The sequence below is a fragment of the Ipomoea nil genome, unplaced genomic scaffold (assembly GCF_001879475.1).
Source record: "Ipomoea nil cultivar Tokyo-kokei standard unplaced genomic scaffold, Asagao_1.1 scaffold1932, whole genome shotgun sequence".
Lineage (NCBI taxonomy): Eukaryota > Viridiplantae > Streptophyta > Magnoliopsida > Solanales > Convolvulaceae > Ipomoea > Ipomoea nil.
The window spans coordinates 761,066-863,918 of NW_017618360.1; the positions used below are offsets into that span (position 1 = coordinate 761,066).

Consider the following 102,853-nt stretch of genomic DNA (forward strand, 5'->3'; position numbering starts at 1 on the left):
ACACCCAAATAGATAGTAGTATTAAAGGGTAACTTGAGTCGCGAGTAGAGAGAACGAAAATTATATTAGTGAGAAATGAATATATGTTTTTGCATTAGAAATGCATTGAGTTTGATAGTGAGGTTATGAGCAATCTAACATAGGCTCAATTTATTTTGAAAATCAATGAAGATTTAAACACGTGAAGGTCTTCGATGTGGAAAACTAGTTTATAAATTACTCTTAAAAAGATTAAAGAAAATAACGAGTTATAAAATTATCTCGCCCTTCAATTTTTAAAGCACTTTAAGAAGTAACAGGTTATGGTTGACATTACATTTTTTGTGTAATTTGTTAGTTATTATACAATAAGGGGTGAATGTGCACCATAAAAATTATGATTATGTTATAATTAATAAAGTACTATAAATTAAATAATGAATTCTCATCATGTACTATACTGATATATACATACGACTATACGAGTACATAATAATATATGATTCTTTCATTTCAAACTAGCATGCGATGTTGTTAGCAGAATATAAGGTGATAAAGATGATGAGAACCAATGTCAGGAAGGGGTGAATGGCCGTGGTTGTCGAGGACGACGAAACCTGCGAATAATCCGTCGTCATTACATACTTCTGGTCGGCGGTTTCTGCGCCCGGCGGCGAGCGTATTGCGCCGGTGGGGCAGAAGACGATGGCGTATTCCGAAGCTTTGCAGGTGAAGGTGCTGGTGCCGTCGTCAAAGGCGTAGCTGTAAGCTCTGGGACAAGCCCGCTTGAAGATGGCTGAATAGAACGACGGCTTGCAGGTCGTCGGATTCGCAAACTCGCCGCTGCAGCAGTATTGCGCTAGCCCGAATGCTTCGCAAGCGCTCTTGCACCCAACTACTTCGCCGTCGCCGCCGCCGCCGTACACTTGAAGCTCTTTCGGACAACCTGCAAACAGTACCGTTCATATATAACCTCATTTAATTTAAGAACATATATATATACACTACTGGAAATTATGGAATTTTCAATCACTTGAAAGTGATCTTAAAACAAATGGAAAGTAAAAGATAGTCAAAAATAGTAATAAATATTTTTTTCAGATGCCAAAAGTGATCGAAACAGGGTCTTCGACATGATTTAAGATCTGATCGGAAATTCCACAATTTCTAGTAGTGTTATATATATATATATATACTATACTATACCCATGTTGAGATTGGAAAGGCAGCCGGTGGCATTGCATCCTCCGAGCACTCCCTGCGGGGCGGCGACCATGGGGAGGTTGTAACCGTCGACGATGCTAACATCGTAGAAGTCTTTAACGTCCCCTTGGCCGAGCGTTATCTCGAAGAGGGAGGCGGGCGGGGTGGCGCCCATGCCGCCGCATTCCAGCTTCCCTTGACAATCCCCGGTCTGACAAGAACCAACGCCGGTGGCGTCAAAGCTACACCCAGTCCTAGCCCAAATGCGGCCGGACCACCCCGCCGCGCTCGGGATCTTGACGCTCTCGCCGGAGTCCAATTGAAACCCCGTCGTCGGAAGCGGAGGCGCCCCGGAGCCGGACAGCGTCGCCGGCCATATCGTAAACGGGCAGTTATTGGTAACGGTAAAAGTAGAGGCCGCGAAACCGCAAGAGAACAATGCCGCAGAGATGATGATGAGAAATAATGGGTTCCGAGACGCAAAGACGACGACCAGCATAGTATTATGGTTTCTTGTTTACACGGCGGCGCAGTGGCAGAATATGAATCCCGGAGGCGTATTTGTACCGGGAAAGATTCCAGAGAAATTCATCTCATCTATCTGCCGCAAGATAACACGTATGGGATGGGTTTAGAATTTGGAGAAGCAATTCCTTTCTTGGGATGATCTTTGATTGAAAGCAATTAAGATAAGAACTGATATTGATGCACAGTCCGATACAGAGAATCATCAGATTGCCTCTTGGATCTGCGAATTATATATCTTAGCTTGGAAGTGAATCAATGGTCACCATAATGCAAAAAGGTGACCATGTTGAAAAGCTAAAGGTTATCCTAAGATTCCCTACCAAATTCTAGTACCTAACCTGCAACACTATACAGTTTAAGAAGCCTCTACTACTTCCACTGTTTTAACAATTTGTATTCACCATTTATAGTTAACTTCAACTGTTAGTTATTTTCTTCATGAATTTAATTAGAAAAAAAAATTGGAATGAGATAAATTAGTCAAAGTTACCGAGTATTATATTTGACAAATTAATGAAATTATAGAATGAACCAGATTCTATCTTGCATTGTAGGTCTAAAATAGCTTTCACATCATGTATTTATGGTTAACATAATATGTTAACTACAGATAAATAATTTATTGTTAAAATATTATGTGTTTGCAGTTAATATTTTATGCATTTATAATTATTATATTATGTATCGGTAGTTAATTCAATTTAATCTATTAATTTTAGGTTGTCAAGTGTAAACATACCATTTTTATCCATGATATAATAATTGGCTATAACTGATTTGTTCAAGTAAAAAAAATCAATAAGCCCCTTCTATTGGCAAATTATGTTGTGCATCCGTATGCACCATGCATGGTGCATACGGATGCAAAAACGACGTCGTTTTATTAAAAACGCGCGTCTCCCCTTAAAAAAAAAATCAGGTTCGATTCTCAGCAACAACATATGAACTAAAATTCCAGAATCTATGAACTATAATTCCAGAATCTATGAACTAAAATTCCAGAATTTAATATATGAACTAAAAATTCCAGAATCTATGAACTAAAATTTCAGAATCGATAAACTGTAATTCCAGAATCGATGAACTATAATTCCAGAATCAATGAACTAAAATTCCATAATGAATGAACAACATAATGTTGTTACTGGGAATCGAACCTGATTTTTTTTTTAAGGAAAGACGTGCATTTTTTATAAAACGATGTCGTTTTTGCATCCGTATATACCATACATGGTGCACCGTATGCACCATGCATGGTGCAACGGATGCACAGTATAACTATCCCCTTCTATTGGTGTGCAAAATAACCAGACCAATTGAAAACTCGTGGATTAATAGTCAAATCGTCAGAAAAATTCATTTATTGGTTAGGTAGTTAAAAAAAAATGAGTTATTTCAATTTTTTTAAATATCGATAAAAAATCAATGATTAACCCAATAAAGAAAAGTTTGCTGTGGGAGAGACAAAAGTTACTAGCTGATTTCATAACATAGTTAGTTTATCAATCAATTCTTACTTATTTGATTATTATTAACTGTTTAATTTGATTAAATAATTGTTTAATAATTAGTTTTTTGAGGAAAAATTATTTTACATATAATTAACTATTAATTAATAAATAATTTACTAAATATCTTTTTACGATCAGCTAATCTTATCAACTAGTTAAACTCACTAACAGCTATTAGCTAACAACTATTTACCAAACACCATACTATCTAACAGTCCAAGGTAAATACTAACGTTTTTTAAGCCCAATTAACATTGTATTAACATTCTTCTGGGCTTTAACCTTGGGTTTGTATGATTTGGGCAGCCCAAGTGTAGCTAATGTATACATGGGCTTTTACAGGCTACCCGGATAAAATAAAGGCCCAAATATTATATCTACATTCTTTCTACAACTCCTTCACAGCTTTAAGTTTCGTCACTCGTAAATTTATCATGCATTAGTTTATTGATACCCTAAACGGCGCTACGGCTATCGACGATTCGGCAGACTGCGCCTCCCCCACCTTCACTCGCACAATCAATCATACATCTGTTTGGTTGAATTCTCGATTTTCCGTCACTGAAGCGCTGGACAGCGGACGTAGCAACCACTTAACGCCGGGCAACATCTCGCAGTTTCCACTTTTCCGGTGACTCGTGAGGTAACTAGGTAAGAGGCTTCTCCTTATTTTGAACTACGATTAAGGCTAGGGGTGAGCAAAATATCAGTTCACTGAGTCACAAAGTAAATTTTTAATTTTTAAATATTAAAATTAAAAGGGATTTCATACATTCATGGCGACTCTCTAGATTTCATACATTGAATTTTTTACATATTTCATACAAAATCGTATCTTGTTCACGGGACTCTTATTGTTTAGTGTTTGAAAATTAATTCTGGAGCCTTGACAGTGCGTTATTGTGTTTGAAAATTTTAAGTTTTCTTTAATTGTTCGTTAATATTTTTTATTTATTTATTTTTTTTTTTGTAAATTTTTAAGAAATAACGAATGGAGACACTGTGTTTGTATCACTCTGTTTGAGAAAATTGATTCTGGAGTATAAGTGTGTAAATTTTCAAACGGTGTGTATCATGGTCAGAGGCGGACCTGCCAGGGGTAGCTGCCCCCAGCCCAAAATTATTCAGCCCAAAACGACTTCCTTTTGGGGCTGTTATATATATATATATATATATATATATATATATATATATATATATATATATATATATATATATATATATATATATATATATATATATATATATATATATATATATATATATATATAATTTTTTTTTTTTTAAATTCATTTGCTTGCTGTGGACTTGCGTGAGACGCCACCAGTCCACCACCGTTCTTCTCTTCTCTTCCGTTTGCGGTCTCTCTCAGCCACTCACCTCTCGTCTCTGCCGGACTTCTCGTCGCTCTCTGCCTCCCGTCGCCGTCTGCCCTCAGCCTCTTCAGCGCCACCGCCCACCACTCCGTTGCCTCGCAAAGTCGCAACTGCCAGCCGCCAGGTAAGGTTCAACTCCGTGTCTCCGTTCTCCGTCCTTCTCAGTTCTCACCCTTTGTTTGTTTAATTTGCTTTAATTTGCTGGTTTAATTTATGTTCAAATGTTCAATTCTTGCCCTAAATCCTAATTTGATTTATGTTTGCCCTAAATCCTAATTTGATTGAATTTAGGCATAATCTGATAATTTTTTATTTAGCTATTCTCAAATGAGGAATGAGGAATGAGGAAATTTTTGATAATGGAAGATGAATTAGAGGGAGGATTCGTTATTCATTTAGTTGCTGAAGCAACAAATGTTCCCTGGTTTTCAGAAGGGGAATATAATGGTTGATTATACATGATGATTCTTGTCATATGTAAACAGTATGTCTGTATTATTCTGTGAGGAATGAGGAAATTTTAGATAATTTCTAATTGGCATAATCTGAATAATTTTGGGGGAATTGGGGCTAAAAAAAATTTGCTTTAATTTGAAATCCTAATTTGTTCAAATGAGGCATAATCTGAAAATGAGTAATTGGCATAATCTGTTGTTCAAATCCTAATTTGTTCAAATGAGGAATGAGGAAGCAATCTGAATATTGCTACTGTATAATCTGAATGTCTCAATTATAATTGGCATAATCTAAATATTGCTACTGTATTATTCTGTGATTTCTTAATTCTGCAAATTATGTTGGTTGTCAATTTGTCATGAATAATGAATTATATGTTAATATGTTATTCGTTTGTTGGAAATTTGGTTCAGTTATGAAAATTTTTTTAAAAAGAAAATCAACTTTTGAGGATTCATCTAGTCAGGGTAGTCCCGAAGTGTCAAGTGCAAGGCCTCGTATCGAATTTAACATAGATGAACTTGAAGTTGATCCGGCTAAAAGGAAAAGTATTTATGAGTATCATATCAATAATAGAGATATTGTGCGACGAAGATATCTACATTATAATATATTTTGTATTTTAACTATCTTATCTGTATTTGAACATTTTTGAATTTATTTTCCCTGTGCTTCTTTGCCCCCCACTGAAGAAAAATCCTGGGTCCGCCACTGATCATGGTATGTTTAAGTGTTTAACTAGTATAATTTTTCTGTAACCAAGTTGTAGCATTTACTTGGGTCAATTTTGGTATGTTATGATGGTCAAAATTTTCAATCCGTGCTCACCCCTAACTAAGGCAATATTAACTGCTTTCGGTGTAAGGAAGAAACCGTATGCTTTTATCACAAAAAAGTTCAAATGCTTAACCTTTTTCTGAAATTTGAAATTAGGGTAGTGGCTGCAGACATTGCCAGTGACCTGAAACCGAAACGATACAGCCATACAGGTATGAAGTTATTTGAAGGTGACGACGATGATGTAGAGAAGCTGAACAAAATCGAGATAAACAAGGAGTTTGCTCGCCGATTCGAGCACAACAAGAAGAGAGAGGACCTGCAGAGATTCGAGGAATTGAAGAAGAAGGGTCTTGTCGATGAAGATGACTCAGACGAGTCAGAAGATGATGATGACGAGGAAGACTTTGGTAAGCCAATTAGTGAAAAAGACGCAGAGTTCTTTAATGCTCTAATTAAGATCAGAAACAAAGACCCCATTTTGCAAAACAAAGATGCTAAATTATTTGAGTCTGAATCTGAGTCCGAGCCTGATTCTGAGGCTGATGATAAGAAGAAAGAAAAGGCTAAGAAGAAGCCAATGTATTTGAAAGATGTAGTGTTTAAGCATTTGGTAGAGGAGGGGCCGGAGTTCGAAGATGAAGATGAAGAGGGTAAGGATAAGAAGAAGGTGACGACATACTCAGAGGAGCAAGAGGAGCTGAGGAAGGAGTTCCTGGATGCAGTAGAGAACATGGAGATGGATAATGAGCAGGATGGAGAGGACTTCTTTAAGGTAAAAGAGAGAGGTGATCAGGATGTTGAGGATGACGACGGCGACGATGGGGAGTTCTCCAAGAAGTTGGATGAGTATTTTGGGGAGGATGATAAGTTAGATGAGAATGACCGGTTTCTGAAAGATTATTTCAGGAATAAAATGTGGATGAATAGTGATGAGAAGGGTGGCAAGGAAGATCATGAGGGATTTAAATTATCAGAGGATGAGGAGGAGATTGAGAAGCAGGAGGATTTTGAGAGGGATTTCAATTTCAGGTTTGAAGAGAATGCTGGTGATAGGGTATTGGGACATGCAAGGAAAGTAGAGGGTTCGGTAAGGAAGAAAACCAATGCAAGGAAATTGCAGAGGGAGAGGAAGGAAGAGAGGATGGCAAGGGAAGAGGAGGAGAGGAAGGAGGAGTTGAAGCGACTGAAGAATTTGAAGAAGAAGGAGATGAGGGAGAAGCTTCAGAAGATTAAGGAGATTGCAGGGATTGGAGAGGATGGGGATTGCTTGTTAGATGAGGATGATTTGGAAGAGGAATTCAATCCAGAGGAGTATGATAAGAAGATGAAGAATGCATTTGGAGAGGCTTACTATGAGGCAGAAGATGTGAACCCTGACTTTGGGAGTGATAGTGATGAGGATGCAGATGAAGGTGATCTTGAAAAGCCTGATTTTGACAAGGAGGATGAGTTACTTGGGCTTCCAAAGGGATGGGATGAGACGAATCAGCCACGTGATGGGTTTTTATCAATTAGGGAAAGAATTTTGAAAAGCCAGGAAAATACAGGCGAAGAGCACGAAACAGTAGATGATCAAGTAGATGAAGAAGATGGGGTGTCCAAAGAAGGTAAGCGGAAAAAGAAGCGAAGGAAGACTAGTGTTGTCATGCAGGCAGTTAAGGATCAATTAATGGAGGAATATTATAAGTTAGATTACGAGGATGTGATAGGTGACTTAAAGACTAGGTTTAAGTATAAACCTGTCAATGCTAAAAGATTCGGCTTGAGTACTGAGGAGATGTTAATGTTGGATGACAAGGAGTTGAATCAATATGTACCTCTAAAGACGTTGGCAGCATATCGAGACAAGGATTGGAAGGTGCCCCGAGCTAAGAGACACCAGCAAAAGCAGAAAATTAAAGAATTAATTCAGGGGAAGACACTAGACAACAGGAAGAATGAGAAAAAGAGGCCAAGAGATCAGGAAACTACAATAGTGGCAAATTATACGGAAAATGAGAAACCACATTTGGAGGGATCAAATGGCGATACAAGCACTCTATCAAGGAAAAAAAGGAGAAAGATGCGTCTAGCTGAACTTAAGCCATCTCACCGGAGGCTTTTGGCATTTGGGTTCAATAAGAAGAAGTAGCATTTTGGCGAAACTAATTCATTGTGAAGGTAAGCACTTATTCTCAAAAGTTAATGTCCATTGCTTTAGTCTCTTTAGATGTTGTTACTGGCTTTAAACTTAAATCTGCATTACTATAAATTGAACCTTGATGGTTGTTCACTAGGTAATGAAGATTGAACTGGTGTCTCTCTCTTCTCTTGTGCTAAAAAATAAAATAATATGTTAAACTCTAAGGAAATGATTAAAGGATTTAAAGCTATGATCTTGCTGGCCATTGATCTAACCCATTTTTATCTGTATTTGTGAATCTTAAAGTTGCTCTTTACTAAACAAGACCTATATCTTTGTTCCATATTTAAATGGAAAGTCTTTACAATAAACATCGTTTTGTTTTCTTAATCTTTTCGCTCAAAATTCTGCAGGGTTTGGTCAACTTTACAAACTAATTGGCTCCTTGTCAAGAATCAGAGCAGACTACTAAGTGATTTCTGCAGAAGCACAACTGAAATTTTCCATTTTCTTCATGCTATATCAAATTTCATACAGCAACTTGTCCTCTTGAAGTTAGTATTTGCTTGGGGATGCAAAATTTTGTTCTTGAGTAGCTTCTATATCTGAATTGTGGGGATTGTTTGCCCTTTCATAGTTGGTTTTTTGTTGTTGTTGGGATGGTTGTCGTAGATAGACTTTGTAGCAGGCTCTTCAGAACATTAAAAGAATGCTCTATTCTCTTGTGTCCTTTTAACATTATTGTACCCTCTGTCTTTTATACGTCTGGTTCTATTCTTGTATCAAGAGGATGAGTGAATGGATTGTATTCAATAACAGTAATGCCGTAGAAGTATATACAAATACAGAGGTTCTAACTGACAGATAGAGTCCTAGTGATACTGAACTACGGGAGTCCTATTACGCCCCAGCAAGCTTAAGGTGGTATAGACACAACATTAAGCTTGTCACACGACTCATACTGCTTAGTAGACAACGGTTTACTGAAGGTGTCAACAATCTGATTTGTGTAGACACAAAATGAACCTGGAGATTACCCGAGGCTACCTTGTCACGAACAAAATGATAATTGACCTCAACATGCTTCGTGCTAGCATGAAAGATTGGGTTGGCACAGAGGTAGGTCGCACCCAATTTATCACACCACAGCGACAGAGGACCAGGCAAGGGTAAGCCAATCTCATTCAGAAGGGACACAACCCAAGTAACTTCAGCAGCAACATTAGCCAGACCTTTATATTTCGCCTTAGTAGACGAACGAGCAACTGTGCGTTGCTTGCGACCCACGAAACCAGATTACAACCAAGATAGACCGCAAAGCCACAAGTGGACTTGTGATCCACCAAATCACTAGCCCAGTCCGAATCGGAATAAGCATGCAACGACATCAACGGTGAAGCTCAAAGACGCAGCCCAAACTAAGTAGTGCCTTTAACATACTGCAAAACCATTTTAAGAAGCACCCAGTGCGGGTGCGCCACAGAGGGAGAGTGCATGTACTGATAAAGGCAGTTAAAGGCATAAGACAAGTCGGGGCGCGTAACAGTCAAATACTGGAGGGCACCCGCCAAACGCCTATATTGAGTAGGATTGTCAAACGGATCATCAGAAGACTCACCAGAAAAGGGCCGCCGAAACAGGCGTAACAAGAGGCTTACAATCCTCCATACCAGCCCGCTTAAGAATATCCGCCATGTACCTGTGTTGAGAAAGAATAAAGCCCCCATCTAGCGGAACCGTCTCAATTCCGAGAAAGAAACTCGATGTCCCGAGATCTCGAATCTTGAAGGTTGTTGCAAGACGCTTCAACAAATCAAACAATAGAGCTGAATCACTGCCCATGAGCAGAATATCGTCAACATAGACAAGCAAAAACACTTGTGCCCTGCAACAAAATAATAAAATAACGATACATCAGTCTTAGAGGCCTTGAACCCCACAAAGAGAAGAAAATCATGTAAGCGCTTGAACCAAGCCCGCAGAGCCTGCTTCAAACCATAAAAAGATCGCTACAACAAACAAACGTGATCTGGGTAACTCGGGTCAACATAGCCAGGTGGCTGCTTCAGGTAAACCAGCTCAGCCAAATGCCCATTTAAGAAAGCGTTGTGAGCATCTAGCTTCCAAAGAAACCATCCACGAGACAACGCCAAAGAGCAATAGGCGAACCGTGGTGGGCTTGACCACCGGGCTGAAGGTGTCGAAGAAATCCTCCCCTGCTATCTGATTAAAGCCTTTAGCAACTAGTCAGGCCTTATACCTTTCAATGGACCCATCCGCCTTGCGCTTGGTCCGGAAGACCCACTTGCAGCCAACTACATTCATACCGGACTTGGCCAGGACAAGCTGCCAAATTTGATTGTGAAGTAGCGCATTAAATTCCTCGTCCATTGCGGTCCGCCACTCAGGATGCAAAACGGCATGAGAATAACACGAAGGATCACCCACCAACAGGGCCTGGAGCGGCGAATTATGTTCCATATGTTGAAGTAACATCGGATGAGACCGAGGCGGCGACGGACCCGCCTTGCGACGCCCGCGTCTAGGGGCGACAACCGGCACAGACGAACCCGAAGAACCACCACCTAGAGACGGCAAAGGAGGCAAAGGCAACAAAGGAGGCATCATCGGCGCATCAGACGACCCAGGCACCAACCGGCTAACACCCCAAGGAACAACACTGTCAGAAGAAGCAACCTGCAAATGAGAAGGCCTGGCCGCCTGGCAAAGGGAAAAACACCCTCATCAAAACAAACACGATGGCATATAAACAATTTACCTGTATCGAAGTCTATGCACCAGTAACCACGAAACGAAGAGGGATAGCTCAAGAAAATGCACGGAGCTGACCGATAAGCAAACTTATGCTTATTATATGACCGTAGATACAGAAAACAGGCACCCAAACACTCAAAGATAAGAGTATATGGGCTCAGAATTGAATAAACGACTATGAGGGCTATGAGAATTGGTTCAAATGGTTTGCAATTTCATTTCATTTTTATATTAAACAATATAAAAAGTGTTAGTGAAATGTTATTTAATACCAAACCTTTTTTCACCAATAAGTCTAAATAAAAATATCAATACGGATTGGAGTATTAAAATTACTCTTTGCTCCTTAATAAAATATTAACTAAAGTAAGAAGAAAAAAGTATTCCATCTTTAAATAATAAACATGTAGAAATGGTGTGTTTGTTTCAACATTGAACTTGTTCTAGTCTGGGTGTGATTGAGTGGCAATGATTCATCCATCCTTAATTAAATGCTCAAAGATTCAATTATTGTCTTTAGGTATAGAGCAATTTTAAATTTCTAGATTAGCCGTCTTACCTAATAACGGTGCTTACAGTTTTTCTAATAAAGGGGCTAGCTGTCCCATCTAAAAGCTACAAGCCTGCCTACAATTCTCAGCAGCGGAATTAGTCACTATGTCCGACTGTGAAAACCTTGGATACACTTGGAAAAAAAAAAGCATTGAACTTGTTGCCAGCGGCCAACTTACCACCCACCCAACAAAGGTAATGGGATCCATGACTTCTACTCAGCAATTCACTACAATTGGTCTACAGTAGCACATGAATTTAGATAAAGTAAAACTTAACTTTATTATTCCATTTAATTATGATTCTAATTTTAATTAACTTTTGAAAATATAATATTCTATATAAAATTAGATCAATAATTTTGAAAAGAAAAATTAGAAATGGATACAATTTATAGCGTATTACTATGAATCAGTATAAAGCATTAAAGCAAACTCCTTATTTTAAGATTTCAGCATAAACAAGTTGTGGAAATGCGGAATTCATTTAAGGCTGCCATTTATTATCTATTTAACAACCACAGTAGTATCACGCAGACCCGTGTAACTATCGGACTCTTTTGTTTACACCGCTATCATAGTATCATATCATCTCCTGGAAATTTCCATCTGATCTGATCTTCCGTATAGCATTTAATTTCTTTTTCTTGTGTGTTTGTGTAAGAAGAAAAGGGAGTATGGAAAAACGGGTTCTTGATTACGTGTTAGTCCCGTCGGGGCTTTTAGTTATGGTGTCTTATCACCTATGGCTTCTGTGGCAGATTAGGAATAACCCCAACCGCACTGTCATCGGCGTCAATGCAATCAACCGCCGTTTCTGGGTCCGCGCAATGATGGAGGTTTGCCCCTTTCTTCTCCTTATTACCATTCATTAGAGTTTCTTTCATTATATTTGATCCTCTATATATATATATATATATATAGGATGTGTCGAAGAATGGGGTTCTAGCAGTTCAGACTTTCAGAAACAATATAATGGCGTCGACGCTTTTAGCGTCGACGGCGATAATGCTGAGCTCCCTCATCGCCGTCTTGATGACGGGCTTTAACAACGACCGCTCCATGACGTTTGTGTTCGGCGACAACAGCAGTCTAAGCGCATGCATAAAGTTCTTCTCGATACTGGTTTGTTTCCTGGTGGCGTTTCTGTTCAACGTTCAGTCAATAAGGTACTACAGTCACGCCAGCATCCTGGTTAACGTTCCTTACCGGAAAATAATGGAGGGATGGGAAGCTCCGGCTAACCAGTACCGGTGTGTGGTGACGTCGGAGTACGTAGGGAGGACCGTGAATAGAGGGAGCTATTTTTGGTCTCTGGGGCTCAGGGCATTTTACTTTTCTTTTCCCCTCTTTTTGTGGATCTTTGGACCTATTCCTATGTTCTTATGTTGCATCGTCCTGGTCTTCATGCTTTACTTTCTGGACGTTACGGTGGAGTTTCGGTTCGTGCCTTCTACAACAAATGACGAGGATGTGGAGAACAAGTTGTAACTATAGATTCATTGGTGTAATGCTAAATGGCCTGTTGAGCATAAAATATATAAACGCAATCCAACTATCAACTTAAGCTTTTAATTGAAATGGAGCACATGCTTCAATTTAACATACTACTGTAACTCACTTTTTAAGTCTACCGGTGGCTGTAGGATTTTATGAAAAACGCCGTGGGATTCAATCTTAGTTGAATCCAGTCTTATTATTTAATTAATCTATGTTATCATAAGACAGGTTTCTTTCGGATTCCCCATAGTTGTTTACTATTTCTAAATTTCTAATTTCTTTTCGGTAATTTATGTATTATACTGTTATTACGTACAATGGCGGTGAGAATATATTACATATCAGACAAGAAATTGATACTGCATTTAATGCAGTTCATCGGAATCTATAAAAATTTGCGTATTGAAACTGCAATTAATGAAGTTGATCGGAAGCTTTAAATACTTATGAACGTATCAGGCTCCACTTACCTGTTTGCGGTGGTTGCTCATCCATCGGCGAGGAAGTCGATACTCTGTCATATGAAAAATAGAAAGAAAAAAAAAAAGGAATACGAAATTACGTACAACAGCTCAATGGTATATAAGAAGGAAAGTGATTCCTCCCCTTCATCAATCCTTAAAGCAACCCCAATAAGGGGTTCATACCTAACTTTTGAAATAGTAAAGTTTGGCTGCTCAATTTTTGACAAATGGAAATGGCAGATTTTCTGATTTTGAAGTTCCTTTCTCATGCAAGAAACAAAGATTTTGTCAGAAAGTGGAGATAAAATGACAGATTGTGGACCTACCAATTGGGGTTCATACGTAGTATGTTTATTTTAATTAAGTTTGGAGTACGTATGATTATTTTAATTAAGTTTGGAGATAAAATGGTATGGTGTGTCCACAAAAAATTGTGAAAAAATTTAAAATTAATGAGAATTTTTTTTTTTTTTTTTTTGTAATTGAGTGAGATAATGAATAGTTAGGTGAATGTTAGATCCCACAAAAAATGAGGAAAAATTCTCAACTATTGAGGATGCCTTGATTGAAGTAGCATCATGACATTGTATTCCGAGTAATGACAGCATTATTTATTCGAGATGCCTTTACGCCGTCACTTCGGAACTTACCTGCCTTCATCTGTCTCTACATTATTTAACATTAGACAGTTTTATTCGACTTTGTTTTCCTCCTACCACATGAAGCAAAAGTACTTTAAGCCAGCTAGGTATAAAGTTCAGCGAGCATGCCAAATAAATATAGACATATACGATATATATATCGCATCAAATATATACGTGGGAAATACAATTGAGGAAGGTACTTTATGCCGAGGCAGAAAGTCATGCACTGCACTAGTATTAATAGCTATTGGCAAGCCACGAAATACATCTGAGCTCAAGGGATGATGAACACCTAGCTGTTAAGTTACATCTGATGCTTTCAATTTAAGCTTCAGGTTACCGGCTTGAACTACGACTTCATCTCGAGAAGAATCCACTTTTAGGACAAGAGCTTTCCTGCCTAGGGAAACAATATGCACTGCATCACCCACGTTGGGAAGTCCAGCCCTCTTTTGCGCTGTACACATCAAGCAAGCAATTGCCACTTAGCCAAAGGCGAAAGAATACCATTCATTTGAATTTGATGAAGACATTACCTGAAACACGTGGCTTTAAGTTGTTGACTGCGCTCTCAGCCATGGTGGTAGCTTCACATGTTTCGATTTCCAATGTCTTGTTAGTATTGTCACTTTCCAATGCTGAAGTGTACTGTCCGTTGTTTGAATTTGTTTCAGAAGGTTGCCTAGGAGATGCACGAAATTGTCGTGCTCTCCTGTGAAGTGCAGAGCGCGCTGCTGCTGCTACCCGAGACATTTCTTCTATCTTCCTGTATCTTTGTTCAATGCCATGCTCAGTGATTCTCTTTCTGGTGACAAGTAACTTCTGATGAAGTTCTCTTGAGACCCTGAACCAAATCAACAAATTAATTAATACTCTAATAACTCAGTTAGTTTATGATATGTCCAAGTCTAAGTATCAGTAGCAACTTACTTCAAGTAATGTTGAGCCTCGTGAATTTGCTCATGAAATTTCTGCTTAAATCTCTCCATATCAAGTATAACCTGCATCCACATTTCAGAAATATATATATAAAATAATAGACAAACAAGTGTAAAATGCACACATATGAACTAGTAGAGTGTAGTCTCTTTATCCTAAAAACTGGGCAATTGATCAAGAAACTCACAATACAAACTAATTGACCCAAGCAACACATGATAAATTAAAACAACCTATGCACAATCTGGCAACTAATTGTGTACAAATATTCATCTCCATAACTAAAAAGGCAATCTGGATATATACTCTCTTCCACTTGTCACTAGTCCCAAGTACACAAATATATGTTATTGTATGCAATTACCTCATTAATTTCTGCATTTGCTACTCCATAAAGTTCACGAGCATTATCCAGAATCACCTTTGGAATTCCAAGCCTTTCAGCAATATTGATTGCATTTGAACGTCCTGCAGTCAGATATGCTTCATTAGTTTTTGCTACATGACAGTATTTAGATGGCATAACTTCCGTGCATCACATGGGTAAATTACTAGTTATGGAGTACAAAAGAATGCTTCAGCCAAAGGCGGGACAACTACGAAAGGTCCAGTGGCATATTAGCGGAAGCAACAAGCTAAAAAGAGAACTACCTTAGAAGGTCAATAAGTGAGACATTGAAAGAGATAATATACAAGACCCACTGACTCTATAAAACAGAGGGGATATGAATAATTGAACAGAAGAATTCAGGGTGTGAAAGAAACTATCATTACAAAAATAACCTGGAACTCCCCAAAGAATCTTATAAGTTGGCTTCAGTTTCACTTCATCAAATTCCATACATGCATTTTCAAAGGCCTTATTACTGCCAATAATGTCAACAGCACATGGACATACACCATTAGAAAGGAAATCTTTTATACATACGAATATTTCTTCTGAAAAATCTAATACCTGTATTTAAGGGTCTTGAGTTCTCCATGATGTGTTGTAGCTATTGTCAGCAAAGTACCAGCTTCTGCAAAAGATTCTAGCAATGACATCCCCAACGCTGCTCCCTCCAAAGGATTTGTCCCTGCACCAACCTAGAACACATAAAAATAGCATTATGATCTTTATCACAATTAACAGCTCAATGCTTTTCTACAAAATTACTGACAAAAAAATAATCTAGAGAATGTAAATGAACTGCCAGCACATACTTCATCTAATAGCACAAGGGACATATTTGTTGAACAAGACTGGATTTTCTGCAAGATATAGAAAAAAAAAAATAGATGTGTATATATTAGAGAAAGGCAAGCTGTATGCAGTAAAACTGATAATTGTAATTGAAGAAAATATATGAAAACCTACACTAATTTGTTTTAGATGGCCAGAAAAAGTAGACAAAGACTGAGATAAGGATTGTTCATCACCAATATCAGCCAACACATAGTCAAACCAAGGGATCTTCACTGGTTCAGAAGATAGCACATAAAGGCCTGCAGCATAACAGTAAGGTCAAATATCTAAAGGTTTCTGCTGAAACAAAACAGAGAAACATCTAGCATTTATAGTTTTCGTGTGTACTCTGCCTGTTTATACTATTCCTCAATAAAAGAATCAGCTAATCTGTAAGGACTTAACCCCTAACTCTGAAAAGCTAGATGGGGAACTAAAACTAATCACTATTCATGCATATGCTTCTCTTGTATGAAACATGCAACTTCAAACAGAGTCATTTAACTTGGAGACACATAGGTACATGCAAGCATACATCAAGATAACCCCACCTTTGAAACACTTTGGTATTTTCCTGGATCAGAATCCTATATGATGAATTAGAACACAATTCTGTTACCTTATATCTGTCAAGAAAAAATTCACATCATTTTGATTGTGTAGTTTGATATGTTTTATCAAGAAGGTATACAGTATAAAATTATTAAAATACAAAATTTTAAAAAATTGTACTGCTAATGATTTGTATTTTTCATTTGCTATAGAAAAATTCTACCATGACCAATAATAAAAGAGAGATAATAGCCAAAGCAAAAGTACTTCATGTGTTTTTAAAACATTATTCTCCTCCAAAAATTCTTCATCCAAAGCAAACAACAGAATGACCAAAATTATAGGTCCTTTAATTCTAACTTGTATCTATGACAAGGTTTCAACACTTAATAGCATATTGTAATGTATTTCATCCAACAACCATGTCAAGATCTCAAAGAAACTGTCTTGAATTTCCCTTGTTTACTTAGTAAATAAAGCAAAAGAATACAAAAGTTCTCCTCACCCGACTTTGCCATCACAGCAGCCAACCCAAGAGTCTTCAAGCAAATGGTTTTTCCTCCAGTATTGGGGCCAGTAATGACCAGAACTTTAGTATTTTGGGCTATAAATATGTCAACAGGAACCGGGGGAGCTTGTTTAACTTTAGCAACCTGCATAAACAGGAATAACCTGCACCATTTATATTTCTAAGGAACTTATACATGCAAAATAGAATCAATTCTTAATGCTAAACAGCCACCTCCATCTCCAAGGATGATATGTCCAAATTTGATTCTTCACGAGTAACTCGCCCTTGCTGTTTCCTCCTCCTGATTTCCTAGGCATAGAAAGATCAATTGATTATTGGGAGATTTTCTTAAAAGAAAAAACAGTTGAACCATAGCAGTTCTCAGATATACACAATCAAAACTGTGTCGACGTACATATATATTGTGCTTGGTTGGCAAGCTTAACCTGCCTAGACAATTCAAATTGCTATAAGTATTATTAAAAATAGAATAATTGAAAATTACAATGACCCAAAGTTACAAAAGAAACATTCCCAATAGTCCTAGTTATTCTTCCAACCTGCCCAGTGATTCAATCAATGAACATAAAAGATGATCCACACAATTGAAAAGAATCCATGTAGATACAGTGTTAGCATCATTTGTGAGCATTAGCAGTTGGCATGTTTTGAAACTAAGAGCCATTAAAATCTGCAGATATTCTCGAAGTGATTACCCAACAACTTGTGCACCAGATAATGTTGAAATTGTTCCAAAGGATATAAAATAAACAGCTTAGTGAAAATATTCCACATTCAAACTAATGAAGTGCTTTCCTTTCTATCAAATGCACCTGAGAGTGAAAACAGATGGAAGGAAAGGCTTACAGCAGTGGCATTTCGGACATCTTTCATTGCCTTTTGAAGGTTCTGCCGATGCTTTTGAAGGAGTAAGGGATGATAGGCTTTTGGTAGATACAAAGTCCATTTTCCCTGAGATGTAATGGAAGTTCCATCCTCCAGCATTGCATCAGCAGCAACAGAGGTGCCCTTGTCTTGTGGCAAAAATAAATCAGGATATGCACCTCCAAGTGACAGGCTATACTGTGCTCGAGCATTAATCTATATATATATATTAGTCAAAATGAATGTTAGTGGTATCCTTAACTAATCAATGGAATAATATAAAACTAAATTAACAAAATGTGCTGCATGGAAACTGGAAAGGCAGAGACATACCAGAAGCCCAAAAACAATCAAGCTTCAAGGTCAATTAGGTCATACAATTTTAGTACAGATCAATATGTTAGTGGGGAAACATGGAGGAAACAACTAATTGCATGCAAAAGTTTGGTGCTTTTATATGGGATACCTACAGCATCTATTCCAACTATGATACTGAAAACATTTTCGATGTCATGAAGATCTTCTTGCATCTACAGTCCACAAGAAAATAAATAGAAAGAGACTTGGTCAGAAACCCATTACAAAATATTTATAAAAATAAAAATAAAAAAAAAAAGAGAGAAACAAATGACACTGCAAGATAGGGGGAACCTTCTTTGTTATCTTAAAGAGAACATCAGCCTCAGCCTTAGCCACAGATGCCCTTGCTTGTTGCAACTCATCATTTAATGCAACAGCTGGGAGAGGTTCGATAATACTTCCCATACCTGAACCGCTACAATAAACTACCAGTCTCAACATTATGCATAAATAATTACGTCATTGTAAACTAAAAGAGGCACAATTGTCTCACAAACCACATAAGAAAATAGTGTATTCCTTCTTATCGTTGCATTTGAAACTAAATATCCCATTCATATTAAATGCATTTTATTGGAAACATACTATGCTAGTATTATGTTACTTGATCTTGAAATCACATACTATTGCTCTGAATTGTTTCAAGCTTCAAATGCAGGAATAAAAGGTAAGAAAGGTACATGAGTAAAGAATTATTTACATGGGCAAAAAAAAAAGATAACTGAAATAGTTCAAATACCTTGACAACAGAAGCCCCTCAAAGCCCATTCGCTGAGCAGATCCTGATCTTATGCACCATCTGCCATCAACTGTGCTCACTTCCTGAGCCAATATTTGTAGAAGAGGCTATAAGAATTTGAAAGAAGATACATCTGATTGCAAGTGCCAAACTGTCAACTTTGAGGATTCTTTTTCATTTATCATCCAGGAGCCCAAATTTTCATAGTAATCATTGAAATTTTGAAGTGGTTTAGTGTGGGAAATACAGAGTTAGCACATCATGAAAAAAACAACATATTACCAAAGAGGATGTTTCCCTTGTTTCATTCCTAATCAAGGCCTCCATCAACTGGTACAACTGAATGGAGAAGAGGATTAAACAGATATTAGATAGTATAGTAAACATAGGAAATGTGGAACAGGCCTCCAAAATAAAAGTCAATTTTGATTACAACATCGCTACTGGGAGCACATAAAAATTAAATCCAGCAATGAATAATCATTACATAAAAAATATCATCCAACTCATGAGAAATATTATGGGCCCATTTACATCATTTCTCTAGTTTCTTATTTCTCCAATTTTCCAAAATCAATTTTTAAAAAAGAAGCTAAAACCGCAAAAAAAAAAAAAAACAAAAAAACAAAACAAAAAAAAAACAAAACAAAAAACAAAAGGGGAAAAAAGAAAGTTGAAAATGAGGGGAAAAAAGAAGAAGAAGAAGAAGAAAGTTGAAAGCCTGAAAACTATAAAAATAAAGGTTGAAAACACAGAAGAAAAAAAAAGTTAGAAAATGCAAAAATGAAATGGTGTTGAAATTGTTCCAAAAAAAAAACCAAAAAAAAAAAGGAAAAGGAAGCTGAATGCTGTTGCCAAGGATCAATGGAGAGACCTACTGTAGACACGTCAAGCTGATTTCCATTTCTTTAAATTGGAGAACTTATGAAATGGGTCATCCAAAATGTAGAAAAATGGAAATTTCTCCAACTTCCAAAGTATAATGTATTATTATTATCTATTTCTCCAGATAAATGGATCATTTCTCCAATTTACTAACGCACCCTATATGTCCATAGCTAAGAGATATTATAATCTCTGGTAATCCATGAATCAACTAAAACCATGCATTGAAATTGAAGCAAAGAGATTGAATAGTTACATAAATCTAATGATATCAACTATTCAAGAGCACAATTCTAGTATTGAAGGGAGAGGAACATGAAAGTGTACCTTTCTTTCAAGAAAACGAACTTGATCACGGGATTGTCTCAAAGTAGAGCTCTAAAACAGGAAGTGTTAATGTGAATAAAACAAGATGTATGGTAGCTACTTAGAAAGTACTAGGATATTAGTTGATGCAAGCTGAAGAGCATTGAGACAGTCTAGTGTCCAAAAGACAAGGCAAAAAAAAAGTTTAATGCTATGAAGAGAACACACCGCAGAATCCTTAACAGAGCCATCTTCATCAACCAATTGTTGTATGAAGCTCACTAATGATCGGCTTATCTCAAGTTCTACAATCTGCAAGCACAATATAAGATGACTGGATATCCATAAACACATAAGTGGTCAATGTCCAAGTAAAATGTCACTGTAAATGAACTGTACACTACCACTTCAGTAAGAGGCATGAAGCGCTGATACCAATCTGCATCTTGTTTAATTGCAGATTTAACATTTGACTGTAAATCTTCAGCAAACTGTAACAGAGCTGCAAGAGCAATGGCCTCACTCCCACTGACAGGAGAATCCCTACGTGCACATTGTATAGCAAGTTTCACCTTCAGCAACAATAAGCCGCACAATAATTTAGCATACATTGTGCACACTTAACAAAATTTCATTACAGGCTTACAGCATTAGAAACTGTACATTTCCAACTGCTCTTTTGTGATTTATAATCAATCGAATATACATTACTTCAAAGAAACCACGATGATAAGACATAGTGTATAAGAAACTGAAGCTACCAGCTCGATATCAAGTCCAGTAAACTCCATCATTGCACCGTATTTATGCATTTCCAAAGCAGCACTGGTTTCCTGTAACAGTGTAAGACTGTCTTCGTATGTTCGACTCAAATTCCACAATTGTTCCTAGAGAGAACAATCAACAATTACTTTCACGAAATTGCTAATCATATATTCATATATACAAGCGTAAACATCTGTGCATAAGTATTTATATATCCGACCTTGGTGGCTTCCTTGCCAAGTGAAGTGCCGGCGAAGGAGGCGACGGCATCGCAGACCTTGTCCCACTCGAGGATTCGGAGACTGTCGAGAACCACGGACGGTTGATCGGAGAGTGAAGACGGGGATTTCTGGAGGAAGGCTCGAACCTCGAACCGGAGCGACTTCCGATGAGTACTCCTGCAGTGAAAAACACCCTTGCTGGCTGATACGGAGAAAGTTGAGGCGGTGACGGCGGCGGAGCAGCTGCCGAGCACAGAGAGTGAGATTAGCATTCTGCATTTAACCGCATCACCAGCGCAGGGAATTGCAGAAACGCGGGAGAAATGATAATATCTTTATCTCCGTATCCAGTGGTTAAAAGTGGTCGTTCCACGTCAATTTCTCCATGGTGGGCTTTCTAACGGGCCTTATTGGGCTGAAATTGAAGCCCAATTTTAGCAGATATGCTGTAAACGGGTCCGGTTCGGTTGGTATCCAGCAAGATCCATATTCAGATCCAATATTGTGTGAATTTATTTACAATTTTGTCCCTTGAAGTTTCAGGATATGGCTAATAGTAAGTAATGATTTTAATATAAACATAAAATAATGTGAGGTAGTAAGAAATGGAAAGCAAGCTTAATTTGAAAAGTTAAGCTATTTTTCAATTAATATATTTTAAAAAAAATTGACATACGAGACAGAATCTTTTTAAAAAAGTTACATAAATTTAGGTCAAACAATTTTATAGTATCACTTACCTAAGTTGAAAAGAGTCAAACTTATTCTGTATGCACATCTATTTGCTTCTTTATAAATGTGTTTAACAAGACAATCTCAATATATACGTCACATCATAAATAACTACTTAGGAGGGAGAATGAAGCATGGACACCCTTTCTATCCCATACTTTTGATTTCCAATAAAATAATTCATTTTAAACTTCATTGATCTTGTTAGGAACAAACACTTACCAGTTACACCAAAAGCTAGAACAACTCTGATACCACTTGTTATGATCAAGTGCTTACCACTTATGTCAAAAGTTATAACTAGTAACAAATGAGCAACTTTATTTCCTTATTAATAGATCACCATCACATTGTTCGAGACATTGGGTACTGGACTTGGCTCGCCCTAAGCCCTTTGCAGACCTCTACCCAACAATCACTTAGCCACCTGGTGCTAGTATTGGCCTATACCCAATGTTGAAAAAATCACTAGGCGCCTGGGGACCGCCTAGAGCGCCTAGGCGGGCGCCTAGAACACCTAGGTGGGCGCCTAAAGCGCCTAGGAGGCCGACCGCCTAGCGCCTAGGCGCAATTTTTGCAACACTGCCTATACCAGACTCCGCCCAACAGATCTAAATCGATTATTTCAACACAAAAATAGATCATTATAAATTACCCAAAGCTCAGTTGTTAGCCTTCACACCATAGTGAAATTGCCAAATCCATCTGCCTTGAACACCCCTTAAAGCAACTACATTAGTGGTTTTTGCCGGGCAAAAAAAACCAACAATGGTTTGTACACAAATAGAGAAAGTGGTTTTTGTGATGTTTTTTCTCTTGCAAGATCCAAATTTTGTTGCGTGTCATGCAGGAGAGAGAAATAGAAAACAAATAATGCCTAGTTGCGCATTTGGCCCACGTCACGTGCCCAGCGAGGCGCGTATAGTCCATCTAGGCGTGTTCACTTGTACTTTAAAAAAAAATTATTTTCAAAAATTATTTTTATTCTTTTATTTTTCCACTCAATCTCATTTTCTCTTTCCTAATCATACTTGAAACTCACAAATAAACCTAACAAATTAGCTTGCTGTTATGATACCTCCAACTACTATTTCCCTAGGCCTTATCATAAAAGACATTGGATGAGACAATAAAAGACTCCTAATGCATACAAAAAATATGGTTCATTCCGGAAGATTTAGTGCTCGTGGCGGGACAGCCGGCTGGATTGTTTGGATAGTGCATCACGCATGAAGCAACTTGCGGGAGACAGAGAGAGAGCGAGACCCGACATAACGACATAAGCAATGTTGACTTGAACAAGAACCCAACTTTAGTACATGTCGTTGTCTCAAAGCCTGCAATCAGAATGACTTTTCAGTTTTCACCATTTTGCTCTGCGGTTGTGAATTATCCATTTCTCATAAGCAATATGTGTGTATTATTTTGTTCATTTGTGGTAATAAATAATTTCAAGGATTTTGGGAGCGTAAGAGTTACAGGTGATCTGAGAAATGGAACCCGAGAAAGATGAAGAGAAGGGCGGCAAAGGGCCATGGCCGCCGGAGGAGCCAGTAAGCAAAAGCTGGGTTTTGAGGTACAACTCGCCGGTGGTTCAGGTTTCCTTGATTGGGCTGGTCTGTTTTTGCTGTCCGGGAATGTTCAGCGCGCTCGTGTCAATGGGCGGTGGCGGACAGGTGGACACCACCGCCGTCAACAACGCCAACACCGCCCTCTACACCACCTTCGCCGTCTTCGGGATCCTAGGCGGCGGAATCTACAACATCTTGGGGCCGCGAGCCACCCTCTCCGCCGGCTGCTCCACCTACGTCCTCTACGCCGGCTCTTTCCTCTACTACAACCATCACAAGCACCAGGCCTTCGCCGTCGTCGCCGGCGCTCTCCTCGGCGTCGGAGCCGGCCTATTGTGGGCGGCCCAGGGGGCTATAATGACCTCGTACCCACCCCACGGCCGGAAAGGAATCTACATCTCCTTGTTCTGGAACATATTCAGCCTCGGCGGCGTCACCGGAGGACTCATCCCTTTCTTATCGAACTTCCGTCGAAACGACGCCGCTTCAGTGAACGACGGGACTTACATCGGATTCATGGCCTTCATGTCCGCCGGAACTCTCCTGTCTCTGGCGATCCTTCACCCCAGCCGCGTAATCCGGGACGACGGCACAAAGTGTACGAACATCAGATTCTCCAGCGTGGCAGTGGAATCCCGGGAGATTCTCCGGCTGTTCTTGAAGTGGGAGATGATTCTGCTCCTCCCTGCTTCATGGGCCAGCAATTTCTTCTACACGTACCAGTTCAACAACGTGAATGGGGTTCTGTTCAACCTGAGAACGCGGGGTTTGAACACTGTGTTCTACTTTGCCGCGCAGATGATCGGGTCAGTTTTGATTGGTTTGGTGATGGATTCGAGCTTCAAGAGGCGGAGAACCAGAGGGGTGGTCGGGATTGCCACTGTCGCCGCCGTGGGGACGGCGATTTGGGGCGGAGGGCTAGCCAAACAGCTTGATTACAGCCGGGAACACCCGCCGGAACACAGGCTGGATTTCAAGGATGGGGTGGAGTTTGCAGGGCCATTTGTGTTGTATTTCAGCTATGGCTTGCTTGATTCCATGTTCCAAAGCATGGTCTATTGGGTCATCGGAGCCTTAGCAGATGATTCCGAAATCCTTAGCAGGTAAATAATGAGTTATGTCTGAACTAAAAATTGATAACAAACTGTAACTTAGAATTCAGGACAACCTAAACAAATTGATACGGTTCGGGACAGTTCTAACTAAATTAGTCATACTATTGGTTTGGTAGGATTTTTGGGACAATTTTAACTAATTTGGTCCTTGGGCTCAAAACAATCCAATCAAATTGCTCAAAACAATCCAACTAAATTACCAGACACCATTGGATAGTAGTTATGGATTTTTCATCCAAAAGAATGCAACTTAGAACTTAGTAGGGTGGGATTTGAATAATTACTAATATTGATGAATTGATGACCCTATAATAGGAACAAATATTAAAAAACAAAACAAAACAAAAAATCAAGGCAGTTAATTAATTGATATTCAAAGCATTAATATGAATATTACCAATAAGATGGAATAATTGGATATTTAATTGAAGGTGTAATAAAGTTCCATAATTGTGTTTTAAAAAGTTGTCAATTAAACACTGATTTTGATTCTCATTCAGGTATGCTGGATTCTACAAAGGTGTGCAGAGTGCAGGGGCAGCAGTGGCCTGGGAAGTGGATACAAAGAAGGTATCATTCCTTAACCAATTCATAGCAAATTGGGCACTAACTACCATAAGCTATCCCCTTCTGGTGATTCTTGTATTGTTAGCTGTTAAGGATGATGACGATGACGACAAAGCTGAGGACAATAAATATACTCAATTTACTGCATCATAGTTCAGTAGTTAAGTTACGTTACGTTGTTGCATGGCTGGCTCCAACAACATAGGAGTTTCAGAGTTACTTAAAAACATGATAATGATCATTCATGGTTCATGTGTTCTGTTAATGTCGTTTTGTTCTGTAAAATAAAGCAAAACCACATCTGCAAAGAAGTGTTCAGGTGAAATTTGGGATTTTTTTTGTTTTTTGTTTTATTAATCAATTTTTTTTTTTTTGGGGTTATTGTTACATTGAGCCTCAGAAGATCACATGATGGAATACAGAATAAGTGAAACTATATATATATATATAGCGGTTAATGTTGACACTTAGACGGCGGCCTCAGTTACAGCTTCTGCTTCTTTCTTCTCCTCCACCTTTGGAGCGTTGTCTTCCTGAATGGCGGCGACAGGTGTCTCCTCCCCCGCCGGCTCTGAGGTTGGTTCCGGGACAACATCAGCGGCGGCCTTGGGAGCCTCTGGAGCTGGCTCCGACAGATCTACCAGAGGCTCTTCCTTCATTGTTTCTTCTCCATCCATATCCTTATTCTCCTGCTGCAATTTCGTCATTGTTTAGACACCATGCATGCCAATAATATTATTATAAGTTAAATCAATTGGTTAACATGACAAATATGATGTGGTCGGGCACAATATTAATATAAGTTAAGAAGGGAATGTCGAATATTAAAAGTACCTCGGGAATGAGTGGGACGTCGGGTTTTTTGGGGGTGACAGGGGCCTCGGGGATGGCGGCATCTTGTTTTTTCAAATCCTTAGGCATGCTCGCACAGGCTCCCATGTCTGATGGATGGTGGACAACGACGATGGAGAATGGGAGCTGGAAACAATGAAGCCTTATTGAGAATGCCAACTTAGTTTGTTATTATTGTTATTGGAGCTTTTTTGTGATCCGAGGCTGAGTTGAAAGAATGGGAGTGGAAGAGGTTTTATAGGCATAGGAGATAGGAGAAGTTGAGGATCGGCATAATTGTCGCCATGAAGAGGGAAGTGGAGGCCTCATTTTAGTTTGTTAGTTGCAGACTCGTGGACTACAGAAAACGGCAATAAATAAATACTCCGTAAATAAAATGGTATAAAATTATTATTTTTTGAAAATAATGGTATACAATTTTTAATTTTGTTTGGTGGAGAGTCTTAGGTGCTTCAGCTACGTGACAGGCAGTTTCAACAATCAAAGATCATCTGTTGATTATGTCAAGGCTAGGTCCGATTTGATTTTGTTTTTTTTTTTTTTTTTTGAAAGTAAGCATGGTGGTGCGTATTTTAATCAATTAAAGCTGAAATAATTAAAGTCAGGAGCATAGTCTCTCAAGACAAGGAGCTAGCCTGTGAAAAAGCTGCCGTAGTTAATGAATGTGTTAAAACATTAGATGTGCGAGGAACATAAGAAATAGAACAAGATCAAATAAACGCATCAATTCCATGCATGCTGAAACAGCTAAATCATACGAACGTATCATCGTCGTTGACGAAGACAGAATCTGACATAGATTTGAACAATCTGAACAAAGTGTCACACCCGTAACTTCCCGCTCCCGAAACCAAGAGAGAACCTCCCTACAAGCCAGTGTCTCAGCCATAAACGGACCCAGGCAAGTCGATAGATGCCCGTTCTTGGCTGCAATAAAAACCCCGTTGGCGTCCGGCAAGATGAGCCCATACGTGCCCTTTCCGGAGACGAAACCCGCGTCAAAGGCACACACCGGTTGCATCCCGCTTGGCTGCTACTGACCGTGCGTGTGCGAGACCATAGGCAGAGCCACGTTAGCCGACTGCCAAGCTTACGGTGCAGTAGAGGTAGCCGCCCAGACACGGTATGTCATAGCCAACTTCGAATCCCACATGGCCGAATTGCGTTGAAGCCACAGCGCATGCATGATTGCCACCATCTTCTCAAAATGTGTTTCATGAACATTTCGCATGACAGCCTCCACCATCCACCGAACCCATCTCCCACTATACACTGCACCATTAATCCAGAAAATATTCCATACATTCTTAGATTAATCACAAAGAACTAGAGAATGCATGACAGTCTCATGATGAACCACACATAGGGCATGCAAGAGGAACCTCTACCATTCTATTATTTAAATTAGACGTAGTGAGAAGCACATTACTCATAGCTCTCCATAGAAAAAATTTTCACATGGGAGGAACTTTCAATCTCCATATTCTATTCCATGAGGAAAAACCGGTAGGATGCCGGGGTGAGATCCAATTCGAATTTACTTCTTCGAAGGTTGAATCCCCAATCCGACCCAACAGAGCATTTGGAAATATGTAAATCATGGTAACTTAAAGGCTCAGACAGGGCCAAATTCAACTCTAATTCATTCGCACCACTCGTAGTTGTTTATGCAATTATGTGTGATATTACTGAGATATCATAGTACAATTTTTTTTTTTTAAACAACTTTATATTATTGGTTTAAAGGATTACAATTATTTTTTTAAAGAGATGCATGGTTAATGGCATGCAAATTATTTGGCCTAAAGACAACAGAAAGTGAAACTGCAAGTGACATACACTACAAGAAATTTCATATTTAGTGATAACAGAAGTTGACACCAAAACTATCGATTTTGGTCACTATTGATATAAGTGACCAAATTTTGAAGTCGTCACATGTCGTCACTATATCCTCAGTCACTATTGTAGTAGTGACGACTTTTGAAAAGTTGTCACAATTACTAAGAGGGGTGTATTCAATCATGACTTTTGTAGAGTTTTAAAGACTTTTAAAATGATATATTTTAATAAACTTTGATTGACTTTCATAGAGTCGTTCAAAACTTTTTAAAACTTTATAAAAGTCTATATAACAAACATTCATAGACTTTTATGAACTTTTTATTTTAAAAAGTCTACAAAAGTCATTGAAATTCTAAATTGAATACATCATTACAAACTTTCAAAGATTTTGTTTCTTATCATTTATATAATTTTCTTACAAAACATCATAAAATTCTTATTGTATAATTTTCTGTTCATATAAACCAATAACTCCTCCACTGAGGCTCGAACTCAAAATCTTCCAAATGGAAGTCCAAACCAAGTACCATTAGACCACATAATCCTGGTTATTTTTATCCATAGTATGCTAAGATTTATATGCTAATTACTTATATATATTATTAATAAACATCAACAAAAAAAAAACTATTTCATTAAAAATTCATAACAATATTGAACAATAAAATTTATAATAAAAGAATTGATCAAATAAAGTATTTAAAAATATAATTACAAGTTGCATGAAATAAAAAAATAAAAATCTAATATTAATAATATATATAAAGAATTATACGTTTATTGCTAGGCATCATGCAAAGAAATATTATTTACAATAGCAATTAGAGACTGCGAACAACAACAAGGTGCTACTGTTTGCAACCCCAAATTATTGTTGCAAACAGTAGTTCTCTATTCGTAGTAACATGTTGATATATATATATATATATATATATATATATATATATATATATATATATATATATATATATATATTACGAATATTATGAAACATATACTAAAAGTTGACAATAAAAAATTTGCTTTATTCATGTATTTAGGGAGAATTAGAGAAAGTTAGGGATAAAAAATTCATAGAAAAAATAAAAATCAATATAAACAAGCAATAATGAAGTAAAAATAATATTATTTTGAATTTTTAGATGAAGATGGTAAATTGTAGGAGAGAGAGAAAATTGGTAGAGTTTAGGTATGAGAAAAATATAGGATAATGAAGAAAAAAATAATTTTATTGAATTTAGATATGTTTATAAAGTTTAAATATGGAGAAAAAATAGAGTTTAAATAGAGAGAGAAAATATTCAAAGTTGTTAGAAAGAAAATTTTGAAATCTTGGGGTTGATGGTTGGATTTCAACTATTTATATTTGAGAAGGAAAAATCTACAAAAGTTTTAAAATTAAAAAGTCTACAAAAGTTCATAATTTTTTGAATATCACATGACTTTTAAAGACTCTTTAGAAGTCTTAATCGAATACCACACGACTTGTAAAGGGTACTGTGACGGATAGTACTCTTTAAAGAATAGTACTCTTTAAAGAATAGTACTCTTTATGCTTTGTTCATGATTTTATCTACCGGATTCTAGACTTATGATGTTTTGATGTGTTTTGATGATGTAGACATCGGGGTGTGTTTATCCCCCTTATGTTTTAATTAAGTTTGATGGATTGTTAGTTATTTATTTACTTTCTAGTTCTATCCTTAGCTTGTGCGATCACCATGGAATAAGTGTCACAAAAAATTTGTCACTAAATGTCTTCATTCTTGTAGTGATATGATCAATTAAAGAGTACTATTCTTTCAATTCGAAGGAAAACATTATTTGGATGACAACTACAATTAAGTGAATTTGAAACTCTGAAAGGGGTTTGGGTAATTGCAAAAGGCCAGTATGTTTCTGCGAGATGTATGATGTGACGATGGGCCAAAACGCTTTCTTGTTTTATGACTACAAAAAGAACACTCATTCTATCGCCAATCTTTGATCCACATTCACCTTAACAAGAATACTAAGGCTAGAAATTTGGCCAAAATAATAAACCAGGGAAGGAGGTTCTGTGCTGTGATGAGTTTGGTTTGGTACACGCTTAATCTTTTTGCTTGGGGGTTTGTAGTAAGAAAACAGAGTCACTTGCTTGATCTTCATCGTTGGATATAGGTGTAGTGGAGCTCTGGTCCTCGAGTAATATATATATATATATATATATATATATATATATATATATATATATATATATATATATATATATATATATATATAAAATCCAGTTGAAACATTCTGTTTGGCTGAGACCTCGGTAGATTCACTGTTAGAATTCTTGGTTACTAAGCCTTTGTAGATATTCAGAGCTTGAGCAATCATACTGGCAGGAGCAGAAGCACTCGTTGGAAGCAATAGTGTTGTGCCCTAAATTGAAGAAGTAGATACATTAATCTATAAGGGCCATAGTGAATAATCAAAGGATAACAAAAATGAAATCACTCCATATATCTATGTGTCTCACCTCCTTTGCGACGTTGCCGAAGGCTTGAATGTACTGCTCAGCAATTCTAAGACTTGTTGCCTGGAAAATGTCCAAAAGCCACGAGTTTTCAGTTGAAATTAGACAGAATGATGTTTCTAATTATTGTATCTTCATGCACTCTTCCAAATCCTGTACATTTCTAATAACATATTGGTCTTTATCTTTATGGTCAAGATCAAATGTCCATTTGTATCCTTGAAACAAAAAATCAAAAGAGTCTAACCTCAAAACCCCTGTGTTCCTTGAGAAATTGAAAAACAATAACAATTTCTTTTGCTGTAGCTTGTGCTTTGGCAAGAATGGCCTCAGCTTCACCTGGTTGACACAAAGGGAAAAAAAAAATTCCAATTAGAATTGTAAGTAATCAAGAATGCTCAACATGAAATACATAGCACTTGGTAAAAACACGAGATTCTTGAACCCTAACATTCTGCTACTCCATTTGTGAATTTTACACAGGAATTTTGAAATACATTACACAGGAATTTTGTGAATTTGTGTGAATCCGTAACCCACAATATTAACCTACTTTTATCGAACAGTTGATGCGCAGTCGTAACATAGACAGTATTCAGATATTCAAACAGATAAACCAAAAGATAAGATAAAGTGCAGAAAAAGTAAAACTAAAAGTAAATCAACACAAGATTTGTTTACCCAGTTCGATACAGTGTGTATCTAAATCTGGGGGACGATCACCGATGCGTCCAATCCACTAACCACAAATCCAAATGTACAACGGTAGAGAAACAATCTCACCAAGTGATCTACACAAGGTTAGCACCCAGTCTACAAGAATTTAGTGGATTGTTGAAGACGGAGATCCACGCATTCAGAGGTCCATGGAATCCCTTCAATGGAGATCTATCTCTGAAGTAGTCCTTCACCGTCTCCCACAGTTCCGTGATCTTTGCGTCCACTGTTTTAAGCACAATTGTTTCTTCTCAAGTTCATCTTCTTAAATCACCATGAACTTTCAATCTTGAGAAGAAGTAATAACCAGAGAAAGAGACTTATAATATAGAGTGTTTTCTAGAATTCAAGTAGTTGTAGAACTTGTTGATTAGCCTTCTTTGAAGCAACAACTCTGTATATATATCTCTGGTTGATGGTGATGGACACGTAATCAGAATTATCAATATATGGTGATGGACACATAATCAGATGGTCGAGTAATCAGAAGCACTCGTTGGAAGCAACAATGTTGTGACCTAAATTGAAGAAGAATATGCATCAATATATAAGGGCTATAGTGAATAATCAAAGGATAATAAAAATAAAATCACTCTATATATCTATGTGCCTCACTTCCTTTGCAACTTTGCCGAAGGCTGCTCAGCAATTCTAAGACTTGCTGCATGGAAAATGCCCAAAAGCCACGAGTTTTCAGTAGAAATTAGACAAAATGATGTTTCTAATATTGTACCCACATGCACTCTTTCAAATCCTATACATTTCTAATAAGATACTGGTCTTTATCTTTATGTTTAAGATCAAATGTCCATTGGTATCCTTGAAACCAAAAATCAAAAGTGTCTAACCTCATAACCCCCGTATTCCTTGAGAGATTGAGAAACCATAGCAATTTCTTTTGTTGTAACTTGTGCTTTGGCAATAATGGCCTCAGCTTCACCTTGTTGACACAAAGAGAAAAAATATATATATATTTTTCCCATTAGAATTGGAAGTAGTCAAGAATGCTCAACATGAAATACATAACACTTGGTAAAAACACGAGATTCCAGAACCCTAACAATCTGCTACTGCATTTATTATGAGACAAACTCATATTCCAAATCTCTAGATACCAACAGTGCTTTGATACCATCTCAATCGCGCTCTAATACCAATTTGTTGAGATTTTCATGTACCATCAAACTTAGATACCTTGAATTTTGTATTTGAACTGACCATCTCAACAGTGCTTTAATACCAATTTGTTGAGATTTTCATGTACCATCAAACTTAGATAACTCGAATTTCGTACTTTGACTGACCATCTCAAGAGTGTTTTGATACCAATTTGTTGAGATTTTCATGTATCATCAAATTTAGATACCTCGAATTTTGTACTTGAACTGACCATCTCAACAATGCTCTAATACCAGTTTGTTGAGAATTTCATGTACCATCAAACTTAGATACCTCGAATTTTGAACTTGAACTGGCCATCTCAACAGTGTTCTGATACCAATTTGTTGAGATTTCTATGTACCATCAAACTTAGATACCTCGAATTTTGAACTTGAACTGACCATCTCAACAGTGCTCTGATACCAATTTGTTGAGATTTCTATGTACTATCTTTTTCATTTAGAGTATCCCTTTCCCCAAAAGTCTTGTCCAGAGTGATCTTACCAAGCTCACTACGCATAGTTGTTTAAGCAAATTGAATCACAGCATACAATGTATTCTCAACTCCATATGAAGCCAGTTTAGGATCAACTATCTGCAATATATTAACCCAAGAGAAACACTATAAACATGTTTCCAAAACTACATAGGAATTTGCATACAATAGTTTAAACTTTTAAACACACAATACATTGTAAGGAGAGCTACCTTCACATAGAGAATACCATCAATAAGAATGCTGACATCCTTGGTAATGGCTGACTGATCTGGAATGCGAATGACCTCTTCCTTGAGGGAATGAACATACGCAATCTTGTTTACTAACGGAATTAGTACGTGGATTCCAAGAGTCAATGTCGTCACATACTTCCCGAATCACTCAATGACGAACGCCTTCTTCTCGAGCCCAATTACGCGAGCACTACGGACAGCAGTGTAGCTGAAGGGGGAGGGATTATGCGGCGAGAGACGATTGGCGAGGACGGAAGATTGCCCAAGAATGGGAGAAGAATCAGTAGAGATGGCTCGGGCGGCCAATGACGGCGGAGTAGATTGGAGGAGGTGTCGTAGCTTGCTAAGATTACTTCGATGTTGTTCATCGCTGCTTCTCTGATTCAGTTATCTGAGCTCGAAACCAAAATTAAACTACCAAAGATCCGATTGTAGTCTCTCAGCTCTGTAGTGGGAAATGAAGGAGCTAGAGAGGGAGTTTTCAGATTTTGTAATAACCCAGGCCAAAACGCAGCGTTTGAAGCAGTTAGTAGTACGATTAGTAGTTAGGTAGTTAGAAGTAGAAATGTCCATTGTACCCCTATTAGTTAAAGCTTCCCTGTAACTACTTAAGCATCATAACTGCTACTGTAAGACTGATGATGAAATACAATTCTTACTTCTTTCATTCTTGTCTTCGTTCTAGCAACCTTTATATCTGGTATCAGAGCTTCCGAACCGATGACTAATACACTCCGCGACTACGATGAAGCTGCAAGACAAATTGCAGAAATGCAGGAGCAAATGCAAGCTGTGCAGACGCAATTGAATGACAATCAGAGAGCTAGTGTAGAGGCACTAGGAGCCTTCAAAACCGGCTTCCAGTGTAACAACCCAAAATTTTATTTTTATAAATCCAATTTTAAAGAATTCCAAAATACACATTTTCACTCCATTAAAAAATTTTTGCGATCAAGTGGTGTTTGAATAAATTATTTTGGACTCATTTTAAATTAATTCAACACCAAAATTCCTTTTTAATCCAAAATCCTAAATTTTCGGGTAACTTGCATATCAAGTTTTAAATTGAGAAGCCAATCTGAGTGAGACCGGGAGAATTCTGAGAAGCTTTAAACAAGTGATCATCTAGAAAATTTTTTGAGAAAATTCCTTTTCAACCCCAAAGTATTTAAAATAGCAATTCTAGCCTTGGTCCATGGAGCATGGTGAACCACTAGACATCCAAAATTTTCTTCCTGATTCATCTCCAAACATATGAAAATTACTCCTATGCCCTCAACCAATCATTGATGATCAACCTAGGGTTTTGGACCCTATATAAGCCTCACTATTCTAATGTTGTCTCCTTATCCCATTTCTTTGCCTCTCTTTGAGCTATTTGTGGAAGGATAAAACAAACACAGTAAGTTCCCTTAGCCACCATTCATCTTCCTTCTTATGGTTTTCATCTCCTTGCCTTGAATCCCTGAGGTTCCTCCCTTATATGTTGTTTGTATGGTTTGTTTGAGGAGTTTAGGGAGTGTAGGAGGATCTAGCTATGTAGAGAGGAAGAGGGGATCCATACAAGAAGAAGAGACAACAAAGGTATAACCCCATGGACTCCCTCTTTGATTTTGGCTCTGTGAAGCCTATTATATTGAGTAGAAATGAGTAGAAATGGTGAAATTTTGCTGTGTTTGAGCTTGGAAGTGATCTAGTATTTGTCTTTGAAGTGTTGATAATGTTTTGGATGTTTTGGACATGCTTGGAATGTGTTTTTGCAGATGAAAGATCTATCTGGTGCACACACAGTGCGCACCAGACTAGAGTAGCAGCTCTAGCCGCGGCCCATCAGGAGGGCCGCCGGCTAGAGCTGGGGCCAACCGGGCCTAGGGCACGGCCCTAGGAGAGGGCCGTTGCCTAGGCCCGGCCATGTAACGGCCTTCATGGGGCGGCTCATGAGGAGTCCGGCCCCAGGTCCCTGAGTATTGTTTTGAGAGGATATTGTGCAGTGGCCGGCCCCTTGTGGCTCAGCTACGTGTCGTTTCGGGCCAGGTGTCACGGGCCCTTGTGGCTCGGTACCTCGGGGCCGTCTCGACGCACGTTTTGGCTTTGACTTCGTTGATTTTGGATTAAAAATGAGCATGTTATGATGGATTTAGTAATGGTTTTGCTACACAGTATGTGTATTTGAAGTTCACTATGAAAGAGAAATGTTTTGCCTTGTTGTCTGATGTTATATTTGTATTGAGTAGAGAATCATGATCATTTTGAAAATATGATTTATTATGAAAGTATGTCTAAAATGTGATATTTGATAAATGAGATTTGAAGCATATTTTGTTGATAGAAATGTATAGAATTTGCTAAGTTGAAAACCGAGTATGATATTGTATCCTTGAGAATTTTATGGATTATATACATGGATTTGGAGCATGTTGTAGAGTATTTTTCATCTCACATATATCATATTTCAAAAATGCATAAGGGGCCAACGTGAGCCCAAGTATTACTTTCAAAAATCCATAAGCATGTGGTATATCATTATTTGATGCATTGAGAAGTTGTTGAGTTGTTGCATGCATGAGAGATATATTTATGTATTATATATATCGGTGAGGTTTTGGAGGACCCCGTTTGGACTATGTCCTCTCGGATGATTTTATGGACACTGTGGTCCCAGTATATGTAACGTGATGTATTGCCACGTTACGAGGTTAGAAACTGCGCCTAAGGCTTGGAATCCTGGTCAGGGGCTGTGCACGCAAATAGTTCGATACCTGATTCCATAGAGTTTGAGTATAAAACCAAGAGAGTGGTTCGATGGACGAGTAGAGTATTAGGTTGGCTAGACGCCGTGTCCGGATAGGTTCATTCACACTATGATGAAGTTCCTACCTCACATAAAGTATTCTATTTTACAACGAGTGTATGAGTATATTTACAGTATTGCACGAGATTGCATATGAGTATATTTATAGTATTGCACGAGATTGCATGAGTATATTTATAATATTGCACGAGATTGCATATGAGTATAGTATTGCACGAGATTACATATGAGTATATTTATAGTATTGCACGGGATTGCATTTGAGTAGAATATTGTCTGAGATTGCATAATGAGAGTGATGATTCAAGATTTGTACATCGAGCATGATTGTTTAGTTACATTTGAAGTCTTGTGTATCCAGCTTACATGATGAGAACTTGACAGCATGAAGATAACTTTCGTATGTTTATTAGCATGAAATTACTTGTAAGCATGAGTTGCTTGATAAGTTTGTTGTGATGTTTACATGTTGAAATACCTATGTTGTTAAGTCTTTTGTTTTGAAGCATGCCTGATGATATTATAGGTTGTGCGTACATGGAAAGTATGTGGTGTGTTTATAGTCGCCTATGAAATGAGATTGTTGTTTATGAATGTTATCAAATGTTATCCAAAGTATATTCTATAGTACTTTACAGGGTTGAGTGTGGTTATACTTAGCTTCGTGCTAACTGGTGTTTCCTATTTGTCTATGTGTTTCTTGTAAAACCCCTTTCAGGTGGGTCCAACGTTGAGAAGTGATCGAGTTAGACCAGTCTATTAGTTTTAGAAGTCTAAACTCTTTATGCTTTGTTCATGATTTTATCTACCGGATTCTAGACTTATGATGTTTTGATGTGTTTTGATGATGTAGACATCGGGGTGTGTTTATCCCCCTTATGCTTTAATTAAGTTTGATGGACTGTTAGTTATTTATTTACTTTCTAGTTCTATCCTTAGCCTGTGCGATCACCATGGAATGGTGATTGTGGCGGTGACACTCCCACTAGCTTTCTTAATAAGTTATTTATCCGCCGCTTAGTTATGTTAATTATGGATTAGAATTGTAATTAAGATTTAGAAAAAGTGGGGTGTTACATCCAGGCCTTCCAAGAAAAAGTGAGGCAGTGGATGATGGCGATGACAGTCCAAGGTGCAGCTAATCCACAATCGGCCTCTACAGCCCAATCCTCAGCCGAAATGCAGACACATCGCGCAGAAGGGGGAAGCACATATGTAAATCACCCAGGAGATAACCGCTCAAACCCTAATCATGTTGATATTGTGTCGGGAATACACATGGGTAATCAGGAGCAGCCTAGGCACGTATTACGTTACAATGAAGAATACTTACGTGCACCTAAACCTAGGATCGAATTTCCTGAATTTGATAGCACAAATCCCACAGGGTGGATTAGAAGATGCAATACATTTTTCTTGCTATACCGTATCTCTGATGAGTTGAAAATGGATTACATGTCCTTCTACATTAAGGGGGGCATTGATGCGTGGTTCGAAGGGTATATAATCGACCATGGCGGAAGAGTATTCTGGGATGAGTTTGCAGAGGATGTGTGAAGGAGATTTAATTCCCTTGGGCTAGAATGTGTAGAGGAGGCATTCAAAGTGTTGAGACAGACTGGCATGGTGGAGGAATATAACAACAAATATGATGAGCTTAAAATCCAGATGCTGATTGCACACCCTACACTAACAGAGGTGTATTTTATCAAGAACTTTATTAGTGGGCGGCAGAAAAATCACATAAGATGCTTTGTCAAAACTGCTAACCCTAAGTTTTGCCTAGTAGACAAATAGAACGACTTTGAGGGTTGGGATTAACCTGAAGGAGGTAATGTGTTAGCAACACATCAATCTCCAAATAGTACCCAAAAAAGAAAAAAATCAATCTCCAAAGTATGGTGTAGGTAGGCCAGGTGCACGTGTGGTGAAATATCATTCTCCAAATCTTTATCCACCATTACGTTGATCTTTACAAATGTTTGTATATGAAATGATCCCATGGCTGCACTTCTTTGGATTCCATAACTGATCAAAACCTGGCAACATTCACAAACAGAATGAAAAAAAAGAAGACCTAACTTGCAAAATATCCTCCAAATTTCTTGAGTATATAAATCTCGAAGCTCTATGGGATTTTAGTCAACAACAAAACCAATAATGGGTGAAGACACCAAACAGGCCGGTTTGCTCCATTTCTTGCAGTTTGGTTAAAAATTACAGTTTCTAATTGTCAGCTTTTTCATTGAAAATTAAAGTTTCTGTTAGGAACAAGCTAAGGTGGAGGCAAAGCCAGAGTAGAAGAAAGAAGAAGAGAAAACAGAGGAGAAGAAGGAAGAACCCAAAACACCATTTCTATCTGTGGACTTGCATTGTGTTGGATGTGCTAAGCAGATTGAGAGGTCCATTCTGAAGATCAAAGGTGTGGAGGGGGTAGCGATGGATATATATGTCGCAAAACCAAGTGACCATAAAAGGGGTTGTCGAGTCGCAGGCTGTTTGTACGATGATTATGAAGAAAATCAATACAGTTGTGAATTGAAGATACTCTCGCCATTGCCGGAATCTGAAGGGGAACCTTTACCTGAAGTCGTTGCGTCCCAGGTAATTTAAACCACCTTAACAATCATCCTATGAAACACCAAATTTTTTTTTTTGAGCCACTAGGGAAATTAGCAACTACGGCATAAGGGAATGCACCTGACTCTATGGTCCTAGTCGATAAAAGGTCAAAATAATGTAAACCAAGTTGGCTGGTAGGCTTGTGTGTACTCGCCTTGGGGTGCTAGTTGGCAAATTAAAGGGTCACAATGAGGTAAATCAAGTTATTCATAAACTTAAACTAAGAAAGTCTGACCAATTTAGTGGTGTTAGTTTCCTCAAAATACCATAATGCGCATGCAACGCAATTTGGTGTTTGGTTCGCAGGTTAGTGAAGTAGCCGGCCAGTGTGGAACTCACAATAAATCTCCATTGCGAGGCTTGCGCTCACCAACTTAAGAAGAAGATACTTCAAATTGAATTTCTTCTTTTAAGACCTATATAAATCCTATTTGATTATAAAGTACAGTGAGCTAGGTTCCTTGCTAGCTTTAAAAATAACTAACGTAATTTTAGTATCTATCTATACTTTTCGAAACTGTAATCTTTTATTTTATGTTGCTTGACTACTCTAGGCTTTTGGCTGCATTCCGTAATTATTATTGTATTTTATCCATTTTATATCAATAACAAAATATATTTTTTTGAAAACCATGTTAATTGGCATATATTAGAGATAAGCTGAAATAGCATCCGGTGGGAAATCATCCCAGTACATAGCAGTAGACTGATTAAAAGCTATAGACGCTAAAGAATGAGCTAGTAAATTATTTGTTCTAGGGACGAATGTAACTAAATAGTAATCGAAATAGGAAATTAAAGTCCTACAACTATCAATGGCATAGCCAACATAGGACCGAATAGGACCCGTAGTAGTTGATAAATAACGATGCAGTTGCTGGCAATCTGTGTGTAACACAAAATTTCGTTCTCCCCGATTCCTCATCCACGATAAAGCTTCCTTACATGCAAACGATTCTGCCATTAAAGGGGAAAAACAGTTGGGAAGTTCGGCATTGAAGGCTGCTCGGAAGGCTCCGATTTCGTCCAAGAGGACAGCTCCAACGAATGCCTTGTTCGTTGCGGGCAGGTAGCCTGCGTCGACATAACACGAACTCAACTGTGCTGGAGGGTGAGCCATTCCAGCCGCTGGATTCACCACAGGGGCTGGCGGGTTGATGGGGTGCCGGTACAAGTTACCGTCGGAATGCACTTGCCGCCATGCTTGTACCGTAGTCACAGCTGTCGCCACAACTTTCCTTGGTGTTGGCAAGCAGCGATCCCATACTGCTCTGTTTCTTGCCCTCCATATGTGGTATAGAATTGCAACTGTGAACATAATATCATTAGTGTCTAAACCATTCATTACTCCATCAAACCAAGAGTAAAACACATCTGTCACAGTATTGGGGATTGGGATGCGGGACTCATTCCATGTATCCTTTGCAAAATCACACACTACTAAAGCATGCATACCATCTTCATTTGTAGTGCCACGCATAGCACATGTGGGATCAATCTGTACTCTCTTTACAATTAGATTCTGTGTAGTTGGGAAGATACCACTCAAAGCTCTCCATAAAAAGGTCTTCCATTTGTGGAGAATTTTAAGTTTCCATAGCGAGAGCCATTTATTAAAAGTGCCACCATTATTCTCATAATTTCCAACAATGAGCCTATATCCATTCTTTACTGAGTAGCAGCCATTTGGATCCCCATGCCAATACCAAGAATCATCAGGGGAAATAGATATCTTCATAATCCGGGGTATATCAATTGGATCAAATATATCTGCCAAAATTGGTTGATCTCATGTTCCAGTATCCTGGTCAATTAAACCCACCACTTTAGCCCCTACCAAGTGGGGGGTTTTTCAGTTTGTAACATAAGATCCTGACCATCCTGAAGCCAGGGGTGGTCCCAAATCAAAGTAGACTCTCCATTTCCAATTCTCCGTCTAACTCCTCCACAAACTAACCCCTTCGCTGTCATAATACTTCGCCAGCAAAAACTAGGATTATTCCCCAAACATGCTTTAGAAAAAGAATCCTTTGGATAATACCTGGCTTTATATACACGGGCTACCAACGAGTCACCCTTCGTCAACAATCTCCATGCCTGCTTTCCAACATTGCTAAATTAAAGGCTCGTAAATCTTTGAAACCCAGACCACCAAACTTTTTAGGGATACATAATCTATCTCATGCCTTCCCATGGATGCCATGTTTAGAACCTGTACCCCACTAGTAACGATTTATAGTCCTCTCAATTGCTACACAAACATTTATAGGCAATAAAAACACACTCATTGAAAAGGTAGGCATTGATTGTGCCACATTTTTCAATAAAACTTCCTTACCAGCTTGTGATAGTAATTTCTTATTCCAGGACCCTATCCTCTGCCTGATCTTATCCTCAATATATGAGAAAGCTGCCTTTTTATTCCTTCCAACAAAGGAAAGGAGCCCCAAATATTTTCCAAAATTCGGAGCCTGCACCACACCTAGGATCTGCGACACCTCATCCCTATCCTCCACACATGTATTTTTACTGAAACATATGCTGGATTTATGATAGTTTACCACATGTCCCGATAACTTCTCATACACAGCCAAACAATCCTTAACTGCCCCAGCCTCATTAGCATTTGACTTAAAAAATAACAGACTATCATCAGCAAAAAATAAATGAGAAATTGGGGGAGCACCTCTCGCAACTCTACAACCATGAATAAAACCATTATTCTGTGCCTGTTGTAGTAACACCGATAGACCCTCCGCGCAAATAATAAACAGATAGGGAGACAAAGGGGTCACCTTGCCTTAACCCTCTGGTAGGCGTGACAGGTGTACTGCGTGTCCCATTAACCAAGAAGCTATAAGACACAGATGTAACACAGAGCATAATCAGGTCCACCCATCTACTATCAAAACCCAAGGCGAGCATCATTCCCCGGAGAAAAGGCCACTCCATGCGATCATAGGCCTTTGCCATATCTAGTTTCAAGGCCCCCCAGCCAACAGCCCCACACTGCTTCCTATTTAGAAAATGTCCCACCTCCGCAGCTATTAGAATATTATCAGTGATAAGTCGATCAGGTATAAATGCACTCTGAGACTCCGAGATTACTTCATCCATTAATGGTTTCATTCTATTTGCCATCATTTTTGCCATGATCCTATATATCACATTACTGAGAGCTATTGGTCTCAAATCAGACACAAATTTCGGGGTTTCCTTCTTAGGGATTAAAACCACATCTGTCTCATTCAAACCAGGTGGAAAGGACTGAGCATCCAAACAGTCCACCACAAAATCCGATACATCCCTCCCCACCACATCCCAAAAATGCTGATAAAACCCTGGGTTTATCCCATCCGGGCCAGGTGCCTTATCCGGAAACATTGAAAACAATGCATTCTTAACCTCTTCCCTCTCAAACGGACGCATGAGTGATTCATTATGAGCCTGTGTGACCCGAGGAGTCACGCCCCCAAATATAACATCTCCACTCTCAGGGTGGCTAGTGCAGAAAATATTACCAAAATACTGCAATATAACCTGAGTCATGGCATCCCCCTCTACCCAATCCCCATCATCATTCATAAGAGTGGTAAGAGTATTTTTCTTTTTTCGGTGGGAGGCATACTTGTGATAAAACCTTGTATTAGTATCTGCATTCCTGAGCCAGTGTTGCTTGGCCCTCTGTCTCCAATATGCATCCTCCTGAGCCTCAAGTGTTCCTCAAGTTGTTGGTACTCAAGGAGAGAGGCCGGGTCCGTACACCCTTTTAGACACTCCTGCGCCTTCTTCAAACTCATTATCCTCTCCCCAAATTTATGGAATCGATCACCCCCCCCCCCCCATCTAGATAATCTATGACCACAATACTGAACACAACTCTGAAAGCCCCTATCCCTCCCTTCTGCCCATGACTCCTCCGCCACATGCCTACACCCCTCGTCATACAACCACGCAGATTCAAACCGAAAACCCCTTCCCCTGCCACTCCTCCCTCCACATGGATCCCGGATTGCCAGGAATAACACCGAATGATCGGACTTACGGGTTAACAGATTAGTTACCTTTGCTCCAACCACTATAGAATTCCAACTATCCGTAGACAGTACCTTATCCAACCTTTCCTCAATCCAGGATGCTGTGCCCTTTCCCTTCTCCCAAGTAAACTGGTAACCACCCATAGACATTTGGGATAACCCACATTCCTCAATAGTATCCCCAAATCCGCGTAGGAGCTATCTGGATGTGGATTACCCCCTCTTTTCTCATGCTGGAACAGGAGGTCATTAAAATCTCCAATCATCACCCAGGGCAAGTCAAATTTTGATGCAAGCAATTTAATTAACTCCCACGACTCATTCCTTCTATGCCTCTCCGGGAAACCATAATAACAAGTCATCCTCCACTTAGGGAATCCTGCAATACTAACTTTAATATCAATGTGATTTTTTGAGAAACTCAAGAGATTCGCAATATTATTCTTCCTCCACAACAAGGCCATGCCACCACCCAGCCTTACAGGATCAACATAAAACAACCCATCGATACCAAGATTGACACGAATACTCTCGGCATGCTCTCTGCCAACCTTGGTTTCCATAAGAAAAATAAAGTCGGGTTTCTTATGGGACGCTAGGTCCATAATCTCGCGAACTGTCTGTGGATTACCCAAGCCACGGCAGTTCCAACTTAGAGTGCTCATTGGATCAGGCGGGTCTGAGAACCAGATCTCGCCACATACAAGTTTTTTGAACCACCCTCAGTCATCAAAACATCCCCATCATTACCACTCTCCCGCCGTATACCACCACCTGCCCCCTTCTCTTTGTCACCGCTACAACTTCCACATCCACCTCCCTACCCGTGACCGGAACAGTCCCTACCGCCCCCACTGCCGGCATACCACCGATCACACCCGTACAGCCACCAACCACAGCCGGCCCCTCGATCGGCAGCAGCCAGCTTTCGCCCACCGCACGAGGGCCCCTTCGGTTGCCTGCACGCAGCTCATCCGAAAACGGATATTCTCCGACTGGGATCGGCGAGTCTCTTGCATGGACACAGAATTTGTATACATGGCCAATCACCCCCACAAAAGAAACAGAAAGTATGCAGACGCTCGTACTTAAACGTGATCCAGCATGTAGTTTTGTCACGCTTCATAAACTTCATCCGGCGCCTTATCGGCTTGTTAACAGGCAAAGTAATACGAATCCGATAAAACGTTTTCCACGGGGCTCCAGCAAACCTATCATCACCTTTAATAAAAACACCCAAAACATTCCCAACCTGCTCCAAAATTCTATCAGATGTGTAGCCCATGGGTAAGTCATATACCTGCACCCACATGTCTACAGAGTCAAGAACAACATCCCCCGGTAGCACACTGTCGGCCACCTCCCTGCAAACTAGGGTTGCGTTATCAAACGCCCAAGGACCCTCTTCAAGCACACGTACCATATCAGTTCTATGGTAGAACACAAACAAGAATAGCCGGGGCTGTATATCATACACTTGCATGCCCCTCACCGGTTGCCACACCGATGCAAGAACTTGCCGCATATACTCAATCTTGATCAGTTTCTTGGTCAAGAACCTTCCCACTATCCTCCACGTCGGACCTGAACCAGTCGCATCTTCCTCTACACCATCCTCGTCCAGCTGGAATGTCGTCTCCTCCTCCTCAAGGGCGATGTCCGCCCATCTCTGTGTAAGAGCAGCGACCTCTCCAGACGAGCTCACTCCCGCCATTAGCAACGAACAAGAAACAGCAACGAATGCCACACAGGTGCACAGAGAACCGGCGATTAAACCGTAGGGATACCAGCAAGATACTTGAGAAACCCTGGAGCAAACCCATAACAAAATATATAGTACAACTTCACTAAATAATTGATAATGTGTAAATGGTACATGAAAACTATAATAATGAAGTAATTGAAATTCCTTAATAAATTTTCAAGAAAATTTCTGATGAACTTGATTCCTAAGAGAGAAGCCCTCGGCAATTAAGGATGGTACTAGGGTACTAAAAACCGAGTAAGAAACAGGGAAGACTTGGTCACTCGAATTGGTTCCACATGGTAAGACCATGATATCGATCTCTTCTCCCAAATGCACTGTCGGGTTGGAGTGTGGAGGGCCCTTAGGGTTGGGGTTCAACCTTTTAGAAGAATGATATCGATCTCTTTACACTAAAAGGGCGTTTGGTTCAGATCATTTTAGATTATCTAGGTAATCTGAATCTGGTAATGTTATATTACCTTGTTTGGTTCAAATTATGAGATTAATTACATGGTAATGTTATATTACCTGAAAGCTTATGTAACGGTAATGTTTCAAGGTAATGTGATTACCCTATTTTCTTAGGCAATCTTAGATTACCTTGAATTATTCCAACTTTACCTTTGTTAACTAATCTTTATATAATAATAAATAAATAAATAAATAAATAAATAAATATATATATATATATATATATATATATATATATATATATATATATATATATGTGTGTGTGTGTGTGTGTGTGTGTGTGTGTGTGTGTGTGTGTATTTATATATTTAATTTTTTTTAATATTTAAGCATTGACACACACACACACACACACACACACTATATATATATATATATATATATATATATATATATATATATATATATATATATATATATATAATTGAGGACATTATAGTAAATCGATTCATATAACTTAAAATATAACTCTTAACCAAACAAGGTAATATTATATTCTCAATCCAAACCAAACACATAAAGTATGTAATCTTACATTCTCAAAATCTCAGAGTACCTTCCTGCAGATAATCCTATTAATTATCTGAGGTAATCTAAGATTCCTGGAACAGAATGCCCCCTAAATAATGTGATCCAAGTCATCATCTACTAGTATCATAGTAGCCACTAGAGTCCAAGTCACTATCTAACGTGGCATGTGATGGCCAAATGGAAAATACTACTCCTACTCCAAAATTTTACTCCCTCATTGGGACCAACGGGATTAAAATAACTAATCACTAATTGTCATATCAGTGAATGAGTAAAAATAGAGAGTACATATAGTAGAACTTTGGCCAAATATAGTGATCAACAATATTTATTACAAGCATAATATTGTCACAATTACAATTCCAACCAAATTAGTGAGATAATTGATTTGGTAATCACAAACTTTCATATGTTTATCCCGTCCTTGTGATTAAAAAATATATATTAATGCTGTAATTATTTTAACAATTAAAAATCTTCATAAGTAACAATATTGTGACTTTATACTTATTGTTGGGGCAACCTCAACTAAGTGGGTAAAATAATTGACTTGTCAATTACAAGATTATAAATTAAACTTTTTATTGACATTTTTTATTGTACTAATCAACTATGAACAATATAAGTTTTTTTGAATGTATGAACAATATAAGTTAATTTATCTTATTATAATCTTTTGTTAACTAGGATTACAAAGCATGTTTCGCGCACCCCTTACATTTTTAACTTATATGCTAAGTAAAGCAGCGCAGCTAGCCCACATGGGATGATGATATGCAAGGCATTGGACTAGATATCTGCATATTATCCACAAAAAGTGCGCGTATACATACATACATATATATATATATATATATATATATATATATATATATACATACATATATATATATATATATACATACATATATATATATATATACATACATACATACATACATACATACATATATATATATATACATATATATATATATATATATATATATATATATATATATATATATATATATATATAGTAAAAGGTAGATGATGCATCATATGTCAACCACAGCACTTTTCTATGTATATGTATTGACTAACCAAGATGATGACACTCTATTACCTCTTTACACCTCTCTTGCTCTTTACAAGTATTTGTAGCTACCAAATACCTAACCAATTCAACAACCACACTTATTAGGAATGGATATATATATATATATATATATATATATATATATATATATATATATATATATATATATATATATATATATAATTAGGGGGTGTATTCAATCATGACTTTTGTAGAGTTTTAAAGACTTTTAAAATGATAGATTTTAATAAACTTTGATTGACTTTCATAGAGTCGTTCAAAACTTTTTAAAACTTTATAAGACTCTATAAAAGTTTATATAAAAAACATTCATAGACTTTTATCAACTTTTTAATTTAAAAAGTCTACAAAAGTCATTGAAATTCTAAATTGAATACATCATTACAAACTTTCAAGGATTTTGATTCTTATCATTTAAAATTTTCTTACAAAACATTTATAATATATCATAAAATTCTTCTTATTATATAGTTCTTCACCCACATCAACATTCCCAACATTATTATTTTTATCCATAGTACGGTAAGACTTATATGCTAATTACTTATATATATTATTAATAAACATCAACAAAAAAAAAAAAAAAAAAACTATTTCATTAGAAATTCATAACAATATTGAACAATACAAATTATAATAAAAGACTTGATCAAATAAAATATTTAAAAATATAATTACAAGTTGCTAGGCATCACGCCTGTGTAAATATTTAAAAATATAATTACAACTGTGTAAAAAATAAAAATTTAATATTAATAATATATATAAAATTATCCTTGATATATTGCTAAGCATCACGCAAAGAACTATTATTTGCAATAGCAATTTGAGACTGCAATCAACAACAAGGTGCTACTGTTTGCAACTCCAAATTGTTGTTGGGAACAGTAATTCGCTATTCGTAGTAACCTGTTGTTAAAAAAAAAGGAAAAATATATATTACGAATATAAACATAAAAATAATAAAAATCAAAATATATAAGTATTTATATGAATATTATGAAACATATACTAAAATTTGACGATAAAAATTTACTTTGTTCATGTATTTAGGGAGAATTAGAGAAAGTTAGGGATAAAAAATTCATAGAAAAAAAAATAAAAACCAATATAAACAAGCAATAATGAAGTAAAAATAATATTATTTCGATTTTTAGATGAAGATTCTAAAGTTTATGAGAGAGAAAAAAATTTGTAGAGTTTAGGTATGAGGAAAAATATAGGATAATGAAGAAAAAAAATAATTTTATTGAATTTAGATAGGTTTATAGAGTAAATAGGGAGAAAAATAGAGTTTAAATAGAGAGAGAAAACATTCAAAGTTGTTAGAAAGAAAATTTGAAATCTTGGGGTTGATGGTTGGATTTCAACTATTTATATTTGAGAAGGAAAAGTCTACAAAAGTCTTAATATTTAAAAGTCTACAAAAGTTCATAACTTTTTGAATACCACATGACTTTTAAAGACTCTTTAAAAGTCTTAATCGAATACCACACGACTTTTAAAGACTCTTTAAAAATCTTGATTGAATACCGCCTGACTTTTAAAGACTCTCTAAAAGTTTGAATTGAATACCTCCAAACTTTTAAAGTTCATAAAAGTCTCTTGATTGAATACCGCATGACTTTTAAAGACTCTCTAAAAGTTTGAATTGAATACCTCCAAACTTTTAAAGTTCATAAAAGTCTTTAAAACTCTATGAAAGTCATGATTGAATACACCCCCCTTAGATTCAAATGAGAATTTCTTGTTAACATTGAACTGTGTATCATTGTGCACAGTTGATATTGTTCAATCTTGTGGTTTATAATTAGATTAAAAAAGAACACTCATTCTATAATCAACGCCCACACACTCACACTTGTCTGAGACGTCTCACGGATTTTTATTCATGAGACAGGTCGGGTTAATATACAAATGTAATGTTAATATATAATAGCAAATGTAATACTAAATATTACATTTCATCTTAACTTGACCCTCACACAAATTTTTGCCTTATAATATTATTAGTTTGAAGGATTACAATTTTTTTTAAAGAGATGCATGGTTAATGGCATGCATATTATTTGGCCTAAAGACAACAAAAGAAAGTGAAACAACAAGTGGCATATGATCAATTAAAGAGTACTATTCTTTCAATTCGAAGGAAAATATTCTTAGGATGACAACTACAATCAAGTGAATTTGAAACTCTGTCAGAAGTTTGGGTAATTGCAAAAAGTCAGTATGTTTCTGCGAGATGTATGATGTGATGATGGGCCAAAACGCTTTCTTGTTTTATGACTACAAAAAGAACACTCATTCTATCGTCAATCTTTGATCCACATTCACCTTAACAAGAATACTAAGGCTAAAAATTTGGCTAATGAACCAGGGAAGGAGGGTCTGTCACACTTAATCTTTGTGCTTGGGGGTTTGTAGTGAGAAAACAGGGTCACTTGCTTGATCTTCATCGTTGGATATAGGAGTAGTGGAGTTCTGGTCGTCGAGGGATCCAGTTGAAACATTCTGTTTGGCTGAGACCTTGGTAGATCCACTGCTAGAATTCTTGGTTGCTAAGCCTTTGTAGATATTCAGAGCTTGAGCAATCATACTGGCAGGATCAGAAGCACTCGTTGGAAGCAATAGTGTTGTGCCCTACATTCAAGAAGCAGATATACACCAATATATAAGGACTATAGTGAATAATCAAAGGATGAATGTACTGCTCAGCAATTCTATATATGTGCCTCACCTCCTTTGCGATGTTGCCGAAGGCTTGAATGTACTGCTCAGCAATTCTAAGATTTGCTGCCTGGAAAATACCCAAAAGCCACGAGTTTTCAGTAGAAATTAGACAGAATGATGTTTCTAATTATTGTATGCACATGCACTCTTCCAAATCTTGTACATTTCTAATAACATACTGGTCTTTATCTTTATGTTCAAGATCAAATGTTCATTGGTATGCTTGAAACCAAAAATCAAAAGAGTCTAACCTCAGAACCCTCGTGTTCCTTGAGAGATTGAGAAACCATAACAATTCCTTTTGCTGTAGCTTGTGCTTTGGCAAGAATGGCCTCAGCTTCACCTGGTTGACACAAAGAGAAAAAAAAAATTCCAATTAGAATTGTGAGTAGTCAAGAATACTCAACATGAAATACATAGCACTTGGTAAAAACACGAGATTCTTGAACCCTAACAATCTGCTACTCCGTTTATTATTGCTTACTATTTTCGTTAACTACATTTCTTTTTTTTTGGTTTTGGGGAGATTGCAATTTATATTGGGGTGAAAATGCTTTTTTTTGGGCACATGGATAACAGGATAAGCTGAAGAGACAGCCCAATGAATTGTTCCATCTGAAATGTCAACTATTCAACATGCAGTTTCCACCTTAAAACAATCATGTACCTTGAGCTCTGTTAATCTGGTCCATTTTTGCTGCTTCTGATTCAAGGATCACGGCATTTTTCCTTCCATCAGCAATGTTAATATTTGCTTGCCTTTCTCCTGCAGAAACACAATCCATTATATCAGATATGCGAAGAAAAGCATCAGTGGTGGATCACAATAACAAGTGCACTGTTGAATTTTTAGGAATTTTTGCTTGTTATATATTTCAAACAATAAGGCAACCACAATAAACTGATATTTAGTGCTGTGCATGTTTACAAAATTAGAAAAAAAATTTAGTAAGCAATAAAACTGTAGGTAATAACAGCAAATATCTTGGTTTAAAAAAAAAAAAAAAAAAAAAAAAAAAAAACAGCAAATATCTTCCTTTTATGGCTCCTATGAGCAGAGTTCTAACTTTGCTGTAACAGCAAACTAAATATAAATCATACAGCTATCATGGTAAGGGGAGGAAAAAAAAAAAGGCTTAGAGCTTATTGGAGAATTTATGCTGCCTGTTCTGTAAGTCCTATTAGAAGAGGCATCAAAGAACCATACTCTAGCTTATTTCTAATAGTTATCATCCAAACTTAATCAGAAAATAGGTCTTTTTTTAAGCTAATACAATATCTTCCAATTTTGATGTGCTTTTCTCACTGCAATATTACAAATACACATCATTGCAACAAGTAATTTAAAAGTGACTCAAACACTTGCCAAGGGTACGCAGGTATGCTTTTAGAAATTGTACATCATTCATAGAGAAACAGTACAAGCTCTTTTCAGTATGAGATTTCTTATAGAACATTAAAACATGCCTTTACTCCCAATCTAGAGGCCAAACCTTCTCAGATGCTCAAAAACATGAAATGCACAATAACCAAAAGGGAAAAAGGATAAAGATTTCTCACCTTCTGATTCCAGAACTTGAGCCCTTTTCTTACGTTCAGCTTCTGCTTGCATCTCCATAGCTGCCCTAACCCCACGAGGAGGTGATATATCCCCTATAAAGGAAAGAGAAGTAATTGTTAAGCAATGAGAACTACTGAAATCAAAAGCAGACATAATCAACAACAAAGTCGCAGACTTATTTCATACTTATTTCATAACGGAGACACTTCAAGCCCCAATCTTTTGCAGCATCATTGATAGCCATCTGTAGGAAAATACATGTTTATAGTAGTCAATCTCAAACTTCTAAGCTGATGAGAATGCAACATATTAAATTCTTATACCAGCAAGAATTACAAGTGCACATCAATCACTTATCAGGAACACGACATAAGTGGAGTTAGCATATGCTTACCTCCTTTTTAAGCCAATTTTTGTACAAATAGTATTAAGGATAAACGTCAGTCCAAGACTGACATAATAGGATCAAACTACATGAGACTAATGCTATATTTGGATGGATAGAAGAAAATGGAAGAGAAAACATGAAAGAAGAGAAAATGTGTTCGGATGAGAAGAAAGAAAACAGGAATGGAGGAGAGTGGGGTGAGAAATAGAGATGGTGAATTTATTAAGAGGAAGACAAAGGGAAAGGTTCAGTGTATATATCTTGTATTGATAAAGAAAGAGTATATCCACCTATTTTAGTCTTTTACACATACTGGTAGGCAAAATATTTGGCAAGATGAGCATTATGTTTTCTTCCGTTTTATCTCACACTCCATTTTAGTTCTCATTCAAACAAGAGAAACTGCAGTTTTCCACCCATCCAAACGTTGCATAAATGATTTCAACTTAATAGGTCATGAAGCCACCATAGCACACATACACATATTGTAGAATATCAAATTTCATTTTCAAACAATTCTGCAAAACAGAATAAGCATTGAGTGGATCTCTGAATTGTTCAATTAGTCCATAGCAAGTAATATGTCAAATATAACCACATGACCCTATATGAGTACACACTAATGTGATAATGCAATCAGTTAAGGAGTTAAGAGTTAAAGGAGAGAGTAGGGGAAATATAGCAGAATAAAACTGAACTTCAATAGAAATCTCACCACTATCTTTTCATTTAGAGTATCCCTCTCCTCAAAAGTCTTGTCCAGAGTGATCTTACCAAGCTCACTACGCATAGTTGTTTGAGCAAGTTGAATCACAGCATACAACGGATTCTCAACTCCATATGAAGCCAGTTTAGGATCAACTATCTGCAATATATTAACCAAGAAAAACATATAAAGATGTTTTCAAAACTACACAGAAATTTGCATACAATAATTTAAACTTTTAAACACGCAAGACATTGTAAGAGAACTACCTTCACATAGAGAACACCGTCAATAAGAATGCTGACATTGTCCTTGGTAATAGCCGACTGATCCGGAATGGGAATGGCCTCTTCCTTGAGGGAATGAACATACGCAATTTTGTCTACTAACGGAATCAACACGTGGATTCCAGGAGTCAATGTCTTCACATACCTCCCGAATCGCTCAATGACGAAAGCCTTCTTCTCGGGCACAATCCGAACCCCCCAGTTCATAGGTGGCGGAATCTCATACCTAAACTAAAAATAAAACAAATTACAAAGGATACAAAACGCAGTAAAATTTTCAACAAATTCCATAAAAACGGCGGCGCGAATGAGCATGAAGGAACTGGAGTCATGCCTGGAGCTAGGATCGCGAGCATTACGGAATTGGCGGACAGCGGTGTAGCTGAAGGGGGAGGGATTACGCGGCGCCGAGAGACGATTGGCGAGAACGGAAGACTGCCCAAGAATGGAAGAAGAAGCGGTAGAGATGGCTCGGGCGGCCCATGACGGCGGAACAGATTGGAGGAGGTGCCGTATCTTGCTGAGATTACTAGATTTCACGATGTTGTTCATTGCTACTTCTCCGATTCAGTTATCTGAGCTAGAAACCGAAATTAAACTCAAAAAGATCCGATTGCAGTCTGAAGGAGCTAGAGAAGGAGTTTTCAGTTTTCTTGATTAATAAGCCCTAGTAAAACCCATTGACCCGATTGTGTGGCTTTGTCTACAAGAAAATATGTTCAAGCTGCTCATTCTCCCTTTTTAGTTTTCAAAAAAAAAATTGTTATAAAATTAATTTATTTTTTTTAAAGATTGAACTGTGTAATATTATACTTTAGACTATGGAATAATTAAAAATAATTAATAATTAATCTATCTATCTATCTATACTATATATTATATATAAAAATAAAATCTTAAACTTTAACTTCCCGTCTAATTCTTAAAAAATCTTACTTTCTAATAAAATATATTATTTTCTACTTTCATATTCATACTAAAATTCTAGGTTAAAATTCTTATTCTGATATTATAAAATCTATATTTATATCTACTATCTATACTTCTATACTATATAAGACAAAATCCTAAACTTTAACTTTTAGCCCAATTCCTAAAAAATCTCGTTTTCTAATAAAATATATTGTTTTTTACTTTCCTATTCGTACTGATATTATAGGTTAAAATTCATATTCTAATATTATAAAATAGTGTAATCTCGCTTTCTAATAAAATATATTATTTTCTACTTTCCTATTCGTACTATAATTCTATGTTAAAATTCCTATTCTAATATTATAAAATAGTACAACACAATTTCTAATAAAATATATTGTTTCTTACTTTCCTATTCGTAATACTGTATGACAATATATATATATATATATATATATATATATATATATATATATATATATATATATATATAATTAAAAGTAAAATCCTCCTTCTAACATTTTTCCGCCCAAACACATTGTAATTATATAGAATACAAGAATATTTAATTATGATTCTATTATTATCGTGTCTCACCGAATAGAATACACGAATATTTAATTATGGTTATATTATTATTGTGCCTCACGGTCAAAATGGAACGGAAATTAGATAAAAATATCACTGCATCTATATTCTAATTGACTAATTGTCTGAAAGTATATATAAAAAAAATAATTGACTGAAAATGAATCTAATATTACTAATTTACTAAAAATATAAAAGGAAATGAATATTAAAAATTGACTGCAAATAAATATGATCCATACTGACTAAAATAAAAAAAAAATAGTCAGATCATTGTATTTTAATTAAAAATTGAACAGAAATTAAAAATTAGACGAAAATATTTCAATAATAATATTCTACATCATCAACAGTAAATGCATATTTTAAACATGAGTAATGTAAATTAAAAATGGAACGAAAATATTTCAATAATAATATATACATCATCAATTAAAAATGGAACGAAAATTAGGTAAATATATCACTGTATTTGATATTCTAATTGACTGAAAATAAAATATAAAAAAAAGAATAATTGGCTGAAAATGAATCTGATATTACTAATTGACTGAAAATATAAAAGGATCACTAATTGAGTGATATTCTACCATTATATATTTTCACCCGAGTAACCCATCCTGATGGACTGAAGATGTTAGCTCTATACGAAGATGGACAATATTGTGTTGCCAATACCAATGTCGTTTAAAAAGAGGTTTCAATAATGTGTAAATATAATCGGTGATATTATGTTTTTTTTTTAAATGGAAAAAATTGCTATATATCTAAACAAAAAATATATCTTCCATACAAATGAATTAGCATAGCAATTCATTCCTATAACTGATAGAATTGTTAGAGAACGAGCACATTTGTCTAATTTATAAAAAATACTAAACAATGATAAATAAAATTTTCAAAGTTATAGCACCGCATGCATACATAAACGATCCAAGTCATATCTTTAATTGCACTATATAATATTTGATGTTCTAATTTAAACAATTATATATCGATTCAAATATTATTAATATATTACAACAAATCTATTCCGTGCATCACACGGGTGAAAATACTAGTTATGATAATAGAAATTGTAGAATAATATGGCAGAATATAGACTACATAATTAAGGAAATAATATCATGGTCATATTTCACGAACTTTTTATTTTGAATTGACTCATTTATTATGCATAATTCTAAATGATATTTTTCTGCCTATTGATGTGACCCGTACGTTAAAATCCTTATTTGGCTAAATTATGAAAACACTTGGTATTGGCTTGGGATTCTAAGGGTGGCTAAATTATGAAGACACTTGGTATTGGCTTTGGATTCTAAGGGATGTTATTATGTTAAAAGTGGCTATAGAATCATTGTTGGAAATTATGTTAATAATGAGGTCACTTTTGATAAGTGACTATCTCTTTGGAAGATTAAAATTCTCCCTAAATAGAAAACTTTTTTTACGGAGATCCTTAAGTGATATCCTTCCACTACCAAGAACTTGCTTATAAAGAGAGTGGAGGTTGATCCTACTTGTATCATGTGTGGTATCATTCATGAGAACACTATGCATTCTTTGGTATTGTGTGATTTTGTAAGCTCCATTTGACGTGTACTCAACTAACCATCTAACATACTCGAATTACAACTCATAATCCCTACTCGAATTATAATATTCTAACAAATCATAGTCCCGAATAACATCTAGCGTCGAACCATTCTTAAGTGGTTAGTTATGAAGACCCTATGAAATCATTCTTAACCGGTTAGTTATGAAGAACCCTAAGTTAATTCGTCTCTTTGTGATACCACCCCAAACACCTCAAATAATAATCACAAATTTTAGTTATAAACATCTCTAAATTATTTCAGCTCCTTGTGAAATTGTAATCCCACACCAAACACCCTCAATTAGTGATCACAAATTTTACTCATCACTCAAACAAATAAAATCATATGCAATTAGTAGTTTCTTATCAATTTTAGTAAATTAGTAGTCTGTTTCTTGAGGTAGTGTTCTAACATTTTCTTTAAATATACAAACAGCAATCAACAAGGACAAGGTGGTTTGTATACCATGGCATGATTCATGGGATGAGAAGCTAAGGGAAAAAGTTGATTTCATTCTTCTTTTCTTTGATAACACAGTTCAGTAGTTCACAACACAACCAAAGTTGAGAAGAAGCTATAACTACAATGAAACATGTTTTGATGGTGACAATAAATATGAAATCAAACAAAAAACTGCAAAAGTAAGCCGAAACTAGTCTTTGAAACTGCTTTGGATAATAAAGGGCAAGCAAACAATGAGGAAAAGATGAGTCTTTGCTTGTACTATTCTCTCAAACTAGCTAACTACTCTTCCACAACAATGGTTCCCTTCTCACTGACATATATCCCATCAAGGAATTTCCTGATATCCTTGTTCTTCACATGGCATTTCTGCAAAGGAAACAACAGTGTAAGCCTCAAATGTGAAGTTCAATAGTTTTACTCCGACTAAATCGACAATGGTGTGTATATATGTATAGGGAGAGAAATGATTTACTTGGTTAATAAGGGCACATGATCGAGACACGAGTTCAATGTCATTCCCATCCAATACTAACTCATCCTTAACCTTTTCAGACCGGACAACAGAAACTCCCTCAAGCATGTCAACTTTCCGGACCTGAAAAAATGAACAAGAATGAGAAATTTGTTGCCTACACTGTTGGTTTTTACATTCAACTAGCAAATTAGGATTAAAAACAATGCAAATATCATATATAAGTATCAAATCAAGAACAATCCAGTCAAAGAAAAAAAAAACAGTAACAGAGTATAAACTGAAAAGACATACCATTGTGCCTGAAAAGTACACCCTGTATGCTAATTGATGCACAGGAATCAATTTTTACCTCAATTTCACACATACTGATCATAGAAATTTAGCTCAATACATGTATCAATGTACAGATCAACAGCTAGACAAACTAAGTTGAATAAGTAATAGGCATTGAAAGAACTACAATATAATCACAATTATATGTGCGCTATACAACAGGCATATGAAAATACAGACCACTAAAGCATCTAAATCCAAAACAAGCCACACTTACAATCATCATATAAATAAAGAGTATATGTATACACATTTGCTGAAAAATTTTGTTCTAGTTATCATATGCGAACTCATGAAGAAAATCACAGATCTATCAGCAGATATTGGAAATGGGCATAAATGAAAGATGAAGTTTCATTAAATAAAACAGAACGTAATCAAAGAGAGAGGGGAAACCTTCTTCTCGCCAAGGAAGTTACGGATCTCAATAGACTTGTTTCCATTGGTGATGGAGGCGTTGATGGGAAAGTGAGCGTAGACGAAGCGCATCTTGTATTGGTAACCCTTCGTGACGCCGGTGATGAGATTATCAACGTGGCTGAGCGCAGTACGGATAGCGGCGGTGGTTTTGCGCGATCCGAACCAGGCATCAACCTTCAGCTTCCTTTTTCCGGTCTCCCCGTCGGTAATGAGTTGGAAATCAAGGTTGAGATGCTTGAAGTTGCGCACAAGCTTCCCTCTAGGCCCTTCAACCTCAATTTCCTTCGCCTTCACCTTGATCTTTACCCCGTCCGGGATGTCCATCGTCTCCGAGGAAAGTATCGTCTTCATGCTTTCTCTCTGTCTTCTCTCCTCTCCCTCTCTCTCTCTCAGACACAGAGTCAGCACAGAAACCCTAGGACCCCATGAGGTTGAAGCTTTTATACAATACGAAAAACCCTAGAAATGATAACGGGTCTTTGTTTTTGGGCTGGATGGAAAAAAGAACGGCCCAATACTTACAAATTGGCCCATAAGTACATTAAGGCCTAGTATCAAAATTTCAAGACATACTCAGGTCAGATGGCCCAATATGTATAGTAAAAGAGATCAGGGCAGAAGAATCTTATAAAGTTAGATTAGATGCACTTTGGGCTTTATTGAACCTTTTAACATTATAGGAGTGATTGCACTTTTACTTTTTTAAGGTTTAAGGATTTGGTGACGTTTTGGCCCTAAATAATGAAATGCTACTTTTGCTGTTCTGCAAAAGGGAAAAAGGTTTTGCAATCTGCTTTGTCCTTTTCTTGTGACAAAAAGGTGGCCGCACATTCTTGCAGTCTTGTCTTTGTAGAGGGGTTAATTATGGTGGTTTAATTGATTAATAAAAATTAGACTTTTGTTTATTGTGCATAATAAGTTCTCTTATTTTGAAAAGTTACCTACACACTATCGTTGGTGAGACTCGATCTTTAATCTCTTATGATAAATTTTACTTTTATAATCAGTTGAGGTGTCCATACAATTCTTTTGGCCTTTTTCGAGCCATGACTTAGGAGTATTGCTCAATTACCATGTTTGATTTGACCTTACTCCCTAGTTAGTTCTGCTCAAAAAAATTATTTATTTAGAAAGTAAATTTTGGCAAATTTTAAAAAGACTAATGTGGAAATGGAGTATGGGAAAGTGGTGGCAATTGGCTAGATATCATTAGTAATCACAAGGTCAATGGTTGTACAAATTTCATTATGGGGCACGTGTTGATATAAGGGCATCCCCAATAAGGAGATTATGAACAGGTATTAATAAAAAGTTGTCAACATGGAAGAGTAATAATGAAGAGAGGGAAGAACTCATTGCCTTATGTTAATTAGGGGATTTTTCAGAATAGTGGGACCCACACCAATTTATAGCTACTTTCACGCTTCACGCGTGAAGCTTACAATTGTGCCCAGCGGTGCACGCGCCAACTGGGCGCGTTGCTGGCCGGTCTTTCACCTTTTTTTTTTAAATCAGCATTTTTTTTCTTTTCTTCTCTTTTCTACCATATTCTCTTTTCTAATCACACTTACAACAACTCCTCAAAAACTACAATAAAATTTCCACTATTGAGGATGATCTAAGCATTATAATCGAATTTTGGGTCAATTATCATGAGATGCTCTTGGGATGGACATTGGGTCATAGTTTGGTCAATATTGAGATTGACTTTTTGATTGTCATGAAAAATATTTGAGTAATTATAAATGAACACTTTTTTTCATCTTCTTTAAGGGTATAAGGTGCATGTTGCAGTGAGATTAAGTTTGCATATAGAGTTGGGTAGGTACATTGTGAAGTTAATAGGCGCATAGATTGGATCGCATTGACTTTGAGTGTTGATTATTTGTAAGAATTTGAAAAATTTCCTAAAGATATTACTCTATTGTTAGTTGTGGGCATTGGGTTACGGAGCGTTATATCCTATACCCGTGTTCACCATGTGCATGATAGACACGCTGTATATTTATAATTTCTATATTGTAGATTATAAATTCTATATTGTATATTCGTAATTTCTATACTGTAGATTTATAAAATTTATAATGTAGATTCATAATTTCTGTACTGCACATTCATAAATTCTATACTTCACATTCATAATTCCTATACTGCAGATTCATAATTTCTATACTGTAAATTCATAAAATTTATAATGTAGATTCATAATTTATATACTGCACATTCATAATTTTTGTACTTTAGATTCATAATTTGATAACTATGTGTTCATAATTTGATAACTATACAGTTTAGAAATTATGAATCTACATTACAGAAATTATGAATCTATAGTACAGAAATTATTAATATACATTATAAATTTTATGAATCTACAGTTTATAAATTATTAATATACAGTATAGAAATTATGAATCTACAATATAGAAATTATGAATGTATCGCGTGTCCACCATGCACATGGTAGACAGGGGTTCATAGCATAATTTGCCGCGGCCATGTAGCTTTTCCTTTGTTTCTTTTATCTTTTGAGTTTTCTCTCTAGTGTAAAAATATATTATATACTTTAAATAACTTATATTAAAATTCAAATTGATTATATCCATCAATATGATTTAGCTTTAAATTTGCATGACAGACAAAACCATGATATTGTGACTAAACAATTTCTCCTTGATTGGTATAAAAATAACATTAGTGGTAAAATTCAACTTCGAATTTTTTGTCAAATTTTTATGTGGAGGAAGAGAGAGGCAACAAAAAACACACACACATGTTTTTGTGTTTTTTTTTTTTTCCTTCTCAAAAACTACACTTAACATGAACTAGTTAATGATTTTTTTTAATTTTTTTTTGTCTCTACCCCTTTCCTCTCACATCTCTCCCCTATTGACAAATTTTCTTTAAAAAAAATAAATAAATGTGTAATACCAATCAACAACATAAAAATATTTTTTTCAAAAAAAAAAAACATTTAAAATAATAACAATAATCTCTAGAAGAGCATATTGTGTTAATGGATACTTTAATTGTGGTATATATGACTAGCTAGTCCAAATTATACTTTTATAATTTTTTTTTAATTGTTTACAATCATGATTAACCCCACTTATTTGACTATCTCATCACTCTCTAGCTCCACACAAAATTACAGAAAAAAAAAAATGTAGAGAGATAATGATGGAGGTCCAAGAACAAGACAAACAAATATGTATCATCCAATAATATTTATTTAATCTGCACCCTATTACAAAAAGACTCTTGGTCTCCAAGTAACACAAAACCAATCCCAACCATCCTATTCAAACTTGTTCTTCTTTTTGGCCTTTCATCACCATCTCAACCCCCCCCCCCCCCCCCCCCCCCCACATCTCTCTTTTCTCCTTTTCCCACCGTCCACAAAAGGATATGCCGTGGCAATCAAAGTGGGGATCTTGACGTTGACCTCTCTTGGCAGTTGGCTCCCTTGCACCCTCCGATGAGACCATGCACAAAATTCTTAATTCAGTTGGCTAGATAATTAAGTTGGTAACAAAAAAATTTTCAATTATTAATTTATTTTATTGTAGTTTTTTATCAGTTAAAACGAGAACGACAATAGAAACTTTACTTTATAAATATTATGTAGTAAATAATATATATTGAAACTTAATTATCACTCAGAAATCTCAAAATTAAAAATTGAAATAAATTCGTGGCTGAAATTAATTACCACTTCTATGAGTTCTATCTGCGAGCACAAAAGAGTTGGCGGTCCAGAAATGTGGCCCCCATTTCAGTTAGACGTTAATTTTACTAAAGTTTTACTAAAAAGTAGAACAAAAAATTAAAGAGCTAGAGATTCCTTTGACCCATGGCTTTTGTTTCTGTTTGATGTTAAGAATTCTAGACTTTTGGTGTTGTTCACATTGGATAAGAAGCAACGTGTGGGGTCTCATCATTCTTGGAAGCACCAAGTTTCCTGTCTGTAACAAGTTCTTGTGGGATGATTATTACAGTGAGCAACATGAAGGTATCGACAGAGAGCAGAGAAAGAAGAAGATTACTGTTTTATTGAGAGAAAGAGTTTCAACCGTTCAGAATACAACTGACTGGAAAGGAAAAGAAGAATTATATACAGTGCTTAGAAGGTCAACAGAGTCAACAAATCAAGATATGTAAACTGCCTAACTAATAGCTGAGGTGGCAGTAGCTGATGTGGCCTCTGAGTTGGACATATCTGTCAACACCCCCCCGCAAGCTGGCGCGTAGATGGAATGAAGCCCCAGCTTGGATACAAGTCTCTGAAAAGGCAAGGGCTGCAAAGGCTTAGTTAGAATGTCAGCCGTTTGGTTTTCAGTAGATACATGTAGTAGCTTAATGACCCCTTTCTGGATTTTCTCCCTGATCAAATGACAATCTATTTCTATGTGTTTTGTGCGCTCATGAAACACGGGATTTTCAGCAATAGCAATAGCTGATTGACTGTCTGAGAACAACACAGCTGGCCCTTCCTGTTTTACCTCTAATGTCTCAAGTAGGAACAACAGCCATTGCACCTCACAAGCAGCAAGTGCCATAGCCCTGTATTCAGCTTCGGAAGATGATCGAGAGATTGTTCCCTGCTTCTTGGACTTCCATGATATCAAGGCACCACCTAAAAACATACAAAAACCTGTAACTGATCTCCTGGTGTCAGGGCAAGTTGCCCAATCCGAGTCAGCAAAGCCTGTCAGTTTGAGGTTTGAAGTGGCTGAGAAGAACAATCCTTGGCCAGGACTGCCTTTGATGTATCTTAAAACTCTATGAGCTGCCTGCAAGTGTAAGATAGTAGGTCTATCCAAAAACTGTGAGAGTTGTTGCACAGCAAAGCATATATCTGGCCTGGTAATGGTCAGATATAGGAGTTTTCCTATGAGTCTTCTGTACTCAGTGTTGTCTTCCAACAGTGTGCCTTCATCTTTGCTCAGTTTGGTAGTTTGCACCATAGGACATTTCATAGGTTTGCTGTCCATAAAGCCTGTTTCAGTTAGTAAATCTAAGGCATATTTCCTTTGAGTGATAGATATTCCCCTTTTGTTTCTAGCTACTTCAAGCCCAAGAAAAAAACGTAGGTTCCCCAAATCTTTAATCTGGAAAATAGCATGGAGATGATCCTTGATGGCCTGAATTTGAGACCCATCACTGCTAGCCAAAACGACATCATCCACATATACCAATAGAGCAATAAAGTTGTCACCAGAACCCCTTGTGAACAGGGAGTTATCACAAACTGCTTGTTTGAAACCCATAGTAATAAGTTCTGTAGTGAGTTTGGCATTCCACTGTCTGCTAGCCTGTTTCAAACCATAGAGAGACTTAGTTAACTTACACACCTGACCAGAATGTTGTGGGATAAAGCCTTGTGGGAGAGTCATATACACTTCTTCATGGAGATCACCATGCAAGAAGGCATTGTTGACATCAAGCTGATGCAACTGCCACCCTTTTGCTGCTGCTACTGCAAGTAAAGTTCTTATGGAACTGATTTTAGCTACAGGACTGAATGTGTCTATATAGTCCAAACCACAGGTCTGTGTGTACCCCTTTGCCACTAGCCTGGCTTTGCATCTTTCAACAGTTCCATCTGACTTGTGCTTCACTTTATAAACCCATTTGCACCCTATAGTCTGCTTGGAGGGTGGAAGGGTTGTTAGTTCCCATGTTTTGTTGGCTTGCAAGGCATCTATCTCAGCTTGCATTGCATTCCTCCAACACTCATGTTTGATAGCTTCATTGTATGATTTAGGTTCCTGGATGTTCAAGATATTCACAGCAAAAGTTTTAAATTTAGGTGCCAGCCCATCATAAGATAAAACAGCAGATAGTGTATGAGGAGAGGTCCTAGTAGTAGGAAGATTGTAGCTGTAATCCTTGAGGTATGTTGGTCTGGAAACTTGTCTACTAGACCTCCTTGGTTGCTGTTGTTCCTGAGGTATCTCACAGGGTTCCCCAGTGTCAATCAAGTCCTGATTGTTTGGTGAGGTAGTGGGAGGTGGCACTCTAGGCAAAGGTGCATCCTCAATGAAAGTGGCAGCAGGCAGAGGTGCATCCTCAATGAAATTGGCAGCAGGCAGAATAATTTCAGGATGAGCAGTCTGATCACTTGAGCTGTTGGTTCCCTTGTAAGGGAAGACATTTTCGTAGAATACTACATCCCTTGATATAAACACTTCTTTTGTCCTTAAGTCATAAAGCTTGTATCCTTTCACTCCATTAGGATATCCCAGAAAAACACACTTTCTGGCTCTGGAGGCAAACTTAGACTTGTGACCATTCATCATGAGAGCATAAGCTAGACATCCAAAAGTTTTAAGATGATTGAGCTTAGGAGCTTTCTTGAACAAGACCTGATAGGGGATTTTTCCTTGCAAAGCCTCAGAGGGCAACTTGTTAATGATGTAGACAGCATGTGAAATACAATCTCCCCAAAAACAATCTGGAAAACCTGCTTGAAACTTGATAGCTCTAGCAACTGTTAAAATATGACCATGCTTTCTTTCAACTACACTGTTTTGCTGTGGGGTGTAGACACAAGAGGTTTGGTGAATTATTCCCTTCTCTTGATAAAACTTGTCCATCTCAAACTCCTTCCCATTGTCTGTTCTTATACACTTTATTCTGCTTCCAAATTGTGTTAAGACAAGAGCACAAAAAGCTTGAACTAGGGCTCTCACCTCATCCTTCCTCTTCATCAAATATACCCATGTCAGCCTGCTGAAATCATCTACAATAGTTAAGAAGTACTTATGGCCATGTATGGTATGAACATGATAGGGCCCCCAGATGTCAACATGTACAAGATCAAAACAAGCATTAGAAACAGTAGAGCTAACTGGGAAGGGCAACCTTTTTTGCTTAGAAAAGTGACAAACATCACAAGCAAACTCTTTATTCAATTTCAAATCTAAATTTGACAACTGTAATGTTTTCAGTTTTGAGTAGGAGGCATGTCCTAATCTGGCATGCCATAAGCTACCAGAGTTACAAGTATTGACCTCAAACTTTCTTACTATACTAGAAGAACTAGGTGGAATGGGCTGGATCAAGTGATAAAGGCCATTCTGCAATTTAGCCATGCCAATCCTCTTCCCAAGGGCTTGATCCTGTATAAGACACAAATCAGAATATAGCAACAGTGTGCACTTGGAACCCTTGATCAACTCACTGACAGATACCAAGTTATAATGAAATGCAGGAACATAGAACACATTCTGGAGAATTAAATCATCTGAGAAGTGGACTGTCCCTATACTTGTGATTTCAGCCCTAGTGCCATTTGGCATTTCAACATGCATGTCTTGAACCTTCCTTGCTTCAGTTAATATATATGATTGGCATACAATATGATTAGTGGCACCACTATCCAATATCCAATTTATCCTGTTGACACTAGAGGGTTTATAACACATACCTTCCAGTGGATTAGGAATAAAATTTGCAGAAATGAAATTGGCTTGTGGTGATGTTCCCATGTCCAGAGGGGATCCCTGAGTGATAGCCTCTCTTTGTACCAATTGCTTAAACATTTGATATTCATCATGTGTTAAGGAAATAGCACTGTTTGCAGGAGTAGCAACTTGAAGTTGATTGATAGCTGCTGAGCTTCTACTTCTTGGTTTCCAACCGGGTGGATATCCATGTTTCTTGTAGCACTTTTCAATTGTGTGGCCTGTATATCCACAATAACTACATACAGGCTTCTTGTTCCCATTAGAGTAGGTTTTCTTAGGGGCAGAATTACCCTCTACACCTTGGCTAAGGAACACACTGCCTCCATTTATGTTTTCTCCAATGTGTGGTAATTGTGAACCCATTCCAGTGTTATATCTCCTTTCTTGTTGTTGTACTATCAAGAAAGCCTCATCCACAGATGGAAGTGGTTTCATCATCATGATCTGAGATTGAACAGAACCATACTGTTCATTAAGCCCTCTTAAGAAAGTAGACAAGTTGTCATTCTCTAGATAATTCTCCAATTTGTCTAACAATCCACAATCACACCTTCGAGCACAGTTACACGTAGGTAATGGCCTGACAACCTGCAACTCATCCCACAACACCTTCAATCTCGCAAAATAGGCACTCACACTTAAATCACCTTGTCTCACTTGATGAATTTCAGCGTGTAGAGCTGAAATTCTGAATATATCAGCTTCACTGAATCTGGCCTTCAAAGTTTTCCAAATTCTCTCCGCCGTTCCCAGCCAGAGGATTGTCTACGCAATCTCCGTCGAAACCGAACGCAATATCCATGTCGAAACCATATTATTACACCTCTTCCAGTAGGGGAACTTCACATCATTCACATCCGGCACAGAGATTGTACCATCTACAAAACCTAATTTGTTCTTCGAAAGTAAACTCATCTCCATGGATCTAGCCCATGGATGATAATTGTGGCCATCTAATACAGTAGATACCAAAATAAGGGAGGGATTCTCACTTGGATGAAGGTAGAAGGGACTTGCTGAATCATTAGGATCAAAAATCACACTCGCGCCGTTCGTCGGAGCCTGACCGGTCGGAATCGCGATAGCCGGAGACACCGTTGGAGGAACTCCAGGAGGTCTGATGCTGCTCGTTGCTGTCGTCCACGCCATTTACACTGTTAGTCTTAGCTCTGATACCATATTACAGTGAGCAACATGAAGGTATCGACAGAGAGCAGAGAAAGAAGAAGATTACTGTTTTATTGAGAGAAAGAGTTTCAACCGTTCAGAATACAACTGACTGGAAAGGAAAAGAAGAATTATATACAGTGCTTAGAAGGTCAACAGAGTCAACAAATCAAGATATGTAAACTGCCTAACTAATAGCTGAGGTGGCAGTAGCTGATGTGGCCTCTGAGTTGGACATATCTGTCAACAATGATAATTTGGATCGGACTATGGAGTAACTATTATTAAATTCGAATTAATACTTTATCTGTCCCATTTTATTTGTTTGTTTTGAATAACAATGTTTAACTAAAGTTATTTATAATTCATTTTCTCATAATGTTAAGTTTTGTAATATTATAGAAAATTTATATATTTAAAAATTACGTCAAAATATTATTAAACACGCAAAAAAAAATATAAATTATTCTTTTTAAAAAAAGAAAATATTTAGTTTGACTCATTAATAATAAACATAACAAATAAAATAAGACAATTAGAATACTAAACAAATCTCATTCCCAAACGTTAAAGATGGTCATGAGCAAATGCCTAAGAGCATCACCATCGGTGGGTTATGGTGTATTGTGATTTTTTAAGAATTAAAATCTATGTAGATGAGAGAGAGTAAATGAGCAAGGTTTTTGTCAGATTGTGAGCTCCACCAAGAAAGAAAGTCAGCCACTTTGGCTTGCATGGCTAGCAAATCAAGCGGCCAGTCGGGCGTGTGCAACCCACGTGCCGGACTGGGTGCATAAAACATTACTTTTTTTAAAAAATTCATATTTTGATTTTTTTTTTCCTTCGCTCTCATATTCTCTTTCTTAGTTACACTTGCAAAAACTCTTGTTGGGCGTGTGCAAGCCACGTGTCGAACGGGGTGCATAAAACATTATTATTATTATTATTCAAATTTTGATTGTTTTTTTCTCTCATTCTCATCTTCTCTTTCTTAGTTGCATTTATAAAAATTCTTCAAAAATTACAACCAAAATATATTAATGAGGATGCGGTGAACTGCTAGGATAAAAGCGGGTGTGCCGTGTACGAGTGATTTTACGCTTTTTTCCCCATCTTTTCTAAATATGTCGACAAGTGAAAATGGCATAAAACAACTATTGTTTGGACAAAGCTTTACAGTGGTCACATACAAGAAAGATGAACCCGAAAGTCGGCCACTTTGGCTTGCATGGTTGGCAAATCAAGCGCCCAGTTGGGCGCGTGCAATCCACGTGCCGGACTGGGTGCATAAAACATTACTTTAAAAAAAAAATTCATATTTTGATTTTTTTTCCTTCACTCTCATATTCTCTTTCTTAGTTACACTTGTAAAAACTCTTGTCAGACGTGTGCGATTCACGTGCCTAGAGCCGTCAAAACGGTCTCGCGGGGCGGGACGGGCCAAAACACACCAAAGCCCGTCCTCATAGCGGGACGGGCTAAAAAGCCCGCCTCTTGGCGGGCTTGGAATGTGGCCGGCCCGCCCCGCCATGCCAAAGCCCGCTGGCGGGGCGGGCAATCAATTTTTTTACTGTGTTAATTTTTTTTTTTTTTTAAAATCACTGTACAATATCCTTTAAAAAAAAATCAATGTATAGACGTACAGTAAAACTACCTAGTATTTTATTCCTATAAATCTATAATCCTATAAGTTATAACACACTAACACAATTACACAAACCAAACTAACATGTATTAAATACTAAATATATATACAAAATATATATGTATTAGTAGGTCGGGGGCTAAACCCGTGACCCGCCCCGCCTGGACCCGTGACCCAGGCGGGACGGGCTAAAAAGCCCGCCTCCTGGCGGATCAAAATTTGAAGAACCCGTCCCCTACCTACGGCGGTACGGGACGGGTCGACCCGGCGGGTAAAACTCATTTTTGACGGCTCTACACGTGCCGGACTGGGTGCATAAAACATTATTAATATTATTATTATTATTATTATTATTATTATTATTATTATTTTCAAATTTTGATTGTTTTTTTCTTTCACTCTCATCTTATCTTTCTTAGTTGCATTTATAAAAATTCTTCAAAAATTACAACCAAAATATATTAATGAGGATGCGGTGAACTGAACTGCTAAGATAAAAGCGAGTGTGTCGTGTACGAGGGATTTTACGCTTTTTTCCCCCTCTTTTTAAATATGCCGACAAGTGAAAATGGCATAAAACAACTATTGTTTGGACAAAGCTTTGCAGTGGTCACATACAAGAAATATGAACCCTTGCACCCCCCCCCCCATCCCCCCCCCTACTGATAAAATAATAATTCGTGATGCAAGAAGATTCTAGACCGTAAGACCAACTTATGGACATTTCAAAATGTATTTTTGAAAAAGTATCAAATAGATCATTGAAGTTTTACACTTTGTGCAATTAAAGCATCAAACAAAAAAAAAATATATGTAATTGAATCATTCAACAAATAAAAATTGTGCAAATGACATTTTTTACAGGTTACTTCTAAGTTTCATATAAAATATGATGTTATAATGTTAAGTTATATATATAAAAATTATTTTAGTTATTATTTTCATTTTTTTTTAAAGAAAGGGGAGGTAGTCATGACTGCGGACGAGGATGGAGGCAGTCATGGCTGCCCCCTCCATCGTTTGATCTGGATGAAGGAGGGAGCAACCATGGCTACATCCCCTATGATAAGTGAATAACTTCATAGCACCGACGTGTAACAACGTAACACTTTGGAAATCGTGTCTGCATTATTGTAATCTTTATTTGGCAATGATTTAAGTTCAGTCCATTGTATACATGCATCAATTCATTACATGATTTATTATACGCAAATACTATGCAATTACATGTACAAATATATCTAAAATCCGTTACATGTATAGCTTATAATAATTGAGTGTACATAATTCAACACTTGAACATAATAATTCATAAAATTTCAATTTATACCATTAAAATTTATGAATTTTCATTTTATACCATTTAAATTCACTAGTCTGGATATGCATAGTGTAAATACCTTGTAATTACATGATATATTATACACAAATACCATGTAATTATGTGTACAAATATATCTAAATCTGTTACATAACGTATAATAACTGAGTGTACATAATTCAACGCTTAACATAATAATTCATGAAATTTCAATTTATACCATTAAAATTCATGAAATATCATTGTATACGATTTAAATTCATTGGTTTGGATATGCATAGTGTTAATACCCTGTAATTACGTGTACAACTATATCTAAATCCGTTACATAACGTATAATAAATGAGTGTACATAATTCAACACCATAACATAATAATTCATTCATGAAATTTCAATTTATACTATTAAAATTCATGAAATTTCATTTTATACCATTTAAATCCGTTGATCTGAATATACATAGTGTAAATACCATGTAATTACGTGTGATTACATGATGTATTATACGCAAATACCATGTAATTACGTGTACAACTATATCTAAATCCGTTACATAACGTATAATAAAAAAAATTTGATTTGTAAATCACAACACCTTAAATTTGAATCATGGTAAAAAATATTTATTTCATTTTTTTGTTTTGAACCGATCAGTTATGGACAACCTAAGTTAGCTTATCTAATTATGATTTTTGTAGACTAAAGTTACAATACACACCTTCTTAATACACATACATAAATAATACTCCGTAATTATTTTAAAAACGGTAAACCTAGGATCACCTATAGCAACCGCAATAATGGTTTTTGCTCTTTATTTATTTATTTATTTATTTATGAAATCATAGCTTATGTGGAGGAGAGAGGAGACTTGAGGACTGCCTACAAGATATTGTTGTTGTTGTTTTTTTTTTTTTTTTTTTTTTTTTTTTTTTTTTTTTTTTTTGTGGGGCCGCATGAGAGAAAAAGTATAAAAGAGAGGCGCAATCATGTGCGTGAACTGCACGGAACGCGCCCAGTTCATTACATGATGTATTATACGCAAATACCATGTAATTACGTGTACAAATATATAAAAATATGTTACATAACGTATAATTACAAAAAATGTATAATAATTGAGTGTACATAATTCAACACTTGAACATAATAATTCATAAAATTTCAATTTATACCATTAAAATTCATGAAATTTTATTTTATACCATTTAAATTCACTGGTCTGGATATGCATAGTGTAAATACCCTATAATTATGTGTACAAATATCCTATAATTACGTGTAACTACAGGATATATTATACACAAATACCCTGTAATTATGTGTATTTTCTAAATCTGTTACATAACGTATAATAACTGAGTGTACATAATTCAACGCTTAATAACTGAGAGAAAATCGGGAAGTATCTACAATGGTTGGGAGAATGGTAGCATGGTGGGACCTAGCAAGAAAATGAGCCAAACTTGACGGCCAATCGTGACTGTCACGAGTGCACTCAGCTGGCGCGTGGAGTGCACGCGCTCGACTATGATTATTATATATATTTTTTTTAATTTTAAAATAAGTTTTTGCTTTTTTTTTTTCCTCTTCTTTCCACATTCTCTTTTCTAATCACTCTTACATTCTCCTCCTAATATCTCCCACCGATAATGTTGCTCTAAGCTACTTTTTTTTTTTTTTTTTTTTTAAATATGAATTTCAGTACTTCCCAAAAATCCAGTGAGATTACGTAAATGCGTTTCTCCAGATAGCTGAATAGTGTCAGTGAGTGGGGTCAATGGCAGATAGTTTCCTTTTTGGCATCCTTTTTTCCTTTTATTTTCTGTGAAATTTTTAAATATCTTTCTATATAAGCTCCATAGATAGTAGATACAGACAGACCTTTCAAGCTTCTCTCTACACCGTTTTCCTTCTTCTCTCCATATACTAGCCTCGCCGATGGCCGTACTTCCGTTGGAAAGATCGACGACGACGACGGTGTTGCCGCCGCTGAGCTCGCTGCCGGTGGGGTTCAGGTTCCATCCGACGGACGAGGAGCTCATCAATCACTATCTGAAGCTGAAAATCAACGGCTCGAAGGCTGAAGTCAGTGTGATTCGCGAAATTGACATCTGTAAACTCGAGCCCTGGGACCTGCCTGGTGAGTAATCTATTTTTTTTGGGTACAATTCGCGACAAATTTATGGTAAAAATTCAATCTATATCCGAATTAGCTATGTGTTTCTATAATGAGAGTATGTTGTCGCTTCAATTCGAAATCTTATTGGTAAAAAATTAAATGAATGATCCAGTCGAAATGTGTAAAGTAGAAAACTCTGATAAATTATCGCCAGGCTGGTGAAGGAACAATCTTTATTGCCCTTGTGGTTGAGCAGGGCATTGAGGGTTGAATGTATGATTGTTCTTAGAAGGGGATATCCGTATTAGGTGGGTGTCTGGGGTCTTTAAGCCTGTAGCAGTATAAAGACTTCTACTCTGTGTTACTTCACCATGGATATGGATGTTAAATTTCTGCTTTCAGAATGTGAAGCCTTTTTTTTTAAAGAAAATAATTTAGTGTTCTTGTGTTTTGACTTCTGCAGATTTGTCTATGATTGAATCATATGATAATGAGTGGTTCTTCTTCTGCCCTATAGACCGGAAGTACCAAAATGGGCAGAGGATGAACCGAGCTACAGAGCGAGGGTACTGGAAGGCAACTGGGAAAGATAGGAATATACTCACTAGGAATCGGGTAAAGATTGGGATGAAGAAGACTTTGGTGTACTATAAAGGGCGAGCTCCTGATGGAAAGAGGAGTAATTGGGTTATTCATGAGTATAGGGCTACTGACAAGGCACTGGATGGTACCCAGCCTGGTCAGGTTGAGATCTCCTAACTATTTCTTTGTTGTTGTTGAATTGAGTTATATGCCGAGTTTTCTTGGTTCATTGGCAGTTAAAGCTTTATTTATTTGTTTGTTTATTTTCAATCACACTGTTGAAGAAATTTGTAACTTTGGCATTTCATCTATCAGACTCCGTATGTACTTTGTCGTCTCTTTAAGAAGAATGAGTTGAAGCAAGATGAAAATGCTGAAAGTCCAAACAGCAATGGGGTTGAGCCAAATGTTTCTTCTCCTGCTGTTGTCAAGTCACCCGGTGAAGATGATCAATCGGAGACTGTGACGCCAATGGGGAGCTATCACATTAAAGCACAACCTTTAACTCCAGAGAAGAGTTCTGTGGAGGAATCTCCTATTGCTCAGTTACCTGTTGATAGTAACAGCATTAGCTCTAATGCTAATAATGCAGAAGAGGATCTGGACATTCTGGTGAGTATAAACATTCCACCTTAACCGGACAACATGTTTTTTGGTTTGTTAGTAGTTTATGACTAAAGGGCTATCTACATTGTTTTCCCTGTTTCATTTTTTAGCATGATCCTGATCTGGAAGAAGCATTGACATACCTTTATGAGCCTTCAGAAGAAGATTTCAATATCTTTTCTCTGCCACAAACAGAGATGCAGGGGTTAGGATCTTCCTACGCATATAATGCTGTTACAACTAACTGCGGTGATGATATGTACATCCAGTCTCTGAGTGAAACAAATATATCTGATGAAAATGAGTTTATGAACTCATTCCTTGTTAGTTCAGATGAGATTCCCTATGGAGATTCTGTACAGCAAATCTTGTCAATCGAACATGCAACTCCCAATTATGTTAGCACTATAAACAAGCCTTCAGAGGCAGAAATGATGCAGGGGCTGGTAAGTTGGAAGCTCTTTTAGGCGCCTTTTAACATGATGGAATTGCAATATCACCTAAGTACTCGTATTCCATCTTTCTTCTGCTTTGATAGTCAGGTATATTTAATTATCCCCTTGATAATATATTTTGGTTCGGTGATTTCAGGTTAACACAGGATTTTTTGAAAATGTTCCTGCAAATGCATTGCTGCAAAGACATGTTGATCATGTTCCTAATCCTTCAGGAGGGGTTTATACACCTCATACTTTTAATGGTGGTCCTGAGAAGTGGAATTCAGATCCCCTGAAAAATAACTACCCTGGACAGGATGTTTTCTCGACAATGTGTGATGGAAGTCAGGCCGTTAACATGGTAAATCTTGGAGGAGAAGGTGGCTCGGTGAATGCAGTCAGCAGTTTTGGAACTGGAATAAGATTAAGGACCCGACAGGCGCGTAGTCAAACAGCTGACCAGCCGTTCACCATGCAGGGAACTGCTCCTCGAAGAATTCGTTTACAAATGTCGTTTCCAGCTGCATCTGTTCAATCTCGTCTACCTGAAGATTCTAATCAGGCAGAAAGTGAAAAATCTGCTTTGACTGAGGTAATCTTCTCTCCCTAGAACATATTTCCTCTCTCCATTGGGAACAAAAACAAAAAACCCGTATTCCTCTCTATTGGTGGTGAATTCCATTGGATTTGGTTACACAGGGTGAAACCATTGATAGCACTGCTACCTCTAGTCTTGAAACAAGGGATATAATTGCCCGTGCGTTCAAAAGAGATGGAGAAATTTCTAAGAACACATCTACAAAGACGAAAGACAAAGAAGGTTTTGCAGCTTGCAGCAATGGAAACACCATCTCTGTGTTCTCAAAGACGGGTCTGCTGCACTCAGTATACATGCCAAAGGTACTTATAGCTGTGAGCCTGCTTTTAGTCCTCGTTGGCAGTTTGGCATACATTAGACTCTGAGGATGCCGGAGAATGAAATGTATGTTTTTGTGTATAGAAAGTTTTCATTAGCCTTTGAAAACGCCCCCATAGGGTAAAAGCATGAACTGGTTTAGATTTCTGCTTATCGTTTCTAGTCGAGACTCTTTGGATGTGGCTGGCTGCAGGAGGCTGATCCGCGGAATTAGTTGACATAGACTGCATGTTGTTACTAGCATACATATATAACATTAAAATAGTGGTTTTTGTAAATTTATTGTCTAGTAGTCATGATGTTGACTATATAAACAACCTATTATATATGTATGTTTGCTCTGTTCAGAGCTGTGTTATGAACAATCTGGGTCTGTATAACTCATTTTGAACTCCCAATAAGCCTTTATGTCATAATTTGATTTAAGATTCAAAATATGCTTCAAGTATATTCTGCAGTTGTAGATAAAAGCTTAAAGTTGATGGGTCGTTTGATTTGTTACTAATCAAATCATTCAAAAGCAAAGCTCTAGATTCCCTTAATCAGTCATCCATCTTTTCAGCATATATAATAGTAGTTGCCCTGCCATGTTATATACCTAGATCAGAATCTCTCAAATCTTAAAGAAAATATCTGTCCTAAGACATAGCTCAACTAGTCGATTAATTCAATGAAGTTATAATGTGGTGTTTGGTAAATAGTTGTTAGCTGATTGGGTTAGTGAGTTTGATTAGTTTATAGTATTTACTGATTGTTGAAAGATGTTTGGTAAATTAGTTCTTAGTTGATAGTTGATTATATGTAAAATGACTTTTAAAAAACTAATCGAAAAAATTGTTTTGAGTAGCTTTTTGAATTTTAGTCTTTTAGAGTTTACTGAGTTGTTACAAAAAGCTAATTAACCAAATATTTATATTGATTGTTTAACAAAGTCAAACAACTAACAGTAGTAAAGAAACCAAAATGGACTGATAGATTAACTATTTTATCAAATAGGGCCAATATTTTTGCTTTGCTAGTAACCACATGGTGCAGGATTCGATCCCTACCTATACTAAAATATGTTCAATTCCTACCTATACTGAAACATATTCATATCAACAAGATATATGGTGGTGGCTATCCGAAAGTGCGCTTTGTGTGAAGTTTGTCTTGTGACCCTGGTCGGCAAAGAATCACAAGGAAATAAACCAGCCTAACATTATGGGTGGAGCTTGTCTTTTAACTCTAGCCGGCAAAGGACTACAATGAGGTAAACTAGATTCAAACCAAAAATGACAATAAAGAACTCTCACATATAATCAAACTTGAAATCTTATGGCTACCAAATTACTTCTTTGGATTCCATAAATCAAAACCTGGCAACATTGACAAACAGAATGAAAGAGAGCACCTAACTTGCAAAATATCTTCCCATTTATATATGTAAGTATATAGTTTGTGATCCCACTCCCTACATCTTAGCTCTTCTCTTTTTTCCATAATTTCTCCTCATTTTTCATATATAAATCTCGAAGGTCTGTGGGTTTTTAGTCAAGAACAGAACCAATAATGGGTGAAGAAGCCAAGGAGGTTTGCTCAATTTCTTGCAGTTTGGTTAAAAATTACAGTTTCAAATGTCAGGTTTTTCATTGAAAAGTTTCAATTCTGTCAGGAACAAGCTAAGGTAGAGGCAAAGCCAGAGGATAAGAAAGAAGAAGAGAAAGCTCGGGAAAAGTGAGAACGGCGGAAACGGAACTAAGCTCGGGAAAAGTGACGGTGACGGGCATCATGGATGCAGACAAGCTTGTAGACTACGTCTACCGGCGCACCAGAAAGCAAGCCAACATTAATAATGTGCCTCAACCGGAACCGGAAAAGCCGCCGGAGGAGGAGAAGGAAGAGGGAAAAAAAAGGTGCGGCGGGGGCAGGAGGAAGATGACGACGCAGGAAAGGAAGAAGAAAAGATGGAAGAGAGTATTTTAGGTGTGTAAACTCCTAATTAGTCTTGCAATTAGTTAAAGTAGTTAACACTGTTATAGACAGTTAATCTGTTCAGATTAGTTAGCAGGTTAGCAGTTTTGTTCCCCCCCTCTGTATAAAAGAAGTCTTCTTCTTTCTGTTGAATAATAATGAAAAGTTCCTTTTTCCTTATACTTCCTTTTGCTCTCCATCCACAACATGGTATCAGAGCTAACACACTAAAGCTTTTCCGATTTTTCTCCCATGGCGACTGCGTGGCCTACAATCGGGAACCACTCAATTCCGGTCAACAATACCACCGGTATACCAGTTTCGGCAACAGGAAATCCGGCGAGTACGAGTTCGGCTCCGTCTTCCTCAACAGCGGCTGCTGGCTCGAACACCTCTGAGGTACTGTTCAATCCCCAGAACCAATCAAATCCCTACTATTTACATGTTAATGAGAATCCAGCCCTAGAATTGGTTCCATTCCCCTTAGATGGCTCCAATTACCACACATGGGCAAGAGCCATGACTATGGCGTTGTCTTGCAAGAATAAGATTGCCTTCGTCAATGGAGCAATCAAGAAACCTTCTACAGATAACCTAGAAAGATATATGGCCTGGGAAAGGTGCAACAACATAGTTGCCTCCTGGATAGTTCGTTCCCTTTCTCCAATGATTGGGAGGAGTGTGATGTGGATAGATACAACCTATGGTATCTGGAATGACCTAAAACAGAGGTTTAGCAAACAAGACCTGTTTAGAATTGCTGAGATTAAATGTGAGATCTATCAAACCAAACAGGGAGATAACTCACTGAACGAATACTTTACTAAGCAGAAATTAATGTGGGATGAACTGAGTATTCTTAGACCTACAATGTACTGCATTTGTCCTATCAAGTGCGATTGTGGGAAGAAGATTGATGGTCTCAATGAGCAGCTTGAAATGGATAAACTATCCATTTTTTTTTATTGGACTGCATGAGAAATACACAGGGGCTAGGAATCAGATTATGTTAATGAGACCTATGCCAGAGGTTAATGAAGCTTACTCAATGATAGCTCAGCAAGAGAGACAGTTTCAGATGGGAAACACAGTGTTTGAAAGCCAGTTACATCAAGCATGGGAAAATGGTTCAGCAGGGAATGTGTTCTTGGCTAAGACAGATGGGAACTACCAAGCAGGTTTCAAGAAGGCTATGAGCAATACTAAGAGGCCAGTTTGCACTTATTGTGGATACACAGGTCATACCCATGATAAGTGCTACAAGAAGCATGGTTATCCACCTGGGTGGAAACCAAAGTCAAGAAGCCAAACCTCAGTGAACCAAGTCCAAGGGATTCAGCAATCTAACACAGACAGAAACATGAATTTTACCCAAGATGACTTCAAAAGCTTCCTAGAGTTCATTCAAACAAGGAAGCAAGCTGCTGAGAATCTGAATTCACCTCTTGATCAACCATCACAAGCCTTGGCCAATACTATATCAGCAAATCTACAATCTGAAGGTATGCCCCCTTCAACTAACTCTGTTAGCTGTAGCAAAATTGGTTGGATTGTGGATAGTGGTGCTACTCATCACATTGCTTGTGACCTTGAATTGTTGAGTAATCAGAAGAGAATTCATAATTTGCATGTCAACTTGCCAAATGGACAACAGGCTCCTATTACTTTATTGGCTCAGTTTTTCTGTCTAGTGATTTAGTGCTGCATGATGTGCTATATGTCCCAGAATTCCATTACAACCTGATTTCAGTAGGATCATTCATTAAAAATACCAAGTACAGTATGAAAATGTACTCTAATCAGTGTATAATACAGGATGTTTTCCATGGGAAAGTGATTGGAAGGGCTGAGCTGCAAAATGGATTATATCATCTAGTGTTTCCTACTGTTTCATCTGTTGTATGCAACTATAGTTCAAATACAGAAAACTGTACTTTGTGGCACACTAGACTAGGGCATGCTTCTTATGGAAAGTTACTTCTGTTGAAAGAATTATATCCCTTGATTCATGTGAATAAAAGTCTGATATGTGACTGTTGTCATTTTGCAAAACAAAAAAGGCTCCCATTTCAGTCTAGTGATTCCTTAGCAGCTAATTGCTTTGACTTGTTGCATGTTGATATATGGAGCCCTTACAAAGTAGCCACCATCCATAATCATCACTATTTCCTCACTATACTAGATGATCATAGTAGGGCTGTCTGGATTTACTTGTTGAGACAGAAATCAAAAGTGAGAAACTTAGTCATGGACTTTTGTGCCTTGGTTGAGAATCAGTTTGGGGCCAAGGTTAAATGTATAAGGTCTGACAATGGGCTAGAGTTCAGTATGGATAACTTCTATAAGCAGAAAGGTATTGTGCATCAAACCTCATGCACACACACCCCTCAGCAGAACAGCAGGGTGGAGAGGAAACATGGCCATTTACTGACTGTTGCTAGAGCCCTCAGGTTTCAAGCCCATCTACCTGAGTATCTGTGGGGTGAATGTGTCCTACATGCAGCCCATATAATCAACAGGTTGCCATCAGCTGCCATCAACAATCAGATTCCCTATCATGTTCTAATGAAGAAAACACCAGACTACAAAAATCTGAAGGTTTTTGGATGCTTAGCTTATGCAACAACAGTGGGTCCCAAGTCTAAGATGGATGCCAGAGCTAGAAAATGTATTTTCCTTGGATATGCTAATGGCACTAAGGGTTATAAGATGTATGATCTTATAACTAAGGAGCTCTTTATTTCCAGAGATGTAGTTTTCTATGAACATGAATTTCCTTTTCAGCAGCCCAACAGTTCAGCAGAAAGGCCATCTCAGATCAATCTTCCCAAAATGAGCAGTGTTCCCTTTGAGGAATCAGATACAGTTCATGAAGGAGAGCTGGAAATTGTTCATGGTAGCACAAATGACAACTCAAATAAAGAAGGCCATGAGCAGTCCGTAGATGGTTTGCACACTCATAACCAACTCAGCAGCAGTAATGAAGCACAAGATTCCTCTCATTCTTCAGTTAACCACAATAGCAGCAGTAATGAGGTGACAGACATACATCTTGTTCCAGAAGGATTAAATCAACAAAACACTAGAAGATCCACAAGACAGAAACAGGTCATAAGCTACTTGCAGGATTATATCTGCCAAGCTACAATAGTCAAAACCTCTCCTCATCCCATATCCAAAGTCCTGGATTACAGGAGGTTAGAACCACCACATCAATCCTTTGTCATGAATATCTCATGTCATTCTGAGCCCAGAAATTATCAAGAAGCCATCCAACATGAGTGTTGGAAAACAGCTATGCAAGAAGAGATTAATGCCCTGCAAAGAAACAACACTTGGGATCTAGTAGACCTACCTCCTTCCAAGAAGCCAATTGGGTGCAAATGGGTGTACAAGATCAAGCATAAGGCTGATGGAACTATAGAAAGATATAAGGCAAGGTTGGTGGCAAAAGGTTACAATAAAACTCTTGGGGTTGATTACTTAGATACTTTTAGCCCAGTGGTAAAAATGACAACCATAAGGACTCTCTTGGCAGTAGCAAGAGTGGCACTTACACCAAATGGATGTCAACAATGCATTTCTTCCTAGTGATTTAGAAGAAGAAGTATATATGCAGCTACCTCTTGGTTTGCAAACTGATAAAGAAAGACAAGTCTGTAGACTTAACAAATCCTTATATGGATTAAAACAGGCTAGCAGGCAATGGAACACTAAGTTGAATGTTGCACTGCAAGATATGGGATTCAAACAGTCCTTGCCTGATAATTCTGTATTCACAAAAGGACAGGGTAAGTTCTTCATGGCCCTATTAGTATATGTGGATGATATAGTGGTTGCAAGTGCTGACTTAGAATCCATTCAAAAAGTAAAAATACAGCTCAATGAGAGGTTTCAAATAAAAGACTTGGGACCTATGAAATATTTCCTTGGGTTAGAGGTGGCCAGACACAGAAAGGGCATTGCTGTTTGTCAAAGAAAATATGCTCTAGAGTTACTTGATGATACAGGCTTCATAACCTCAAAACCTGTTTATAGTCCCACAGTTCCTTCATAAAAGCTGAGCAAAAATGAGGGTCAACCACTTGAGGACAACACACAATACAGAAGAATAGTGGGCAAACTTCTGTACCTAACTATCACTAGACCTGACATTGGATTTGCTACACAACGACTATCTCAATATCTGGACAAGCCCACTCATTTACACCTCCACGCTGCCCACAGAGTGCTAAGATACATAAAAGCTGCCCCTGGCCAAGGGCTCTTCTTTCCAGCAGACTCCAACTTGCAATTGAAAGCCTTCTCTGATTCTGACTGGGGAGCTTGCATTGACACAAGAAGATCAGTAACAGGTTTCTGTATTTTCTTAGGGAATGCTTTGATTTCTTGGAAGTCCAAGAAGCAGCCCACAATTTCAAAGTCATCCTCAGAGGCTGAGTATAGGGCTTTAGCAGCCACCACTTGTGAGATACAGTGGTTATTCTTCCTGCTAACAGATTTGGGCATTCATCACAATGGAGCTGTGGTTGTGTACTGTGACAGTAAATCTGCAATTGCCATTGCAGAAAATCCAGTGTTCCATGAGAGGACTAAACACATTGAGCTAGACTGCCATTTGGTAAGCCAGAGTATGATAAGTGATGAAGAAGAAGAACAGAGGATGGACAAAATGGTTTTTCACATGTTAGATGTTCACAATTACAGTTTTAAAATTCACAAGTTGTAATAACCCTACTGGTTTATGATATAACAATTAATTAAGGATAGGAATAGCGTACTAAAAACCATGTTTGCAGTATACGCTAGGCGCTAGTCAGACAGTAGAGTAGCGCCTAGCGTCTAGACGGCCTAGGCGGCTAATCCAAAAAAAAAAATAACAATACATCTGTATAGGTGTATGTCATATATATATATATATATATATATATATATATATATATATATATAAAATAAAAAATGAGCAAGGTCGAGTTAATTCGGCTGAATTCGACCAAGTTCACTGCTAATTCGATCGAGTTAAGTGTGTAGACGGATGTTTAAGAGAAAATTGTCACGATTTAAGAACTCTTAGCATCTTGACAGTCGCGAAATTGGTTCCACATGGTAGGACGGTAGGACCATCATATCTCTTTACACTAAAAATAATCTGATCCGAGTCATCATCTGACTAGTGACTAGTATCATAGTAGCCACTAGAGTCCAAGCGAATGGGGCCCACTATCTAACGTGGCATGTGAGGGCCAAATTGTTAATATAATAACAGTGATCAACAATATTTATTACAAGCATAATACCGTTACGATCCCAACCAAATTAGTCACACAATTAATTTGATAACTATAAACTTTTATAATTGGAATATTATATTATATTGCTCGGCCAACCTCAACTGAGTGGGTAAAATAATTGACTTGCCAATCACAAAATTTTGAATTTAATTTTCTATTGATATTTTTTATTTATGTCGATCAACTATAAACAATATAAGTTAATTTATCTCATTTTAATCTTTTGTTGACTAAGGTTATAAGGCGTGTTTCGTTCAAGCCCGCCCCTTAAATTTTTAACTTATATGTTAAGTAAAGCTGCCAGCCCACATGGGATGATGATATGCAAGTCATTGGACTATCTGTAGTAGATTATCCACAAAAAGTATATATATATATATATATATATATATATATATATATATATATATATGTATGTATGTATGTCACTGTTTAGTCTATCCTTTCTCATGAGTTCGTATGGACAGATTTGATTCATTAAAAGCTAGAGATCAATGGTCTAGATTTTTATTTTTTTTTTTTTTTAGTGAAGTGCACAATAGCACAGTTGATAATGTACCAGATCTGACTATTTGTCTATAATTTTTAATGGACCAGATATGTCCACACGAACTCATCATGAGAAATGGTGGACTCATTTGATCATGATGAGTGTGTGTGTGTATATATATATATATAGTAAAAGGTAGATGATGCATCATACACCCACAACAATTTTCTATGTATATGTATTGACTAACCAAGATGATGACACTCTTTTCCCTCTTTACACATCTCTTGCTCTTTAATTACAAGTATTATTAGTAGCTACCCATCCAACACCTAACTTAACCAACAACCACGCTTATTAGGAATGGATATTTTGATCTCATATATATTCTCATTTGCAAATATTAAGTCATGCATATAAAGTAAAGGATATCCATCCACGTAACCCTCAAAGGTTATTAAAATTAAAGATCTAATTTTGCCTTTATAAACAATAAAGCAAATTAAAGGGCCATGCATGCACGCACGATCTATCTATGCACCTTTTTATAGGGTGGCCGGAATCTTAGGGTTTCGTGAGAGTGCATGGAGGCCGCTTTTCAAGTATTTGTTATTAGGATAAGATAAAGTGGATCATCATCCGTCGTCAACCTCGTGTCTTGTCTACGGCTTTGTCTGTCTGCGTATATGTATATATATGTATGTGTAGATAAACATTGCAAGTAGTTGAGGTTCAATGCATTAAGAAACAAAGTAACAACGTCAGTAGTAGTGAAAGCTAAGCTGTGTCGTTTGAAGTGGGCGGAGAGATTGGAAAGGTCGGAGGGCATATCCATGGCGAATCTGCAGATTGTTCCGGCGGGGACTATAGGTAGCAATAATAATGTGGAAGCACAGTTTGTGGAAATGATGGTTCCTCTCTATTCTCATGGATGTGAGAGGAAGATCAAGAAAGCCTTATCCCATTTCAAAGGTACGCTACATATTTTTCTACTAATTTAATAACATTATTATATTGCCCACCCCATTATTATCCTAGTTGATCCGATAGTAGGTTTGTTTGGTAATCACAAGATTTCAAATTTGGACTTTCTATTTAAAAAATGTCTATTATCCCTTTTAGATTAAGCTAATTAGCTCTAAACAATTTAGATTGGATTATCCTCTTTATGATAATTTGTTTAACTCTTTGTGATGCCGGCTAGCTAGGGTCACAAGGCATCATATACCCAATGTAGATATTTAGTGGTTGTATTTTGCACATGTTTTTTTTTTTTTTTTTTTTTTTTTGTGTCAGATATTTTTAGAATACTACTACTCAAGTATATATATATATATATATATATATATATATATATATATATATATATATATATATATATATGTCACATATGTGTGAGTGTATGGGCATCTTTTTTTTTTTTTTAAATCTTGAAACCTATGAAAGTACGATGATAATTGATATGATGTTGTAAAAATGATGTGATTTGCAGGAATATACTCTGTGAATGTAGATTTTAATCAGCAGAAGGTGACCGTGTGGGGAATATGCAACAAGAATGATGTCTTGTCCACCGTTAGGAGCAAGAGAAAAGATGCTCGCTTTTGGAATCCCCAAGATAACGCCACCGCCCTAGGAGGAGGAGGAATAGAGGAAGAGCAATCTCAAACACCGCCGATTCAAAGACGTCTCTCCGCTCCACCTTTAGCTCTTCTCCGGGTTCGATCCCTTAGCTGGAAATTGACTCTCAAGAAGGCATTCACCCGAACCTACTCATTCTAAAGCCTGAACATGCCTTCAATTATCTCGATCTCGACCTTATTCTTAGACGATCCAAATCCTTTTTTATTTGAGTTAATAATGTATTTTGAAACACTTAAGTACTTTGCTAGTCCTCTCACCGACCAAGCGAGGTTTGTGTAAATATTTTATAAAAATGAATATTTGATCGAGTTATTTCAATGATCCTAAAACATTAATCTTCCGTTATTTTTAATTTTTAAAATATCAAGTATTTCAATTTATAAGCATGACATTGTACGACATCATTAAAATTATATTTGTGTCATCTAATGAATTATAAGTCAATTTTTTAGGTAGCTAAAATAATTTATAATCACTATTTAAAAATATCATTGATAAACCCTGTGTCATCTAATAACTTATAAGCATTTTTTGTTTGCACATTTGAAAACGTTACAGATAATACACAACTATTAGTATCAGCCTGACATACTGTTCCATTGGATCTCAAGCATGTCATATTGTCATGTCGGACACGTACAATGAATTTAGCACAAACAATGTAAACACCATTTCTTCGGATTCTATTAGGAAATTGTCGGTAGCATATGCCCTATAGCTGCCTTTTGTGATTGAAAAATTATTGAAGTAGCATTTAGCAATGATATAAAAAAGAATTTGTAGCCCCAAAAGAGTGACCGAGTTGCTATCAGTCAAATATAATTATTGTATTAAAAGTTTACGAGTTTAATTCCTGTTAATATATACTTTCTTGGTCAAGTCTATTGGTGTAATTTACTTTTCATGTTTGATTTGCGGACGATTACAAGAAGCGAGGTTTACCTAGTTAATATATATCTTCAGATGTGACTTTGAATTTTTCCCCCTAAAAAAATAAAAATTTAACAATATACAACAAACAAAGTTGGTTAGATTTGTTTGTTGACTAACTTAACCAAACCAAACAAAAATAGGGCATATTTCTTGGGTTTCCATTATTATAATTAGATTGCATTTGAATTCTTATTACTTAAATGAATTTGTCAAAGTTGCATCTTTTCGTTGAATTTAAGCAGCTTTCTTTGATTAGGTTTTAGACTTGTTTAGGATGACAAGTAAAATCAGTAATCACGTACTATTCGATATTGTGTATAGTGGGTAAATTTTGTTTTTGTATAGTGGCATTCAAATTACATAAGAGAGGTAAATCGCACTATAAAAACCTTATGTGATGGGCACAATAGAGAAGAGGTTGGTAAGAATCGGGCTCGTAATTTTTTTGTATGAGAAATATGTTTCACTCACTCGATCACCTCTTTTAACTTTCGGGGTATGAGAATTATGAGATTGTTGGATGGAGCTACCCGCAAAGTAGTCTGATCCACAACTATATTTTACAACGAGAATAATTTAACTAAATTATTGTTAGATAAGACCCCACTAATGGAATTCTCTCTTAAACTTGACACCTCACGACTTCGTAGGTAATTATCTGGTAATCTCATTCTTTTCATCAATTATCTATCCTTGATGGATGTGAAGATTGTTATATATTTTATTAATGATTAACTCAAGATTTGAAAAATCCAAAAGCAAATAATTACAGGAAGAAAGTCATCAAATTACAAATCAAAATCATCGTAATAATGTATTAAATTCCTTGCATCAATTATTATATTATATGATGCAAATCATAACGCCTATTATTATTATTATTATTATTATAAACCAACCAATTAATTATATAATGTAAACTATGACACATATGACATATCATTATCTTTTATATTTATAAAATGGACTACACTAGAAATTCTTACAATTATCACTTCTTATTAATCACTCTTAACATGTCTTTTTTTTTTTGGTTAAAGTCAAACAAATTGGTTAAAGTTTGACAATCCAGCAAGTACCCCTATCTGATAACGTTATAAAGTTTGGGTGATTGCACCCCATTTTTCTCCAACTCAATATATTCATTATCAGAACAGTCTCTGTCGACTCCGACGATCCTGAGCGACAACCTCAAATTAAAGGCGGCCAAGTTAAGGAAAGAAATTAAAGATGATAAGGTTGACGAAGATGGCGGAGTTGCTTATGGAATACAAAATAGCCATCGCCACAATGAGACAACATTTGCCCGCTACGCTCAACTTCCTGCGCACCCTTCGCACACCTTCTTCTTCTTCCTCCTCCACCACCCAACACCATTCTTCTTCCTTTCTTGTCTACTTTTAATATCACCGCCTGTCGTTTAATCTGCTATAGCTTAAACTTGTTTGGATACACTCTGAGATTTTCTTCGGTTTTGTATCATATATATTGTATAATAATATACTTGTATGGATACACTTATTTAATAGCTCATACTTCCACTCTGTATTGAGATTCTATCCCACCTGACTCTATTTCAGTTTACCTTTAATATATAAAATTATTGATTGCTTTCAAACAAATATTGTATAATAACATATACAATTCATTTAAGTTGGTGGGACAATTAGTCTGATAATCACACTACTAACAATGAGGTTTCGGTTTGAGCTGATCCTTTGTTGGCTAGGATCAACTGACGGGCTTCACCTAGAATGAAAACCGAAGGCTTCAATCAAATAAATGCTATAAAAATCTTGTCATTTTAGCTCTGGTCATCTGTATTTGGTGAATTTGCAGTCATTTTGTTGCCAAAGATTTTAACTTTGCTGAGTTCTTGATATCATTGATCACTTGTTTAATCAAGCTGTAAGTCTCAGACGAAGACGGGTTTTGGGGGTGTTCAGGTTACAGAGGATTATTGAAACTGTAAATGATGGATACTATTGGAGTGGCATTACCACGTTTCATTTCACATTGTTAGTAGTTGAAACTTAACATGAGACAATGCAATGTTCGATGATAAAAGGTTTTTCAATTTTCACTAGATATAAATCTAATGAAACAATGAAAGACTACTCCCAAAAATCCCTGAATTTACCAGATAACCTCTTACACAAGTAGAAACCATAATAATCTAAGTAGTGAGTTCCATGATAGCACTGACAATGTCTCCATTGTGGGTTTTGAGAGCCCCCACAGCCTTGCTCCTGGAAACTCCAGCCTGTGTCATAACCAAATCAATGTCTCGAGGCTCAACCCCGGTCTCATCAATCTCTTCCTCTTCCTCGTATGGCTGTGCAGAAGCAGCCGAGGCTGAGATTTCCGGCTTGGGCAGGACTGAACCCATGTCTGGCATCCTGAACTGCTGGGCTGCCTGGGACTGCAGCTGAGAGCTCAAATCTTCAATCTTTGCCTCTCCAAATATGACATAGGTATCGGAATTCGGGCTCTTGAACACATCAGGTTTCGAGATGAAAAACATGATCTGTTGCAATGCAATAAAACTGATTATGCCCATTCAAATATTAACCATGGATGAAAAATGAAAACACGATTCTTTGTCAAATCATACGTTTTTTGTTCTCTTGATAGTCACCCTACTGACATCGGGAACAGGTTTCATGCCAAGTTTCAACATGGCCTTACGACTCTTCTTCTCACTCCTGCTCTGTTTGGAACTCTCATTACCACCTACAGTAAAATTAACTTGAGATCAGAGTCTAAGTAAAGTTGCAAGAATTATTGATTGGATTACAATATCAATTGTTATAGAACAATGTGGCAAATGTCAATGTGAAACCGCAATACAGGATAATTGCAGTAATAACAATGAGAAAAGTTAGTAATTCTAGTAAGTTACATCTGAAAAACAAGAAATGCAATGCCCTGAAAGTAGACAAGTAGCAGCTTTACATTAAATATAGCCAAGTAGCTACCACTTTTCATCAAACAATCAAGCCCTTAGGCCTTAGGTCTATTGAGATTAAGAAGTTATTAATGGCAATCAAATAATTCCCAGATGAAGATTGTCTCATGGACAAGACAAGAATGGAAGCATTTCAATAACTTTGCAAAACAAAGAACTCCTAAGCCATCATCCATTAACTATTAACTACAAAATTTCCAGCTTCAAACACAGAAAGATATCAGCAAAACATTTACAAGTGGATAATGTATCATTCAGATTGGAAGCTCATTGACAAAACATCTGGAAAAACATAATGATTCATATCCGAAGCACAAATATAGTATGTGAGAGAATTGATGCATACATAGAAATTAGAAAGAATAAGGAAAGAGGAAAACGTGAGGATGTAAAGTGAAGATACCTAGGGCGCCATCTTCCTTGTCGCCGTCGTCCTCGTCGGAATCCTCATCATCATGGTCATCTTCCTCCTTCACATCTTCCACCACTGGATCATCAAGCTCATCATCATTCTGCTCCGTCGTATCACAAAATCATTCGCAGTAAAAATCTTTTCCTTTTAATATGAAACTTCTAAAAAAAAAAAAATGGAAGAAATTATGAACAGAGACTTACCAGAAGCTTCTTCTCAGTATCAATTTCTTCAACGACGGGTCCAGGCGCCATCTTTACTGTTTTTCTGTTGCCTTTCGTTCTCTGTGAACTGTGAAGTGACGATAAAGCTACGCAGTAGAGATAATAGCCGAATGGTTGAAGTCTAGGGTTGATACATATTGGGCCGTTTTCTATTCGGCCCATATAACATCAATGAATCCATTTTTACAGCCCATATAGTCATAGCCTCATAGGCCTAGCTGGATATATAACGGCCCAAACCCACTATGGAAGCAAGAACCAAGTAAAGCTACAAAGAACAAATATCAATTTTGATTCCACGAGTATTACCAAAATGATAGTTTTAGTCCACATATTTAGTTCATACCAATTTTTATCCACGACTATTATTTTAGTATCAAATTTCATCCAAGACTATTATTTTAGTATCAAATTTCATACACAACTATTATTTTAGTACCAAATTTCACGACTATTATTTTAGTACCAAAATATTCATCACGCCCTCATTTGTTTAAGACATGCTGAAATCTAAAATTTTTAAGGGTATTTTCGTCGTTTTTAACTTAAAATTCTAATTTGAGCATGAATAATGAGATTTAAGCTCTAAAGTCGATCCGAATTCGCAGTTTCCCTTATCATTCTACGGATTGGGATCGATCTTAGAGTTTAAATCCCTTTATTTATGTTCAAATTGGGATCTTAATTTTAATATGATGAAAATATATTTAATAATTTCATATTTCGGCATATCTTAAACGAAGGGATGACCGGTGTGATGAATTTTGACACTAAAATAATAGTCATAGATGAAAATTGGTATGAATTAAACATGTAAGTCAAATTTATTATTTTACTAATACTCGTGAGACCAAAATTAATATTTGCTCAATTACAAAAATCATAACCACGTTAGGCCAATACATTAATTAGTCATCAACCAATGCTTATTTCTTGAATTAGGGTTTACAGCAAAGTGGATCCCTAATATAAATTTATTGAGTTAATACCCAAAATCGTCTTCGACTATAGTGGTTTTTCTCAATTTTGTCCTAAACGACTTTGGTGACTTAATGTAATCCCAGAGTTTTGTGTTTTTACTCAATTTCGTCCCAGACTTTTGTGTTTTTGCTCAATTTAGTCCCCCATTTGTTATTCCGTCCATTTGTTGTTAAATAAATAGACAATTCAGTAATTTTAATATTGGCATTTCTTTATTCATAAACATGTGAAGTGCGAAATCTCTTTTTTTTTTACGAATACTCCCAGAATCACTTCTAAAGCTGCGAATATAAAATTTGATTCGTAGGTCTGAGAGTAACTCTGGGTGTAATTCGTGTAAGAAAGAGAGATTTCTCACTTCGCAGGTTGAGAGTAAAGAGATGTCAATATTGATATTATTGAATTGTCCTTTTATTTAACACAAATTTAACGAAATAACAAACGGAGGACTAAATTGAGCGAAACACAAAAGTCTGAGACTATATTAGGTCACCAAAGTCGTTTAGGACGAAATTAAGAAAAACCACTATAGTCGAGGACAATTTTGGGTATTAACTCTAAATTTATTGTTAGTATATTATTGGTTCATATTTAATGTACTAGTTAGTACACGCGCTTTGCGCGATTATACCAATGCCCAATATGTATTTATAATTAGTGTTGTTTAAAATGATACATTTGGTCTTGGACCTTAAATGTATAAATTCCTTTATTCCTCTTGGATAAATTTTTGTCATAATTGTGGATGCCTAATGAAGTAAATGCAAATGTGTTGTTGTATGTTTGAACGCATGCTTGAAAATGACGTGACACTTCATCTTTCTCACAAAAGTATTCTTCAAGAGCGGAGGCATTTCATTAGACACCAAAACGACAAAAGACATTAGGCGTTTCATCTTTCTCACAAAAGTATTTGCTTTACAATAGGTACAAGGAGAATAATCTTTTAGCACAAAAGACTGCTTGAGATTAGAAGAAAGAGTATTGTTGTGTTGCAAACAATCTTGAGAAGTTTTTTCGAGTACTACTTCTGAAGGACCTTTATTCATTTCATTTTGAAATATCATAGAATATTTTTTAAATTGTATAATCAAGTAATGTATAATCAAATACATGTAAACAAGTTAGTTCTAGTGTACATAAGTTGAAGAATTGAATTCATAGTAAGACAAATTTGACTTTCTAAAAGCATACCAGCAATGACGTCGTGAGTTACTGTAGACTTGACTGCATTAATTTTGTGTTGACGCTTTTCGTTAAGATCATCTTCTAGTAGGATCCATTGTTGCGTAAGCATTTCGGCATCTCAAGTTTCTCTCTTCCTGTCGAGTCTCATTACAAGCATACCGCTCCCTATGTTTTCTATTCCTCTCATCACGACTGGATTTAGGAATTTCAGAATAGCTAGACTCCATAACAGAGCTTTTTATAAACAATAAATTCAAATTCACGAAATGAGAATACAAGTTTGAATTCTGATCTTTTTACAATAACATAAATAAATATTTTACATTAACAAAAAAAAAAATGGAAACCAAAAAAGCATGTTAGAATACATAACTAATGATTGAAGAACAAATACACAAAAATGACAAAATCGGTATTAACATCGCACTCACCAAGGTGCATTTACATCACCACACTGGAAAGCAAAGCAAATTAAAGTCAAAGCCAACAATTTTCCAGTAGCTCATCCCATTAGCAATGCCAGAACTCTACCAAACAATCCCATTATGTAAATCAATTATTCCAATGGTCCACCAAGCTAGGTGGACCATCTTCTTCATTCAATTAATTTCATTAGCTCACCCAGCTAACACTCAACATACTCAGATTGCTCCAAATCAACATATAGACTCAGTAGCAACCCATTCAAGGCTTCAAGCCAATGTAGCTCCGGGTTTCTCTCCCTCATCCAAAAATAACAGTAACTCAGGAATCAATGACATTTCTACAGAGTAAAGCACAAGGCCTCAATTCCTTTCCTTAGCAAGACACAGTTACTCAATAATCAATATCATAGCATGAATGCAACCAACACCAAAAAACAACAAAAAAAGTTTTAGAGAAAAAGGTATTCTTGGATGGGTATCTGTGAAAAGCTTAAAAACACTTCACCTCAACCCAAGTACCCAACTAAATCAAAGGCTCAAAGAATAGAAGACTACAAGGAAAAAGAAGCACTCTTCGTCTGATAAATGGAACAGAAAGCAAAAACAAGTGGAATGATAAAGCTCCAACCAAAAATCCAAGACACCACCCACACCCCCTAAAAAAAAGAAGGAAAATACTCAAATAGATGTAATTCACTCTCTGCATAATTGTACATAATTGCATACCAGACGCAAAGAGACAAAATCAACTTTCCTTTCGCTTTAGTTTTAATTCTCCTTAGGACGCTTTTGCTGCACTAATTTGTTTATCACTATTACTACATTGGTAGTTTTTAGAACTTCATGAACAACTTTATCCAAGCTCCAATGACCGGTTCATGAAGTTGTAAAAAGTACCAATGTTTAGACTTAATGCTTGAGATACTTATGGGATCTGTCAAATATTTCTCATACTCCTCATCTGTGTATTCAATTACATCCACTGACTGCATTCAATCATCAACAAACAAATAAATTGGGGCAGGAAAGCTTTGGAGAAAGACATTTGTGAATAAGGACTATGATAAAACCTTCACATAATAATAGAAAGATTATTCGGCATACCTTGTTATACTTAGCAAACGAATAGTCGCCTGTTGGCAGAACACCATTTACAACCCTCACCTAAAAACAAAAGAGGCAGAAAAGCTCTTTTCTGTACATAAATCTCACAACACTGAAAATAGATTTCACAATGAAGAGCTAGACATACCCAGTGGTATAGTTGTAAACTGTCATTTCGGGCAAAATTTGTAAAAGGAAGCCATTGCCATGTAATCTGAAGAGGGAATTGAAGTACATTAATGCCTTAAATAAGAATTTAAAATTTAAAAGTACGGAGCAATTTAAGAAAAGAAAAAAAAAAAGGTTCAACAGTCATGCAACCTTTTCATTCTCTGCCTATGTTCTGTCCTTTGCATCCATCTGATCTTTCCAACAAATTAGGGTTTGCTTCTCCTAATTGCCATGGCCGTGCTTCTCAGAAATGCTCTCTTAATTGCCATTAAAATTTGTTTGCCGTCGGCGATAATGTTTCTCCTAATTGTCATTAAATTTCATGTAAACTTAACTTTATTTGACGGAATTGTAAAATTTAACCTTGAAAGTTTGGTAAAATTAAGAAGAGTGAGGATATATTAGGATTTTAAGTTAGCATTGTATAATTAGAAAGACACAAAGTACAATTTGTTAGAGTAGGTGTTGTACCGACATTTTTTTAACTCTCGTTAAGGGTCTAACAATATTCGCTCTTATTAAAATTGTATATGTATATATATTGTATTGTATGTAGATTACAACTTCATTTTAACTTGCAACATTGTTGCAACACACACACACAAACGAACATGCATTGAAATATAGTGAATCTACTAAAATAAATATATAATATATTAAAAATAAACATATATCATGATCCACCTTGTAAAGTGAACTTCAGGTGCAATGATATAATTTGTTGTGGGGTGTATATTATCTAGACTAGAAGAGTGCAGTAAATAAATTATATATTCTTATATAATAATTTATAAATTAAACTATACTAAAAAATCCCGTCATAAGTATATAAATCATATTTTATCCCCTCAATCATTCTTTCAATTGGATTAAATAGCTTCTGAATTTTAAAAGTGTGTATTTATCAACGAGTATGAGTTTAAACTGCGTACAGAGAAGGTTGAAGCTAATGAGAATGGTATGGAATTGAAGCATTTTGGAATACACATGTCGGTCTCCTATAGGCTATTGAATTCTTAAAGTCTTAAACCGTGGAAATTTCTTGGTGATAAAGTCTTGCAGTAGGTGGAGAGACTAGTCATATACTGCTGCCACATTAATTTCTGCTAGGATTCATATTATGATATATAATTAGGTCAGATGTTTGGTTATGAGTGATAACATTTTTTATTTTATTTTTTATTTTGGGTGATTATGTCGCCCAATAGCAACTAAATAGTATCTTTCACACACTTAGATAGCTAAATAAATCAAAAATAATTGAAAGATTAAAATGCATATTACAATGTTGGACATGATGCATATTAATTGAAACAATTCCTCCTCTCAATACCTGCTACAACCTTTGAACACCAAGCCTAGTTACACAGCCTGACTCGATCCTTAGCCTATGCACCCATCATCCCTTTCCTAGTACTTAACGTGACCCGACCTACGTCCACATCTCATCTGGGATTGTTGGGCGTCGACCGAGTTCGGCACGACGGCACCTGCTCGATTCGAGACGTGACTGGCTTACTATGGAGGGATGTGGTTAAATGGTTAATGTACACTTACTTATCACCAATTGATTTTAAGTACGATATGGCAATTAGATAGCCAAAGAACTATGTTCATAATGCAGCACTGAGATCCATTATAACAGAGGTTTAGAGGGCCAAGTTCAAAGTCGTGTAATCGAAACATAGTGATAATTATGTAAATATAAATAAATAAAGTTATGTATTTACTACTAATTATATCTTTTAATATAATGATAATTGTTTGATCTTACATAGTTATAATTTAGAGAATAAAAATATTAATTTTTCAATTATTTTTCTTTCATAATTGTGTATGGCTGCTAATTAATTATTATGGTGCTAGCAACATCCTATCTTATATCCGTCTGACTAAGTAACCTTAATGTCTACATCTACATAAAAAGCTTCTATTATATATACAGTGACTTCACCAAACATTTGATGTTTCAACTAATAACCTATTTTTAATTGCTATTTTGAAGTTGTTTAAAGGTTTAAATTGATTTTGATTTTGAGTTTTGACATATTAAAATTCTACAAAGTTGATGACATATAGTGCATGCCATATTAATAAACTGTAAATAAACAAATAAAATTAGTAAATTATATAAAATAATTTAACTATTGAATACTTGGATGAATAAAATTAACAATTTAAACCATTTTAATTACTTGCTAAAAAAAATCAAAGGCAAACCAATGAAATCCATAGTTGTTTCAATATTCAAACTATAGCGCCCAAGTAAAGGATGAATAAATAACAGAACGAAGACGGAAAGTTGCACAAAACTTAATTAGGATAGATGAATGTTGGGTAAAAATGATGAATATATAATTAATATGACTAGATCATATATAGCAGAATAAATTTTTATATTAAAATTACTACCCTGCTCTAGTTAGGGTTGGATTTGGATTTTATTTTGTTGTTATTTTTATAAATAAATTCATACTTTTATATATGTTCTATATCACATTATCACTATAAAAGCATACGTCGAACGAACTTTATCAATATATATTTAAACAAACAATATGACTTAATATAAAAAAAAATATAAATTATCCACTTAATAATAAATAAACCAAGAACTAACATTAAAAAAAAACAAAAAAAAAAAAAAGTAAACTAAGAACTAACATAAAAAAAAAAAAAAAAGTTTTTAATTTTCTTGATCAAGTAGACTTTTTGATGGTGAGGCTCTGTCTTCCAATCTTTCTAGATTTGACCCACAAAATGATACTGCGAGAACAATATATTTTATTGGTGGAAAAGAAAATAGGGCATATATATTGAAAGGGATGGTTGGTCACTTTGATGGGTATATAAATTTCATAAGTTTGATTTTTTTTTTTTTTAATTGAACTTATTACACATGTTTATTATGAAGACTTATTCAATATACATTTCATTATCTTAGGATATACACTCTGTTCAAAATAAGGTCGAATTAATTTAAACATGTAATTTTGTAATTACTAAGTTAAGAGCTTAATCAACTTGAGTGGTTCAATATACATTCTTCAATAATAATGACAATTTTATGGCCACAAAAAAATAGACGTATTATGCTACGACAAAATGGGAGGTTAGTTCAATTTTCATGAACAACATAACATCTCGGAATCAGGGATTCCTAAACTAGAGTTTGGACTCTCTAGATTGGTGTGGAGATGAATCCTTTTATGTGCATAATCAACAACATAAATTGATTTGGGAATTTGTGATTTACCGCCTACCGCATAAGTTCTAGAGTTTAAGATTAGTTTAGCTAGGTTGGGAAATCTAATATAATTTTTTTAAAAAAAAAAAATGGGTATACTATACCAATCATTATTTAAGCGAATTAAAAAAAAAAAAAAGGTTGGTGAACCAAGTTCAACCATATAAGCAGCGATGCTCATCGCTCTCATACTCAAACCGTTCTCTCTCTTCTTCTTCTTCTTCTTCTTCTTCTTCTTCTTCCATTCTTTCTTTCTTTCACACTACACTCTGCAATCGCATTAAGCTGAAATGGGGTCGACCGGAAACGACAGCCCGATGACAAACCGGGTCGACTCCGACGAAGAAGCCAGCCTATTCGCTATGCAGCTCGCCAGCGCTTCCGTTCTCCCCATGGTCCTCAAATCCGCCATAGAACTCGACCTTCTGGAGCTCATAGCCAAAGCCGGGCCGGGAGCCGCCGTCTCCCCATCGGAACTCGCGGCGCAGCTCCCCACCACTAACCCGGACGCCGCCGTCATGCTGGACCGGATCCTCCGCCTCCTCTGCACCTACTCCGTCCTCAACTGCTCTCTCCGGACCCTCCCCGACGGCCGGGTCGAGCGGCTCTACAGCTTGGCCCCGGTTTGTAAGTATTTGACAAAGAACGGCGACGGCGTTTCCATGGCGCCCCTCCTCCTCATGAATCAAGATAAAGTCCTCATGGAAAGCTGGTATATATATATTCCCCTTCTTCTTCATTCAATTCTTGCATAGTACAAATGTTTAATTAGGGATAGATGCGAAATGATAATAAAATAATTCATATTTTTTAACTTAATAATCCATAAGTTTAAGTGTGCATTGAACATTTGAACTCTTAATTATTAAAATAGTTATTCGGAGTGTTTGGTAAATAACTGTTAACTGAATGGAGTAGGCTGTAAAAGAGCGACTCTAAAGAATAATAACGTGAAAAAAGTCTATATATTCAATTTTCTTAGTAAAGAGATTTTCCTAGAAAAGTGGTAAGGTAGGGCGTGAAGAAAGCAGATTTTAGGAAAGTGGTTCAGGTAATTCAGTTGACTAGTTGATGGTATTAGCTGATTGTAAAAAGATGTTTAGTAAATTAGTTGTTAGCTAATAGCTGATTATATATAAAATGATTTTTTCAAAAAACTGACATAAAAAATTGTTTTGAATAGTTTTTTAAATTGTTGTGTTTTGTTACAAAAAAACTAATTAATTAAATATTGATATTGATTGTTTAATCAAGTTAAATAATTATTAATAGTCAAATGAATCAAAATTGATTAATAGACTAACTATTTTACTAGACAAGTTCATAATAACTCAAAATTTAAAATAATTGAATTTTTTATGACTTCATAAATGATAATTGATGAGAATTTTCAATTGATGTAACTATGAAGGTTTATTTAGTCTATTAGCATATCTTTGTAGGCGGTTAGTGAGGATATGATTGCTGTAGGGCTGGAGTGCAGACAAGTGGCCAAAATAATAGTATTATATATATACTAGGTTAGGTGACATGTCGTATAGAAAAATAAAACAATGTTTAAAAACAGAGACAATTTGGAACAAAACAGCACCCACTACACTGAAAGGAATCATCTACCTAACCCCAGACTGGTATACTGTTGATGATATGGTTGGCAGTTGGACCAAAGCTGAAAACAGGCACTTGATAATGTTCTCCATTAACTAACCTCTTGAAATTGTTGTTTTCTTGCATGTGTTGATTGCTTAACATTTTGGTATATACTATATATTAGAGTGGTTGGGTGACTAATGATGGGGATACTAGATTTGAATGTGAAGTGTAAATTAATAACACCTTTTAATGTTAAAGAATAACAATTTTGGAAATAGATTTATTTCATCTTGATTTAATATTCAGAAATATTATTATCAAGAATGTGTTATTTCCTTTTTACGAGGGAATGATCATACCAACAAGGAGTTCTATATATAAGTATCTTATAAACAGTCATTAGTCATTTGTTCAAGAAACGACGTCATTGAAATATATATATATATATATATATATATATATATATATATATATATATATATATATATATTAGCTACTAATTTAATTGATAAATGATTATATAGGTACCACTTAAAAGATGCCGTGCTTGAGGGTGGAATTCCATTCAACAAGGCATATGGAATGACTGCATTTGAGTACCACGGAACAGATCCAAGATTCAACAAGGTTTTCAACCGTGGAATGTCTGACCACTCCACGATTACCATGAAGAAGATTCTCGATGATTACAAAGGATTCGAGGGCCTCAAGTCCCTAGTAGATGTTGGTGGTGGAACCGGTGCCACGCTTAACATGATACTCTCCAAATATCCCAACATTAAGGGCATCAACTTCGATTTGCCTCATGTTATTGAGGATGCTCCTAAATATCCTGGTACATTTATATATAAAACATATTGATCTTATTATCATAGGACTAATCCTACTTTTCCCTCTTTGTCTTAAACAACTTTTCCATTTTTAAATTAGTCGTCAATTATAAAACAATCAATATTAATTTTCGATATGTTGCGTAGGGATTGAGCACGTTGGAGGAGACATGTTCGTTAGCGTGCCTAAAGGGGATGCCATTTTCATGAAGGTAAAACACGAACCCTTAAATCTTTATTGTTTTCGATCTTCTACAATCAGGTGAGAACAACTTTAAACTGCAAACTGCGAACTTTTGAAGGATTACACCGTACCGGGATACAATTGCACTGCAAGGTCCTACTGAGCTGTAGTAGGCAATCATGTAATAGTTACCGTGCAATCTTTCACAAGTTCGCAGTTTGTTGGTTCTCGCCGGATTATATATATATATATATATATATATATATATATATATATATATATATATATATATATATATATATATATATGTTTGTAATTTGGAATATAATGTGGTGTCCGATATGATCCGATCCGCAGTGGATCTGTCACGACTGGAGCGACGCCCACTGCCTGAAATTCTTGAAGAACTGCTACGATGCCCTTCCAGAAAACGGCAAAGTGATCGTGGCAGAGTGCAACCTTCCAGAATCTCCGGACACCTCGCTGGCGACCAAGAACGTCGTCCACATTGACGTTATCATGTTGGCGCATAATCCCGGCGGCAAAGAGAGGACCGAGAAGGAGTTCGAGGCGCTGGCGATGGGCTCTGGTTTCCGACACTTCCGCAAGGCTTGCTGCGCCGTCAACACTTGGATCATGGAATTCTGCAAATGATATGATCCAATCCAATCAAATTTGCAGGTTTTTTTAAGGATCCCATGCATCCAGTGTTTGTCGTGAAGATTGATGATGATGATGATGATGATGAGTCTAATTTCCTCTATTAATTTCACCAAAATGGCTTTTCTAGTTTTCACAGAATGGAATAATAAAGCTATCTGCACCCTGCTTCTGATCTTTTCATTATTGTATACATACTACACTATATATTTTGTTGCCAAGTTTGAACTCATTGTATATTTGATCATATCATACTTTACCACTATTACTGATTATATAATAAAGAAAATTATGTTTTCATGAATCATGACTTCTACTTATTTTTAATTTTTATTTTTTGGTGACTATATGGAAACCTGCAATCACTATCATGGCCTTTTGTTTCTCTACACGTGCAAGGCTCAACTAATACATTAACGACTCGTCTGATTGGCTAGAAAATATTTAAACGGAAATGGATTGAAATTTCATTGAAAATTAAATTCTAAAAAAATAGATTCCATTGTTTGGTTAGTGAAAAAAAAAATTATTGAAAATATGAATCTCATTGTTTGATTTTGGAAGTTAAAGAATAATGGGTATAAAGACAATTATACCCTACAGAATAATAATGTTAATTAATAAAAGTTGATAACGACATAATTATCCTATTTTCTATGAAAAATAAAATACCTCAGGAGAATCATAGAAAATGTTTTCCTTATTTTTAAAGAAATATTTTTCTGTGAAAATATTTTCATGAACCAAATAAAAGAAAAAGTCAATTTTTCTCAAATTCAAGAAAAACATTTTTTTTAAAAAATAATTTTCAGCAACTTAAAATTTTACCAATTATAATAAAACGTGTTAAGTAAAACAAATGTAGTCCACACGTTTTCTGCTATTTTAATTATCTTACTAATGAATTGTCAAAATGGCATTAGCTCAAAGTCCATATTGGTAGTAGGTGAAACTTTAGCCTAGCCAAGAAGAGTGGAGAGAGGTGGAGCCCATGCATATGGAATCAAGGATAAGTAATTTAATCCTAATTACTTATACAATACCACCTAATATTTTACTTTGAATAATACTAAACTTTGAATATTAAAAATCTCTTAAACTTCTAATGTCTTTGGTCTTTGATTGGGAACCAGCACATCGTTATCAACTTTAAATTTTTTTATAAAAAATTCATCATTTAAAATTAGAGCTAATTAATACTAATAAGTAATTAGAAACAAACTTTAATGTTTATTGCCCTTTTTGAGTAATTTACACTAGTTACATTTTCAACGTTTCGTTGCAGTCGTTTGTGCGGGATATTATATTATTTACTCGTATATATTGTAAAGTTTTTAAAAATATATCAAATAAAAATAACAGTATTTACGTGAAAACAATTGTGACAGCGTTTAATAAGAGTTGTTATATGGGTGGATTGCAAATTTGCAATGCATTGATGAATTACAAGAAAAGTGAGAGAGATTGGGAGTGAAATGATGAGTCTACCAATTTGAATCCACTAGGGGGTGTGGTGTTATGAGATTGAACAATAAGGTTGAAATATGTAATTAAGTGAAAGAACAGGGTTATGAGTGTCATTTAGGATGCTTATTGGGCCGCTTAACTTGATGGTTAGTAATAGAAATAAGCCCAGTAGATTCCGGCCCAAGTTACTGAGTCAAGGCCCAAAGCTGTCAAGAATGACTGGGGCAAAGGCTGAGTGGCTGAGTCAATCGACGCGTTATAACTTATTATCACATGTTCACAATCACACTTCTCTCTCGGGTTATATAAGCCACCGGCGAGCCAACTTCCGGTAAAAAACCGGCCGGCGATTCAACGCTCCGAGGAAAAATCAAATTTTAACCCACAAAGATGGAGAACTCAACCCAAGGATCGAATCTCAGATCCGAGAATTCCGTGACCTATGAGTCTCCCTACCCCATTTTCGCCATGGCCGTGTCCTCCTTCGCCGCCGCCCACCATGGCCTCCGGCGACGCAGCGTCGCCGTCGGCAGCTTCCTCGAAGAGTACAAAAACCGGGTCGAAATCCTCTCCTTCGAAGAAGATACCGTCACTCTGAAAACCAACCCGGGGCTAGCCTTCGATCACCCTTACCCTCCCACGAAGCTCATGTTCCATCCTAATCCCACGGCGTCAATGAAGTCCGCCGATCTCCTAGTGTCCTCCGGCGACTACCTCCGTCTCTGGGAGGTTCGAGAAGCTTCCATTGAGCCCGTTTCGACCCTCAACAATAGCAAAACCAGTGAATACTGCGCCCCATTGACCTCCTTCGATTGGAACGAGGTGGAGCCGCGGCGAATCGGAACTTCAAGTATTGATACCACCTGTACCATCTGGGATATCGAGAAGGGCGTTGTGGAAACCCAATTGATCGCCCACGATAAAGAGGTTTACGACATAGCCTGGGGGGAAGCCGGGGTTTTCTCTTCGGTTTCGGCTGACGGGTCGGTTCGGATCTTCGATCTGAGAGACAAAGAACACTCCACAATCATATACGAGAGCCCCCAACCCGACACCCCATTGCTCAGGCTGGCTTGGAACAAGCAAGATTTAAGGTACATGGCGACAATATTAATGGACAGTAACAAAGTTGTAATCTTGGACATCAGGTCACCTGCAATGCCGGTGGCTGAGCTGGAGAGGCACAATGCTAGTGTGAACGCCATTGCTTGGGCTCCTCAGAGCTCCAGGCACATCTCTTCTGCCGGAGATGATGGCCAGGCGCTTATCTGGGAATTGCCCACAGTTGCAGGCCCAAATGGGATTGACCCCATGTCAATGTACTCAGCTGGGGCTGAGATTAACCAGCTTCAATGGTCTGCTGCTCAGCCTGACTGGATTGCCATTGCGTTTTCTAACAAGCTTCAGATGCTAAAAGTGTAAGGAGATGATAAAGATTGCACCTTTACTAGGTTGTAGCAGTGGTAGTTAATGGGTTAGTTATGTATTGTTAAGTAGTGTTGTTTGGTATGTGTCTGTAATTGGTTATCTGTTAATGGGTTTGTTGAATGTTGGAACACTTGTATTACTCCCCACTTGATTAATATAATTTCTTGAATATGATTATATGTTCTGTCAGTTTCTGTCATTCCTTGCTTGAGCATTGCCTAACAACTCATGTCAGTTTCTGTCATTCCTTGCTTGAGCATTGCCTAACAACTCAAGTGAATTGAGCCATTGCTGTTATTTGGGAAAGTCAATAGTAAATGATCTGTTTATGCTTCTCAAGTGCTTTTGCAGAATGTTGCTACATCTGTTTCCCTATATATATAGTTCTTTTTCTTTTCTTATTTTTTGATACATTAGGTTTCAGTTTATGTCATACTTAGTCTTGTCACTATGGCTTCTGCCAACTTGGGGAGTCCAATCTCCAATCTAGGGAGCCCAAGGGCCTAAACTCTAGCTTGGGGAGTCCTAACTCTAAGATGTTGGTGGGAGTCGAACTCCTATCTTGCCGCTAGAGTGTTGACTTTAGGTCAGGTGATCGACCACTTGAAACATGATATATATAGTTCTTTTTCTTTTCTTTAAAGGGTGGCTTTCATGTCAAAAAGTAAGGTGCTTGAGTAGGTTATAGGTGGAATCTGGTGCTTCAACTCTTATTTTGCTGTAGCCATTATCTGCATAAAATTTTCTTTCTACTGTTGTGATGTTCTGTTTGTTCTTTTTAGACAGTCCACCTCCCAGTATCCATATTTGACACAGCAATAGTTTGTGGATGACTTTTGTCCATTGGAGTTTTGCTTTTATACCTCAGATAAGCTCACCATTATACTGAGGGATCTGTAAATGTGAATTGATGGAAAAAAATGGCTTAATTTGGGGGGAAATATCAGTATTCCATGAAGTCCACTGTTCATTTGGTGTGTTTAGATAAATATACTCATGTTATTAACTCAGTTAAGTGACCAGATTTGATACAGAAACAGTAAAAGAGTAGAGAACAATACAGTTCATTAGAAGAGCAAAAGATATCAATTTTTAAAGTGTAGTAGAGCACTGAGTTTGCTTAAACCTTGTAGAACTTAATGGTGAAGAACCTCCAAAAGGCACCACAACAATGCAGTTTACATTATACCTATATTTCCCAGAAACCCAAGTCCCCACCTTCCATCTCAGCTTCCCAATTGCCTTCAGAGCCAAGACCAGCTTTCCAGAACTTTGATCTCGCTGCACGAAATAAACAACAGAAGGAGCCACAGCCAACCCATTCCCTGTCAAAGATGCAGAAAGAACGTTGGTGTCTTCGTGCCCTTGATAAAATGGAGGAAGAGAGGTGTAAACGGTGATCTGCTGCCCCTTGTAGGATGCGAAAACTTGCATTTCGTCGTAGTAGATGCCTATTTTCTTGTTTGGGTTCTTGGAGAGCAGGGTGAGTTGAATGGAGGAGTAAAGAAGGTGAGCAGTGAAGAGGTTGAGTTGATTTATTTTAGCTTCTGAGAGAGAGAACTCTGGCCTAGAGGGGTGCAGACTTATCCAAACAATGAAGATGAGTGCTAATAGGATAGAGAACAGAAAGGCAACGACAGCAAAGAAAAGCTTCTTGTGGATGCAAAATTCTCTCTTGGAGCAGTGTTTAGGAGATTCTATGTTGATCTGAGACATCTGCAGAGCAAGAATGGACTGAAGGATTGCAGTCTTGGGGGTAGGGGTAGGGGAGTTAACTTACAATGCCAAGGAATGAGAGCAGTGATGGTGCTAATCAATATAAGTAGTGTTCAAGTGGTCGATCCCTTGACCTAAAGTCAGCACTCCAGTGGCAGAGATTGCTCTCGCGATTTACCTCATCCAGCAACTCGGGAGTGTTCATATTTCTTAAGTTGCAGAAAGTATATAAGGAGTGTTCAAGTGGTCGATCACCTGACCTAAAGTCAGCACTCCAGCGGCAGAGATTGCTCTCGCGATTTACCTCATCTAGCGACTCGGGAGTGTCATATTTTTTAAGTTGTAGAAAGTATACAAGGAGTGTTCAAGTGGTCGATCACCTGACCTAAAGTCAGCACTCCAGGGGCAGAGAGACTGATCTTGTGATTTACCTCATCCAGCGACTCGGGAGTGTCATATTTCTTAAGTTTTAGAAGTATATAAGGAGTGTTCAAGTGGTCGATCACCCGACCTAAAGTCAGCACTCCAGCGGCAGAGACTACTCTCGCCATTTACCTCATCTAGCAACTCGGGAGTGTTCATATTTCTTAAGTTGCAGAAAGTATATAAGGAGTGTTCAAGTAGTTGATCACCTAACCTAAAGTCAGCACTCCAGCGACAGAGAGACTGCTCTCGTGATTTACCTCATCTAGCGACTCGGGAGTGTTCATATTTCTTAAGTTGCAGAAAGTATATCAATCATATTGTACTAGCTTTTGTCACTTTTGGAGTTTTGGTAAGCAGATATGCATTTTTCATAGATTTAGCATCATGTT

At 36.7% G+C, this 102,853-nt stretch overlaps 15 protein-coding genes, 1 long non-coding RNA gene and 1 pseudogene across 21 annotated transcripts; 8 read left to right on the top strand and 9 right to left on the bottom strand.

The window, feature by feature from the left end:
* Positions 1-437: 437 nt before the first annotated feature.
* LOC109146570 (thaumatin-like protein 1b) lies at positions 438-1,812 on the bottom strand. Its single transcript, XM_019294242.1, has 2 exons — positions 1,186-1,812; positions 438-925 (listed from the first exon to the last, which is right to left on the bottom strand). Exons 1-2 carry the CDS (start codon positions 1,679-1,681, stop codon positions 498-500), a joined length of 924 nt encoding a protein of 307 aa, XP_019149787.1. The 5' UTR covers positions 1,682-1,812; the 3' UTR covers positions 438-497.
* A 2,727-nt stretch (positions 1,813-4,539) lies between these two features.
* LOC109194107 (protein KRI1 homolog) lies at positions 4,540-8,768 on the top strand. The gene is made up of 3 exons (XM_019344997.1): positions 4,540-4,721; positions 5,987-7,993; positions 8,369-8,768. Exon 2 carries the CDS (start codon positions 6,045-6,047, stop codon positions 7,962-7,964), a length of 1,920 nt encoding a protein of 639 aa, XP_019200542.1. The 5' UTR covers positions 4,540-4,721; positions 5,987-6,044; the 3' UTR covers positions 7,965-7,993; positions 8,369-8,768.
* Positions 8,769-11,829: 3,061 nt separating this feature from the next.
* LOC109194109 lies at positions 11,830-13,316 on the top strand. Its single transcript, XM_019344998.1, has 2 exons — positions 11,830-12,120; positions 12,206-13,316. The coding sequence occupies exons 1-2, from the start codon at positions 11,959-11,961 to the stop codon at positions 12,770-12,772; spliced, it is 729 nt and encodes a 242-aa protein (XP_019200543.1). The 5' UTR covers positions 11,830-11,958; the 3' UTR covers positions 12,773-13,316.
* A 703-nt stretch (positions 13,317-14,019) lies between these two features.
* On the bottom strand, positions 14,020-21,599 carry LOC109194106 (endonuclease MutS2). 2 transcript variants are annotated; one of them, XM_019344995.1, is made up of 20 exons: positions 21,277-21,599; positions 21,053-21,178; positions 20,696-20,863; positions 20,520-20,603; positions 20,313-20,363; positions 19,383-19,439; positions 19,101-19,183; positions 18,653-18,776; positions 18,472-18,531; positions 17,984-18,217; positions 17,348-17,425; positions 17,111-17,258; positions 16,186-16,313; positions 16,032-16,079; positions 15,784-15,914; positions 15,612-15,694; positions 15,193-15,296; positions 14,820-14,890; positions 14,426-14,733; positions 14,020-14,346 (listed from the first exon to the last, which is right to left on the bottom strand). In XM_019344995.1, the coding sequence occupies exons 1-20, from the start codon at positions 21,547-21,549 to the stop codon at positions 14,189-14,191; spliced, it is 2,517 nt and encodes an 838-aa protein (XP_019200540.1). In that variant the 5' UTR covers positions 21,550-21,599; the 3' UTR covers positions 14,020-14,188. The 2 variants fall into 2 exon arrangements, with proteins under 2 accessions (XP_019200540.1, XP_019200541.1); XM_019344996.1 differs by having other exon boundaries at positions 14,285-14,360.
* A 1,764-nt stretch (positions 21,600-23,363) lies between these two features.
* Positions 23,364-25,527, top strand: LOC109193796 (UNC93-like protein 1). Its single transcript, XM_019344610.1, has 2 exons — positions 23,364-24,683; positions 25,196-25,527. The coding sequence occupies exons 1-2, from the start codon at positions 23,503-23,505 to the stop codon at positions 25,413-25,415; spliced, it is 1,401 nt and encodes a 466-aa protein (XP_019200155.1). The 5' UTR covers positions 23,364-23,502; the 3' UTR covers positions 25,416-25,527.
* An 88-nt stretch (positions 25,528-25,615) lies between these two features.
* On the bottom strand, positions 25,616-26,341 carry LOC109193797 (translation initiation factor IF-2-like). Of its 2 annotated transcripts, none has more exons than XM_019344612.1 (2): positions 26,097-26,341; positions 25,616-25,951 (listed from the first exon to the last, which is right to left on the bottom strand). In XM_019344612.1, exons 1-2 carry the CDS (start codon positions 26,199-26,201, stop codon positions 25,730-25,732), a joined length of 327 nt encoding a protein of 108 aa, XP_019200157.1. In that variant the 5' UTR covers positions 26,202-26,341; the 3' UTR covers positions 25,616-25,729. The 2 variants fall into 2 exon arrangements, with proteins under 2 accessions (XP_019200157.1, XP_019200156.1); XM_019344611.1 differs by having other exon boundaries at positions 25,616-25,954.
* A 3,395-nt stretch (positions 26,342-29,736) lies between these two features.
* Positions 29,737-33,645, bottom strand: LOC109193866 (annotated as a pseudogene).
* LOC109194066 (stomatin-like protein 2, mitochondrial) lies at positions 29,737-52,789 on the bottom strand. 3 transcript variants are annotated; one of them, XM_019344927.1, is made up of 11 exons: positions 52,398-52,789; positions 52,046-52,289; positions 51,786-51,935; positions 50,869-50,926; positions 50,682-50,774; positions 49,789-49,887; positions 49,373-49,464; positions 49,129-49,188; positions 48,785-49,031; positions 42,237-42,244; positions 29,737-30,043 (listed from the first exon to the last, which is right to left on the bottom strand). In XM_019344927.1, the coding sequence occupies exons 1-9, from the start codon at positions 52,613-52,615 to the stop codon at positions 48,789-48,791; spliced, it is 1,257 nt and encodes a 418-aa protein (XP_019200472.1). In that variant the 5' UTR covers positions 52,616-52,789; the 3' UTR covers positions 29,737-30,043; positions 42,237-42,244; positions 48,785-48,788. The 3 variants fall into 3 exon arrangements, with proteins under 3 accessions (XP_019200472.1, XP_019200473.1, XP_019200474.1); XM_019344928.1 differs by lacking the exon at positions 42,237-42,244 and having other exon boundaries at positions 29,737-30,020; positions 48,784-49,031; XM_019344929.1 differs by lacking the exons at positions 29,737-30,043; positions 42,237-42,244 and having other exon boundaries at positions 48,483-49,031; positions 52,398-52,788.
* Positions 52,790-55,659: 2,870 nt separating this feature from the next.
* On the bottom strand, positions 55,660-57,282 carry LOC109194067 (60S ribosomal protein L9-like). Its single transcript, XM_019344930.1, has 3 exons — positions 56,837-57,282; positions 56,105-56,227; positions 55,660-55,998 (listed from the first exon to the last, which is right to left on the bottom strand). Exons 1-3 carry the CDS (start codon positions 57,209-57,211, stop codon positions 55,912-55,914), a joined length of 585 nt encoding a protein of 194 aa, XP_019200475.1. The 5' UTR covers positions 57,212-57,282; the 3' UTR covers positions 55,660-55,911.
* Positions 57,283-70,234: 12,952 nt separating this feature from the next.
* Positions 70,235-73,564, top strand: LOC109194065 (protein NTM1-like 9). Its single transcript, XM_019344925.1, has 6 exons — positions 70,235-70,609; positions 71,052-71,332; positions 71,486-71,782; positions 71,887-72,222; positions 72,368-72,805; positions 72,913-73,564. Exons 1-6 carry the CDS (start codon positions 70,408-70,410, stop codon positions 73,174-73,176), a joined length of 1,818 nt encoding a protein of 605 aa, XP_019200470.1. The 5' UTR covers positions 70,235-70,407; the 3' UTR covers positions 73,177-73,564.
* A 1,770-nt stretch (positions 73,565-75,334) lies between these two features.
* LOC109193867 lies at positions 75,335-76,060 on the top strand. Its single transcript, XM_019344697.1, has one exon. The coding sequence runs from the start codon at positions 75,335-75,337 to the stop codon at positions 76,058-76,060; it is 726 nt and encodes a 241-aa protein (XP_019200242.1).
* A 5,526-nt stretch (positions 76,061-81,586) lies between these two features.
* On the top strand, positions 81,587-82,825 carry LOC109193977 (heavy metal-associated isoprenylated plant protein 28). The gene is made up of 2 exons (XM_019344815.1): positions 81,587-81,835; positions 82,356-82,825. The coding sequence occupies exons 1-2, from the start codon at positions 81,697-81,699 to the stop codon at positions 82,643-82,645; spliced, it is 429 nt and encodes a 142-aa protein (XP_019200360.1). The 5' UTR covers positions 81,587-81,696; the 3' UTR covers positions 82,646-82,825.
* A 2,572-nt stretch (positions 82,826-85,397) lies between these two features.
* On the bottom strand, positions 85,398-87,151 carry LOC109193807 (nascent polypeptide-associated complex subunit alpha-like protein 2). The gene is made up of 4 exons (XM_019344628.1): positions 87,024-87,151; positions 86,812-86,920; positions 86,055-86,173; positions 85,398-85,967 (listed from the first exon to the last, which is right to left on the bottom strand). The coding sequence occupies exons 1-4, from the start codon at positions 87,072-87,074 to the stop codon at positions 85,617-85,619; spliced, it is 630 nt and encodes a 209-aa protein (XP_019200173.1). The 5' UTR covers positions 87,075-87,151; the 3' UTR covers positions 85,398-85,616.
* Positions 87,152-90,521: 3,370 nt separating this feature from the next.
* On the bottom strand, positions 90,522-91,078 carry LOC109194032. The gene is made up of 4 exons (XR_002056362.1): positions 91,064-91,078; positions 90,891-90,956; positions 90,743-90,802; positions 90,522-90,624 (listed from the first exon to the last, which is right to left on the bottom strand). It is a non-coding gene; the product is annotated as an uncharacterized LOC109194032 (long non-coding RNA).
* Positions 91,079-94,304: 3,226 nt separating this feature from the next.
* LOC109194027 (caffeic acid 3-O-methyltransferase) lies at positions 94,305-98,919 on the top strand. Of its 2 annotated transcripts, XR_002056361.1 has the most exons (5): positions 94,305-94,872; positions 96,278-96,588; positions 96,731-96,795; positions 97,125-97,496; positions 98,903-98,919. XR_002056361.1 is itself a non-coding variant. In XM_019344878.1 (4 exons), the coding sequence occupies exons 1-4, from the start codon at positions 94,451-94,453 to the stop codon at positions 97,419-97,421; spliced, it is 1,095 nt and encodes a 364-aa protein (XP_019200423.1). In that variant the 5' UTR covers positions 94,305-94,450; the 3' UTR covers positions 97,422-97,655. The 2 variants fall into 2 exon arrangements, 1 of the variants encoding a protein (XP_019200423.1); XM_019344878.1 differs by lacking the exon at positions 98,903-98,919 and having other exon boundaries at positions 97,125-97,655.
* Positions 98,920-99,158: 239 nt separating this feature from the next.
* Positions 99,159-100,499, top strand: LOC109194029 (protein TRANSPARENT TESTA GLABRA 1). The gene has a single exon (XM_019344880.1). It carries the CDS (start codon positions 99,285-99,287, stop codon positions 100,314-100,316), a length of 1,032 nt encoding a protein of 343 aa, XP_019200425.1. The 5' UTR covers positions 99,159-99,284; the 3' UTR covers positions 100,317-100,499.
* Positions 100,500-101,288: 789 nt separating this feature from the next.
* Positions 101,289-102,092, bottom strand: LOC109194031 (NDR1/HIN1-like protein 12). Its single transcript, XM_019344882.1, has one exon. The coding sequence runs from the start codon at positions 102,036-102,038 to the stop codon at positions 101,415-101,417; it is 624 nt and encodes a 207-aa protein (XP_019200427.1). The 5' UTR covers positions 102,039-102,092; the 3' UTR covers positions 101,289-101,414.
* Between the last annotated feature and the right edge of the window lie 761 nt (positions 102,093-102,853).

Bases quoted from the DNA above. Each gene is read 5' to 3' on its own strand.
- LOC109194029 (XM_019344880.1), top strand. From the start codon at position 99,285: ATGGAGAACTCAACCCAAGGATCGAATCTCAGATCCGAGAATTCCGTG.
- LOC109194067 (XM_019344930.1), bottom strand. From the start codon at position 57,211: ATGAAGACGATACTTTCCTCGGAGACGATGGACATCCCGGACGGGGTA. The intron at 56,228-56,836 runs GTTTCCCCTCTC...TCATTTTTTCAG, and splicing joins ACTTCCTTGGCGAGAAGAAG to GTCCGGAAAGTTGACATGCT. The intron at 55,999-56,104 runs GTAAATCATTTC...TTTCCTTTGCAG, and splicing joins CATGTGCCCTTATTAACCAA to AAATGCCATGTGAAGAACAA.
- LOC109193797 (XM_019344611.1), bottom strand. From the start codon at position 26,201: ATGGGAGCCTGTGCGAGCATGCCTAAGGATTTGAAAAAACAAGATGCC. The intron at 25,955-26,096 runs GTACTTTTAATA...ACGAAATTGCAG, and splicing joins ACGTCCCACTCATTCCCGAG to CAGGAGAATAAGGATATGGA.
- LOC109146570 (XM_019294242.1), bottom strand. From the start codon at position 1,681: ATGCTGGTCGTCGTCTTTGCGTCTCGGAACCCATTATTTCTCATCATC. The intron at 926-1,185 runs GTATAGTATAGT...TACTGTTTGCAG, and splicing joins CCTTTCCAATCTCAACATGG to GTTGTCCGAAAGAGCTTCAA.
- LOC109194066 (XM_019344927.1), bottom strand. From the start codon at position 52,615: ATGAACAACATCGTGAAATCTAGTAATCTCAGCAAGATACGGCACCTC. The intron at 52,290-52,397 runs GCATGACTCCAG...TTTTTAGTTTAG, and splicing joins GCTCGCGATCCTAGCTCCAG to GTATGAGATTCCGCCACCTA. The intron at 49,465-49,788 runs GTACATGATTGT...TGTGTCAACCAG, and splicing joins CCAGATTAACAGAGCTCAAG to GTGAAGCTGAGGCCATTCTT.
- LOC109193867 (XM_019344697.1), top strand. From the start codon at position 75,335: ATGGCGACTGCGTGGCCTACAATCGGGAACCACTCAATTCCGGTCAAC.
- LOC109194109 (XM_019344998.1), top strand. From the start codon at position 11,959: ATGGAAAAACGGGTTCTTGATTACGTGTTAGTCCCGTCGGGGCTTTTA. The intron at 12,121-12,205 runs GTTTGCCCCTTT...ATATATATATAG, and splicing joins GGGTCCGCGCAATGATGGAG to GATGTGTCGAAGAATGGGGT.
- LOC109194065 (XM_019344925.1), top strand. From the start codon at position 70,408: ATGGCCGTACTTCCGTTGGAAAGATCGACGACGACGACGGTGTTGCCG. The intron at 71,783-71,886 runs GTGAGTATAAAC...TTCATTTTTTAG, and splicing joins AAGAGGATCTGGACATTCTG to CATGATCCTGATCTGGAAGA. The intron at 72,806-72,912 runs GTAATCTTCTCT...TTGGTTACACAG, and splicing joins AAAAATCTGCTTTGACTGAG to GGTGAAACCATTGATAGCAC.
- LOC109193977 (XM_019344815.1), top strand. From the start codon at position 81,697: ATGGCGAATCTGCAGATTGTTCCGGCGGGGACTATAGGTAGCAATAAT. The intron at 81,836-82,355 runs GTACGCTACATA...TGTGATTTGCAG, and splicing joins AGCCTTATCCCATTTCAAAG to GAATATACTCTGTGAATGTA.
- LOC109193807 (XM_019344628.1), bottom strand. From the start codon at position 87,074: ATGGCGCCTGGACCCGTCGTTGAAGAAATTGATACTGAGAAGAAGCTT. The intron at 86,921-87,023 runs GTAAGTCTCTGT...ACGACGGAGCAG, and splicing joins ATACTGAGAAGAAGCTTCTG to AATGATGATGAGCTTGATGA. The intron at 86,174-86,811 runs GTATCTTCACTT...ATTTTACTGTAG, and splicing joins CAAGGAAGATGGCGCCCTAG to GTGGTAATGAGAGTTCCAAA.
- LOC109194027 (XM_019344878.1), top strand. From the start codon at position 94,451: ATGGGGTCGACCGGAAACGACAGCCCGATGACAAACCGGGTCGACTCC. The intron at 94,873-96,277 runs GTATATATATAT...ATGATTATATAG, and splicing joins AAAGTCCTCATGGAAAGCTG to GTACCACTTAAAAGATGCCG. The intron at 96,796-97,124 runs GTAAAACACGAA...TCCGATCCGCAG, and splicing joins GGGATGCCATTTTCATGAAG to TGGATCTGTCACGACTGGAG.
- LOC109193796 (XM_019344610.1), top strand. From the start codon at position 23,503: ATGGAACCCGAGAAAGATGAAGAGAAGGGCGGCAAAGGGCCATGGCCG. The intron at 24,684-25,195 runs GTAAATAATGAG...ATTCTCATTCAG, and splicing joins GATTCCGAAATCCTTAGCAG to GTATGCTGGATTCTACAAAG.
- LOC109194031 (XM_019344882.1), bottom strand. From the start codon at position 102,038: ATGTCTCAGATCAACATAGAATCTCCTAAACACTGCTCCAAGAGAGAA.
- LOC109194107 (XM_019344997.1), top strand. From the start codon at position 6,045: ATGAAGTTATTTGAAGGTGACGACGATGATGTAGAGAAGCTGAACAAA.
- LOC109194106 (XM_019344995.1), bottom strand. From the start codon at position 21,549: ATGCTAATCTCACTCTCTGTGCTCGGCAGCTGCTCCGCCGCCGTCACC. The intron at 21,179-21,276 runs GTCGGATATATA...TGTTCTCTCTAG, and splicing joins TTGGCAAGGAAGCCACCAAG to GAACAATTGTGGAATTTGAG. The intron at 14,891-15,192 runs GTAATTGCATAC...ATGTGGATGCAG, and splicing joins CAAATGCAGAAATTAATGAG to GTTATACTTGATATGGAGAG.